The sequence below is a fragment of the Mya arenaria genome, chromosome 3 (assembly GCF_026914265.1).
Source record: "Mya arenaria isolate MELC-2E11 chromosome 3, ASM2691426v1".
In the NCBI taxonomy this organism is placed as follows: Eukaryota; Metazoa; Mollusca; class Bivalvia; order Myida; family Myidae; genus Mya; species Mya arenaria.
Window position 1 is genome coordinate 62,681,368 of NC_069124.1, and position 144,179 is coordinate 62,825,546.

The 144,179-nt window shown below is 34.8% G+C and overlaps 7 protein-coding genes across 14 annotated transcripts; 2 read left to right on the plus strand and 5 right to left on the minus strand.

Annotated features, from left to right (window-relative positions):
- Positions 1–268: 268 nt before the first annotated feature.
- On the minus strand, positions 269–5,492 carry LOC128228416 (piRNA biogenesis protein EXD1-like). The gene is made up of 7 exons (XM_052939720.1): positions 5,286–5,492; positions 4,483–4,610; positions 4,102–4,232; positions 3,715–3,795; positions 3,310–3,423; positions 2,790–2,908; positions 269–584 (listed from the first exon to the last, which is right to left on the minus strand). Exons 2-7 carry the CDS (start codon positions 4,601–4,603, stop codon positions 386–388), a joined length of 765 nt encoding a protein of 254 aa, XP_052795680.1. The 5' UTR covers positions 4,604–4,610; positions 5,286–5,492; the 3' UTR covers positions 269–385.
- Positions 5,493–7,800: 2,308 nt separating this feature from the next.
- On the minus strand, positions 7,801–13,121 carry LOC128227654 (chymotrypsinogen A-like). Of its 2 annotated transcripts, none has more exons than XM_052938391.1 (7): positions 12,937–13,121; positions 10,724–10,897; positions 10,313–10,505; positions 9,460–9,556; positions 9,035–9,203; positions 8,414–8,556; positions 7,801–8,163 (listed from the first exon to the last, which is right to left on the minus strand). In XM_052938391.1, exons 1-7 carry the CDS (start codon positions 13,046–13,048, stop codon positions 7,987–7,989), a joined length of 1,065 nt encoding a protein of 354 aa, XP_052794351.1. In that variant the 5' UTR covers positions 13,049–13,121; the 3' UTR covers positions 7,801–7,986. The 2 variants fall into 2 exon arrangements, with proteins under 2 accessions (XP_052794351.1, XP_052794352.1); XM_052938392.1 differs by lacking the exon at positions 12,937–13,121 and adding an exon at positions 11,117–11,188.
- Positions 13,122–13,875: 754 nt separating this feature from the next.
- Positions 13,876–28,538, plus strand: LOC128227652 (cotranscriptional regulator FAM172A homolog). The gene is made up of 12 exons (XM_052938390.1): positions 13,876–13,894; positions 16,707–16,742; positions 19,889–19,910; positions 20,085–20,135; positions 20,884–20,984; positions 21,274–21,339; positions 21,832–21,959; positions 23,067–23,220; positions 24,099–24,218; positions 24,880–24,996; positions 25,266–25,350; positions 26,050–28,538. Exons 2-12 carry the CDS (start codon positions 16,716–16,718, stop codon positions 26,367–26,369), a joined length of 1,191 nt encoding a protein of 396 aa, XP_052794350.1. The 5' UTR covers positions 13,876–13,894; positions 16,707–16,715; the 3' UTR covers positions 26,370–28,538.
- A 1,193-nt stretch (positions 28,539–29,731) lies between these two features.
- On the minus strand, positions 29,732–36,375 carry LOC128228993 (protein AF-9-like). Its single transcript, XM_052940605.1, has 6 exons — positions 36,245–36,375; positions 34,370–34,556; positions 33,882–34,102; positions 33,419–33,532; positions 31,049–32,444; positions 29,732–30,812 (listed from the first exon to the last, which is right to left on the minus strand). The coding sequence occupies exons 1-6, from the start codon at positions 36,245–36,247 to the stop codon at positions 30,244–30,246; spliced, it is 2,490 nt and encodes an 829-aa protein (XP_052796565.1). The 5' UTR covers positions 36,248–36,375; the 3' UTR covers positions 29,732–30,243.
- A 182-nt stretch (positions 36,376–36,557) lies between these two features.
- LOC128228803 (F-box/WD repeat-containing protein 5-like) lies at positions 36,558–45,111 on the plus strand. The gene is made up of 8 exons (XM_052940306.1): positions 36,558–36,690; positions 37,771–37,927; positions 38,149–38,394; positions 39,391–39,574; positions 40,238–40,377; positions 41,876–42,699; positions 42,981–43,193; positions 43,957–45,111. Exons 1-8 carry the CDS (start codon positions 36,662–36,664, stop codon positions 44,267–44,269), a joined length of 2,106 nt encoding a protein of 701 aa, XP_052796266.1. The 5' UTR covers positions 36,558–36,661; the 3' UTR covers positions 44,270–45,111.
- A 3,783-nt stretch (positions 45,112–48,894) lies between these two features.
- On the minus strand, positions 48,895–69,541 carry LOC128227342 (Golgi membrane protein 1-like). Of its 7 annotated transcripts, none has more exons than XM_052937772.1 (10): positions 69,105–69,541; positions 68,798–68,852; positions 65,831–65,876; positions 64,020–64,178; positions 62,239–62,480; positions 60,407–60,571; positions 58,912–58,971; positions 55,954–55,997; positions 54,877–54,939; positions 48,895–52,195 (listed from the first exon to the last, which is right to left on the minus strand). In XM_052937772.1, the coding sequence occupies exons 1-10, from the start codon at positions 69,456–69,458 to the stop codon at positions 52,133–52,135; spliced, it is 1,251 nt and encodes a 416-aa protein (XP_052793732.1). In that variant the 5' UTR covers positions 69,459–69,541; the 3' UTR covers positions 48,895–52,132. The 7 variants fall into 7 exon arrangements, with proteins under 7 accessions (XP_052793732.1, XP_052793729.1, XP_052793733.1 ...); XM_052937769.1 differs by lacking the exon at positions 55,954–55,997 and adding an exon at positions 56,051–56,220; XM_052937773.1 differs by lacking the exon at positions 58,912–58,971.
- A 4,348-nt stretch (positions 69,542–73,889) lies between these two features.
- LOC128228188 (carbohydrate sulfotransferase 4-like) lies at positions 73,890–81,335 on the minus strand. The gene is made up of 6 exons (XM_052939351.1): positions 80,920–81,335; positions 80,551–80,607; positions 78,774–78,975; positions 76,529–76,612; positions 75,809–75,924; positions 73,890–75,296 (listed from the first exon to the last, which is right to left on the minus strand). Exons 1-6 carry the CDS (start codon positions 81,011–81,013, stop codon positions 74,569–74,571), a joined length of 1,281 nt encoding a protein of 426 aa, XP_052795311.1. The 5' UTR covers positions 81,014–81,335; the 3' UTR covers positions 73,890–74,568.
- Positions 81,336–144,179: the final 62,844 nt, after the last annotated feature.

A 144,179-nucleotide genomic window follows, 5' to 3' on the forward strand; every position in this document is an offset into this window, starting at 1 on the left:
CGTTAAATTGGACTTAAACGAACTTATTCTTACGGTCGTTGTGTTGTCGCTCTCTTGGACTATTATATTTTAATTTGTATACATTAACGTACATAACAGTTCTTAGTAACTAATAGCGTTTCAAATGGAGTCAACTTTATAATTTATAAGGTCACGTGGCACCAATATTTAGGATTTTGGCCAATGAATTTACAAAATAACTAGCTTATATACTTATTAAAATCTTAAATGAATATGTTTTCTTACAGAGCAGTAATGAGAGTCAGGCCTGGCTTAGTCGTTTTAATACGAAGAACAAATAACAAAAAAAACGGAAACTAATGGAATAAATGAAATTAACAATTTTTTGTGCTGTTGAATGTGTAATGTAGAATGTATAAAACTGTCATTGAGCCTCTTCTGACTTGTTTTCACTGTATTCGGCGGTCATGTTGCGCCTAGTGACACCACAGTTGGTGCACGTGCAACAGTGGTGCTGCATTCCCTGGTGGGGGTTCACTGGCGGTGCGTGCACCGGAAGTCGTTTTCGCCGGTTCTCGTCACACTGGTGAGTGAACCACTCATTGCTGTCTGTTGGCAGCAGCCTGAAAACGTTAACGTTCCATTCTTATTAATGTAATTGAATATCGGCAAATACACGCGACATATTAATGTTAATGTAATGGAATATAGTCAAATACCCGCGACAAATTAATGTTAATGTAATGGAATATCGTCAAATACCCGCAGGAAACAAATGTTAATGTAATGGAATATCGTCAAAAACACGCGACATATTAATGTTAATGTAAGTTAATGTAATGGAATATCGGCAAATACACGCGACATATTAATGTTAATGTAATGGAATATAGTCAAATACCCGCGGTACATTAATGTTATTGTAATGGACTATCGTCAAATACCCGCGGTACGTTAATGTAATGGAATATCGTCAAATACCCGCGGTACATTAATGTTAATGTAACAAAAAATCGTCAAATACACGCGGTACATTAATGTTAATGTAATGGAATATCGTCAAATACCGCGGTACATTAATGTTAATGTAATGGAACATCGTCATATACCCGCGGTAAATTAATGTTAATGTAATGGAATATCGTCAAATACCCGCGGTAAATTAATGTTAATGTAATGGAATATCGTCAAATACCCGTGGTACACTAATGTGATGGTAATGGAATATCGTCAAATACCCGCGGTACATTAATGTTAATGTAATGGAACATCGTCAAATACCCGCGGTACATTAATGTTAATGTAATGGAACATCGTCAAATACCCGCGGTACATTAATGTTAATGTAATGGAACATCGTCAAATACCCGCGGTACATTAATGTTAATGTAATGGAACATCGTCAAATACCCGATACCCGCGGAACATTAATGTTAATGTAATGGAATATCGTCAAATACCTGCGGTAAATTAATGTTAATGTAATGGAATATCGTCAAATACCCGCGGTAAATTAATGTTAATGTAATGGAATATAGTCAAATACCCGCGGTAAATCAATGTTAATGTAATGGAATATAGTCAAATACCCGCGGTAAATTAATGTTAATGAAATGGAATATCGTCAAATACCCGCGGTACTTGATTACGAACTGCTCTGCAACATGAAATAAATTCAATACCTTTATCCTTTAAGGTCCACATATTTAGTAAAATAATGATAATAACTTAATGTTATTCATGTAGTGGAATGCGATACGAGGGTGCGGATGGGGGTTAAAGTAACCACATTCTAACATAAAACACGACGCACACCCGATGGGACTGAGATGATGTAAGAACAAAGTGTCAATACTTTTTATAAATGTTGACAACACCAAGGCATTCAAATGTTGTCACCATATAAAGGTCGTATACGTAGAGAGTAATAAAGCACGTTTTCGTCACGCAATTGTTGAAGCGGTACTGGAAGTTCCACTGCGTGTTCGTCGGCTCAGTTTAAATGTCATCATTCTGTTGTCAATTACTGTTGCCCGTTATCGGTCGTGACAATTTCGCGTTTGCAATTGCAATGAAGACAACGGCACCTTGTATTTCCCAGAGAAGAGACCAATTCGACGGCACTAGCCATTGGGGTCATATTGCTTCTTGAGCCAGACAGGTCAATGTAAGATTTAATGGCGAAATCGCAAATGAATTCACTATCTCCCCACCGTCGACACATTTAAATGCCACCACTTTTGCCCCCTATTTGACTTCAATTCCATGCTATTAGCATGTTATCACTGCCACACTTGGTTACGATCGAATCTCACCTAAAAAGTAATATTCACAATAAAGACAATACATTGAATGGTAATATTCGGTCAAAGTATTCATTCAATCAGTAGTTGCACTTATGACCTTCGTACCTAATGGCCATTAATGGATATGGCGTGACATAATTCGCCAGAGTTCCGAGAAAAAGACTGCGTTAGTGGATACCATAACAATTAATAATCACAGCACACACCTCTACAATTATGGGTGTGTTCACCTCCACAGGAGTTTACTAACGTTTCCGTGGTTCATTTTTTCCGGCATTTGAACAATTAGCAAGCTCAAACATGCAAACGAACAATGACGTTTAGACGTCGCTCAGTAGATAATTGAGCTTATGGGTGGGTTAACCACGTGCATCGATGTGCACAGTGCGTACTCCTTCCATTACAATTTTGATACTTATGAAAAATGTATTAATGACACTTGTCATTATGTTATGATTTATAAAACGAACTACAATGTACTGGATTATTTTCGTTTGGGGCGGGATAGGGATCTGATCTCACCTGTCAGTGTTGACGAAGAGGCCGGGAACCAGCGGTCGGACGGACGCAGCGGCCAAGTCCAGCATGGCGTGCGTCACCGGTCGCCTTGCCCATACGTTCACATCCTCACACACAAGGCGCTGTCATACATGGAGACAGTGTCAGTTATCTCTAACAAGTATTAATACTTGATATTATACTGATTAAATTCAGGCTCGGTGGACAACAAGGACATAACTAATAACTTCACAAGTCCTGTAGTTCTTAAAAGGAATTAATCTACACAACGTGACTTTATATTTTAACAACTTCTAACAATATTCTACCGATAGATGGCAGCATTGAATGCATTTAATAATAATAATAATAATGATAATAATAATGATAATTACAATAATAATAATCATAATAATAATAATAATAATAATAATAATAATAATAATAATAATTTATTAAGTGGGTACATAAATGCCACTAAATCAACATCGCGTATACGTTACTACTCTGTATAGAAAAAGTACATGTATAGAGAAGGTCTCACCTCAAGTTCTGGGGGCACTGCGGGGGCGGACTGTTTGTAGGAGTCACATATCTGGCGCAGGGACAGCCGTCGCGCCGGAAGTCCATTTCGCTCCATTATGACCGCGTGCGCGATCTAAAAACGGACGGAGTAAGAAGTATGTATACCGTTCAACAGTGCACATTGTCACCGTTTAATTAGTTATTACGAAACACATTTTTACATGTAGGAGTTAACACCTCGACCTGAATCAAAATAATACGGACCAGGTCCTCTGACCATTAATTCTCGAGTGTGTATGATATATAAACATGTCTAGTTTTAACCTCGGGTCAACTCTTTTTTAAGGAATAGATGAAGAATCAATAACAGACGAACCGCGAACAATAGACTTGAATAAATAATAAATACATATAGGACCCCGACCTGTGTATCATAGAAGTGATTCACGCGAACCCCGAACTGTTTCATCAGGGTTGTACAGTCAGGGGTGCAGTTGTGGAACACCTGAAACACAGAATTGCTTTATTCCAAGAATGATTCTAATTGGACAAATTTGTAAAACATACAACATATTAAACCAGACTGCAGAGAGTATTTATTTAAATAATGCTGGGTCCGTTATTATGATCCGGTGGTTCTAGTGACAATTATAAAAGGCAACGACAAAGCACCCAATTATAATGCCCTAAGCAAAACCTCTACGGCGAGAGATGATCACGTAACCTCTGGGCTCTTGTCTTGTTGATTGCAATAAGTTTTTACACACTTTTAATCATTGAAACCTAGAAATAACACGTCATACGTGGGTACCTTGAGGAACTGTGCGGCCTGGAGAAGGCGGAGGAGGCCGCCGGCGTAAACGATGGCCGGACACTTCTTCACGTCGAACACGTACACGTGACCGTCCCAGCAACCAACCGACACCAGCGTTATCCGACCACCTGTATTTTACAGTGAATTAACAATCGAAATAGGGAACCATCTTATGTCAAGGGCTTTCTTAAATACTATATAAGACTGAGAACCCGATGATGTGGAAATACAACAGGGAATTAAAATCTGATTGTGTTTTCCAGAATGTCTTTAATTTATTAAGGCAAAGTTAGGCAAAGATGAAAATAAAATATCACTGCGAAATCTTTTGAATATGTATTTTAAAAATGAATATACTTCCATTTAATTGCCACCAACCTTTCTCCCCGACGTTACATCCTAGGCATTTGATGGCTACTACGGGTTGTTTTCGGATCAGGATGTCGGTGACGGCCCGCTCCGCCGCCACTTCCGTCTTCACGTACACCGGCCGCGGCATCCCGTTACTGTGCGCCAAAAATTAATCCAGTCACGTTTGCACTTTACCAACGACACGGAATGAAAAGCACTAATTACGGAAACTGATTGAAAATCAAGCGGTCATCTTCCTTTAATCTTGAAAGATTACGTTACAAGACAGTGCTGGATTTTTTTTTGACACATTTCAATAAGAGATGATCTTACGGGTTTTATCTGTGTAAACAGCAGGCTGTCTACAAATAATCCTGCAATACTGTCTGCTTTATGTGCTTTTGTATAGATTCAACAACTGCTATGGAACACTTAATTGTATCTTGAATAGTTTATTTTTAACATTATGTACATGAAAGGAAACATGCATGTTTAAGTACGCATTTAAACATATCAATATTTGCTTGTTTGCTTATCGTTCGATCAATCCTGACAAATTTGTCTGATTAAAGTACAATGTATAACGCTTTTCTTCCTCTAAATCGAACATGATTTATGTCAATAATTTATAAGTGCATGCTTAATTTGCTATGATAAATTCTGACGATTTCAAAATGAAAATAATTTCTTGCTAATATCTTAAATTAATATTTATAAGGTTATATAAGAAGTGAAAATGACAGACTAAAATCGTGAACATGAAGATCGTGAAGAGATGTCTGTAACAATTTGATTAATGATAACATATAATAAAGCATGCCATGTCTTACCTTCAAAACCCCTGTTGTAAGAGCAATCACAGCGATTATGTTCCGATGTCTTTGAGGAAACTTAGTTAGCTGGTTATATTATTTATTCATAATACACCCTCTGTTATATGTAAGATCTCGCTGAATAATGATATATTTACTAAGCCTATTTAACGTATGTCATTCGATCGATTATATCTTACTTTCACTTAGCCTGTATTGGAAATATTGGTATTTAAAATGCTAAAATTTTGTTTTGGTGATCAGGCGTTTAAATGATCTACTCTATACCATTCATGGTCGTTCTGTTTGAATTAATACGTCCTTTAAATGGTTATTGACATATTTCCATCTACAGTCGAACCCCGTTGTATCGAACTCCCAGGTACCTGCGAAATTATCTCTAGCCTCGGATAATTCGAGAGAAGCAGGAATGCTGATCTTTAGTAAAAGGAAATCGGTCCTTTACAACTAGTTCGAGCCAGCAAGGGAATCGAGCCAAGCGAGTGCCACGTGTTTCAACTGTATTTCAACATTTTGTCTCAAAATAGAGGTTGCTAAGACTTTGAATGTAAATTAATGTCACGTAACCGTCGTTACGTATCAACTTTAAAGTGTTACGTAACATAAAAGTTACGTATGAAACACTTTAAAGTAATTACCAAAAATCAATAATAGAATTCAAAATTTATTTGTATCAAAAAGTAAATACTCCATATTTGTATCAAAAAGTAAATACTCCATCATGGGGATCAAATGTAGATACACTTAGATGCTGACAGTTCGTGATAGCCGCTGGCTATTAGACCAATTAGCGTGACAGTTCATGACTATAGAATACATCCCTTCGTCTATAATAAGATATTAGATATGCATACCTGTCACAAACTGGACGAGATCAGCAGTATATATGAACGCATGTTACTCATGTTAGTTAGATTAGGTTTTGGGCGTGGACTAGACATATGGCCCGTATGATACTTTATTATATACTGATTATTATACTTAGAAAGAACGTGGAACAATAAAGACTTAGAACACTTGAACAGTTGTTGGTTGGTTACTGAACGAACTATCACGAAAGTTAAGTGAGCGTTGGCGTTACGTGACATTAACCCTTATCATTTTATCCTGACTTGAAACAGTCTTTACTTTCGAGACGTTATACTGGTGTCGTGTCACACAAAAGGATTTGGAAATCCTTGATGTAAGACAAAAACAAAAACTTTAAATTTATGGAATATTTTATCTCCATGGAGAATTCTTACGGGCGAGTAGGCATCATTAACACATCCAGCAGGATCCATGTTTATGTTTGCGATTCAAATCTCGTGTGCACACGCGAACACTAATTGTATAATAGGAAAAAAACTGCTAAAACAGCCAAACATCATGATGTCTGAAATTCTGAATCTACACTTAGATTATTATCAAACAATGGCTTATTGGCGATAACTAAACAATATAAAACACAAAATAATGACAAACGTGGGTATCTATCATATGTGGAGCAATTACCGAGGATTTTCACTAGTTGTACGTCACTAGTGTCAGGAGTAAAAGGTATCATAATTAAATACTTGGTGTTTTCGTTTAAAGTGGCACGCTTATTCAAAATCAATACATACACATGTATAACAAACATACATTTTGACTGATAAATCTTTAACTTATTACTAAATATTACATTTATGGAAAATATTAATTTCTGATAACAAGATTGTAACCATTTATGTAATAGCCGAGAAAACGCAAAAATATTAAATGACTTATTAATCTTTTTTGGAATATTAAAACAGTATTATTAATTGTGTTAAATCTTATTTGGGAGTAAGAGTGAATCTTTAACAATCGACGATGCAACAACATGCGAATGCATGAACAAACTCCAAATAAATTGAGTCCAATTTTGACGATCTAGCGAGGTATTCCACAGTTACTTGGTATTTGGACTGCATTTTTGGCCAGTCGAGCTATCTCAGGATTCGAGCGATTGGTCCCTAGGGTGATCTCTTGGACTGAGAATCATAAAACAAAATATGTTTTAGTACTCTATGATACACATAATAAACAAATAATCCACTTTGAGTCGTTTATTTTTACATATTAAATATTTTAAAATTTCATACAATCTTTATTCACAATGATAAAGATTGTATGAAATTTTAAAATATTTAATATGTAATAATAAACGACTAAAAGAGGATTATTTGTTTATTATGTGTTTTATAGAGTACTTAACCACATTTTATATGAAATCAGTCCAAGAAATCACCATAGGGACTAAATTGCTCGAATCAGGTAGCTCGACGGGCCAAAAATGCTGTCCAAATACCAAGTAACTGTGAGGTAACCCGCTCTTTTTTTCTGTACATCTCCAACATTAAACTTATACAAAAAATATGAATAAACTATCGGGGTAACAATTAACATCTACCATCATTTTATTCTCCTTATTGGAACTTCCTTAGACCTGAAGTTGGCCAACGCCCGTGATATATCAGTACTTCGATATTATATGATAGTACAAGAGTACTTTCCAAAATGAAACTTTTATTTATGTTCACATGACATTATTGCACAACTGTGTTTCGTTTGCTTTAAAAATTGAAAAATTGCCTATATAGGCTCAAAATGTTAGATTTAACAGGTACGTTTTCTGCAATGCAATAATTTTAATATTAAAATTCATTGAAACATAACTATGTCTTAATAACAGTATCTAAGACACGGCCATCATAAGGAGCATGTAAGAAGTAATCCAGTCAAGATAGGCCGTCACGCGCGTGAACACATCTGGGTAACCCGCCATGGAGCACGTGTAATAGCCAAATGACGTCACACCGATCACGTGATATTGACCGTCTCTTAAACAAACCAGAGGGCCTCCAGAATCACCCTGAAAATCAAGCAGTACATTACATTCTTCTCAGATGGTATCTCAGTCGTTCTACAAAAACAACAACAACTACAACATCAATAAAACGCAGATACAAAAACAACAACAATAACATCACCAAGAACGTTTTTTAAATTTATTTTTTGTTAAAAACCCAAATATATCTTTACTCAGAATATTTCTGAAATAGACTTATTACAAGAACTTCGATATAAACTTTAATATTATAAAAATGGTCGACGTTACGTACCTGGCAAGTCCCGTACAGTCCGTTTCCCGCGCAGACGTTGTTGGCGGTGACGTTGGCATTGGTCCCCCAAGCGGTCGCACACGTGGCGGTGTCAACCAACGTGACCTGCACGTGCCGCAAGTGGTGGCCGTCCGCCTGATAGTCTACGAGGAAGAAAACACTGGGACATACAATAGCCGACTACAATAACATGCTCTTGTACATTATATTAGAACCCATGCATTTTATTTATTGTGTCTCGAACAATGTTCTGTTCTTATTTTGGAAAGGGTCACTTACACATTCTCGTTCACCAGAGTGATAATGCTATGCATACCAGATTTATCATGAATTATCAAACCTCTGATGAATGAGAATGCACTTACACGACTGAGAATACAATAAACCTATTTATGTAGCTATCATGTTAGTTCTCCATCGTTGGAACCCAATGCACGGTATTCCGTTATCATTGTGGCTAGACGGTGCTTTTCGGCCATTATCTGATCACTCCTGAGTGCCTTATATGGACCGTTGGTTCCGACATGCGACAATTATGGGAATAGCAACAAAACAACGAGTAAACTGTCGGACCATTTAATAGCAAAAATAGCCATAATAAGATTTTTTTCAGTATGTTACCATTTGTATAGCCCCATCCGGACGCGTAGCATTTATCCGCCGGCGTCCACGTGTAGTCACGTGATCCAAAGCAGGCCGTTCTTACATAATGACCGGAAACATCAACAGGAGAATCTAGCTGGACGAACGCAACGTCGTCCATATGTGACGTCGGGACGTACTTGGAGTGCTTTCAAATTTCAAGCAAAATTCTCATCATGTAAAATATAATCCGTGGTAATCGTTATTATAAAATAATGAATGACAAAAACGCCTTCCAATTAGTAAACATTTAAATAAACTATTTAGTTAATGCATCGATCACATTAAGGTCATTTATTTAGTATCATATCAGGACGATAACCACTAAGTCGGCAATACTTACCGTGCAATAAGAAGAGTGCGGATAAATTACATCGGTATTTACTTATACTTTTACTATATACCTTGACAATGGTTTTGATGTTACGTATGACCTCATTTCCTGTGTTGTGCATCAGGTGATGTTCGCCAAGGACAACCCGCGTCCCCACCTCTGAGTGTCTGCATTATTTGAAGAAAAACAATGTCCTGTTAGTTTACCAACTTCCGTCAAAAATTCAGAGGAACACGTTAACAGATGCCAAGAAAAGAGCGATCGGACATCATCAATTTCTCGTATTAACTACAGGTATGGTATCAATCAGAGATGGTGATTTAAACAAAAAATGTGTCTTTATTTATTGAATAAGAAGGTTTCAAAGACCGTTTGTCGTAATTGTGAGGTAAGCCGAAATGCTTATGAAAAAATAACACGATAATAAGTTGTATTTCTCGGAAACTGTATATTAAGAGAAAAAAAGAAAAAAAATCTCGATTGTCATTGGCCCACACCAAAAAGCAAATTCATGTATGTGCCAATTATTTTTGTTTATATTGCTTGATAATTTCAGGTTATTGGGCAAGGGGTGAAAACTGTCTTTGAGACTATCTTTTAATGTATATATCTATATAAAACAATGTTCACCGTCTTAAACTGATGATAAACCTTACGATTTCCTATCTTTCTGTTCAATTAAGTACCCATATAGTTACTCTGACTTTAATCTTTGTAAATATGGCTGCATTTTTTCAAGCCCAGGCGTTGCATAGACTGTAACAATACGATATAATTTATTTAAAAATAAGATGATTTTAAAGAAAAGTGAATAAGGGTGGAGATTAAAAAAATCTTTAATTGAAAGTCAACACGTCTCAATGGCGGGGAAAGCAACCGAACACATTCGTCTGTGTGCGGTCAAACAATTTGATGTAAGCTACCTGACAAAGCAGTGTGCCGCCGTCAGTACAAACTCTGGCGTGATGAGGGTGCCTCCGCAAAAGTAATCCCCCGCAGCGTCAAGGAAGGCCACCTGCCAGGGCCATTCCCCCTCTACAGCCTCATTACCGCCCACTATCCGGGCAAAGGGGTTCCGATCAGGTACTCGTGTGATCAGCCCGCACGTGTCGTTGTCTACGAAATTGTGTTGAAAGCGACATTTCAAAATACAGATGGACTCAATGTCAGCTATATTCATAAATGCCGCCGATGTATGACTACCTTCGAATTAATAAATCGCGTTAAAATGCTTTCATACATTTGCAAATTTAATTTTTACAAATGTTTTGTTAATTGTGAAACAGACGGTTAATCTACGTACAATTGTAAACTTGGAGCGGAATCTAACTCACTTGGACTTGGTGGTTCCGGGTGGAGTGTCGAAGGCGCCGACAGGCAGCAGACATTGTGCCCACAGCTAACGTCAAAGATGTCTACCCAGCCGGTGCAATCCGCGGCCTTTGAACACACACCATTAGCCGCAACACACGTCTCCCCTTTCCCGCGAGTCTGCGGGACAGCCGCATCTGTTGCGAATTTTTAAGAATAAGTATACTGGGCCGCGATGTTGACGAAAATACAACGATCGAACGTCTAACAGAATTCACCATCATGGCGGTAAAATGGAAACAAATGCATGTCATTCATTTCTTATTTCACAAACAAAAATGCCAAAGACTTGCGAAATCTTCATCGGTAAATTGAAAAACAACATAACACACAATAAAATAACATATGTCACTTACTAGCGACAATATGCGCACAGAAAAGGGTCAGTCCAATGTGTACTATCATGTTCATGAATGAACATGCGAACATCCGTCAGAGGGTCTGTGCATTCATATTAATACATCAAACGATTGATAAACACCCTGACAACAGAGACATGATAAACACGCCGAGAGCCGTTTCAATAAAGATCCATGCCGAGTTTAATTTGGTCTGAAAATGAAAGTATCTTAGTATCGTAGTTTCGTAATTCTGCGACTTACGTATGTGAATTGCACTTGAGCCAGTGTAACGGTCCGCTGTAGGCGGCGGATGTGCGTTCATGGTATAACATTCCGTTATAGACGAAAGTACGTTCATAGTACGTATGTTAACTTGGTTGGTAATATGAAAATTAGCAAAGCCCGGGCTCTATGTAGATAGAAAATTTAGTGTATATGAAGACCAGTGGACTCCTTCAAGGTCGAGCATGTTTTTCTCTGAAGGGATCTGTTTGGTGCTTCTTTAACGTCGCACGTTACTCAAGTTTTAAAATGAAAGACAAGATTGAAATCAAAACCAATAAAGGGTGCCCAATCCATGTGTGGTGTGTAGGCCAGATTTAAGATAATTGAATTAAAATCCATTATTGAACCGACTGAGTCGACATTCGGCGCACATATTTATGAAAAAGGAATGGAAGAAACTGTTCTGTTCACATTCAGTAGCTACTGTAGCTTTTACTTACTGTAGGTTTAAAAATACAGAACATAAAATCTCTGATGAATGGATAATGATTTCAAACAAAAAATGGTATGTTTCACAGGTTATAAATTACTGTAATTATTGATACGTGTGAATCCTCAATATACTTCGATATACATAAGCAATGACAGCTTTGCAAGCGTTGAAATGGTAATATTGTTATGGTGCGAAAAGTGATTTTAAATGTAATTAAGAATTACGATCTGCAACAAGGATCTTTAAAAGTTGTATGGCTTTGTTGCTCTTATTCTTAACTATGTTTAAAAATGCGGCAATACCAATTCAAAAGATTTTAAACAATTCATTTGGTGATAATTAAAGAAGTCCAACTTCAACACAAATTATTTATTTATGAAACAACGTTTCGGCCATTCCATTTCAATTCATTTGAAATTTGCAAACGTGTCACGGTTGGGTGTTAGAAAGAAACAGCTAGTGAGTATAGGGAGTTTGGTAGATATCCGCTGTATATCCATAGATTTGTTAAAATTATGCAGAATTGGTAAAATATTGTCAGTTGTGATAATATCATAATTTGCACTGTATAATTGCAGGCATTATCCGACGGTGTTTATGGAAAGAGACTGGGTAGCAAGTGGAAAATAATCTCATGCAGGTTTTGTTATTATGGCTTTGCTTGTGAATTTGATAATTCTAATGTAACAAATGTGGAATCATATCATTGTCAATTAAAAACTTGAATAATTGATTGTTTTAAGCAAGAATGACACAGATCTCATGATCCCATATGCATATACTATAATCTCAAAAACCATCATATGTGTTATTGCCTGTTCATTCACCATGTTTGTGATTATATAAGTGGTTCAATGACGATGCACCTGGTACAGGTCTTAATAAACTTCATTATTTACAACACAATTCAATTAAACCGCACGATACTTATTGAACTTGTCCTTGGCAATATGGTACAAAACAGTTACGTCTATCGCAACTACCGTAATTGAAATTATACACTACTGGTTGGAAACTGCTTCTCAACCAGTAACGCTATCAAAGCCGGTCGCCTTAACTATTACGAATTGGTTGATAACAATACCGTTCACTTTACATATACAAAAGGTTAACTTACAGACACTGCACATATGTATATCCCTGTGACTTCTCACTTTCGGGTGGCGGGGTGTGTTCCAGTTGACAGGTCTGGGACCGGACTTCAAACAGACGATTGGTCTATCACTCATAATCAATGCAACGAGACGCTTAGACGCTTGATCGGAAAAACCCACATCTTTTGTAAACAGACAAAATTTTATTTTTGAATGAGAAACATTTTATTTGTACGTAATTGTCAACAAATAAGTATAATTAGATATTGTTTCTGTATATATATATATATTGTAATGTGACTTAACAAAATTCCGTTATATATATACAGTTTTGATTATCTATTTTTATCCTGGCCGATACAACCTGTGTAGTTATTATTATTGGAAATTCCAATGGAATTTTGCTTATAATGTCATTAAAATAATTAAGATTTTTTTAAAATAAAAACAACCATGTCCCTACAAGAGACATAAGTTTAAAGTTCGCATTTCACAGCTTTGTCAATTCTATTTGTCTATATTTTGGAATGCAAACGAAGAACAGGTCTAATAATAAATATTATAGGCACAATAATGGGCTTGGCATTTAGGGAAACTGTGTTATCATTTGGACATTTTTATATTTTCCTGTAGTATCACTACTTTCAACTGTAAATCTCATGCCAAAAAAAACCCCAACAAGAATTGTGTAAGATTAAATTTTATTTTTATGGACATATATAAACCATGGATTAAAAACTTCCTTCTCTGTCTACATACATTATTTGGATTGCTTGCAGCAGCAAGATTTCATCCGAGATTATAACTGCAAAATAATTTATCAGGCAGAATTACCTGATACTTGCGTTTCACAGGCTGAGGATCGTGGGTAAATTTATTAATATTTTCTCTCTGTTACTAAGATGTAATTAACATGTCCAAGCTAATTATCGCACAGCTGACTGAAATTAATGGAGTTTGCTGATTATAGATCAAAGCCAGGTAAGGATTGTGGTTAAGTTATTATTCTTATTGATTCACCGATATGGTGCAGTTTCCAGAAAATGGTTTATATGTCTGTGCAGCCAGTAATAAGGCCAAAAAAGATGGTTTGGTTAGGGTTACATCCTTTTAAAAAATAGGTAGGGTAGGAAGGCTTTTTATTTATTTATTTTATTTTTTATTATTAGGCTTTATATAAGAACATTGATTTCATCATGTGAAATGTTTTATAGTTCCATTTTTTAAAACTTATCTGAAACTTTACTGGTATCTGTATTAATACTATATGAATAAATGATCGACAAGTGGTGACCATACTCAAGACTCTGGACCAGGGTTCTTTGTAATTTATTATTACACCAGATAGATTTATCTGGGGCCTAAAAAAAAATACATTTAATTCGGGTTACCCGACCCTACCTACGGAATAGGCGCTGACCCTACCGTTTTTATAGTCAGTTTGAAAAAAAATAAAAAAGTAAAAAAAAAATTTTTTTTTTTTTTTTTTTAATTGCTTTTCACTTTGTAGTTGAAAACCTTAAATGCTTATATGGAAGATAACTTTAACACCGTTGTCCAATGATGAAAATGACATTCTTATATAAACCTAATAAAAAAATTAAAAAAAAACCCTACCTATCCTACTGTACCAATTTTTGAAAAGGATGTAACCCTAACCAAACAATTTTTTTTAGGCCTGGGAGTCATACAGAGGATCTGAATGTCCTGTCCAGTCCTATCTTGTTATGTCCTGTTAAATTAATATTGTGTTGCATGCAGGATTCAAAGTACACACATGAAATCCCATACTAAGGTATATAAATGGTCAGCATGTGGAATGGTGCACCTGCTTTTGCTGTGACAATTCACTTTGTCTTACGAGAAAAGAAAAAATGGAAAGAATTACAAAAAATGTTCTGGTCTGAAAAATATGTTGTTGCATGTAGCTTCAAAAGTTTTGCACCTACACACACACCATTGAGCCATCCCAGTGTCCAGGCGGTGTCTAGGGGGTATTTATTGCCTCTGTGATAGCTCTAGTAAGTACCAGACATGACATAGAAATAGTTAACACATACATATACATGCAGTTAATTTCAAAACTGTATCAAACATTGTAAAGGCATTTAAAAGCTCTTCAGAGCTTTAGCTACATGTCACTGAGTGCAAAATGATATGAAGCTTAACTTTACCATAGAAATCACACATCCACTGCCAAAATCTTGTCCTAGGTGTAGCTTACCAACATAAGTATGTACAGTGTACTAACAAATTACTAGGCTACCTTTAAATAGAATTGTACACTGGTTTTGAAAATGGGACTAACAATAGCCCTGAATAGGCGGTAAGCGGCGTCGAGTATATTGTCCACTCAATAACTTGAGAAGCCTTTGGTCTATCATCACAAAATTTCGTCAGAATGTGTATGGGAATAATATCTTGGACAAGTTTGATAACCAGCTATAATGCTTGAGTCACTTGGTAGTTATTGCCCTTTAATTATAGAAAGTACCTTAAATTGGTCTGATTCACTCAATAACTTATAATGCCTTAGTCCAATGACCACCACATTTGGTCAGTATGTGTATTGGCATAATATCTCAAACCAGTTTGATTACCCATCATATCCCTAAAGTGACTTGAGAATAAATACCATACATGACAATTGGTAAGCATTGCTTTAGAGTAGTATGAGCAGTAGTATACAACATGGGCACAATATCTGACCAGCAGTATCATTTGAGTCATTCGAGAGTTATCACCCTTTAATTATAGAAATTATTTAAACTTGGTCTTGTCTGATACCTAGTCATATATTACCCTTTATTTATAGAAATAACATAAAAGTGTTCTCATCTGATAAATTACTTTTGAAGCCTTTGATTAATCATCATTAAATTTGGTCAGAATGTGCATGGGAATAAAATCTTGGAAAAGTTTGTTTATTAGCCATAATGTTTGAGTGACTGAGACATTGCTCTCTAACTGCATGAATTACCTAAACTTGATCTTGTCCGATCAATTACTTATGCAGCCTTTTAACCAATCATTATAAAATTTGTCAGAATGTGTGTGGCCGAATATCTTGGTCAGATTCAATAGCCAGTTCAAGCCTTAGTCACTTCAGAGTTGTGACCCTTGAATTGGCAAAAACTGTCGTTACAGTGTGGGCTGACTACCTGTTGCTTTTGCAAATAAACTTGTCAACAACTTTGGTGTTCTTAGTTTAAACATATTTATTTTACAACAATTGTGAAACAAGTGATTACAACATTATATTAATCACTCTCGTTGCCACGATTTTACGTGAGAGTGTGGTCTTGTGTTTCTTTCTTTGGTGTTTTTAAATTAGGAGAGACGTATTTGATGCTCTTGTTGAAAGTGAAAAAAATATATATAAAATGATTTGAATGTGATTATAAAAGGTTTAAATGGATTTCTTATTTAAACTGCAGATTGGCAATAAAGGTCAGCTAGACTGGTCTTCCCTCGGTCATAACAAATTTCATTTAAAATCAAAAATATCTTGTAAAACACATGTTAGTCTAATTAATGAATGGTTATTTAACATGTTTTAGGTGCCTGATCATTTTGCAAATGAAATATGCTCTGCATATAATTTAATACCTATATTCTTTTATATGCATTATTTATGTACTATGTATGAATCAGAAGATGAAGTTTTGCCGGTTCAAGAAATTTACATCACATGGGTTTAATCTATCAAATCGAATCAAATAGGATAAACCCATGTTGTTTATGCTTTATATAGATTTATAGATGATTAAATTTAGTTTTACTTTTGTTTTAGATCTTAATTATGGGTCAGACATTGGCATGGATTCAGGTATAAATTGATTGTACAATATATAGCTAAACGCAGACAAACATTGTGTTATAGATTGTTTAGTATTGCTTTCTTTATATGTGTTCAAAATTATAATCATACAAAGTTGTGAAACTATATGGTTTTCACAGTGTATGATGTTAAAATGAACACTTAATAAACAAAAACATGTATCTGTTTAAATGGCATGCTGGTTGATTTTTTTTTAAAGTTTGACTGTTGAATTTAAATGATTAAAACATGATTATCTTTGTATCCTTACACGCTCAGCTAGTGGATGCAAAAAAAATATAAAATTGAACATGTGTGTTTGATTTTTTCTTGATATTAAAAATATAATATATTTTTGACATTGTATTAAAAAAAAATTGATTTTTTTTGTCTGAAAATAATAAGTAAGCCCATGTGTGCCTATCCTTTTTGTCATATGATACTACTGTTTGCATATGAACTTAGCATTTCAAGATTTTAAAGGATTAGATCATTGTGGCTTGGAGTCCACCCTAATCCATTGAGTTAATTTCAAATCAAGTTTAACATCTAGAGACTGTTGATTGCTTTTTCTCATAAAAAAAACCCTCCTGCAGCCATCAGGAATTAGGCATATACTTTGACATATCACCAAAGAGCTAACTACTGCAACGCATCCATACAATAACAGTTTACATTGTGTTCTCTTTAAATTACACTCACATGATCAATGCAGTGACTGTTTGAAGCCACAGGGGTTTCTCTCATTTTTTTACCCTATAGACAATAGATTTTATTTAGGGTAAAAAAATCGAGAGAAACCTCTGTGTTTGAAGCTGCAGCTGGCCATCTATTCGCTGCAAAATGGTTTGGGATTTATGCTTTATTAAAGTGATTGATGAGTACATTTTGCTAAGTTTATTTGCGAACAGAAGTAAAAGTGTCAAAGCATTTCGCTACTTCTACTAAATATAATTTTCTTTTCATGTTCATTGTTAACAATTACTATATCACTACATAAAACTGCATCTCCATTCCATTTCGTCAAAGGTTAAGGGATTCGAAAAACTGTTTTGATGAATAGATGTGTTGTATTTCAAGTTCCTTTCCTGTTTGATTCTGTTTGGCATCTATTAACTAGCTTGTTCACTATGTTCAGTGCACCACATACCTGTTACTTAGAAGTTTAAACCTTTTTGTACGTATTGATAATGTAACCATGTAATAGTTGGTGTTTATTTTTGTTTTTCTTAACAATAAAGTCTGCAGACCGGGCGCAGCCTGGCACCATTGTTTAGAAGACCAAAAATAAATGCTGACTTTGATAGTGGTCAGTGCCAAATGCCTATTGAATGCCTCTAAACTAGCTGGTACACATGCATAATTTCTTGTAAATAACTTATTTTATAAAACTGATAAATGACTAAATGGAATTTTGGCAGTTATTTTTGTTACTAACCGGAAAATTGGCGGTTATTTTTATATTTGCACATCCAAGCCTCTGAAGTTTCATTTATGGCAGAAGAAAGACAGATTGTTGTTGCTTAATGAAAATTTGGGGGTTATTTTTGTTGACTAAGTGGAAAATTGGTGGTTATTTTTGTTGCAAAATGGAAATTTGCCAGTTGTTATCTGCTTGTTTAGAGCTCTTCTAAATGATTAAATGTGAATCGTACAGCAATTCCTTTGGCAGGGGCATGAGACTAAAAACTAAGTATTTTTGTACAAATATGGTTTGAATAAAAAACAACGTTAGACAGACATGTTTAGAATCTCTCTTGTCAAGAGCATGGAAACTTTGTGACATGCATTCATATCTATAACATATATACGTAAATGTATTCAGTTTCCTTATTCAGAATGTACTGCAACACAGCTTTATTTATCTATGCATGCAAGCTTTGCTTAAATTTGACTTGTAAAAAAAAACATTAAAATTTATGTAAAGTTAGGTCACAACAAACTGATAAATAGTTGGTTAACTTTACAACCTCCTTCCCCCCCCCCCCCACACCAAAAAAAATAATATTGAAATAATTTTTTTTTTTCAGCTGATTTAAAAAGTTTATAGAGTGCTTTTGGTTGTAAGTGTTGATGTTCTAAAAAGCCAGTTGTTTTTTTCTTATACGGCAGTGTGCTTTTGACCCCAAAAGTACCCCCAAGAACCAGTGGCCCAAATGGTTTCAGCCCTCCAGTTGCCAGGTCAATCACGTCCCTGTTATTGTTTTTAAGTGTCCCTCTCATACTTTTCAACCAAAGATTGCACAAAAGACCCAAAAATGCAACTGTTTAAAGCCATGTTGCATCAGACAACTCAAAAATAGGTTATTTTGTCTCGGACAAAACAGTTATTAAACATGAATACCTCATGGGTTTTTTCCTTTTACTAAATACACTTTAAGTGGTAGTTGTTCAAGATTGTTTTTCTAAGTATTATTTTTATAAATATAGAAATGGTTTTGCCTTTGCCTTTCTTGTTTAAAAAAACACACCATAAAAAGTTGTATTTTCATTTCTATTTTGACCATTCACCCTTACTTTTCTGATGTTGTGGCCTAATTATACATACCATGGTTCTTTGATTAAACTTTTATTTTTTGCTAGTAAATATGTTAAATTCTCCAAACTCAGGGGCTAGGATAATGCATGTTTCATTTAAACTTTAATAGGTTGATCCAGTTTATTTTTATAATTTTAATGCATTATTATATTTAACTCATTGTAATTTTATGCTCAAACCCAAAAAGCATAATGATTCGTTTGAAGATAAAAACTATAAACCTTTATCATTTTTTGTTTTCAATTAATAGCTACTTGGCCTCAAATTTCCCAGGTAAAAAAGTGCCAAAATATCACCTACATTTGTTTTGTTCATCTGCACATTAACTCTTGTTTTGTTTTGATCATTAAGTCAAATGAGTTAAACATGATAATGCATTACAATGATTTGTTTCTTTACATCTACCTGTATTGTGCGTTTTTAAAAGGTTTGTTTGTAGGGGAACTTTTATTTAACAGATGCATGCTTTTTGCAACTTTTGACTGAAAAATCTTTCTTCAAGTAGCTCACACAATAGTATTCAACAAAAGGAATGAATTACATTTCAATAAAGTGTATCCTCAATTTTTTTTGTGTGTGGTACCATGAAATCATAACATATTTTTTTATTTTTCAGAGAAAAGTGATGGCTGAAGAAGGTCCGTATATCTCTTTTGTAAAGAATGAACTTTAAGATGAAATTTGTAATGATTGTATTGTTGTTCTCTAAACAAGTTAGTGTTGAAATTTGTAATGTACTTATCCCTTAAAACGTTGACCTCTCCTCATGTAGTATTACATCCGTGTATAAACCAAACTTCTTTACACTTCAGAACATGTTTTCCCGGACACCTTGGAAGGGTTTGGTTATCACTTTAACACAGGTAATTCTACCTTATTATTTAAATCATCTGTATTTATATATATATATGATCTCACAAGTTAATACAAAGAAGTATGAAAGAAGAAAAGCCTTTATAACTTTTTCATAACATGTATTAAATTTGTATTATATTGCAATGAATGATTTTTTTTATCATAATGGCAATTTTGCAAGAGAAATTAAGATCTTATTCATTTTAGTGGTAATTTTTTTATGCTATAAAATAACATGAATGTCAAGTTACATTATACTAGTGCGTTATATGACATCATTTTAATAAAAGACAAAACAAAATGTTGGTATTTTACTCTAAACATGGAACAGTGTAAATGTGGCGTAATTACTAAATGTGAAGTTATCTGTAAATGTGACATAATTAGTGTGGCGTAATAAGTAACTATGGCGTAATTAGTAAATGTGGCGTAATTAGTTATATTATGTAATTGGTAAATAGGACATAAATAATAAATATGACATAACAAGGAAATATGACCTCATTAGTATATATGACATCATAGATTTCTGCAGCTAAAAATAAAATGGTGGTACCCATTCTATGACATACTTTTAACATCCATGGCATATTTAAGGTAGTAACATATTTGATGGCGAACAGTGATGATTTTAAAATTAACAATGACACCCATTTCTGTTTGCTGCAGTTCAATTGTTGTAACAGTTTAAAGAGCATAAATGAAGGATGTTATTCAGATAGTATTCCTAACCGTATGTCATCTTCTTCTATTCAGAGGGTCTATTGCGGACTATAGATCAGGATGAAGAGTTCAAGTTTGAGGTGCGGGAGGGGGACCACGCCTACAACCAGAAGCACTATAATGCCCTCGGGGAGGTAGGACAAGGGTCTTGCTGAACTTTGTATGGACACTGTAATACTAGACAGTTACCGTATACACTTGATTTTTTTTATTACATGTATCAGAATTGTTCTGGAAAACTGGCTGTAGGATGCAATGCCTTAGTAATACACTTTGTGTTATATATTAACATTTTTATTGGAAGTCATTAGCAAAAAATAATGGAACATTCAATGTTAGAATTTAATGCTTTAGTAACGGCATATGTCAACAACATTTTAAATCAATAGTTAATAATTGCATAACTACATCAATATGTTTCAGTTGATAGAGAAAAAGATTTACAGTATGATGGAGCGAGACTACAAACTGCAGCGAACCTACCTGCCCGTAAGTCTTCCCTTCGAAAAAATGGAATATTTCACCATATAAAACATGCTTGTAAAAAAATAGTCATACTGTCAGTGACATCTTTGATAACTATTCTACTATAAGGACCTAATCTATGGAGTTTTTTTGATGCTCTAACCACTAACAATCTATCTGGATCCTGTGCCAATATTCACTACCTTATAAGTCCGAGTTTTACATATAAGACAGCTAAACATCATAATGTTATAAATTGCTACTAGATGTTTATTAACATTTGTGAAATTTATATGCAAGTTTTAAATAACACATTTTACTGTCATTGATGCCTGGTGTGTTTAAAAGAAGGATTGACATTATGTTTTGTAATTATATGTAAAGGTCTGAGTCTGAAACTCATTACAGACTCCCACCGTTAGTGAACATGGGCTCTGGAGCAAAATACTGGTAGTAGGCCTTTAGCAGATACTTGAACTCTCCGTTTTAATTTCCTTTCTCACATTTGCCTTTAAGATGAATGCAGAGGAGGGGGAGCCACGTACGTTCGTGTTTCACAGCGGTGACTTGTACACGAACGCAGACAAGATGCTCATCCTTGTGCATGGGAACGGTGTAGTCCGAGCAGGACAGTGGGCTCGCAGGTATACAGGCCGATTGATGTAACGATTAATATTTAATTTACTGCTCCAGTGACATCAGAGCTTATTTTGCATGTAAGTTTCTGATGGAGAAATAGCTGAGCCAGGGCTCTTGTCAATGTCTAGAAACTTCCAGTTTACTGGGGCTGTTCTTTAACATAGGAACTGCCATGCAACATGTATTTTAAACCACAGCCCCAAGTTCAAAAATCTTACCCCCAGTTAAGACTGATAATTAGTGTTTAGTTTTTAATAGATGTATGTTTGAATACTTGGTTGCTCAACTGTATAGGGCTGCAACAATAAACAGGTATACTGGCTGAAGATATATATAGAGAGATTTTCAACATATCAGATTATCACATTATGCATTTTCAAGGGAAGATTTCCTGACAGTGCAAAAAAAATAGAAATAAATCCTCATAAGTAAATTTGCCTGTGAAGTTTGAACATGGTGACCCCTATTACTATTTGTAATGCACCAGCCACTTGTAACCAGGGCCCCCCCCCCCCATGGTCCGGGGAATTGCGGGGACTTTGACTTCTAGTCGAGCCAAGCCCAGTTAAAATCCCTGGCCTGCGGGGACGAACTGATAGTTAAATCCCCACCAAATGCCCCCACATCCCAGGGACCCTAGGTAAGGCCCATTCCCCGCTATTTTTGGCGCGAAGACAAAACCACAGCACTCACCCGGCACAGCTGGGCCACTGGAAGGTAAAAACACATCACATTTCCACGGCTATCCTAGTTATACCCCCAGACCTGGGGTGGCCGTGGTTACAAATGACTGGTGCATTTTATTTATTAATGTCTGTTGCAAAAGTTAAATGTTACAATAAAGTTTCCTTATTTAGCTCACTTTGTTTTAATTTGATGATTCCTGTTTTAAAAATATAAAATTTATTATGATAGGGTTTGAAAAATTTGTTCTTATAAATGAAGTTATTAACACAACTGCAAAAAAATGCAATATATTGAAATACTGATCTGCATATTGTAATACAGGCTCTTCATGTTGCAAAAACAGACTGTGCATATTGCAATACATGTGTGTTACGGTGTATTTTAAGTTCAATGTTTTAGTCCTATAACTGTGCCTGTATTTGTAGGTTGATAATCAATGACTGCCTGAACAGTGGAACCCAATTCCCATTCATCAAATGGGGTCGGGAGAATGGTTACAGCGTTATAGTGGCTAACCCTAATCTCAATACCCTCGAGACCCCGGAGGCCAGGAAAAGGAAAACACCCATCAAGATAAGGGTACTGTTGACATGAATCCTTGTAATTTGTGACAAGCTAAGCCAACACAAAATGGTGATGATTGATATACTAATGATAGCGTTTGTAAGCATAGTTGCCAAATGAAATCCCATTGCTCCAAATTCTGGGCTGCAGATCAATTTGCATAATCATTCTGCAGATGCAGTTTGTATGAAGATGTAAAATAAAAAATCAGTAGAACTGTACCACAAAAAAATGAGAATTTTAAATTTTGATGCATGTGTTGTTCTGCATAATTTTGACATAAATTTAAAACTTTGAATATATTCATGTGAAACTTATCACATATGTTTATATTAATGAAAAAGCATGTGTACAGCAAGCTTGCTTGTTGAAATATTTGTCAACAACCTTGACATCGATACAAACCTTTATGGTCTGTTTGGTGTGTTCTTGTTATGTCTAACAATAACCATGGAGCCTAGGAGATACATGTACATGTAAACTTGGACAAGAGCACCGTGATGTAATGGCCAACGACCATCTGTTGTTGTTTAGTAGAACAAGGGGCATAACTCAACAATTATTAAAGGCAGAATTATGGGCAAGTCTGTTCATGTTGTCTCTTGTGACTTATGTGTTATTTAATATCTTCTTTTTTTGCAAAACTACGTCAAAAATAGCAAAAAAAAACAAGTTTACAACATTAACCCAACTTCATTTCTTCGTAAAACAAACGTGCTAAATAAAAGCCAAGTTGTTTTTTTCACCACTTTTCAACACTGCCCTGGGGAGTATATGAGCTGGCATATCACTGCTCAAACATTCGCCGTTGTCACACACCTTGGGGCTTTTAGAGGGGCTTTTGGAGAATAACTGCTAAATTGTATAAAAATATTTCTCATATTTTCCCGTAGAACAACAGTACCCCTGAAGAACACCTGGAGAGTGTATGGAGGGAACTGGTACAGAGAACCCCGGCTAAACACGTCGCCATTGTAGCCCATAGCTATGGTGGAGTGGCTTCCCTTGAACTGGTGTGTATGGCTGTGTTCACATAGCTAACTCTAATGTTATCGATACAACAAACAGGATTACTCACTCTACATGTATTTTGAAAATGCTGCAGTTATGCATTCTCATTCATTGGGACAAATTTCTCGAAACTTTTTAAGTTCCTTATAACAGGATTAAGATAAGCTCGCTATTTTTGTTTTTCAATAATTTGCGTAATATTTACTTCTTTAAGAAGTTTTATACTTAAGATAGGAATTAAATTTATGATAAACACAATAAACAATTTTCCTTTCATTAAAGATCAATTTAAGTATGTACTTTAGCTAATTGAAATAAGCTACGTAAGCCTGTTAAGCTTAAGAAGTTTCGAGAAATCGTAGCCAGAGTGATGATGCATACCACAATTATCATCATCAAACCTCTGATGAATGAGAATGCAATTTCCCCCATGTTGAATGCAGTGAATTGAATTTGCACCAAAAGTTTATATTTTGATTTTATGCATAAGTGACAAATGTTCAAGATAGATGAACATTTATGTCAGCTATCAGTATGTAAAGTAATACTCAATGTAAAATGATTTAAACAATTCATTTGATTTAAACATAAGCATTTCTCTGACCACTATTCTTTATAAGTTTGTATAATACAGTAAATAAGAGAGTGAAATGTATATTCCAGGCAAAGAACCACCTACGCGAGTTTGAGGAACGAGTTTTTGCCATGGCCTTGACCGACTCTGTCCACAGTCTCCGGCAGCAGGAGGCAGAACCAGACCTTGTACAGTTCTATAAACAGGTTAATGGATACAACTTTTAGTGCTTTAAGTCTTGTGTAATTGTTTCGAAATCTTTTTCACTTTCACATTATTTTTTCTTAGCAAATACAAACAGATAAAATGTACATACACAGAATTATTTAATGTTGAACTCTTATCTTGTGATGTTAACAAAGACCATAAGAAAGTTAATTTTTTAAGACATTTGTTTTACATTGAATTTCAAATTTATGTAGAAAGTAGTAATAAGTGAAGCATTATGTTTCAAATGCACAGTATGTACTTTCAGCATGTGGTTAATTGGGCGTCAGCGTATGACCCCCTGGATGCCCCGCTGCAGACGTCAGAGGATGAGGTGCCCACTGTGTCTGCAGGTTTGTTGCACTACTCTACTACATGTACAGTATTAACAGTTTCCATTCTTCAGGGTGTTCAACTTTTTCCATGTCTTTTATATCCGAGAAACTTCAGGACAATCGAGGCATTACTATGCATACATCATTACATGTAAATCTCTTACTAAAAATTTAAATTGAAGACTCTAGAAAAATTGAGACGTTAAAAGATAAGACATGTTCTGACTTTTATTAACAGTTATTGGATTGTATATCAAGGTATCAGGCACCTAGACCAGTCATGGAAATTAGTCTTTTTGATGAACAAACCCAAAATTATGACTGCTTGGCATTACATTTTTGAACAAGCCCTGCTGTATAAAACCCAGAATTTGAGCAAGCCTGGAAGGCATTTAACTAGTACAGGGCTTGCAGGCTTGTGCTAATATTGACCACTGCCAGACAAAAAATCAGGTACATGTAGTCCGAAATATGTTTAGTGAGTCTCTGACTAATGAACTCCAGTTTACTTCGTCTGCTGAAACATATGGCAAATTACACCCCGACCTCAACCACCCTAATATCACCAACATACTTTCAAAACGTCCTGAGAGAAAAACTGTATGTTATATGTCTTAGGAACTAAAAATAAAACTTCTTATTAATTAATTGTTCTCTTTACTTATCCCCTCTTAGTTCCGAGTCTTCTTTACATGTATCTACATAATGTACTTCCAGGGACGGACAAGCACGAGTACACAAGTTACTCCAGTATGCATTCCATATTCAAATACTTCTGTGCACGATATGAGCAAACTGTCCATCCCACAAGCCGCCCGTTCAAGGTTGGCGAGCCCAACTCCCTGACAGAGCCCACATCATCGGAGAGTCAACACCTCATCACACGAGGGCAGGGGGAGGGGGAATACTCACCAGAACATCCTACGCAGACTCCGATTGGTGAGAATGGATCCAATGGTGATATGGACACTGACAAACAGACAGATACAAGTGCTGAAACTGAGACCCAGAAAAAAGAAGTTAAAAGTGAATTGTAGACATTGTATCATATTTATAATTGATCTTATTGTGATTGACTTTTTTGGATATCAAAAGAAGTGCATCATTTCCTGGTTGTTTTACATTCAAGAATTCATATCATGTGGTATTCTTTCGTGAATATGCATACAAAACATAACCATCTGGTCTAAAAGGGAAGAAGAAAATTAGTTTTATGTGTAATTATATATACATATTGTATTCATTTAAGTGACTATAAAGAACAAAGTAATGATTCAGACATTGTTATACCCCCCAAAACAAAGTTTGGGGGGGGTATACTGGAATCGGGTTGTCCGTCTGTCCGTCTGTAGGTCTGTCTGTCGGTCTGTCCGTCCGTTTTTTTTTTGTCCGGGATTCATCTTTGTCGTTATTGAACAAATCTTTTTCAAACTTTCAAATATTAATGACCATGATGTAAACCTGTGCCTCCGTGGATTTGGTCAGAGTCGCATGATCCTGAGTGGAGTTGTGGCCCCTTAATGAGTTAAATTGGGCAAAATTAGCTTTGTCCAGGATTCTTTTTTGAAGCTATTGAGCAAATCTTTTTCAAACTTTCAAATATTAATGGCCATGATGTAAACCTTTGCCTCCATGAATTTGGTGGGAGTCACATGATCCTGAGTGGAGTTGTGGCCCCTTAATGAGTTAAATTGGGTAAAATTAGTTTTGTTCGTCCTACTCCTTCGTCATTTTTGAATGAATCTTTTTCAAACTTTTAGCCATGGTGAGAACATTTGCCCCTGTGATTGTGGTTGGAATCACATGATCATGTCTCCAATTATGGCCCCTGAATAAGTTAAAATAGGCAAAAATTATACAGCTTTGTCTAGCCTAATCCTTGGTCATTTTTTCTCATTTTTTCTATAAATCTTTTTCAAACTTTCAGATGTCAATGACCATGATATGAACTGTTGAATATGTGATTTGGTGCACCTGTATTAATCAGAATGTTTGCATGGCCTTAAAAAGACCTTTAATTGATTTTGTCCTTAAAAAGACCATCAAAAGTCCTGAAGTTAGGTGCATACAGGCCTTAAATTTGTTACAATATTCGCTTTGGTGGCCTACTCCTTTGTCATTTTTCAATAGGTATTCTAAATAAACTAAATAAATGTATTGCCTTGTGCTTTCTAATGATACCATAACTAAGGCCAGGGCAAACAACCTAGACAGGGAAGGGTTGGAGGGTATTCGTTAGCCTTTGGCTTACAGTTCTAGTTGTAGCTAAAGGCTTGTTTATTTTTACGCTATATTTGTTTTGTGCAATGATCAGTGTTTTGTTTTGTTGTTTCTATGTTTACCTGCATGATCATGTTTTATTCATGATAAAGAGGGGGTATTTGTGGAATTTCAGTGTTAGATGGAAAATAATCACAGGAAGCAATATTTTCATCGAAATTCAACAAATTGTTCATTTCTTTTATGCTATAAAGGAAAAAAATGCCAATTTAATTGGAAGATTGTGTGATGAATGTAACATCAGTTGGGACATTATTAAAAGAAATCAACCCAGCAAAGTGAATGCTACATTTCTTTTGAAAGTGATACAAGAACGCAAATTATTAAAAGCAGTGATATAAAAAATAACTTGACAGTGAAAATAAGAGCAGTGAAATTTACCTAAATTCATAAAAGAATCTGTGTTGTTTTATTATTTATTGATGAATGATTGTTACATTGTTGGCAGATTTTGTAACTAGGCCATCCTTTAACAAAATATTAGTTTCCTATGGCCTGACCCAGATGTTTTTCAGTTGGAAAGTTGAGATCCCTTTTTTAACAAAATTAGGACTAAACCAGGGAGTTCAACAGCTTATAAAGTTTAAGTTAATATTTTTGCATACATAACGAGTTAAATGTTATTGTCAGCCATTTTTTCTTTTCTATTGATATTACCATTCTATACATGTACACAACATCTCAGTTGTATAGTTCTCCCAAATTTTGTGCAATTGTTAAACCGACTACCAGGCATATTCGTTGAATGTTCTGCAAATGTGGGTATTGAACAATTAAGTACTTTCACAGAGTTCTGCTGGTTTTAAAATGTAAATGCTCGTTCTATTTGTTTGTCTTGATTTAACTTTTTATTTAATATTCTGTTTTGATAAACATATTGAATATAATCTAACAAAAGCTACATTGTAATAAAAGGTTAACACTAAGTTATTGTTGCATTGTGCTTTTGTTGAACTGCCTATTTAAAGTTTATGCTTTCATTGACAAAAGAAACTTGATTCATACTAAAGCATAACACCACTTCTTAAAAGAAGAATTAATGTCTTGCAAGTTGTCTGGAAGAATTACAGTCTGCACAAGCCAAAGAATGAATTTTATTACATATATCAGCTCATTATGATGTACCAAAAGCATTTTTAAATTTCTCCCAGGTATGATTTACTGTACGCATAGCATATAACCATTCAACCATTGACACCATTGTGTGACCTTAACAAAAGACCTTAAGATCATGGTCGAGACATGGTTCACACCATCACATCTTCCAGTTTGATCGTTCATTGCAGAGTTATGGTCCCTTAATATACTTCACTATCATAAGGCATGTCCGTACATCTCCATAAACACTGGTCTTATTTTGTTGAATTATCACCGAATTGGTATCAACTATTGTGCATATCATCGACAGGTTATGGCCCATTATATTCTTTACTATGAGTGTAAGGCCATGATTCCTTCCCTGGATACCCTAGATTTATTGCAGTCATGGTGCCTTTATATACTTAACTGTTTTAGACATATCTACACTATTGTTGGACTTGTCAGCGCATCTTCTCAACTACAACTGACAAGATTCTGTTGAGACCTCCGGAGTGGTTGGTATGAAGCCAAGTTGTTCACATTGTGGCATGTTATGGCCCCTTTATATACTCAACTATGGCAAGGTTTGTTTGTGTTTCTTTGCCACAGATCAGATCTTGTTGATACTTCACTTAAGTGACTAGTACCAAGCCTAGGGCCACATTCCAGTCAGATATCCGAATGTTGAGCATATGAGTATATACTTATACTTAAAAAACATTAACATTGGAAGAATTAGTTTTTGTATGCCAGCATTCTTCAGCCAGATAGCTGCAGATAAGACCAATTACAACTTCCTGCAATAAAAAAGTAGAAGTAGAGGATGTTGGTTAATGTGACAAATGCACCTTTAAGTTCAGGTATATATTACAAAGTACACTTATATGTATAAAAAAATAACTGTTTATAGATTGCAGTGACTACGACATATGGCACAGTCATGCAGCCTGATGGATCCGCAGCATTACAGGACAAGAATAAACTGGTGACATAACACTAAATCCTAAAGCAAACAAAAAGAACAACACAGGATCACTCATCATTATTCACATGTATTTATTATGATATCTTCAAGCTTTGCTGTATCATGAAAGAAAATATTTGTTTTTATAACTCCTAATGGTTGTGGAAAATACTGGGGAAAAAATCAAACAAATAGACAAGGAATAGCTTCTTTTGACAAAATAAATAATAGTACCACAGTGAAGATTTACGGTATTGTTTTGCACTCTTTTAATGTAAACACACATGTTCCTAGCACATGTCTGTGTAAGTGTAAAAGCTTTTGTTGTTGTATCCAAAATATAGGAAAATGCATGTATACATGACAATACAACTCAAATGGGTAAAATTAAGACTTCTTAAAGTTGCATTTGTATATTTGTTAAATTTTTTTTAACATTGACTTTAGTGATTGTGTACATGATTCATACATAATGAACGTAATGAATGCTTTTAGCATCATAAAAAAATCGGTGAAATCATTAACAACCTAAACAATACTTTTGAAAACATACATGTTATATTTGAACAAAAAAATAGCACATTGCACTAGCACTGACTGATAAAGTTGCGTATTTGCTGTATAGTTGCACTGTCCAGAGCACAAAGATCAAAGTCAAATGTGGAGCTACCAACACTAAACTTGCCCACTTTCTTAATCAGCAGGACTACCTTGACGAGCACTGCCGGGTCTTGTATCGTCATAAGCTGTCTCTGTAGGGCCACAAGATCAGTGAGATCTTCCCCGTTTGGAGAAGCGTAAGCGCCCTGTGGAGCCTCATCACCAATATTCATGTTTCCCCCAGGCCTATTGGGAATTACCTCGGAGGTGTGATAACCATCAATGTCAAACCCAGAACTCTCACTGTGGATCAATCTCTCATGCTTTACAATTGAACGCTCCGATGCTGGTTTCAAACCCTGCTCACTGGATCTCTTACGTTGTCTCCTGCTGGAATGTTCACCAGGTCTCAAGTCAGGTTTGCCCTGTCCCTCTGGTTGCCTGCCCTCCTCCGGGGTTAAGATGGTGCCCCTGGGAGAGGTGTGGTTGGTGAACACTGGGTCAGGGTCAACCTCCTCCTCCGACTCTTCTTCACTAAGCTGATCTATCAACTTGCCTGCAAAAAGGACATGAGCATAAATAACTGACAGGAACATGACAAGGGCAGTAAAATAAGTGAAACCCAATTTTAACAATTTGGAGAAATCTGTGTTATGTAATCATTCAAATACAGGCTTTAATGATTTAATAACTTTAACTCAGAAATAAGCATAATTCCTTCATGAACATAAATCTAAATTCTTACCTTCAAAGGAAATAGTAACATTTGTGCAACTACTAGTATTTACTCACCTAGGGCACTCTTATTGGCAGTGGAGGCCTTGCTACTGGCAGGACTTGAGGGCGGGCTGGAGGTGGGACTGGGACTGTGTGGCCTCAAAGGCTCCTCAACCTCACATTCTGAGAGCACAACTGGGGACACACTCCGGGATCGACCCACAGTTGTCGCTGTCGACGAGGATATGGAACTGACCACGGAACTTGAGTCTGAGTCATCAGACAGGGAAAGATCATGCTTGAGTTCCCGTGATGTCACCTTTGATAACTGTTTGTGCTTGTGTTTGTAAGACATCTGCCTGTGGGAGGATTCTGATGATTTTTTTTGTTTTGGCTTTTCTTTTTCTACACTTTTTTTATGCTCAGTTGGTTTTACTGTTTCTAGTTTTTCATGAATGGTCCGGTCTTCTCTACTGGCTGACTTGTGTTCTGCCTTTTTGTCTCTTGGATGATGTGATGGTTTTACTTTGTGACTTGTTTTTTCAGGTATGGTATTGCCAATAGTATCTTTGTCATCTTTTTTTGACATTTCTTTTGGACTTATACTTTTTCTATGACTAATTTCTTTCATTCTTTCTTTATCTGCTTTCCTTTTAATTTCTTCTGGTGAATGCTCCTTGTCCTTTTTGACAGATTCCTTTCTGTTTTCTGACATTTGGCTGCTTTCATCAATGTCTTTGATCTTTGCTTTTTCACTTCTAAAATGTTTTTTATGAGACTTTTCACTTCTACTTTCATTTTCCTTTTCTCTTCTTTCCTTCCTGTACCTGTCTTTCTCCCTTTGCCTTTCTTTTTCTCGTTCTTTCTCCTTTTCTTTTCTTTCTTTTTCTCTTTCCTTCTCTTTCTCCCGTTCTTTCTCCCGTTCCCTTTCTTTTTCTCGTTCCCTTTCTTTCTCGCGCTCCTTTTCCTTTTCTCGTTCTCTTTCTTTCTCTCGCTCTCTTTCCTTCTCTCGCTCCCTTTCTTTCTCTCTTTCTCTTTCTCGTTCATTTTCCCTTTCCAACTCCTTTTCCCTTTCTCGTTCTCTTGCCCTCTCTTTATCCCTTTCTTTCTCAGCATCCTTATCTTTGTCCCTTTCCTTGCTTTTCTTTTCTGAAAATGATGAAGATGAAGAGCTCCTCTTCAGTTTTTTTCCAGACAAGTGCCTGGTAGGAGACAGTGAATGTCTCTTCCTAGAAGAGGAAGATGATGAAGTAGGGGCAGATGACTCTGTGTGTTTGCGAGAGGATGAGGAAGACGAATCTTTACTAGAGTGCCTGTCCTTGGAGGGTTTGTCCTTGCTGTCGGTCTCCTTGTCCAGGCGGGAGGAGGAAGCAGACTTGCCGTCCCGGTCCTTTCCCTTACTGCTAGCCCCACTGCTTGATCCATGGCTTGACTTGATACCCTCATCTAGGCTTAGGCGAGGTGGTTTATCCTGCAGGAACAGGGTTAACAGCCTTATATCAAATAACAAGAAACACCGCAATGTGACGAAAACTTTCAATGATCGACAGAAAGAATTCAGCCAATAAGTGGAAAAGACATTTCTATTTTAAGAACAGTAACAAGGTTTTGTAACCACTTTTCTGTTTTTATTAACAGTGAACTTGAACAATATCAGGACAGGTCTCAATAAACGTTTCCTATATACTAAAGTTTGGTCAAAATATGATAAAACAAAGATATTCAGTTTCAATTGTTTTTCTATTTTAAGTAACAATGGCATTTACCCTAGGTGCCACAAACACAATCCTATGAAAGGTCTGTATAACTAAAGCACTCCCTATAAACCAAATTGGTCACAATATGTCAACCTAAACTTAAGATTCATTTTCAACTTTTTCTAGTAACAGCAACCAAATCAAATCACAGGAAAGGTCTCCGTAAACTCTTGTTTTATATCAAGTTTGGTCAGGAAACTGTCAACCCTAAATAAATTCAGCATCGACCGGTTTTCTATTTATCGTAACAGTGACCTTGACCATACGGGCGCCATTCTAATCACCAGGTTTCACTTTGTGAAAACCTATTTAATTTAATAATCAGGTTTCACTTTGAAAAAGCCTGGTTCAAATCAAATTCTTTAATTCCCCATCTTTTTACTCAAATAAACTTACATTGTTTTTTTCTTAAACAGATATCTTATTAATTATTAAACATATATTTCAAATTTCCCGATTTCAATTCTTTGCTTAAATGTTTAAACATATTGAGCTTTCCTTTATTATTTCACAGCTTAAATAGTAAACTATCCATTTACAAATTAGTGCTTACATACCTCAGAGTATGACATTGCATGTTGGGATTCGTGCACATAGAATTGTGTAAGCCGATATGCAGCCCTAAATAAATTTTAACAACAATTGAGGTTATTCAAGTTTTAACTTCTTTATTTAAGAAAAAGGTTACCTTTGATGATATAGTGGAAGTTTTGGGTTTCTTTGGAGATTCAATCTGAGTGGTTTTGATAGGCGGCCCAAACAAATCCTTGAACTGGGCTTCCTCCTGTGGTAGCATCAAAACCTGGAATCAAACGCTTCAGTTACTTACACTATGTGATTATATATCATGACTTGCATGTTTATATGTGATGCTGCAAAACAGATAAAAAGAATAATATAATATAGGCTATGGTCTATTTATTAATTCATCAAAACCCTTGTTTGTTTAGTATGAAGAAATATCAAAAATACAAACAATTTAATAGGAAAACAAAGGCTTATCATAGATCATTATTTTGTCAGTTAATACCTTGAACAACAAATAACCTTTAAACTGTACATACATTTTCGCATGAATATACAATAGACATGCATAAATAATATATTAAATCAGTAATGAATAGATCAACAAAAGCGACAAAGAGTCATACCCCTCCAGACTTTAAGACTTTTTTCTTGAACTCCTCTGTTGGGTTTTGGAAGGTAAGCTTCTCACAGCGTGAGTGGCTGACTGGGTCTGCAGTGTTAAGAAAGAGATTGTATTCCAGGTGGACTTTTCGAGGTTCTTGTTTGCTCTTGAAGTATATGTCGATGGGCAATCTGAAGCCAGCATAGCCATGCTCCTGGACCTGATATGGCGGCTCCTTGCACACTGAAACACAAAAACAGAATGTATTGCTTTTTCAATCCTTTATAGCAGTGAAACATAATCTAAAATTAAAATAAATAGGATTTAAGCAGTTCAACATAAGGGCCAAGATGAGGGCCCCAGGTGAGCTAAAAAAAGAAGGAAAACTGTTCTAAGCACTGAATAATTCAAAAAGTCAAATACAAAATTTAAATTAAACAAATTATTTTATGACCCTCAATTTAAATTTAATTAATTATTTTCTTTATTAAGTCATCTTTTATTATTTACCCCTTTTTGGATTAGTAAATGATGGGTGCAGGGTAAAAACAACTTTTTCCACGAAGTTCGAGATATTGTACTGCTCTGGGCCCCTCACATAGACCGTCCAGTCATGTGTGAAGCCCTCTTTGGTGGGTTTTGTCCTCGGACTCGCTCGATGACCAAGCTCAATCTTTACTTGTACATCTGTTGTCATCTAGAAAAAGAGAAATATGAACATAATTACAATGATTCACAGTCAATGTACTTATAAATGCCTTTGCACCTCTGATTTTGATTTATCATATTTTAATATAATAATTTGTACATGCTTAATTATAATGATACCTATCAATATTCGCCAATAATTTAATTATTTATAAATAAATATAACAATGTCAGTCAGTTATGGCTGATTAAAGTCCAGAATAGGCCACTTCGTTCTTTTATGAGCCTGTGTGAATCACTGATAAATGGGAAACAACTTTCTTTGGTTTAACAAGTATATTAACCAGGCCCAAGGAATTGAATCTACTATGTATCACCCTATAAGCAGGCACTCTTCCACTGAGATATTGGTGCAATCCAGCACCACATAAAACTGATAAGTAAATCTTACTAATTTTTCATTGAACTGGACTCAAATGGGGGTTGTTTAGAAAATTATTGAAATCATATTTAGAGAAGCATTTGTTGGTTGCTTGAAATAGATTACAATAGGTTATTTCCATATGATTCCATGTACAGTACACTCCTAGCTTTACAAACTACCACTTTTTTTGAAAACAAAAGACAAGTCTAGAAAACTGTATACATAGTAACGAGAACATGCCTGTGCGCAATATGTTAATCTATGTCATCACTTTCTGTGTGTTTATCGGAAAACAAAAGTAGGCATTTCTATTAGTTTTACATCTATCGTGCAGGAATCCATCACCGATTATGTTTATATCTCTTTTGAGGATTGCATATTTTCTGAAAATTTTTGAGAGTATCTTAAAATTCAACTCACAATTTGCAAGAGTGCAAGTGCTAAATTTTGAGCTCTGGGATTTAAGCAAGAAGGGGGTTACGTACTGGGCTGGTGTCCCCTATGTTTTGTTAAACCCTCTGAGTTACATAGAAAAGTGGTAGTTCAGCGAGGAGTGTACTGTAACTACGAAAGTAGTTTGCACTCAACAAGTTTTAAAAATCTTAAAAACAAATTTTACCTCTTTCATCAAATTCATAATGTATATACACATGTACCATTATGTTTTGACAGTAAGGAATGAAAAAAAAACAACCTTAAACTTATACTTAATTGTTGATAGGAACTTTTCAGTTTTCCTGTATGAAATTACATATGTTAATATGTCTCGTTTTTATAAGCTTTTGTAGACTTAATAACCATTAAACCAGAATCTATAACAGAGTAAATGTTCGAAAATTGCGACAAAACAATTTGTACATGAAAGATTGCCATATAAAAAATCATAAAATAATCTGTACAATTATTTGGATTGTCAATCACAACAGATAAACTCATAGTTCTGGCTTCCATAACTTAAATGTTGATATTTATTTTTTTGATGTTTACAACACATTAAACATGTCCAAAAAGGTAATATATAACGTGTTCGCTGAAGTTCTTTAGCTAATAAACTCATAGTCTACTTGACATGCGCTGGTTTCAATAAATGATGTCAGTGTTATCTGTAGATCACAAGTTGACATTTAAAATAAATAATCATAATTTGTGCTAATCTGCATCCAGCAAGTCCAACACATTAGATGATATACTTTAGCTGTTTAGACTGTTACAAATTCGGTAAATATAACTATTAATCTTCAAAGGACATTTATATCAAAATACAAGAATACGAGATGGAAACGATAAATAACATAGAAAATAGAAATATAAACCATTTAATGGATTTCCTTCGCAGGTTCAAAATGTAAGCAAAATGTTTTCCTTATGCATTTTTAATTACACAAAATTTTGTATGACAAATCACGAAGCGGAAGTCATTTATTTTGAGGGCTTGATTAATGAAAGTTTTGTTGGTCGATTATGAATCAATGCAACTGTTTTTACAATTTAACTTGTTGCAATAAATTATAATGTTTCAGAACTTTTAATGGTCTTTAAAATACTGCAGTAACTTAACTCAGTAAAATTAATGAGTTTATTTTAATCGATTATTGTAAATAACAATTTCTTGACCATTCGGAACTCCTCGGCCATTTTTTCAAAAACAATGTTTTGTTTTTGAAAAAATGGCCGAGGAGTTCCGAATGTTTCTTGACTGGAGTCCATCTTACAGAATCATAAGATAAGATATGCCGCTTGTCTGTTTACAGGAAAGAAGGTTTGAACAGCTTTTAAAAGATCTTTAAAATGACTTAGAGGTGTATCTGTAAATTTGCTGAAACAAATTCAAATGCGTTATTATCACCAAATTGAAGGGTTACAGACCACTAATTATTTGAGGATGACTAAAACACTAGTGAAAACTGGCACAGAGACAACAGTCGGCAGAATATTTTTAATGGATTTCACCACCACCATTGATTTTATTAATAACATAACTCTAAAAAGTACTGATACAGTCAGTTTAATAAGTCAGTTGTTAGGGATTACACCATCTCAACGAAACAGTACAATAAACAAGTTGTTTAAATACAGAATGAATCATAACCAAGCCCTGAATCCTGTCGCAAAACAGCATTCCTGTCTTTGGTACGCTCTACCCTGGAATACAGTTTGATCGTCTGGGATCCATACATCCAGAGAGACATTGACAAGCTTGAGAAGGTCCAAAAACAGTCCGCTAGGTTTATCACGGGCGACTACACCACCAGGTCCCCTGGGTGTGTCACACAAATGCTTCGAGACCTGAAACTACCTTCACTCCAGGACCGAAGGAAAGCCAACAGACTGACAATGTTTTATAAGGTGGTCGGGGGGCTGGTGCCAGCCCTGTCATGCCAAGACTATTTAACGCCTGTCCGAGCAAATAAACGCAGAGTGAAAGCTAAGACTTTTGAGAATTGTGCCACTGATAACATTATTACAAATCAGACAATTAATCATTCTACATGCTTCAAAACTATTCAGTGTAAAATAAGTTATAACCAATCATTTTTCCCACGAACAATTATTGACTGGAATAAATTGAGTGATAGTGTTGTGCAAGCAAAGACAGTTGACGGCTTCAAATCAGCCGTATTCCATTTGGACTAACCCCTCTCTCCCGTTGCTTATATGCTGAAAGGCCCTGCAACATACCATCCAGATCCAGATCCATCCAGAGAAGCATACAACAAGCTGAATATTTATATTTACCGGTTGTTTTATGAAAATAGACTCTTTAACGGCTATCAGTTTAATTTTAATACAGTATACATGTAATGCATGTGTAAAATGATTTTACTTATACCTTCTACAGGTCACCAAGTCATACTGACGATGACGATAATGGTGAGGATGACGTCAGTGTGGAGTTGGAGTTTAGCGCCTGGCAGGCACTTCCAGATTCAATTCTCCTTCACATATTTTCATTCCTTGACATACCAACACTTGCTGCTGTTGCTGTAGTTTGCAAAGTGAGAAACCTTAAAATTGAAGGTTTACTTTACAATAGTTTTGTACAATTAAATTGTTAGGAATAACAATTTAAGACCTAGATCTATATATATATGATGAAATATGTTTTTTTGTGACTTTATGCCGATTGTTAAGTTTTCTAATCATGTTGATGCAAACAAACCATATGTCATTCATGTCTCTATATATGACATTAATATATTTTTTTTAATTCTTGTAGTCCTGGTGTAGAGTGTCCTACGATGAGACTTTATGGCGTGCCAAGCTGCATTTGGAGCTTGGCTCTTCATCTCAGCCACTGCGCCCAGGAAAAACATCATGGAAGGAAGAGGTGAAGCGGGTCAAATACCATGCCCCCCTTGTGTGGACAGAGACCCTCACCGAACATAACGATGAGGTCCTGCATGTCACATTCTCTCATGATGGCAAAATGTTCAGCACAACTTCAAAAGATGCTTCTTTAAAGGTAGTTATACAACCAATATTAATTGAGTACATATATGTTATCATAAACTGTAAATTGGTTCTAAAATTGAAAAATGCATGTGTTTAAAAATGAATTTTATTTAGCAACTTATGAGTTTGTATGTGTTTTTGTAGACAGTGTTTTAAAGCTTGCCCTTAATTCAACTGTATTTCCACAGTGACACTAACCGCTTTTAGGTTTTTTAAGCGCTTCTTTTCTGATTTACATTAATTTTTTTCACATTAAACGAACATTTTTGCTTCATTCAATAATATTGTTGTAGAAAAGACATTATGATTTTGTACAAATCGTTTTGGAATCATGCAGAACTGTCCATGTCATCCTCAAATTTGGGTTAAAAAATAGCACATGACAACGACGGGAGATAACACCGAAAGTAATAAACAAAACGAAAGAAAGTGGTTAAAAAACACTATTTATATGAACATTACATTTTAAAGAATATATTTGACTGAAAAATCTAGGGTGACAAAATGTTTAGTGGTTGTTTTTACAATAAATACTTCGTTACTTTATTTTTTAAGCTTCAACTTTGCGCACGTTTTTCTCGAAATCGAGGCTATCGGTTTCGGGCCAAAAGTCTCATGACGCGTCACAAATATTAACAACAAAGAACCTGAACCATATTATTTTTTATATTTCTTATTTAACTTACATGTATTTCAACCCCAAAATGCTTCACATTTGTTCCTGAATAATTATTGAACATTCTGTAAAAGTTTGTACGACATTTCGTGAGGAAGTTGTAGAATATATAGCACCCTAATTATAGGGAATGTAGCACTTTGTATAATAATATCATCTTTAGTCTTAAAACTCTGCTACCTGGAGAGGAATTTGTATAAGATTAGGGGCTTGTTTTCTGATCCTTATTTTAAACCTCAGATCTGTTTTAACGATGTAAAATATAATGAGAAAAAAAAAAGAAAAAAAGTTTAAACCAATGCTCAATGTCAGTCTTTATGAATTGCCCAGGTGTGGGAGATGGGTTACCCGACGTCCTTGAAATACAGCAGGAACTTTGCTGAGCAGCTAGGCTGGGATTTCACACAGTTCTCTGCTTTCAATGAATCGGACACATTGGTTCTTGTTTCCAGTGTGAAAACTGTTAGCATTATGGACCGGCGCGGGTACATGGCTGTTCTCTCCCTTATTGATGGTAAATGGTACAACATGGCATAAAGTATATTGATTTGCTTACTTACACACATTACTCTAACATTTTCATGTACTTGTTCCTTATACCTTATATAAAGATTATGTAAGACTCAAATCTATGGTCAGCCCTACAACAGTGGTCAATTTAATCCACAACCTTGGCCGTTCTCTGAAACGTCCCATCAACCATGGCTATAAATGACGTCACTAATCTTTATATGATGTCATCTTATAAACAAGATGAAGTACATGCTGTCAGACAAAGGCATCAGTTTATTAAAATAGGTAAAAGCCTCTATAAAAAATCAGGTCTGTTATTTTGGGATGAATACAATCTGATTTTAAGAAGAAAAACAACAACGAACAAACAAATTGTACAGGCCCATAGATGCTGAAATTATTAAGCTTGATGTATCCTATTTTCATTCTTTTTAGTTTTATGAGAAATAACATGGGAGCCCACATCGCTGCTGACTTCTTTTATATGGTACTGAATGAAATTTTGATGCCATTTGTGGGATTGGCCACAGTGGTTGGGCAGTCCATAAATCTGAGTCTTACAGATATATTAATGAACACAATGTTTCATCATTGGTGTATTCATGTGTTCTATAGTTGTTCATGATCCTAACAGATTTTCAGGCGTTTTAAATGTTTTTTTCAGACTTTGCGATCCTGCAGGTAGTGACAATGGACCCGTCACAACTGTTTGGAGCATGGATGGATGACAGCACGTTCCTGGGCGGCTCACTCCAGATAAGCCTCGACAGGTTCGCCACCACTGTACAGATAGAAGCTCATAAGGTCAGTTCCAGTAAAAGGAGTTAAATTGTTGTATTAAATGATATATAGAAATATTTTGTTTCAAGAAGATGACTCATTCAAATACATTTTTAAAATGTGGTCTATTATGTGAACATCACTGAACAATAAATGTCCAAGTAGTTTTGAATATGCACTATTATAAATCTATTGATATGAGAATAAAAACACAATTGACAGGCACACCCTCAGAATGTATGAATTAATATTTGTGTTAATAAGCTTTCTGTTTTTAAAGGAAAAATTGTTGAGGCATTGTCATTATCTTGGTGTCATTTCGGCATCAGCAGCATATTAAACTTAAATCTAAAAAAGTGTTCAAAAAGGTTCACATGAAACACATGGTACCAGTGACAATACAAATGGGCAGCAAGGTCCATAACTTTGATAATGTTGTTATGCCCCTATGTCGACTTAGGAAAACAGATGAGTGTTGGTATCTCATCATCTGGTATATACTTGCAGTACTTATTTTTGTGTGCATTCATGTTTTTGAAGAAAAAAATGTTACCGATAGTATAATATTTTAGAAATTTAAGATCAATATGATATAAATGTAATTTTGATTTTGAATTTGCTGGAGGAAGCATTTAATCATTTTTAAAAATACACAGAAAATTAGTTTAAAGCCTGCAAATCATTTTGATCATTCATAGTTTTGATTGTTGGAATACCCTATAATAAGAATCGTTTTTTTAAAGGGGCTGTCTCCATATGATAAAATAGCAAAAAAATATATTTTTTTTTCTAAAACTGACATAAACTTGGCATTGATGTGTACAATGCATTGAAACTTACTAACTGAAGTACCACATAGTTTACAATTTATTTAAGTTTAGCAGTTATTTCGTATTTTTCCATTAAAAAAGATTACTGGGTATGTCTACCAGGTAGAATTCATTCCTTATGCGTGATTGTCAAGTCTGTGTTATCACGTGATATTATTGAGGTAGGTGTATAGCTTAATTATGTCACCCTATTAACATAAGCCTTTGTAGGTCAGTGAGGTAAATGCTGGACTTCAATTTTGGCAACGCGGGTTCAAACCCGGTCTCTGACACAATTTTTTTTTTACATTTTGGTACTATTACCGAGGTAGGTGTATAGCTTAATTATGTCACCCAATTAGAGTAAGCTGTCGTAGCTCAGTAGATACGATGCTGGACTGCAATTTTGGCAACACAGGTTAGAACCCGGTCTCCGGCACAACTTTTTTTTTACATTTTGGTACTTTTTTTTACAATTATAATATCAAAGCATAACACATTCTATTAGATAATTGTCCTGAGATTCGTTACAGAAAAAAAATTTTGGTGCCAATCTGTGACACAGTCCCTTTAATAGCCATTTACAGAAATTACATAAAAAATGAAATTTCTCGAATAAATTGTATTCTAATTAGTAAATTAATATACAATTTCTATGCATTGCCATTGATGTATATTTTCTAACCATGTGTGTACTGATATTGTTCAAACAGGTAAAGGACACCCGGGGTTCTGGTAGCGAGTGGGAGGGGACTCCAGATGACTCATCTGGCATCCCACTGTTCAACTTCAGTAGTGAGACAGCCTCATTAATCAAGTTCCTGACTGTGTCCACTGTTGTTCCCTCACTGAACCAGTCTGAGGGAGCTGACATTGAAACCACTCACGAGAGTGAGCCTATGGTGTATGACACAGACAGTAGTCCCCTCATTTGCCTCACACAAAAAGAGGTTGAGGACACTGATGGGGACTCTATGAGTAGGAAAAACACTTCAATGTATTCCAGCTACAAAAAACAGTGCCATCATTTAAAACAAGCTAGTGCTTCATTAGATCGTGAAAATGTGAATCTCAAATGCAAACATGACAAAGAACAACTACATTGTGATTTGTGTAAGAAACATGATGCAGATAGCAATATGGACATAGAACAAGAAGGTTTGGACAAAAATGTATCAAGTGGTGCAGGTTTAAGTGATTGCAGAAAACATAAAGTCAAATATTGCTCAATTTGTGATAATGCAAGTAAAGAAAAATTAAAAAACCTAATATATGTGACTGGGGAGTTTGCTGTAGCTTTGCACCAGCTGGGTTTTAAAAACATTTCCCCACTCCATGGTGGAGGGTCCAGCTCTTCCTCCCAGCCTTTTGGGGAGGATGGAGAGCTGGGGGAGGACAGGGCTGGTTACGATATGGTGGTCAACTACAGCAACAATGATGTCCATTGGCTGGAGCAGCCCCACCCCGCAGACACACCTGACCACCTCATAGATCTGCATGGTCATGTTACTGGCCTTTGTCTTTCTGCTGATCATAGGTTGGTGAAGTGTGAAAATTCCTGTTTGATATGAAAGTTTGATAACAATTTTTTTGTAATATCTGGTGTGCTACATTTATACTATCTGATATTTATTGGATAAAAAGTCTTAAGGAAAAAGAATAATGCAATATCCTGTTGACCATTTTTCACAAACATAAATTTGTTCTAATCTGCTTATGTTGTGGTGCATATTAGTAAGGTTCAAAAGTTAATCGTGTTGTACCTTTCTGGTATTCTCAGACATGAGACGTGGACAAAGTTTCCATGACTTATTTCAGATACCTGTTCATCAACTGCCGGCCATGGGTGGGGACTGTTGACCTAGCTGATCCCTGGTTGACCCCTGAACTTTCCCCTAACATTGAGGTGCGCATCATTGATCTTGTGAGTCTGCTGGACCTTGGGGTGTTTTACAGAGGTCACCAGGGGTTCTCACCCTCCAATATGTGCTGTTTTGTCTTCCTCGATGTCAGTAAAGATTTTGTGTCAAGGTAAACTTGCCTTGATTTAAATTCCTACTTACACTGAAAACAAGCTTAAAATATGTTTTAAACGTTGATGTAAATACCATTTATGAATTATTTTTCTTATCTTAGTTATACATATAAAATATGTACTTATTTGACTTTAGATCAAGACAATCTTGCAAATGGTTGATATGTGTTTGGATTTATTTTGCTACGGTTATATAATAAAACAGTAACTTCATTAACCTTCTTTACCGGTAATCATTTTACTGCAAAATGGTTTTAGCTCATATAGTATGATTATATTAACATGACTTAATATTTTTGCGCTCATGTACATGTACTGGTATATTTCAACCAGATTGAACAGAACTGATTGTCACCTCTGAAAGTATTGTCATAATTTCACAGTAAATATATCTTTGGATCTTTTCGTACTGGTCATTGCGATTTAATAAAAAAGAACAGGGTTTCTTTAGCCAGGATCAAACCTTGATATTTCTGGACAAAATATTAGTAGGCCTGCACATTCACCACTTAATTAAATGTGAATAAACAATTATACTTACTTTTTAACTGATGATCAAATAATACTTCAAGAATAGAGGCAACAACCATTGCCTCTATGTCACAAAATTAACCGAGAATGGACTGCTCACTGAAACTGAAATCCTCCCGAATTCACCTAGTAATTTATTAATGCATACAGGTCAGGATCACGTTTATATTGACAGACAATGATATGGTAAAGACAACCCCACAAAGTATGTTTCAATCTGTATTGCAGCGGGAGTGAGGATGCAATGGGTTATGTATGGGACCGTCACTACCATAGCCTGCTTGGTACCCTGCCCCACACTGATGGTGTGGTCAACGCCACCGCCTTCAGTCCTATCAATCAGGAATACCTGGTTACCGCTAGCGATGACCACACCCTCAAGGTCTGGAGGTCACGGGCAGAGGTCAGGAGACTGGGAATACAAGTACCAGAAGAAATACATCGTAGGGATAACACAGAGTTAGATAAAGTCACTAATAAATCACCAGAAAATAGAAACATACCATTGGAAGTTAATGTTGTGCCAACACCAGTACCATAGGCATAGTTGACATTGTTGTTAATTGTTTCATGTTTGTAACAATGTTGTATTGTTGGGTGTATATTTGGCTAGAAGTTCTTTTTCAAAATTCAATCCAGATCTGATGATATGATGATAATGTTTATTTAGGTTGAATAAAGAACATAATTCATATGCATGCTTTTATTACTTTGAAGATCTTTGGTTTAGATTAAGTCATAATTGTGTTTCATTTGAAAGAGGCGGTTTGTTTGGGGTTTTTTTGTTCATGTAGCCACTGCTGATAAGGCGAGCTATAGGTTATTACTTTTGGTGTTTGTGGCTGCGTTGATTTGAGCAAAGCCTTGTGCAGATAATCCAATAACAAGAATATTTATTATACAATCATGATGAAATGGGAAAAAGTGTTTGTTGGCTGTGAAAATCTAGTTATGCACACTTCATGTTAAAGCATAGTAGCTTTATGTCCCGTGCAAACAATAACTTGCATATTTGTTATCCAATAATGATTAAGTTAGTGACAGTGTTTGAACGCAAAAGGTCTTGGCCAAATTTTATTGTGTGATAAATTGCCTTAATTTCCTTCAAAATTTTGCTCCTTTTTTACTTTTCTTCATTATGATTGATTTGACTATGATGGGCATTGCAAACAGGTGACTCATCCATTTCTGTGGATTTTTAGTTACCCAATAATTTTTATTTTTTTTAAGTTTGATGCTTGTACATGTTATTTGATTGTTATACTGTGTTATGTATTTTGCCAAAATGAAAGGCTCCTGTGATTTCGTATTATTTAAGGATATGTTCCATTTTGGTGTAATAAAAAAATTGTTATGGTTTTGAAATAAACATTCAATTTATAACCGGGACTTTTTACATAAAACAAGTAAGAAAAAGTGTCAGAGGAAGTATGGCAGTTTTATGCCAAACAGCAAATACATGAAGTTTTAGGACATGGGAGTATACTTTTCCCAGATCAACTAATACTACAATGTGCCTACATTTAATTATCTAAGTAAAACATGCCTGGTCAGTGGTGAGTTAGTTAAGCCATACGCGATAAGCCCGAGCCCTATTACTTGAGCAATGACAAGATTAATTTAAACAAGAGGGCCCTGAAGGCCCTGTATGGCTCACCTGATTCAATTCAAGTGTGAAATAAGTGTTTTCAGGGCGAGGGCAATTGTGACAAAACTCTTCCCTATCAGCCTTAGACCACAATTTTAAAGGATCATCTTCAGTTCAGCTACATTTAATCATATAAGTTAAAGTAAGATGGTGAATTGGTTATTTGGGCTTTACCGCATACCAATTCAGGTTATATGGTGCCAAACAGGACTAAAGATTTGGGTTTCACATCTCATTCACATCCAAATATAATCATGAGGTATGGAATCAAAACATTTATACCTGCTGGAATTAAAATATATATTACTTAGATCCTTCCTAGTGACCAAGTTTTATTTTTAATATCACAGATGATTTTTTTGAATATCACGGATGACCCAGTTGCAAACCTTACTTGCTGTAATAAGTACATTCTGACCAGGTTTCATATAGATAAAGTAGAAAATATTGCCTCAACAGTGTTTTAACAATGTTTTCTATGATTTGACTTCGTGACCTAGTTTTTGAACTCCGGTTACCCAGTTTCAAACTTGACATAGACTTCATAAACACAAACATTCTGACATAGTTTCATGGTGATAAAAGAGAGAATGTAACCTCTTCAGTGTTTACAAAGTTTTTCTATGATTTGACATAGTGGCCTGGTTTTGACCTCTGATTACCCAGTTTCAAACTCTACCAAAAGATTATCAAGAATAACATACTGATCAAGTGTCATGAACATATGGTCATAAATGTGACCTCTAGAGTGTTAACATGCTTTTCCTATTATTTGACCTGGTGACCTAGTTTTTGATCGCACATGACCCAGATTCGAACTTGGCCTAGACAAGATTTCCCTATGATTTGACCTAATGACCTAGTTTTTGACCACACATGACCCGGATTCAAACTTGACTAAGAGATTATCAATATAAACATTCTGACCAACTTTCATGAAGATACAGTTATAAATGTGACCTCTAGTGTTAACAAGCTTTTCCTTAAATTTGACCTGGTGACCTAGTTTTTGACCGCACATGACCCAGATTCGAACTTGACCTAGAGATCAATAATATTAACATTCTGACCAAGTTTCCTGAAAATACAGTCATAAATGTGACCTCTATAGTCTTAACAAGCTTTTCCTTAAATTTGACTTAATGACCTAGTTTTTGACCAGATATGACCCGGATTCAAACTTGACTTAGACATTATTAATATCAACATTCTGACCAACTTTCATGAAGATACAGTCATAAATGTGACCTCTAGAGTGTTAACAAGCTTTTCCTCCAATTTGACCTGTTGACCTAGTTTTTGACCACACATGACCCAGATTCGAACTTGACCTAGAGATCATTAATATTAACATTCTGACCAAGTTTCCTGAAAATACAGTCATAAATGTGACCTCTATAGTGTTAACAAGCTTTTCCTTTAATTTGACCTGGTGACCTAGTTTTTAACCCCAGATGACCCAATATCGAACTCGTCCAAGATTTTATTGAGGGTAACATTCTGACCAAGTTTCATTAAGAGTGTGCCAAAATTGTGACCTCTAGAGTGTTAACCGTCAAATTGTTGACGACGGACGACGACGACGGACACAGGGCGGTCATAATAGCTCACCTTGAGCACTTCGTCAAACTTTATCGCGGCAAATCATTAAAAGCAGAGGACATCGCAATAGCTCTAAAAAATATGACGAAAAAAATATTGGTGTAAAACCATCTCTGAAAAAGTTTAAGCCAATGAAAAACATTCATCGGATCATTCGGAGCTACTCGGCCATTTTTATCGAAAACAACCTCGGATGTATTTGGACGGTTTACATACTCAAAAAGAGGTATGTTTAAGTCCGATGCAAGTAGATCGCGTAGTAATTTTATTTAGCAGTTAAACTTTATGACTTAACTCTTGGAAATCTTAATTATGTTTGCAATAATATACTTCACTGACAATCATTTTAAACTTGGATCAATAAAAACAATTCTAAAACACAATGATATTATTCAAAAATTTACGAACTACTTCAACTGATATACCGGCTGGTTGAACAACAGTTACTATAAATGGTTGGAAGGGAAGTGTTTGTTGGACCACCAGTGTTGTTTGGACTGCTTGTTGGACAGAATGTGTGATGGACAACTAGTATTATTTGAATCACTGTTGGATAGACAGCTTTTGTTTTATCAGACAGCTATAATTAGTTGATTTACAAGTTCCTGGATCTCTAGTTCCTGGCAGATAAATATTCCCTGTATAGAAGGAAACAAAAAAGCTCTTTTGCTAACTGTAACAATGACATGGTTGGTGAATTGGTATCAGACAATTTGCAGCCAAGACAACACAGTGAAGTGATAGCCGATTCTTTAAACTCTAAATGGCAAATAAACTTACCGAAAATAGTTGATTTTTTTATGTCACTTGTCTATTATAACATGTATTTACAAAGTATAAAGAGTGATTAATGAAGTGAACTTGTCAGATAAAGCAAAAACAAATGTGCACACACTTACATATTGACTTGACATTAAAATAGAAAATCATAGAGAATACATCATCTAAGCTTTTGCTTTTCTGTGTTTTTTTTCCCGACCAAAAAATAAAATTCCAGAAATGTAATTTTATTTTTATATCCTCCTCCTCTGACACTTAACAACTCTGGCCGTTCGTAAAACATATATATAATTAAAAAAAAGACCTTATTGACTTAAACCATCGATGTACGGACATGAAAATCAATATAGTTCATTTACTGATCATGACCAGCCTGCTTACCAAGTTTTGAGGTCCCAGGTCCCTGAGTGTTCTTCAGTTATTAATTGGGAATAGATCTTCAGTGCAAAATCAACACATGATCGTGACCCGATACACACACTGACCTCAAAATAAGGCTCATTTGCTGGTCATGACAAACTTGAGCAAGTTTCAGGTCCCTGGGCCCCAGTGTTTTCAGTTATTGACTGAAAAATGGTAGCGACATGTGGATAGATGGACGATTACAATTTGCTGTCCTTTTAGGTCATTTAAAGCCATCCTACCATTGCATGAGATTTAAATGTTTCAAATAATACAACATAAGCAACTCTCCTTAGGTTTTTTCCAGCCTTGACATACCAGTACTGCAGATTGCTAGAACATGATCAAGGATGACTTTTTACATGAAAATATAACCTTCTCAGATATTGCATTTTGTAACAAAAAAAATTCCTTAGGAAAGTTGGTTTATACAATTTAAAAGTCTGATATGTTGTTTTAACATTATGGTGTTTTGTTGTTGTTGCTACTTTAGTTGTAGGCACAATAAGGCTGTTTAGAAAAGTAGGGAACAATGGCTTAATGTAAAAGTAGACAATCTGTAACACAGTGAATATCCTACAGTACCTAGGGTCATACTAAACTCCATATCTCTTTCATCTTAATTGGAGACCATCATAAACTCAAATAGAAGGAGGGGTCCACTTCACCGCAGGCTACAAACTGATATTCCTTGGCAATTTTAAACATATGGACTAAAAAATAAGTCATCAGGATTATGTGAACATTGTTTATTTTCCCACTTTTATTATTATTTGTGTACATATTAAATAAATCCATGATATATAAACAAGTAGACAACCCACAGCTGAATCTGACTTCAGATACACATAAACATGTCATACAGAAATTCTTGAATAAGAGTCATCTACACTACACAAACAGAGATGGTCAATGCACAGAAAATGAGTATTGCAGGGTAGTGATGTTTTAGAACTATGTGAATTATGCCTTTAGAATTATACCCTTTAACAATGAAAGGCTAAATTTTACTGAAGTTAAAAAAAATTGGAGCCAGCTCAATTTTATGACCATTTTAGGGACATAAGTAGCTATTCTTATTGAAGTTATATTTTAAGTATCTATCATGTGTTTCCGGTAAGGATAGAAAAATCCGACCCGAGGGCACGTGCGTGCCCGAGGGTCGGATTTTTCGATCCGGAACTGAAAAACATGATTGATATTTTTTCTTGCATACCTAAAATTATGAATTTGTGGAAAAATAACGTAGAAAAAACGAACTTTTGTACAATTACACCAAAAAGCGTGTGCGACGTTGTTTACTGACGTCATAGAGCGCAGTAATTTTAAATAACTAAAAATGGCGTTTTTTACGATGAATTATTTTTGATTTTAATTAAAAGTCTTGCAAACATATATATTTGATTGCGCTTTATTGAAATGGCATACTATATCTTTCATAAACCATACTGAGATAAATGAAATAAGAAGTGGTGCGTTGTTGCGCGTGACTCATCTTACATGGGGTATGTAAGATGGGTTTTTCCAGCACTGGTCACATGACCGGAAACACACGTCCGGTATGCAAGAAATAGTTATTGATCCAGCCAGACATACTAATATTATGCCTTAAAACTGTTTTGAAATAAAGTGATCAAAGGTTCCATGCTGTACAAGCTTGTGGACACAAATGGTCAGAAGAAGAGCAAATGGGAGAGAAAAAGCCTCATTTCCAATCTTTCAAAACAATATTTACCATGGATTTCACATAAGCATTAAATCAATCAATATTTGTGACCCTCAAACACAAATAAAATAATAATTCTTTGAACAACATGAATAAATATATAAAACTATATATGTAACAACCATTTCATGACCACTCTCACATTCACATCTCCAAACATGGAATGTCAAAAGTAAGTTTTATCAAGTGTAATTCTGAAATTAAACAAATACAGTAAAACCAGAGCTTTGCCAGTCTGATTTGTTGTCCGTCTGGAGCACCCATAATTGTTTAAGTGGAGGTCATTATGTCCCCTCATACACTGACCATCGCCAACATTCTTACAAAGTTTTATAGACGCTACACCCAATTGTTCAGAAGTTACTGATTAAATATGTCTTAATTTTTCTAGTAAAGTTAATCGTACATTGACCTCAAAATCAATAGGGGTCATTTACTGACCAGGACTAATATGCATACTTAGGCTGATGACCCTACTCCAAGTTGTTACCAAGTAATTGATCTGAAACATAAGTGTGATGCGGACAGGAATGACGCTGCTGGACAATGTTATTTGTATGCAAGTACATGAGAGCATTAACAATAGAACAAACAAAGTATTAACAGATTAAAGATCTCCCAAAGCATTACACACATCATTACAAGTATTGCTAACACAATTAACAATTTAATATTAAAACAAATTTCTATAAGGGTCTATTATAAGTTTATACATACATGCCACATCTCCAATTATTCATAATTACTTTAAAATATTGCTATTTATTATATAACCTATAAAAAGACAGTTTCTCATCGGTCCTGAGCATGATTGGCAATTACTAATTAAAATATTTCATTTATCATGATTTATGTTTTACACTACCACTATTCATAGTCAATGAGTAATGCCTCATCAATACCCGTTTCATCTGTTACAGAGAACATTACCATGAACGAAGCTAAGACATATCCAGTGCCATCATTTCCAAAATTTTCCAGTATACCATTACTTTCAAAAAAAGTTAATACAGGTAAACGTTAATTAAAGAACTGTCATAAGAAGGCTGTTAAGTCTTAATAAAATAATTATTGTTTTTTTCCTGAGTGGTCATAATGGATATGGATATGAAAATATATAATAAAACAGCTGTTGACTAGGTCTGCGCCTAGCTCAAAGTCAATATCAGATCATGTTTGATGGCTCCCTAGTCAATTATAGTATAACATAACTAATATATTTCAGTCTATTTAAAGAATTTTTGAAATTAAACCCATTGACATAATCTAACCCAAGTGGCAACATTTAAGCATTTTTTTCTAAGAATTGATGCACACCTTGTTTCTGGACTATTTTTCATGGCTTTGTATGGTTGATACAATTCAAAACACACTCATATACACCTGTGAAAGTCTGTTCATGTTAGCAATACACAGTGCCAGCAACTTAAGCTGTATGCACTTGTCAACACAGTTTTAGCAAAATAAAAGCATGATTATACAATGCATATACATGGAGATAATATTCATATTAATATTTTGCGCTGGAAAGCAACATTTGATCAAAAGTTTGGTCATAGAGCAAATAAAACATGAACATATTAACCCTTTCCTTCATAGAGCAGTCATATCAGCCGCCCCTAATTAATCCCCTTGTTATTTTACTGTTTTGGGAGTAAAAAGGCATATCAAGGAGGGAAAGGGTTAAGAACAACAAAAAATGCTTTGGGTAAATTTGCTCAAAAATGCATGAATAACTCAATATAACAATAAAAGTAATGTAAAAACTTAAGTTCTTTCTTGTAAGGAAATATAATCTTCTAACACAATGTAAATAATATACAAAACAAAAACATAACCCTTAAAACAAAAGTCCTGACAAAAACATAATTTGGACATATGATTTAACATACTTCAGCAAATACAAAAGACAATGCAATCATAAAATGTTAAGTGAGCAATACAGTGAATAAACACTGAAAGAAATGTAGGATAACAAGACATAGACAAAATTGCATGATGATTAATATAAATCACAGAATGTGAAGTGTTACAAAATAGTCCCACTGGATTTGCGCATACAGATCAGGAGATCATGCCCTCGTTGTGCTAGTCTGTCCTGCGATTGGCACAATGTCACAAAAACAAGAGTCTTTTATTTATCGGACCAATAGAAAGATTCCATGTCGCACAATTTTACCTCAGAAAAAAATATCATTGCTGGTCTTTGGATAGCAACTACATCAAAAGTGAAAAGGCTGCTGGACTCAGTTTGTTTTCATGGCCATCTTGTCAACGGCGTCATCATCTCTCTGCACATCATCATCCTCCTGAAATGCAGACAAATTGCTCTCTATTATTTGAATCATTTACATTATGCATCTGTATAAATAATATCTTAACCTATACCATTTACATTTTGCATCAGTATGAACAATATCTTAACCTATACCATTTACATTTTGCATCAGTATGAACAATCTCTACCATCTATATCATTTCAATATGCATCAGTGTGAGCAATCTCCACCATCTATATCATTTTCATTATGCATCAGGAATCTCTATTATTTATATAATTTACATTATGCATCAGTATAAACAATCTCTTTATCTATACATGTATATGTGCAAATTATGCATCAGTATAAACAAACTCTTTATCTATACATGTATATGTGCAAATTATGCATCAGTCTGAATTTGAAATTTTTGTTGATGCAAATTTCTAATGTGGACAAAGAACTTCATACTTTATCACTGTTAATAATGAGGCTGAAGTACAGAATTAGCTTTCTCTGCATAAAACAAAAGTTTTGGCTCCCAATGGGATCCCAAGACAATCATATAAGCTCATTTATACACTTGTTTTCCCTGAAAAGTAAAAATGATTTTTTTTTCTACTGACCATTGAAATGTAAAACTACTGACCATTGAAATGTAAAGCTGGTGACCATCGAAATGTTAACTTACTGACCATTGAAATGTATAACTACTGACCATTTAAATGATAATCTACTAACCATTGAAATGTAAAACTACTGACCATTGAATTGTAAAACTACTGACCATTGAACTGACCATTGAAATGTAAAACTACTGACCACAGAAATGTAAAACTACTGACCATTGAATTGTAAAACTACTGACCATTGAAATGTAAAACTACTGACCACAGAAATGTAAAACTACTGACCATTTCGTAAAATTACTGACCATTGAAATGTATACCTACTGACCACAGAAATGTAAAACTACTGACCATTTCGTAAAATTACTGACCATTGAAATGTATACCTACTGACCATTGAAATGTATACCTACTGACCATTGAAATGATAAAATACTGGCCATTGAAATGTAAAACTACTGACCTTTGAAATATAAAACTACTGACCATTGAACTGACCATTGAAATGTAAAACTACTGACCATAGAAATGTAAAACTACTGACCATTGAAATGTAAAACTACTGACCATTGAAATGTAAAACTACTGACTACTGACCATTGAAATGTAAAACTACTGACCTTTGAAATATAAAACTACTGACCATTGAAATGTAAAACTACTGACTCACTGATGATACATGTACATGTAGCATCTTATCATGCACACATTTAAGAGCACACTTCTGAAATAAAATGGAATTATAAACAATACCACACACATGCAAATAACTAATACTAATGGTAAAGTCACAGTTATACTACTTCAGACTCCGGCCCTGGAAGTTGTCTCTCATGAGTATGAATAAAGGGTGACTGTTAATTAAAGACAAGAGTGAAGGTGCTTACACTGCGGAGTATTGTTATACTAAAATAATTAAGCCAAATAATTGGATAGAACTTTCTTTTCAATATTGCTTACCGTAAATGCATACAAGTCATTTGTACTAGACATAAAATAAAAAATAAACTTGTACAACAAATTTGATCATGACTGTTAATGGTTTTTGAATCCATTTCGCAATCAAAAAATGAAATATGTGTTGCCCTATCCTGAACTAGGGCTCGCCTATAGCTAAGGGGTTAATACCACATTTTGAGGTCAAGCCCTAAACACTGCTTATAGCAATTCTTGCTCAATAAAAAAGTATGTTACCAATTTTTAGGTTAAAATCAAACTTCTTGGTTGAGCAATCTGATTAAAATCATATCCGCAATAAATGATCGGCAGAAAATCTGAGGTTGACATACAAAATGTCACCTTCTGACAACCTTTCTGAGTATCAATCAGAGGCATACTTTATAATCGTTGAAAGTGAGCATAGAAGATAATTTATACGATAACAAAGATGTTCATTTAAATGATAGTCATCAAATTTGCCATTGCGACATTGTTCCGGAGTAAGTCAGTTAGTTACGCTACCGACTGCAGAAAAAAATTAATTTAATATAAATTTCATGTCATGATGAGGTTTGATACTCACCATACCCATAATTATGTTTGTTTCCAAAAAAACTTTTATCAGTCAATGATCTAGTGACTATATATAATATAAAACATGCTTCATGCATACACATGTATATTATTAAGTACAATGAAAACCAAGTCCCATACAATGAAGAATAAACACATATATGATTATCTGTGCATGCACTTAAGCAGCATTATGGTATTTATTACTGCTGATATATTTATATCTGATTGCAAGAACTTGTTAATGTCTGGCTATCATGACATGAACATTAACTGCAAGCTTATACATGGCAAAAAAGAGTTCTGCAATGCCAATGCTGGTCCTTTTCTCAGTTGATTAAGAAGCATAACTTTGACATCTATCAAAACCAAGTTGTGGGCCTTCCTACTCAATATGCCTATTGTCACTGTGTATGAAAATACAATTGTGTTCTTCCTTCAACAGATTGCAACTAAAACAGACAGTTAAAACTAGAATGCTGCTATGGTAGCCTATACAACATAGCCTATATATAGCTGCACACTACACACGGATACAGCTAGGGGTCAAGTTTGTGGGGTGTCCACTACAAGTCCTCTACAACATACTTCATAGTTCTCCTCCTCCTGTTCATCATTATTGTCATCATAATAGTCATCGTCATCTCCACCCTGGCTTACAAATTAACAATAAGAAAAGCAGGGTTAGGGTAATGTTCTATTAACCAATATTTTCTTGACTAAGTCCTAACAAATTTATGTGACCAATCTTAAAAATATCTCTATAATTTACATTCTTCACTCGCACATATCTTACCAACAAATTTATAGAAATATTAACATAATTAATTTATTTGCAAATACCTCTTTATTGCAACTAGTTATAGAATAAATGCATAAATAACAAGATTCCAAAACACTTAAGCCAGACCCGATTTCTTTTCTGATCCAGTCCATTCATCCCTTGTAAAATAAATGAAATTAAAGCCGACCCATCAAGAATAAAGACATGCCTTTATATTCATGTAAAATATTCGTCCTTGACGAAAGACATTTGTTTTTATTTGTTTCATTTCGTCAATAGGCCAATTAATTGTAAAGGCCATTTGTAGGTATAGGTTTTATTATCAAACTAAGATATTTTTTTAATATGGCGAAATATATACATGCATTGAATATTTTCGTCCAACAGCCAATTTTACCATATTCTTTATCTTCAATTAGTATTTTAATTTGTTTCATATTTCACTGATCTTACAAAAAAACAAAAAAAACATACCAAACAATTAAGGGGTAAATAATGATATTGCTCACAGCGTAAACACATGAAGCTTTTGATAGCCTTAAACAAATAGGAGAAAGACTTCTTTTATTAAACAATGAAATCTTTGAAGTAGCCAATTTCATAACATAATAAGAGGAGATTATCAACTGCAAAGAAGTTTAACAAAGAAAATATTGGTATTCAACTTAGAAAGCTGAGATTATAGATGGAAGTTTCAAGATTGGTTAACAGGAAATCCTTCTTTCCGTGCAGAATCTCTACTTCCTGATGGAGCTCCCTGAAAACCTGATACCTGGGAATCAATTTCAATGAGCTACAGTCGTGTTCCAAGCTTTCACCAAATTAAAGCTTTAACTTCCTGTTCCAGCATGCAAAATACTTGAAATTAAACACTATACAACCTTGAAATTTTGTTTGCCTCCTTCTGAAATGCCGACCTTTAATGCTGAAAAAGAAAACATTGTCATTAGCTTTGTTATGCATTAACAACTAACCCACCTGTGCATTTCCTTGAAACTTCAAATTGTTATGCAACTCTTTATCATCATCTGCATCTTGATCTTCAGCATCATTGTAATCATTAGCCTGCTTGTCAAAATTAACCTTTCGCTCTGGCTGTTCAGTGATGCCAACATGGCCAGCTGCCTGACCTTCCATGGATGTGAAATCTGGGGAAAAGAAAATATAACATACATTGTAAGGAGTCAAATAACTGGTCCATACAACAACAACAACTTTTATAGCAAAGATAAACCCCAACAGCAAACATGGGCTTCAATCAATAATAACCGCCTGAGAGTATTTAAACAAAAACACATTACAAAAATCAATATAATACTGTAAAATCCTGGCAGGGACAATGAAAGTTAATATGTAACATTCAAGTTTCCATTTAAGTTGAATAGTGTTTACAGGCATTTTGATTGAGATCATTTCACACATGCATTACGCAGCATAACTGAACTAGCATTGCTTAGGCTCCATTATTCTTTTTCAGTATTTGTATCAAAAAGTAATGTAAAATAGGTGGTTCAAGTTTTATATCAAGGGTCCTAGGCAATAGATTATATCTTCAGTAATCAAGCAGTTTCGCAAATGTTAATAATCAAAGAAAATACTAATTTATGTTTTTTAAGAATCAGGGTGTTTTGTCCTCGGGGTATTTCATTCTAAAATATGGTTGACAAAATCAGATTTTTAGTACAAAACTTTAATTTGAATAAATAGATAAAAGACCATTTTAAACATAACTGCATGGGCTATTTTTTACTTCAATTACGTATTTCACCATGTTCATATTAATCAGAAGTAAATTGGGCAATATTTTTTTCTGCTGGTCAACTTTAGTCTTTTATGCCATGCATGTAGTTATATCTTGTTGATGCTAAATGTTACCTACAAATATAACAGGCATTGTCAAAAACATTTTTTTATGGTTTTTGTTCTTGAATTATTCAACTTTCACAAAGACTGCAATGCAATATAAAACATAAATTTCTTTTCATCAATGTAAAATTATTCAACTGACAAAACAAATAATATTCTTAATAACATTAGTATTATTTATTTTAATATTACGGAAGTCCTTTTTCTAAATTATCAATAGCGCAAAAAAGTGTAAAATGCAACGTCTCTTTCAACAAGACTGTGAAAATACAGGTACATTGAACAAAAAATAATAGTTTTATAGAACTGTCAACATGTGTTTCCAAATCAATAACAACTGATGTATGTATACAGATACATCCGTGCTAACATAATTTCTCACTCCTTTCTTATCACAAGAGAACACCTGTTGCACACATTTCTAAATAAATCATGTACATGTATGAACAATATTGGTTTGAACCAGTATAGCCAATATGGAAGAAAGCTACAAATAAACTATATGTATTACAGTGTGTAATATTTACACTACAAGATGTATGTATAATGTGTAAAACAATAGTGATATACAAACATTAGGGCTCTAAAACCTAAATTGTTGACTGATGTGTACAGATCTGAACAAAGTATACCATTCTTCAATGAACCTGAATCCACAGAATACTAAGGGATAACCTGATATCAACCTTTTCAAAAAGAATTGCTGAACTAAATACCTGTCTTAAGTTTTAATAAAATCTATTAAAATCTATTATTATTATTGTCCAATGCTAGATATTTTGTATGACTGATATGTTTGGAACTATAACTATAAATATGACAGCCTATTAAAAAGATGAAGTGAAGCTATTAAACAAAAGACATTATGTCTTTCAACTCCATCCTGGTTGGTAAACTTTTCTAACTAGGCACTATCATTTATTTCTTTTCGGCAAAGCACGTTCGCTGGTGACATCCCTACACACCACATTGGTTAAATGTTGATCAAAACAGTTACCTACATATTATTACATAAATGTCAGTACAGTAACGTTGTATATAAAACACAAACTAATAACAAACAATTACAAAGAAAACCTGAATTGTTGTTTTGAAGTGTAACAATCAATAAATGATATCTCCCCTTAACAGGAAAATGTTTGAAAAAATGTTCTCCAAGAGTGAAAGCAATTTTGCGAAGTTAATGGAAAATACAAGGGGGAATATATATCAAGAACTAGATATTTCACCAACAAACACTTTCATGAAGTTTGGTGGAAATTGGATGAGAAATGTTCAAGTTAGAGAGCGGACAACATTGTGGAGCCGCCCGCCTGCCCGCCGCCCGCCCGCCATGGGTGTTCCCATAATACGGCCATCGTAAGATGGGCGTATAAAAACTTGAGAGATGTGGAGATTACTTTGCAACAATGGGTCCATGCGCTACTAGTGACCTAAACTCCACTTCATTGCATCTATCAGTAATCAGAGTTTCATTCCATTCCATCCAGCAGTAATGTCAGGTACTAACTTTGTTTCAAAGAACAAGGGAAGATAACTTTGCAAATATGAGTTCAAGAGTTATAACACTTGCTCTGTGCACAACTTAACATTTTCAATAATTAAATGTTCAAAATTTCAATCAATTTGAGAAACCTTCAAGATGTAGCCTGGACAAATCTTGCTTTAAAACATAAACAAAGACAGATAACTTTGGAACAAAGTGCCCCAGAGTTTGTTTTTTGCTAGCATAGCGTTACAATGTCATCTATCAATGTGCCAAACTTCATTGAAGTTGCTTCAATTTCTGCTTTGAATGGAAATTGGTTGAAGAAAAGGAATATTAAAAAGAACAATAAGAATTTTTACATAAACAGTGTATCTTCCTTTTAGAAAATGGGAGACATAATTCTACAAGGACGGGTAAGAACTGGACGGATAAGAACAATCTTACATGTACAAGTCCATGAGTGGAATCAAAAAACTTTTCTTACTTTCCGAACGTTGACCAAGGTGATTCCGTATGCTTGCTGTAGTTGTACTGCGATTACCCCCTGTACAATGACCATACAATATTATATAAGCTAGCCACACCAAACATGCAGAAAGCAATCATCAATATACATACATATATACAAACTTTGTTTTCAAGTAATATATCACAATATATAATACAATAAATTATGTGACAAGTTGTTGCTTTGAATCTATTTACAATACTCTTCAAGATGCTTGTTTAGTTACTGATATATTTGTATGAATGATTTTCTCTGTACATGAATTCAATATGAAGTACCGTATATTACTGTGTATAGGAAGCTACATGTAGGATAGCAATAAGGCAGGTAAAAATATTAGAAAAATCTAAAAATATTAATACCACCTATTGGATGCAGCAAAAATATGTCAAAATTGGTAGCCAGCATGTTTGTTTTGAATTATGATTTTTTAATGTGTCATTCAAATGACAAAGGTAATTGTCAACCATGCAATATTAAATATTAAGAATTCTTTCGGATGTTTTTTCGTTAACAATTAGTCGATAACCTTTGAGAATGATACAAATTGTAGAAGTAACACCTTACATTGTACGTAAATGTTCTCAACATGTCAACTTGTTCAGCTAACAATTAGAAACATAAGGCATAATGTGCCATGGCAACAGTTTGTACTGTTTGTATGTAACTCTTGTTAAAGGCAGAGGGCATGCATGCTCATTTATTATTCTTTCATCACAAAATTATACCTTATATTTGTCAGCAGCCTTATACTTATAATAGAATAGGAGGCAAGCATTTTTTTTTTAATCATGGGCATAAAAGTATGTCCTATTCATAGTAATATACAATAAAGCTTCTTTGCTGGGCTACATTGCCAACACCAAGCATACACGAGTTATATGTTATAATTTTTTATTACTAAATAATGATAAAAAGAATTGTATTGAATTGCCAACAAATATCATTGCATTTATTTAAACAAAGCTATTTTTATTCTTTTTTGTTGTGTTTTTGTGATTTTCATTCTAAAAACAGTATAATTTTCCACATAAAAACCAATATATCAAATAACTTGGACATATTTGATTGCCACAAAACAAATAACAGACATTAAATATGAAGCATGAATTTGCATTTTATTATTGACTTTTGTCTATTGACAACTGATAAATTTCGCCCTGAGGAAGGGAAACTGCATTCTTCAAGCTCTATTACTGGTGTGATATTGATCACAATCACAACAAAAAAATGTATTGCCTTATAGGTATAGTTTGTTTGTCTCCAAGCATAATGATTTCGAACATTTTCCACACACATTTTCTGCTACATCCATTAATTTGTCAACTGTTTTCACATGTGATATCTAAATCATACATATATCATGGCCTCCAGAAAAAAAGGAAATCAATTATGATTTTTCAAAAACAGAAATATAAGTTGTCTATTATACCATACACAAGGATTATGAAACACAAAGCAAGACTCTTACCATCATCCTGATGTCCCAAGTCATCTGGCTGTCCATCTTTTTCGTCCTTGTTGTGATCGTTTGGGACAGGCAGCACAGGGATCTCCTCCCCAGGCCTGGCATTTGAGTCTGCTTTTCCTGACTGGTCCAAATTCTCAGTTTGCTGGGCCTTCTCTGCAGCAATTACTGAAACATGCATATGGTATGATATATCATTATTTACTTATCCAGTGTTTTTCCACCATTTTTTGGAAAGGCTTAAAAAAAAACTTATTTTAACTGAACATAGGAAAATATTTCGCAAATATTAATAATGGTACATTGTATAAAAGAATTCTTTGATGAGAAAATTTGTACTCAATTAACTTTCTTGCCAAATCATATTTCGATTATTATGTTTCCCTCAAAAGAGATACTATGGATTTAAAACAAGAGCCGTCATAAGACAAGGGAAAGTTACAGCCCAGACATGACAACCTATACTCTATGTCCTTATATGCAGCACTCCATTGTGAATAAACACTAAGTGTGACCTTGACCTTTGAGGTAGGGACACGGGTCTTGCACGCGACACGTCGTCTTGGTATGTGGTACACATGTGGCAAGTTATTTTAAAATCTGTCCATACAAGAGAAAGTTACAGCCCGGACACGACAACCTATACTCTATGTCCTTATATGCAGCACTCCATTGTGAATAAACACTAAGTGTGACCTTGACCTTTGAGGTAGGGACACGGGTCTTACACGCGACACGTCGTCTTGGTATGTGGAACACATGTGGTAAGTTATTTTAAAATCTGTCCATACAAGGGAAAGTTACAGAGCAGGACGGACGGTGCGATTTTAATATGCCCACCTTCGGGGGCATAATTATTCGATACATAAGGTGACTTTGATGCTGCCCTTCCACAAGCCACCCAAACAAAAACGCAAGTCATTCAAATAACTTGATTTCCCATTATGAAAATGTGGTTAAGTAAATACAAATATGCCTTTCGAAAGAAATAATAATAAAAAAAATAAAAAATTCAAGGGCCATAATTTGTATTTAGGGTTAAAATGGAGTTATGTTCTTGTTGTTAGATGGTCGTAAATTATTTTGAATTTTATTAAGTGCATTGAATGAACGGCATAGAAGTTTTTTTTATTAAAATCCCAACTTGCCCTTAACATTAACTTGCCCTAAAACTTTAACCTAAGTCAATCAGGGGCCATAACTTGTATTAAGGATAATATGGGGTTGTGTGATGGTCCTGAACAACTGTGTGAAGTATTAAGTCAATTGAACAAAGGGTATAGAAGTTATTAATAAATATCCTAACTTGCCCTAAAACTTTAACCTAAGTTCCATAGTCAATCATGGGCCATAATCTGTGTAAAGAATAATATGGAGTTATCTAACCTCATCATGTGATGGCCCTGAACAACTGTGTGAAGTATTAAGTCAATTGAATGAAGGGTATTGGACTTATAGGTGAAAATCCCAACTTGCCCTAAAACTTTAACCGGACGCCGACACCGGGGCGAGTAGTATAGCCCACCTATTCTTCGAATAGTCGAGCTAAAAAATTGGGTGAATAATAAATATGTTTTGGCATAAATCGGTCACATAAAGTTTAACCATACATTCATAAAAGAATATTGAAAGTGGGGATACTTTATCAAGCAAAGTAAACCAATGTACATGTATACACAAAAAAACACTATGAACGTTCAAAAATGGTCCTGGTCTTATTGCAAGTTATTGTATATTTGCTTTTCTTTAAAGTGGATAACAAATGTCATTCAACACACTATGCCTAAATAGCATGAGACATTTCTATTAGATGTTTGTGATGTTTTACGAGTTACCTCCTTGCTGGCCATCCTGGTTGTCATTAATCACTGGTTGCTGGTTTCCCCGGACTATTGGTTGGTTGTTACCCGCGTCTGGTACAGCCGGGTTAATCCCAGCAGCATTATAATTAGCAGGGTTTTGATTGCCTCCCTCTTGGCCCTGCTGGGCACCTGCATTGTAACCCTGCTGGTTAAACTGACCAGCCCCCTCTACACCTTGCACTCCCTGTGGTGCCTTGTAAGCATTCTCAGCTTGTCTACAGAAAAATAACAACGTCATGGTCCATTTAACCTACATCACACATAAATCATGAAAATTAGTAGTCAGAGTGGGAAAATATCAATGATCCAAACAAAAAAGAGAAATGGGATCAAAAATCCTCTAAAAATTAAGAAACAAAAACTGTTAAGTATATAATTCTGTTCATTAATCTATTATGATAAAAACACTACTGAAAGTCGCTGATGTTGAACATTTAAATCAATTTTTTATTAAAAATCCAACACAAGAACAAGATAACATTGTTATGTATTTTAATGAATCAAGTATCATTTCACATTTAGTAGAGTGAAATTCCACTCGAAAAAGAGGAGTTTATGACCTATCCAGTCTTCACAAAAATATATTTAATCTTCTTGCCTTTTCGGTTAAAACCTTTTATTACTTCAATTAAACACAATCCCACACTTTGATATCCAGCGGCCAAAATAAGCAACAGCTAATGCTTTCCAGGCTTGCTCAAATTCTGCATTTTAAACAGCAGGGCTTGTAAAAAAATGTAATGCCAAGCAATAGTATATCAATTCGGGCTTGTTCATCTAAAAAATACAAATTTCGATGACTGGATATCCAGGGGTTTTCTTAAGCGGACGCCCGCTTGCCCGCGCCGGGTTAAAACGCCGCGGGCAAGTGATTTTTCAAAGCAGGGAGCCCGCCGGGCAAGTGAGCTTTCGTAGTGAACGCTTTCCGGTAGTTTTATTTTATTTTTCTTTGGGTTAAAATGTTTCCTAACAAGCATAAGTTAAACCAATTTTGATTGGTTATTGGAGTTTAAAAAGCCAATCAAATGAATCGTAACGTATAGCGTTCGTCAGCCTTGGCAAGATGGCGGACGGAGACGAACTGGCCGAAACTGAACACTTTTTTCTCAATTTTCTCTAAAAGTTAACCAAAACCTAAGCCAAAAACTACCGATAATAAAAAAAAGAAAAAACGAAAAAGATAGTAGAAAGAGAATCTTTCAATCTTTCTGGTTAAACGAATTTAAATGGTTAGAATACGAAAATCATCTCATGAAATGTAAAGTTTGTACGAAATATGATGATGTTGGTTCTTTTGTAACGGGTTCAAACTTCTTTCGAAAACACTCTTTAAAGGCTCATGAAGAATCGCAAGGTCATTGTAAAAATGAAAAGATAGAAAATGCAAAAAATCGACCAGAAGTGACAGTGAGGCTATGGCTGGATGATGCTCGTTTGAAAATAAAATGTAGCAGTTAAGATCTGTTATAAGTTATTCTTTGTGTTTATTAATAAATATCATTGCCTTTAATACAGATTGACTAAAATGGTATACATATAAACATTTACAAAGATCGGCAACCAAATTTCACAGGGGGCAAGTAGATGTTCAAATTGACTTGCCCCCGGGGCAAGTAAAAGTCAAATCATTAGGAAAACCCCTGATATCTATGCATAAAATGAAAAGAAAAAAATAATCACAAGCCATTCACTTGATTCAAACTTAATTGTTTTCTTTAAAGAACTTGGTAAATGCATAAACTGGAGCCACATACTGTTGTTTGAGAGTCTGTATCTCTGCTGTGAGGCTTGAGACATCCCTGCCCTGGTCAAGCATGCTGATGAGGGGCTGGGGACCTGCCACCTGGTACACGTCTTGCAGGGTGTCCCTTCTTTCCTGTGACCGTCCCATCCTCACATAGCTTTCACACTCACTAATGTGCAAAAACACAAAAAGGTCCTAACACATGCCTTGAACAATATCAGTAAAACACCAACAATATTTAGTAGTCTTTGTAAGATTTGTAGCTTAGGTTGAAAATGGTCAAGTTCACAACGACTTCATGCTTAAAATTTATTATCACAACACTTTAATCAATTCTGATCTTATATTCTATTTTACTATATGCTTTCTTTTGATGACCCATTCGGCTAAGCTTGAGTCACGTTGTGCAAAACAGTCAGGGATGTCACTTTTTATTTTTTATTTTGATAACTATTGCACAATTCACTTCTTTTAGAAGTCTTCTTCTTTAAATCGGTTTCAATTTTAGAAATCATGATTGATCAAAATGACATCATAGATGTTTTCAGATCATCCAACATGGTTTTCAGTGGTTGAAATTAGCACAACAAGCCATGCATTGGTATAAACCTTCTGAACTTAGAATTAAGATTTAATATTTTATATAGCAAATTGAGACCAAGCACTAGTACAATAATTTGACCATGATCTTTTCAAGTCTTATTTTGATGACAACATAGACATTTTAATCATGTCTGATTTTTGATCTTTTCACAAAATATCTAGTCTGTTCAGATTCAGAAAAGTAGTTGAAATGAAAAACATATTTAACATTACATGTTCTGTTTTTAAAAACACATTCAGTATCACTTATACTGAAGTCTTAAATGTCTTTATAAGTACAGTTTCACACATCCTGTCATGTCACCATATATTATACAGTCGAACCTCGCTATGTCGCATCGGATAAGTTGACTTTCCGGTTATGTCGACCTTTTTACCGGTCCAGAATTTATTCTTTCTTATTCTATATAAAATAAATCTGTTTGTGTCGATTTTTTTATCTCGACTTTTTCGCTATGTCGACCTCGTTTTTCAGTCCCAGTGGTTGAATTTCACACATTTCCTATGTTCTTTATGTCGAACTGTAGATCGAGACGTAGGTGTGAAAATATTCATGACGGTTTGCGGCATGTCGCAAAATACCGTGCGTGTCAATATAACAAACTGTCATAATTGGGGGATACAAAAATGTAATTGGTAAGTGCGAATAATTAAAGTTGTTTGTTTATGTATTTAATTAAATAGACATTTATTGCTCAAGCTCTTTGGTATTGTATAAAACATGAACATTTTATTGATTAGATATCAATCCCGAATGGGAACAGAAAGAATAACTTCAAAATGTCAAATGTTAGTTCCACTGCTCTGGTCGACTAATTCAGAGAAGGACCCGGTATAAAATCTTACAATGTACAAATGTATGCAATTGTGGTTTAATATGTGTTTTGAGTGATCCATAAACGCAAAAGAAATAAATTTGACACAAATAATTCTTCTTTTGTTTCACTTTATTTTTCAATAATAAGTTTGCTGTTTTCATGACGAAAATATTTAACAAGACCGTTTAATTGTGGATGTAAACATCGGACAATCCAACTCAAACGTGTTGGGATTGGTGATATTTTTTGTAATTCGGATGAGTCGATTTTTCGTTATCTCGACTTCTTTCACTAGGTCCCGAAAGTCGACATAATGAGGTTCGACTGTAATATAATTCAAATAAATAATGACATATTCGACATGTAAACATCAAATATAGATCAAATATAGCCTTCTTACCTTTCTGAGCAGTTCTTTGCAGCATTCTTGACAGTGTCAACTTCCACTACAAGTCAAAATGTATGAGTATGATTATGTCAGAACATTAATAGAAGACTTAATAATAGGATGCCTTAAACAATTAGCTGATTGATTAGAACTTTATGAAAGCTAACAATGTCATTAACAAGATCGTTGTTAGTTTTTAAACTTTGAATATTTGATGACATGCTGATACAGTCTTTGAAACAGGGTTTGAAAATGGCAATCAAAAAATGTTTGCTTCTTCAAATTTTGAGGTTGTCTGAATCTTTGAATGTGTCTTTTAAAGGGTAGCTTAAGTGTACTTGTCTGGTTTTTCCTATTGTGCAATATCACATTTTCCTCCTTTAAAAGTTTCTAAAATGTACACAGCTAAACCTTTGAAACACACAAATTAGCGCAAATGCATGTCCTTTTAAAAAGCAGGGGGCCAATCTAATGTTTGTACAATTGGGCTTCTCGTTAAATTTTACTTGTTTGCTCGTTAACTGTTTGTTTGTTATAGGCATTATTGCCTGAATGCATTAAAAGTTGTTGTTATTTACAGTATTTCCCCAACTATAAGGCGATCCGCTTATAAGACTGAAATCTGGTGTTTTTGTCTAGACTCGTTTATAAGACGGGGTCAATTTTTAAAGCAAATCCAGCACTTGAATTCCTCCAAGCCTGTGGGAATGTTCAAGCTAAACAGTCAATTATCAACTAAATTTTGAAGAAAAACGCCAAATTAATGTCAATGTCAATGTTAATAATAGAACAACGTTATGCGGATAAGGATTGATTTAACCTTTTTCATACAAGCCAATCATATTTGTAGTAAACTGAAATATATTCACTATGACTTGAAGGTTCTCAGACAATGATTATTGATTATCATATTTCCGATCATGGTATGTTCTTACTAGGCTAGTCGCAATTGTGGGAGTAAATGGGGCTATACGGTAAAGGCTGACCTATTCAAATACAAACCACTGACATGCACCTTTGATGTTACACAACTCATGCTGTGACATCACAAATTGTACCGTTTGATGTGCAGCCGACAAACACAACACATTCCATTACATGTGTTAATAAGTCAAATTTTCACAGGTGTTTGTTTGGATTGCAGTTGATGGGAATTACCCAGGTAGGAGAAATAAATAACCATTGATGATTGCAGAGGAATTAATGTATATTAAATGATTAATGAAACGTGTATTGAAGCATGCCAGTAAGTCTGCATGATGTACCCATAGCCTAATCGTAAGGAAAAAGTAAGTTTTATTTCCGACATGTAAAAAATAACACGATGATAAAAATTGATTATTTTTTTCAAAATATTTTTATCATAAAGGCAGTAAAATGTGTCTCCTGTGATAAGCAATATGTTTAGACTGATAACAAGCATTTGCCAATTAGAAGATATCGAGGGTTTATCGTAGCGACACAAAGCAGACGGCCATCTTAATCCGATGGGTGTGATCTTGTCACTTTTAATGGGGTGTCATCAGCAGACAATAAATCAGTCTGTCGAATACCATATACATGTTGAATATTTACTGATTCTGACTCTATTCTTTCTGAATCTCTTATAGACTCTACTATAAGATGGGCCCCCTACTTTGAGGTTAAGAATCGGGACCTAATTTCCCCCGTCTTATAGTCGAGGAATTACGGTAATTGTCTTTGGTTAAATCAATTTTAATATGCTGATATTTTAGAACCAAATGACATTCAAAATTTGCCCCGACAAAATAGTGGTCTTGTGGATTATCTTCCACTTTCTGACATCATAGCCCTACGCTGCCAATGTATACAAGTATTTGCAATGACCGTCTTCTTGAAAAGCAACAATGTTAAAATTGGAGAGCTTATACAATATAAATATTAGTTGTTTTCAAAAATTTGCTAGTGCTTGAAAACATTTTTCATCATTCCTTGCATTTTCCATTGCATCTCCATGATAATAATATACAGGGCATTAAACCTGTAAAGGTCAAGTATTGCAGTAGATCAATAACTTTTAAGTATAACAATAACCAGAATTTGTAGCATTATTTACAATGACATGTGAACCGGCATGCGCTTTTCAACTTCACGCGCGAACGGGAACCGGGGATATGTTTACCTCGTGACTGGTACCCGTCTGCACATAGAGCCAAAAAACGCATGCCGGGTTCAGCCCTTGTGCACACTCAAAAGTACTGGCGAAGATCTGTGAGTCTGTATTTAAACAGTATTCTTGGTAGAGTTTTTAAAGAATATTGCGAACACGCGTCCAGTTTGTGCTCATTGAGCGATTGCACCTTGGAGATAACTTCCTTCTACATGCATGCGACATATACAGTTGTTTTATCAAAAACATCTTTTAGATCTGAGCTTGTTTTCATAAATATGTCTCATCCGAAATCTGCTAACCTTCATAACTTGTGAATGATAAAGATTGTTTGAAATTATAAAATATTTAATATGTAAAAATCAAGACTAAAAGTGGATTATTTGTTTATTATGTGTATCATAGAGTACTAAAAAACATTTTTTATGATTCTCAGTCCAAGAAATCACCCTAGGGACCAATTGCTCGAATCAGGTAGCTTTATTGGCCAAAAATGCAGTCCAACTACCAAGTAACTGTGTGCAGGCATTAGACAGAAATCAACATATTCATGTACAGTATGTCTCATCTTTTGCAATATTTTCAGTTTTTTTTTTTTTACTCATATACTTGCCCATATTTTTTGTCAATATTTTTTTTTATAGGTTATAGAAAAACAATGTGCTAATAACTTGTGGTACTTCTACAATAAAATTTTATGTTATTGCATGACAATGTGCTAAATAAATACAATCTAAGGCTCTTAAAATGCTTCACCCCCTCCGGGCCTATTTTAGCTCCCTTAACCCCCAGCAGAAAAGTGGCGACAACTTCCTAGAACCCTGAGGGAACCCTGCTAACACACTTACCATTCTTTTCTGCAAGTTCATCTGTACATTTTGTTCTAAGCTCTTCCGCAGTTTTCTGTAAAAAAAAAGAAACTCATAAATTTCCAAAATGAATTGTGAGTTTTTGTTAAAACAAAAATGGCCACAACATTTTAATAATTTGACAAGGATTGTCATGCCATTAAATTAATTACGTACACATTTTAGGTTATGTTTTCAAGCAAAAAAAACAACTTAAAATACACAATACAGTAACATTACAATATTCAACAAGTTTTGGCTTAACAAATTGATTTCTTTTCCAATACTTTGGATAAAAGTTATTTACCAGTTCATTCTGTACATCTGTAACCTGTTTTTCTAAATCTTCTACTCGAGATTTAAAGTTTGCAGAGTCTGTTTGACATTTGGCATTTGCTTCCTTATACTTTCTTATATCTTCTTCAAAGTCTTTTACTTTATCTTGAATAGCATCACTGCGCTTTTCAGCAGACACTTTCTTGGCATTTACAAGACGCAACTCGCTTTCCATGAGCATGATTTCACTTGCTTGTTCCCCATTTCGAGCGGATAGAGACCAGTAATTAAAGCCCAATATGACAAGAGCTACAGTTAAACCAATTGCCAAGAACGGCGGTGAACGTCCAGCTGGTCGCATATTTCCTCTCCCGTTGGCAGCCATGGGGAAAATACTTTTTACTCAAGTTTGTAGAGTTGTCAGGCTAGCTGAGTTATCATTTCCGGTTTGCCTACGTTTGAAATCAATTGTTGTACAGATCGCGTGATCGGTTAAATACTACTAAATTATTTTAAATATCTACAGCAGTTACCACTCTTGTTCGTTGATTCGGATGAAGACGTACTTAATTTACAAAAATAACATAAGACATTAAATTAAATGCTTTCATTAAAGAAGACTTACTATTGAACATCAAATACTTACTAATACTTTATATCAGAAGTGGTAGGGCACGAAATGACTATCCAAAGGGTACGAAATGACCATAAATCGGAGTGTACGGAATGGTCAGGGTATGAAATGACTAGTTCCCAATAGTTCTATGATAGTGAGCATTACTATGACATACTGTAGCATACATATAATAAGTATTTTTCTCGACTTAGACCTTTTACAATCGTTATAAGCTAAATTGGTATAATTAACGTTGTTTAGTGGTGTAATAATGATGTTTTATGGTGGAAAACATAACCAGAGGTAAACAAAATGTAAGGCGCCTTATAAAGGCAATCAAGAAATTGAAATCATTTATTTCACAAGGATAAGTGTAACAGATGATCTTTTATATATTTGATAGAAATATTCAACCGTGACACTCTATGAAAACGATTTATTTAGACACTTTGCTAGTAAGTAGCGTTTCAGAATAAACGGGCATATTTTGAATACTAGTTTATGTATTTGATAAAGTGCCAAAACACGAAAATAAATGACGAATTTAAATTCAACTGATCATCCTACTCCCGGGACGATTCGACTAATCACCTCAATTTTATCCGTGCTAACGCAATGTGCCAGTATAAATGTGTCTGTTGTAAAGCATGCCTTAGATGAATGAGAAAGCTGTGAAATATTGTCAATCTATCTATCTTTTCTATCTTCTCAACCCCTACTTAGGACCTGAACATTTGCGCGTCAAGCTGCAAGAATGCATATGAAAGAAACATAACTTTCAAAAACCAAAGTTTTAAATAGGAGGAGCAGATAAGGTTAGAAGTAAAAGAAGTTTGATAACTCCCTATGGTGAGACGTGTTTAATCTGACAGAAAGCCTGATTGAACTGCTCCAGGGAAGGGAAAGCCACTATGTTGGATTTGAGGTTGTTCCAATGAAAAACAGCTCTTGGGAAGAAGGAGAACTTGCATAAGTCGGTGGTGGCAGAAACTTGTCTGTAACTGGAGTTGGATAATGTCAAGATGGTCTTGTCAGTGCGATAAGGTAGCTAGGGACGGGGATGGCTATAAGGTTATGTGTTATTTTTACATATGAGAGAGCCTGTTATCTATTTTTCTATAATCAAGCCTACGTCAATGTACAGACTGCATTATGTCTGTGCCACTTGATTTTTGTCCATTGCAATGTTTGGCCCATCTGGCAGCCCTACGTTGGACGGATTCAAGTCGGTAGATGTGGGTATTAGTGAAAGGACGCCCAACTGTGGAGCGATATTCAAGCGGAGGACGGATGAGAACTTTGTAGACTAAATATTTCAGTGGTTCAGAGTGTATCTTATTGTTCTCTTCAGAAAGCCCAATGTGCTGTTTGCCTTCGTAGAGATGCGATTTATGTGCGTGTCCCACGATAGATCTGAGGACAGGTCAAGCTGTAGATACAGATGCTAGTAGATAATGGTGAACAGTGTACTAAGTTGGAATTGGGTCTTTGGCCCTGGTTATGTGAACGACTTGACATTAAAATGGACAATATGCCATAACCCATTCATGGCTCCAATGTTCAAGTTTATCAAGATCAAACAAAAACACATATTTATTGTGACCAATATATAAAACTGAAAAATGATATTTATCTAACGTACCACGCAATAGGTGAAAACACATGAGGAAAGCAAAACGTACGTTACGAGGGCACACACACTAGTCGAAACTCCTTCAGAAAGTTCTGAAGATTAATAAGAACCAACAATTTATCAATTTGTATTTAACTTTTATTCCAAATAGAGACAATCTAATGACAATTTATTTTTGCGGCCTTTTATTTTTGGAAGGACTATGACCAAATTTACCCTCAATATTTACAACTACATTTGAATTAACATATTTGTTTGAATTTTGACCAAGATACTGAAGATGCTGCCAAACACATTTTAGTATTGTTTCTGTTTTCAGCTGTCACGACAGAAAAATAGCAAGACTTGGCACTTTTAACTTCCCTTTCAACAGTATTTCTATACTTACAATACAGTATAAGATCCTTATGGCTGCTATGTTTTACAAACTTTACAAGTTTAATAAAATTTTAAAAGCGGCACGGAGTTAAACTTTCTTGTGCCAATTTCAGAGACGAAAGCCTAAAAAGTTATCTGTAGCGAAACAAGATATGGTAAAAGATGATTGATCGCGCCTGGAGTCATTACGTGTTAGTGCAATGGTCGATGAACCCACTTACGCGGTCAGATCAATGGTAGTAGCTGAAAAGGGCAATACGGCTTAAGACTGGTGAAATGAATAAAGCTAATCAATGTCCACACTCATTACAGATGCACTCTTACTCCCAAATAAGATTTACCACAATTAATACAATTGTTTTTATATATCAAAAAGGATGAATAAATGTCGAAAACAATGGTTCTTATGAAGGATAACGAGTTAAATTTGAAAGAAAGGTGCGTAATTCTACCTTATGAGACGATAGTAGAATACAGTAAATCTTTTAGCACTCACCAATCATTTAATATTTTTGCGTTTTCAGCCGTTAAATACACGGTTACAATCATTCATTAATATTTTCCATAAATGCATTATTTAGTAAGTTGTCAAAGGTTTATCACTCAAAATTGATGTTTGTTATACGTGTGTATGTATTGCTTTTGAATAAGAGTGTCACTTTAAAAAGACTGAATGATGTTTTGCCTCAGTAACAAAAAGTGAGACGCTAGGTCTGAAACTGGGCATTGAACCTTGAACATACGTCAGTGTGGGTTGTTATACGCAGAGGCCAATTTATTTTTTTGAACATGTTCAAACATTTTCAGCGTATGCGAGCGTATAGCATATACGTTACGCATATGCTCATCATACGCTAGACATAAGCTTGATACGCTAGAGTGACGCTAAAGGTAGGTTACTCATATGTCAAGTACGCATCTCACACGATGGCATGAAAGTGGTCAGTTGAGTTGTAAATATATATAGGGTTCCACTTCCTCATCTTCGTCAGTTGTAGATCGACAGAGAGACTATGAGGGTAGCTCTTCTCCAACACCATTACGAACTTATAAATTTAACAATTTATTATGCTCAACGAAATAGAAGACAAGGAAGAAGGAGGAGGAAAATAAGACGCCAAAATCTGGGTGAGACCATGGATTGGACGACGACGTCAGTTTGGCCTGTATGACCAGCTCATGGTTGAACTCAGAAATGAGCACCAGAGATCGTTCAAAAACTTCTTGCGTATGCCCCCTGAGATGTATGATGAGCTGCTACAGAGGGTGGGTCCAAAAATCATACTAGATACAGGCCTTCCCTAAAGCCCGGTCTGAAGCTTGCATTGACTTTGCGTCAGCGCTTATGCAAACATGCAGTATGGATGGAGGGTCCCGCATAGCACCATGTCAGTCGTTGTTACAGAGGCCAAAAGCCAAGCCATAATCGATGAGTATTTGCCTGAGGTGATGAACTGCCCCACTACTCCAGAGGGATGGCGTGACATATCTGTCAAATTCCTCAAAAAGTGGAACTTCCCATCTTAAGGATGCTGCCAGACTCAGCAACTCTCTTCTGCAAGGACTCAGGGATGTCATTGTTTGGATCCTGAGATCTTTTTCTAGACGATGAATGGACAGAGTTAGGCTCCTCCAGGTCTTTCTGCATCTCAGCACATGCAGTCTCAGCTCAAACGTTACTCATAAGCTCACATACGTTATGCAAACGTTACTCAGAAGCTCACTTATGTTATGCATACGTTACTCATACGCTTGCATACGCTACCCACACGGTGATAAACGCTACACTGACGGTGACTTTAGTTGACATACGCTAACACACGTACGCAAACGTTTCTCATGCGCTACCTGTACGTCGGTTATACGTTATACAAACGCTGTTCACACGCTATTCATACGTTTGTAAAGGACTGTAGTCGATAGCTCGGGTTTAATCGCTCGAAAACTGTGCGTATAAGTAACTTTTCTAAAATTTTCACACGCAATACATACGTTTCTATCATACGCTAGAGTGTGACTACACCTTTACTTTTAACTTTTTAGTTTTAAGGGATCATCCACCTATTTAACTCTAGTACCATAAACTCATTCTTCATTTAATAAATAGTATTGAAAAAATAATAAAGCACTACATTATCGTGCTATACGAACAAGTAACATTACAATACCAAAACATAAACACCGATAAGCTCAGTTTCAGTTTTATTCAAAAACTAGGCCCATCTGGGCATCCGTTTCACAAACAAAACACACAATGCATAAACATAAATTTACACGAGTAAGCAATATAAAACATACAAATAACAGCAAAACTTAAAATATGTTTGCACAAATACATTGTATTTGTTAATTAAGGAAACATTATAGCGATGTCGTGTAAAGCCTGCCATGCTACGGCAATCGTGCTGGAATGCACGTTCAATCGGAACACCTCGGCCACTATCCAACATTATCGACTGAAAATCTCGAAGCTTGCTGGAGATGCCCAAGTTGTTACGATTGTTATACGTTATGAACTAATTGTCTTTTTTATCATAATTTGGGACATGTAAAGTCCGAGTGGATTAAAAATGCTGAAGGCAGTAATTGGACAAATTGTGACAAAAAACGATCATTCTGTTTTATTAAACAAAGCTATAATGACGGTTAAAAATCAGATCGGATAACACGGAGGGCCACACGTATGGGTGGTCTTTATTTGACACGGGGCTTTCTTTGAAACGTTTGTATGAAAAGGACGGTTTATAAAAGAAACGATAGTTGACACAATATAGTACACAAATGTATTGCTAAAACGCAACGTGTACGTAACGATCAATATTGTGCGTTGCACTAATAAAAGAGTTAATTCAATACAACAGACAACTTTTAGTATTCCACAGTTCCATGAAAGTAGCTTTCAGATATTATGTCGGTCAAATGAAACATTTGTGGAATACGGTAGCTGCTTACAGTGAGATCTCGTAGCTGGGTGACGCTGTCGAAGGAAGTGTAGCCAAGGTAGCGCATGGCGGTACCGCAGACCGCCTCCACACTCGCCACGTCATCCCAGGTCATGTACTTTCGCCACCATATTGAATTGTTCCCCTGCCGATCTGAGCGGAAACTGATGCCCTTCTCTGCAGGAGCTAAATTCACATTTATTTCGGCTAGATGATCTACTAATGTTGCATTGTACTCAATGTTAAGGAGTGAATACAGTTCTTTTAATCTCACATGCAGATGTTCTAATAGGTCTTCATAATACAAGAACATCACTCTTCCTGGATATTGCTTCATAAGTTTTACTCCAGAGAAATAGTCTTTTAGCATTTTATCACATAAACCTTTCGCTACGGCTTCTTGTTCCTTTTCATTCGTGGGATAGTACCGAGTGTACATTCGGGAATGTATGATTGCGCGTGGATCTCGAAATAGGTGGACAACTTTCAGATGCTCATTGTTCTCCAGAAGAGGTTGTAAAGAACCGAGAGTAAGGCGGAGGAGTTTGATGAAACGGACAGTGCTTCGTCTGCACACATCCTGCAGATCCCTCAGACAGACACTCTTCCCAATAAATCGGGAGAGACAGTCTCTGTAGGTCTTCCAGGAGGGACCTGCAATAAGGTTGATACATGTAAGTATAAAGTTACGATTAATACTTTCCCCGAACACATACATACTGCTTACAGTATAAGGCAGTATTAATGGTACATGGTAAGCATAACCATTCGGAACTCCTCTGCCATTTTTTTTTATCGAAAACAACATCGGATGTATTTGGACGGTTTACATACTCAAAAAGCGGTACCTTTTAAGTCCGCTGTAAGAAGATCGCGTAGTAATTTTATTTAGCAGTTAAACTTTATGACTTTACTCTTGGGACTCTTAATTATGTTTGCAATAAAACACTTCTGACACTGGCAATCAATTTAAACTTAGATCAATAAATACAGCTCTAAAACACTACAGTTGATTATTGATATAATTAAAACAATAATGAACAACTTCAACTGATGTACCGGCATACATCCGAGGTTGTTTTCCATAAAAATGGCCGAGGAGCTCCAAATGAAGCATACCATTACAGTACTTATTTATCGTTTTCGCGATCAATGTCTATCCATACCGACGTAAGATGACAACTCTTGAACGCGATCTTGTATGACATCTTTCAGTGGCACCAGGTCACATGACAGTATCTTGGACACAACCGATAACAGAAGTTCTGTTGGCTTCAAGGAGCTGCAACATAGGTATATACACGTGTGTACGTACAACAATTCCGAAATAAAATATGACTTGAAAACTAACTTCATTAAAAACGATCATATCAAATTTGGTTTTCGAATGAATAGATGCGACTTTATAGATATATAAAGGAATAATATATTGTATGCACTTATTTGTGTTCCAATAAGAAATTTAGTGTTAAAGCTGCACTATAACAGATATACCATTTTTTTTCAACTTTTTAATTATTTGTCTTTGAACGAGCCATTTTTGGCGAAAATCTAAAGAAACCAGTTATTTAAGACTGCTGACAAAAATTGTATTGCAGATTTTTATACTTAAGTTCAAAAACTGATGTTTTATGCATTTTTCTTAAACTGTTAGTAACGGTTTAAGCCATTAAACATTAATTTTCGAACGGAAATATGAAAATCTACGACCGGAGTTTTTGTCAGCAATCTTTTCTCATTGGTTTGCAGATAATCACGCAAAAATCTGCTCTTTCCAGGACCAAAAAATAAAAAAAAGTTGTAAAAATGGTATATCTGTGAGAGTGCAGCTTTAAATCCACTCGTAATTGCATCATCACCACCCCCATCAACTAAGATGAACGTACTTTGGAATTTTCTTCACAATTTTTTCTTTAGTATTTTCATATGGATTTGGTCGAAAGAAATTGATGTCATCGACTTTTGTTCGTCTGAAAAAGAAAGGAAAAAACAACGTCAAATATGTGTAGTTGTCTCGTTGAATGAAAACACAATTATCAGAACGTTATATTGGCAGACGGTAACTTACTAATGTTACTAAACTTGCGTGTAGCGTGTAGGTAGTATTATTCCACAGTATCAAAATTGCAACACGAGAAAAAGATGGATGACGAGTTTGTGTCACGGACGCGTGTAGAAAGTGTCTCAGTTCCTTTCTAATCTACAACAAACAACACACATTGGGTCCATCAAAGTGGTACGTTGCATCGTTTTTACACGAACATTCTTAACTCATATATGTTTAACGTCATGAATATAATTAAAAACAAAACAACCAACATAACATGAGTTACGGTTAATTTCGTTGATGTCGCGTACTGAATCATGATGAAATTGAAAAAGTCACAGTTTAGTTTTATTGCCATAGTTTATTCTTCCAGGCCACTAAAAATGCAAAATAATGTCACATTTTACTTACAACTCGAAATAAGTATTAATTAAACATTAAGAGTCGTAATCGTCGAGATACGGCGAGATACAAATGCATGTGTTTCCTATGTGACACAATAAGAGGTCATGCGTTTGACCAAAAGCAACGCAAGCGAAAGCCAAAAACGAAAGTCAGCACGTGTACCAACATAAACGAGAAACTAGCTCAACAAATCTCATCTCACCATTTTTAATCATTTGACTGTCTTTGAAGAAAGTGTGTTATTATAATTGTTTGATCAATATTTGAAGGACTTTATTTTAGAGTAAGAAAGGCACAAGTTATAGCAGTTTTACTCAATTGATTTACTCATAAACGATGAATTTCTTCAGATGGCGATCTACATGGTTTCTTCTTAAAAATATAACTATTTTATCATTTAAGATAGACAATAATCAATTCCCGTCGTCTTACTTTAAACACATGATATAGTAAGACAATGCATTCAGTTGGGTAAATATTTGACAATGTCCGAGAATGCTTAGACCATGTTCCGGGCTTTGATTTTGTCAAGAAAGTTATACAGCTTACGAATGCTGTTGTCATGCTAAGATACACTCATGACTTTACTGAGCCATTTAGTCATGTGAAGACAAATGTTTTGAACATAGACGCAGTTTTAAGAGCGAAAACCAGAACATCCTCTCTAACATTGGTTATATTAATAAAATCATACCGGAATCATACAGAAAACGAAACGAACTATCGAAAAGGCGTGACCATGTATACGAATCGAATCCGAAATATAACTTAACTGTGCGTAAAAGTATGAGTATCAACATTGTTGCTTAACAGCATTCATACATTTTTTCAATTAACAAAATGACATTCAAAGACAAACAGATAGTTAATACAAAATGATGGAGTGTAAATGGTTAATATTGAAGTAGCTCCATGTAAGTGAATATAAGCTCCTCCTGTGTACTAGTTGTTGCCGTTTTTGTCATTGGCGGATACTTCAAGGTAGAACGATACGACTGTTCCTCTACGAAAGACGATTCATTGGAAAACACTCCGCGTCTTTCATATCTTGCAATAAACCATGACCCTGTCGACACGAAAACGTGATGTTACATATACAATCGTCATACACATTGACAGAAGAAATACACAGTTACTAGTGTTTCAATAAACAACAAATAATTCATATGATAAGTGAACGAAATGTTTGATGTCATTAAAGTTTATATATGAAAAAGAAAACTTCTTAAAATTGTTTTGAGTATCATTGATTTGTTTCATTGTACAAAGTGAACTTTTTTGAAGTAAACAATTTAATTATTTACAATTTCTTTTTTACTTGGTAAAATGTTGTAAAGAGCTTACCTGCTATTTCTCTATTTGAAAGATAGCTTGAAACAACTTTATTTGTTTGCCCTGGTAATGCTCAGTCGAAATCTAGCAAAATATAGCCATTTTCTATAGATCTTTGTGACACAAACTCGTCAATCAACTTTTGCTTGTGTTACAAATCGGAACCCCGTAAATGTGAAAAAGAAAATTGTGTGTTACGTGTAAATGCCAGAGAACGGACAGAAAAAGCTGGGATATATCGCTATGTCTCTTGTTAGGACTGACTGTTGGCTTTTGCATCCATCTTTGTGTCATTAAACGGCAAGATCACACGTTTTCATTCTAACTTCCCTTGTTTTAAGAAGTACCTGCATTCACCGATAACGGTGCTACACCGCATATCCTTTCCAGCAAAATAGTCCCAGACGGAAAATTTATACAGCGGCTCGTAGAAGTAGAACGTATCCGGACGGAAACCCAGCAAGCGTCCCGTGAATCGTGAACCGCTGTTCATATAGGCGCTTAGGATGATGTCATCACCTACGTTAAATTTTCCATTGGTGTCCAAGGCTGCAAAGAGAGAGGTTCAATACTGTGAAGCAGGCGGTAATTCATATTTTGTCAAAGGTTCATACATGTTTTTTTTTGTGAAATGTAAAGCTGTGTGAAAAATCCCGCTACAAAGGCTTTCAACTAAAACAAATGTGTATGTTGTATTTGCATTTTTGTTGTATTTGTATTTTTCACATGGCGGGGGGGGGGGGGGCTCAGGGCGCACTTTGAGGTGCAACGAAGAAAGTCAGTGCCTCTTGTCTATTAATTCGACCAATACATGTATTCAATGAGTTTATTTGAGCTTGTAGTCGTTCGAAATGAAAGAATCCGCAATTGTGCATAATCTTTTCGTATTGCATATTGACATAAAACGTATGCCTAAACAATTTTAGAGTGGGCGTTCGTCGTGGCCCCGTCTAAGTTCTAAAGTGCAGCTGAAAATATGCGCTTGTGCGTTTGCGTGAGCGAGTGTGTGGGGCAGTGTGTGTGGCAGAAGTTAACTGCTGTTGGCCTTGTTACTGTGCTTTTCTAAACCTGCCAGAAGACAGTGCTTTTATACCACGAGATAAATTATGTCAAAGATGCCACATCGGAAGACAAAATTTTGCTTCGAATGAAGACTTTAAACAAAGATAACTTCACCATTTGAAATGAAACATGGCACCGTCCTTCGCCCTTACGAAGCTCCGCCTTCGGCCGTTTACCAGAGTTTGATTGAGAGTTTAGGGTCTGAAATCACTTCGACAAACTTTTCATAAAACGGCCCTCTGACGGAGCACTGTCAAAACATTGTTTAGAACCAGGTTTGTCGAAACTCCGGTAACAAAAGGAAGGCGGGCTCTTTAAGCGGCATAGACTGCTTTTTGTTTCATTAAAATGGTGTAGTAAAAGAAAAGTTATCTTTGTTTTTAGACTTCATTTTAAGCAAAATGTTGCCTTCAGACGTAGCATTTATGATGTAATTAATAAGGTGGTACATACACACGCTGAGAAGAGAACGCAGCCTTTTGTAATTACATTTAGTAATAAATAATTAGAAGTAAATAGTTTAACTTCAATTACATTTAATACGATTTACTCCTTGTATTGTATGACTTGATATACAGTCAAACCCCGTTGGCTCGAGTTCCCAGGGATCGGCAAAAATACCTCTAGCGTCGGAAAATTCGAGCCAAGCGGGAATGTTTACCTTCAGTAGGAAGAAATCGGCCCTTTACATCTAGTTCGAGCCAAGCGAGTTCGAGCCAACGGGCTTTGACTGTATCTGTATACTCATTGGGACAATTCGCAAGTACGTTGTTACTAGCTTTATATTTCAACTTATATGTTTGGTATAAATGCACCATTTGTATGTATTAGTTTTATCGTTGTATTGAACAATGCATGTTACGAAAACAAGTGTACATTAACAAGAGCGCAGCCGTGCGATCGCCAACATTTGTCTATTGTTACTGTTGCAGGTAAAAGTAAGTAATGGATTTACATGCCATACTCATATGTGTTTTTATATAGGTTAATTGACAAGAAATTTAAGTTTAAGGTTCTAAGTTTATGTTCTCATCGTACATGAGGATATATAAACCAACTTACGAAGCGTTATCACGGTAGGATCTTCCAACTTTGGCTCCCCCGATTCATCACTCGTGCCTGAAATGACAATGGACCTTAATTTAAAAATTCACATTGACAGTTACAGGCCTGGGGCTTTTTTAAAGGCTGGACGAGGGGCTCTGGATATTTAAAATAGCAGAGAGTTAGGCAAGGTTTACATATTGTCTTATTGTGTAGTTTTAACAATTGATTTTCAAATTCGACGGAAATAACATATAAAACTACATGGCAAGAAGTATCATATGTATAGTTTAGATAAGAGGCCATCTTAAGAACTTTACAAAAAACAGCAGCTTAAGCACTTTTAATATATTTTATTAATACAAGCAAAAGATAAAGCGAACTCACCAATCCAAATACAGAATAAGATTAAGCCGGAGATCACTGCCAAACACACTAGTCGTTTTCGTCTTCTTTTTAAATAATTAAATACCAGGGTCATACTAAAATCCGCTTTATTTCACTTGAACACTTTTGGAATTATATATCCTTAAATTGCTCATCGCAAAATGCGTATAACCCCGGTATTATTTGTTTACAATCATTTCAGTTGAATGCACACTATTTAGATTTCATCCATATATAGTGATCAATGGAAGCCATCGATTGAGTTGTATTGATGATCTGAGAATAATGAAAGAAAATGAAGATATGTTTATCAATCATGCATAGGTCTGTTGACAGGCACAGGTAAGATGTCTTACCTTAACCAGGTGTGTTTCATGTTTTACCATAACCCGGCGTATTTCATCCTACAGGTAAACATGATAACCTAGGCTGTGACTGTTTGATGTGCTTGGTTGCACCGAAAAGCGCATGTGCTAATTATGTATATTGTACCAGACTTACTTAATATTTGTATACATATACAATTGTAACTTGTATATGTGCATTTATTTTGCATTTATTTACACACATTCTTTCAGTGTTGTCGCGAGTAAACATTATTAATACATGACTGTACCATTGAATTAAAAAACACACAAATAAATTAATTAATTAAACGATATGGTAACACTGTTTGATTTTTCATACGAATTTGAGCATCTCTATTGTATTGTCTTTAGATTTAACCTCAATATTTTCATAAACCAAATATATATGTAGAGCTATGATGATTGGACATTCTTTTACCATGCAATAGGAGATTGAGATTGACAGGCCATTGTCAAAGCATTTAAATAAAATTGACCAAAAATACTCCGTTTTGAAAAAAACTACACCCAAAGAGCAGTTGTCTGTTTCAGTCCGCAAAATAACTTGAAAATATTTGTTTTGCATTGTTGCATTTAAAACAAATACTCATATCCAAATCAATTTCCATGTATATGTATTTTTGTACGTTCTTAGTTATGTTATAGCAACGAGCATTTTTTTACCGTCTAAGTTTAAATTAATGTTTCATGAAGGCATCTGTATGCATGCATGCTGCACGTTTACCAATTACCAATTAATACAAACAGAACTACTGATTGCATATCGAATTAGCGCTTGTCTCCCACATTGTGTGGTAGTAGCTGAGAAATAATCAAAGAAGGACATGCAGTTTATACTTTTGGATTGGAAACGAACCGACATAGGAATAATCGTCTGGTAATGACCAACTGGCATACCAAGTATGACGTTCATGAAAGCAAGCGTTCTCAAGTCTTTGAGTAAATACCGTTTTCACTTCAAGGTTACCGCGACCATGACCTTTAACCGACTGATCTAAAAATGAATAGGATTCACGGCAAAGTAGCATACAAAGTATGACGTTCCCGGGTGCAGGTGTTCTTTAGTCATTGAGAAGAAACCATTTTACTGCTTTAAGTCACCGCCAACAACGTGTTTCACATGAATGTCACCGTGACCTCGACATATGACCTTCTGATCGCAAAATCAATAGCAGTCATCTACTAGTCATGGTCATCTTGCATACCAAGTATGACGTTCCTGGACCCAAATCATATTCAGTTATTGTGCGGAAACCTTTTTTTACCCCAAGGTCACGACGACCTTGACCTAAGACCTTCTAATCTCAAAATCAACAGGGTTCATCCACTGGTCATGACCAGCCTGCATACCAAGAATGAAGTGACTGGGTTTTACGTTCTCAACAGCGGAAAAAAGTGTGAAGTACGGACTCACTGACGGACTGCCTGACTGTCGGACGGGCTGACGGACGGACAGGGCAAAACAATATGTATCCCCATGAATAGGGGAGACGTAAATAAAATTAGGACGGATCACACCGCCGTATCATTTATATATATTTTTTATATAAAGAATGTGTTACTTTTCCAATGTGTGGTATGTTAATCTAACATACATCATATCAGCCTACTTATGTATAACAAAGTAACGTTTTGCATTGTGTACGTGATATATATGCGCATGGGTGTTATTGTATATATGCTCTTATGCCTTAATAAAGTTGAAATGAAATGGATGACGTCACAAGCAATAGTTATAAAGACAACTGTATGTGTTTATACAGAATTTTCTATTATCAAATAGAAATTATTAATAAAAAAACTGTGCGTTGACTATTCTTTACAAGCTGAGTATATTTATAAACATGTTAAAGGGACTCGTTCGTAGATATATTGTAGGCAACGAATTTTGTTAAACTTTGTTGAAATCATGTTAGTTTACTAACTTTTAAGAACAAACACATCGCTACAACGGTCAGATACTCTTTTTGAACAGAATAAATCCAAGCCTAAAATCATTCTCTTTTCAATTGCATTAAAATTTGGCAAAAAAAGAGCATTTCCTGTCACACTTTTAATCAATCATTAACAATTGAGCTCTCATTCGAACGTTTGACGGCGTTTTTATATTTAGGACCCTATCAAATGTGAATTTCTTACGTTTTGTGCCAATATAAATATGACAATGAGTATTACATTGCCGTACAATTCCGTCCACGATAAAATTGTGTTAACAAACACTAAACAGAACGGGAATCTACGGATGACAACATAGCCGAGTGACGCTGACTTAAACAAGTTGTAACCCTATTATTGAAAATTCCGATTGTTCACCGCTCTTCACGTTATCTGTCGTGGGCTGTAAGTAGATACAAATAACTCAATATATAAACTATCAAACAAGTAACACTCCTATGACAGTGTCCTTATACCAATGTCTATACTATTTTTGAATCCTAATTACGATACACTAATTAAGAATTACTTAAGTGCTTATATTTTAAATACTATAGTCTGTGGCACTAGGACGCTTAAAGACACTCCGCTTATCTACATGAGTCCGTAAAATCAACGGTTTTGATATACATTTACGAAAACACAGTTAGTAATTGTAGTTTTTTAAACACGGGCGTTTCTGGGAATCGACGTTAGGGAAGGCATTTCCTTTTGACTTGCGACCCTCCCTCTAAAACGATTTGTTTTGGTGTTAAGTGTTAGCAATGGGCAATTTTATCATTTTTTAGTACCAGTATCATAATAATATTATACAGAATGGGTCCTACTGCATGGTACAATAACAAAGTAGTAACAAAACACTTTGCTCAGTACCAAATTATATAAACATAGATGATGCAATACAATTAGTCTGCTCATGTGGTGACCCAACGCTATATTGAAATCAAAAGTAAACCTGGACGATTTAAGTGTGTGTGCGCCCCCCCCCCCCCCCCCCCCCATCCTCTGAATCCGCTAGTGTTTACGTAATACGGACTTACACCAGCGGTTAACAGAAAAAAGCTATACACATATGAAAAAAATGTCATGGGAATACTTTCAGTCATGCCAAAGCCTTGTTTGACTTATGCTTAGTGGCCAATTCACGAGCTGGACAAACTGTGCAAATATGCCCATGCTACATGTAATTGGACATAAACGTTTTGACTGAAAATGATATATCTACAGCGATAAACCTTAAAAAAGACGATATCGAAAGACACGAGTCCCTCTTATTAAATCATTTATGGTTTGTGTTCTCTCTTTAAAGAATGAAATGCAAGATGACAATCAAGACCCTTAGAGTATCATTAATGACAAGCTTGGTAGAGGTCGACTATCCCATGCTTCGAGTTAAAACTCTAAAACTGGAGGTTCTGGCCTCAGGGCCAATTATTATTGACGTTTAGTGCGTGCATTAAACAAGGATTTTGGGTTTGAAAGGAAATATGGTTATAAAACATTGATTCTTGTTCTATTTTCTGCGAAAGCTAAAATGTTTCGGAGACGGTGCGAATTTGATCCAAGGGGCTTATTTTATAAGCAAGTCTCTAATTTGAAATAATTTAATTGATATCTTAAGCCTTCTATATTAGGGAAAATTTTACAATTAATACAGAGTGAATTTTGGAAAGGCACCCGTATGAAAATATATAAACCCAATCGTTAGATTTTTGCCTTATAATACCTGGAAATACAGAATTCAAATTACGACAACCATTTGCTTTTAAGTCTTAATTTATTAGACATAAAATGAACCTTAATGTTCGCGAAGCAGTTGGTCATAGTTTAAAAAGATCGAAAATGATATTAATTCGGTTAATTGCTATTTTTCATGTTATGAAATTGCTACAGTTTTTTCACAATTCGTTTCCTGCTATTCATGAGAACCACAACCTATTCATTGGCACCACAACGTTCAGAAAATCGAGCATAGTGCAGCAAGTATAACATATAAAGTTCTAAAATTTGTAACGCGGCAACCTTTTGTCAGTAAAAAAGCCACACACATGTAAATAAAATGCTTAAACCTAAGGTACGAGAACAATTCTCACGAAAATCCAGATTTTTACGTTGTCGACACTAACGTCTAGCAAGTTATGCAAGTTCTAGACGATCAGATATTAAATTTTGTTCAGAACTTTTACATTTAGAACAACTCATGGCCATTCCTATGTGGAACTACATTCTCCAATTTTTTTTAAATTTACTCGTATAAACCCCTAAAAATGAAAAATAAGAAACCATACTCACTGTTTACATCCATATTCCACACATGCGTCATTCTTTATATACATGTATTACATAAATTTCACTGATAAATCCCCATCAACCACCGGGAATCGTTTGATAAATGCCAATGTATATCGTTTCTTTGCGTGTGTTTGTACGACTGTATGCGTATCACTTTCATTACAATGTACATATACTACACAGCACCATGTTATGACCATTTAGGAGTGTTGTTATGGTGTCAAAAAAGCAGAGCAAGATTTTGAATTAGTTTGGTAAAATAAATAATACCTCTGGAATAATTACGAAAACAAACATTTACATTAATTTTTTATTTTGTAATGTAGAGATCAGAATAATTGTTTTCATATATTTTACGTTAGTACGAAATACTTCTCTTTTTTAAGAATGATAAATTTCATGGTTGCATCAACAACAATATAAACTACGTAAGGGACTCCGTAAAAGGCCGAATGAAACTTGATTAAAGACCGAGCGGTAACTTGGACAACTTGTAACCTTCTTTTACCACAACATATATTGATGAATAATGAATGTCGTAAATACGATTACAATTTGGATCGCAGCTGCGTCATTGACTGAAATTGACTTTGAAGATCATCTTAAGAAATACAACACTACCGAATGACCATTTGTTTTTGCTGAAACTGAAACTGTATCATACAGGACATACATTTATGGCGATGTTCCAAAAACCTTTTTGGTTATAGTACGTATTTTCTATAACCTTTCGACAAACAATTTTAATCAACATAATCTATGACAGAATACGCGTTTAAAAAAGAGTACAACCTTTAAGATATTGAATCGTGTTTTGATGTTATGTGATAAAATAAGTTGAGATTAAAGTTGAGAATGGTATTTATGTAATATAAGAGTCTATTGCCGACAAAGTACCGTTTTTCTTTTTATACCTTTTTGAAAGTTTATTATTAAGAATAAGAAGTATTAATTCCATTTCTAGCCTGCGCACTGATACATATCTTTCAATTATTTAAGAAACGGTATATATTCGATTTTTTTTATCAAGTATACCATTAAAAGAATGTCGACGAATCTTAAACATATACTATAGCAGGACATGTGTTCTGTGAAGTTAATATGTTCTATCATCTCAGTACTCAAGCATCATTTATGATCATAACTGCTACTATGTTATAGGGAGACGAAGACGGAATATTACGTCTGGAGCCGGAAACGCAACATCAACATCAGATAATGTTGACGAGACTAAAAGGCAGCCAACTTTTAAATAAAAGCGCTTAAAGCGTTGAATTCCTTTGATTTGCGTCATTTATGAGTATAGTCAATTATTTGTTAAACAAATTAACATTAATATATAAAGATAGTGTATGCATGCTCATTAATTATTTTGCATATACTTATTTTTAGAAAGTATATACTAACAATCTTAATGAAAAAAATGACAAGTTCGAGCCGATTTAAGGCTATTTTAAACATAGGAACTATATTGATATATGATTAACAATCATCTTAAAAACTTATTATCGAATAAAATGAAATATTATAACTGTATTTAAAACATTTTAGTTTGATGAGTTCTGCCAAATGAAAATATAATTGAATCTTTAGTACGATGCATATTTTTCCGGGTTTTACCGAGTTTTCTGTAGTTTTTCAAATAGATATTAATTTTCGGGGATTGAACTGGTCCGGGTAAAACAAGATCAACGGCCGCGGCAAAAATGAAAACTCATATATAAACATGTATTCATTTGGATTCAGTACGCGTTCATTTTTAAACTACTTAAGTCTTCTACTTTTTATATTGTATTTTCTATCTCATCGATCTTAAAATAATTGCGTTTTCTATGATTTTAATTGCATAATTATACAAAAACGCAGCTAATTCTTCCTGTATTAACCGCATAACATATTATGAATACTCATGGCAGCGCTACTTATAGCGAGCTTGTCATGCCGTAGCTGTTACAGCAGAGTTGTTATGTAAATTATTTTGTTGACCACCACCACTAACAGCACTGGGATTGATATGTCCGTTTGAGCATTTATTCCTCCTGATCAACATTAAGGCCAAGCTCCCATTGAATGATCAAATTTACAGCCCGGACAATACAACATCGGACGGAAATGTTAAAAATGTTATGTCGATCTGCCGATGGTAGATTCCGATTTACTGTTGTAAATGTTTACAGGCTTAGCGGCATACGATCATAACCGAACCTTTACCAACTATAATTAGTGGACACGCTTTCTGAAAAAAAATCTTTATTTTTTCAAACCTATTTTACAAGCATCATATAGGGTCATTAGTGCTACTTAACTCCCTAGCGACTTCGATAGGTTTGGCATGCTTTCTTTCAAGTTAATCGGGGTTTTCAACACATTCATCAAGCATCGTTTAGGGACATTACTTTTTTTGTGCTATGACATTTACTAATAGTTTTCGAACTAGAAATTTGTTAATTTTGCTTAAACACAAAATATTTTGTTCTTATGTTTGTCAATAAAGTGAATACTGTAACTTCTGACTTCGTTTCGCTATAGTAGCTTCCCTTGACTTCATTACACAAAAGTACGTAACACATTCGAATTCATACGCGCATTTGACAGATGGCGGTAATTTAAATCAAATTGAAACCGAAAAATAAAAAGGAATAATTAAATAGGCAGGTATATAATAAATGAAATATTACGATAAAACGATTTTCTGGTGACCTGCATCACGTCTCGTTCGGTGAGTAATCATGTATACGTGTTTACACACCAAACGAGACGTGATACAGGTCACCAGAAAAGTGCCCTATCATAAAATCCCCTATAAATGACATTCTTTGTGCTACGCCGTTCAATGAACACATATCTTTATGACGTAATGCACAGAAAAGAAAATCACACGTTTGTAACAAAGATGGCGGTATCGGTCAGAGTTGATGAAAAAATAACAACATTTTATGATGTAGTTTACAATAAACTTTATATATATATATAGGGTTTATATATCGTGAATATCATGATTGCATAAGCCACCCTTTATTCATTTTGTATAGTGTATACCATTATAGTTTATTAACAACGTTTTGCAAAGGATCAGTGGTCTAAACACTGAGAAAAAAATATTGGCCAAGTATACAAGTAAAACATTTCCGAGTTTTTTTTCACCTACCATGCAGAGGCAGTAGCCCAATTTTAACTAATAACATCAGTTCGTGTAGAGTGTAATGTGTTTCTTGTCTGTTGACATTGAATGTTTCTTGTTCAGTGTTTTAATGCCGTTGTTCCTTGTCCATTCAAACAGAGTCTTGGATAAATTATCCACCTGCTTGTCCTTATAATCTGGTAAATCCTGCTGTAAAGTGTTACCATGCTTGTTTTTTGTCTTACAGTATTCTTTAACTATCTCATTTTGCTTCCGTTCTGAAGGCGTCTCTGCTTTCTTCCGGTCAACACTTTGTGACAAAGCAAAACTTAAATATTAAGGGAAAAAACACATTCACATTGGTTTGAAAACAAAGAATTTCGAAACAGTACAAGTTAAAACTTTGTTGCATTAAGCGACACCTATCGAGATGGCAGTTGAGCATTGTTGAGATATAATGCCCGGGAACAGTACTGCCAAATGTTAATATTACTGGCTAAATCCTGCCCAAGAAAGAGGGCAGACAGGGTGTATTGCTCAAATATTGACTCTTCAAGGGCCATCATGTGATAATATAAACCGATATAGCTAAAATTAAAATCTGGTTGAGACACAAAAAACAACAACAAATGGTTTAAAGTTTGGTAAAGATTTGAGCGGACAAAAAGATGTGACGCAGCGAACGACAGCGTATTTTTTCTACTAGAAATACATAAATAATATGTTTACTAGTTATATTAAGGTTTAACGTCAAAATGTAACGTGGTGAGAAATCAATATTGACAAGTTCAAGCCTCATTAAAAAGAAATAATCGAATGATTACGACACGTGCGAGTAGGTGAGGAGATGATACACTTAGCGGTCTTCCTCATCGTAAGCCTGCATTACTAAGTATTCGGCAGAATGACACACAAAAAATGTTTTTTGATTGCGATAAACATTATGTAGACTTCCTTTTCCTAGAAGTAATAATACGGTCACCGGCCTTTAAGTTGGATTAAGAGGAATAAGAAAATCCATCGCTTTCCCAGACAAACTAACTGGCGCTTTTAGCGCCCTTAAGCAACAGCATGTACTGGATTGATTAAGTATTACAATACAATTTGCTTCCAACAGTTCAAACTGCAAATATGCGATGTTTGTTGAAACAATTTGATGATCAAGATGTCAAAAAAATAACGCACGCGCGTTCTAATGAAACGAACGTTGATGCATCGTTACGTATTTCGACTTTTGATGCAGCGTGAGGCATTCCAAACTGTGAGGTATCGTAACGTATTTCGAACTTTGAATCATCGTTACGTATTTCGAACTGTGATGTATGGTAACGTATTTTGAGCTGTGAGGTATCGTTATCAATTTCGAACCGTGACGGCGTGAGGCATCATAACGTATTTCGAGCTTTGAGGCATCGTAACGTATTTCGAACTGTTACGTATCGAAACGTTTTTTAAACTGTTACGTATCGAAACGTATTTTAAACTGTTACGTATCGAAACGTATCGAAACGTATTTTAAACTGTTACGTATCGAAACGTATTTTAAACTGTGACGTATCGAAACGTATTTTAAACTGTGACGTATCGAAACGTATTTTAAACTGTGACGTATCGAAACGTATTTTAAACTGTGACGTATCGAAACGTATTTTAAACTGTGACGTATCGAAACGTATTTTAAACTGTGACGTATCGAAACGTATTTTAAACTGTGACGTATCGAAACGTATTTTAAACTGTGAGATATCCTTACGCATTTCCTACTTTGAGATATCCTTTTGTATAAAGACATTTCCGGATATATGCAAATTATTTCTTTGAAATGTGAATGATCACGTTTCGTAAATTTTGCTAAACTTCTAATTATAACTACACATGTTTCAACGAATATACGAATAATGACTGCTCAATATTTAGCCTCAAAACTAAATAAAAAATGATTTTTAAAACATTTATTTTGTTGTGGTCCTCTAAACGACTTTTGCCTGTTGAAGGCCCTTAATTGCTCGACACAGTATAAGTTTTGACGTTCCTTACCCGCTTCGAAAGTCTATTTATTGATTGGTCGAAAATATGCGCAAGATGACGATAAATTGTTGCACAACCTTTGATAAGACTTATCGTTAAGGTATGTGAAATAATGTTATATAGAAGTGAGTGAACTGTATCTAAGCCAATATCCTGATAAGGAAATAAGGTGTGCTATTCAAAAGATCGTATTCAATATAATGATTAAACCATTTTTAGAAAACCAGCATGCTGCTAAATTTTCTGAAACTGAAAACCTGATTTGATTGTTATTACTACTTGCTAAAAGGGTTATAGGATTTAAGAGGGAATTAGATATTTCGTTGATGGAAAAACCACATTTATTCAATTCTGAACATGAGGACATGTATTGGCAAATTAGTTGAACAGTCTTATGTAAATATTCTTTTCATTAATTAACTCTATGACGTTTATTTAACATGTCCAGAGGTATCTTTCTATTTGTCTGGCGGTAATATTTATAGCAACAGTGGTATAGTAATTTGCAAGGACATTACATGAGCAGTGGTGATTTAAATAATATGTTCAACAAGACAAAACATTTGAGGCACAATTTAGGCAAATGGAAGTTCGGAAAAAAGATAGCCTGACGCTTGAGAATAATTGGTTTCTTATAATAGGGCGACAAAGCAATATTTTTAAACTATTGTAAACTTGATGAGCTTTTGCACTTCTGATTGACTGAGAAATAGGTTTAACAAATATGAAGACTCTTGGGAATTATGTGTAGAGCTTATCGTGTTTGCTACGCAATACATCTTAAAAAGGTATCTTGTTTATAATATCAGTTTCCCTTATTCTTTTACATGAAGGCCATTTATTAAATTCCACAGGCTTAGACCTTCGTTAGTAATACATACAACCTATTATGGATTCAGTCTTTTTTGAAGTCGACGTTCTTCTCGACTCAACGTAAAAGAGCGCCATTTAACTCTTTTACTACCCGCCCCCTCCCCCCTCTTCTTTGTGTGTGAGTGTGTTTGTGCAAACGTGCGGGCGTGCGTGTGCGTGTGTGTGTGTCACATACACATCGACAACCATCAATACTATATAACGATTGAAATAGCATACTTATGATAAAACCAATGTAAACATTCAATTGGTTAAGTTACAAAATGATTGAAATAATTGACACCTTTTGTTATCTGATTGCAGTTTAATTAGCTCTCAAGACAATATTTAAATCGATTTAACAGACGCATGTCCAATGCATACGTTTTTAGAAGATAAGTTGATTTTGATACATTGCACAAACGTTAATGTGTGACACTGTTCGCAAAATTTTAGTTTATTCTTGTCACGCAGCCGAAGTCGATACCGTGCAAAGACGGTATTAAGACACCCTGTCGTCGTATTACGTGTTAAACATTAATGCAAGTCCGGTAGGAGACTACATCTTTGCAATGAAAAACGTTTTTCAGGCTCTAATTAAGGCCTTATCAATAGAAGCAGAGACACGAGTTATATAAATTTAATGCCAACATGAACTCTTAAGTCTTTGAGACACGCAGTCTGTGATGTTCCTAAAAGTGTATTATGCATGTTTGGAATTGTGCGATGTTGATCTTGTCATCCGGTTAATCGCCAAAGTGAACTTATCTGGCCGACTGTTCGAAGACGGTTACCCTGACATTTATCACTGATAATTTGATATTTCTTATGTTGTCTGTGCATGCTGCATTATCTGCATCGCTGGGGTGAACGTTTATTTTACGACATGACCAGATAATCCATCCATCGGCCTCGGAGTCATTGAGGGTATTAATATTGTAGGTTGTGATCAATAATATACAGACAGGATGTGCAACCTGATGAGAGCTCCTCAGGATCTTAATTGCGCACCAGTATAAAGCACTGTCACATAGGACCCCGTTTAATGTCCTTAACGTAAGACGTTTATTTTTGTTAGTGCTGAGGCTGAGATCAACCTGATACACCATGGATTGACAGTTGTGATACCAATTAACCACAGATCCTCCACTGTTTGATCGCTTAGTGTATAATGAGCTTAAATCATCATGTTTCAAACAATATCGCAGTTAACAGTAACTTCCATTATATGGGGATATTTAAGAAAAACACTTTCGGTTTTCAGTTACTGGAGTTTGTCTGCAAGTCTTCTTGTAATAAAGAAAAGTTGACATCAGATGTACAGCTGCATGAGACTGCCACAAAGACTCGTATTCAAAAGCAATGTTGACGACTGTAGAATAAATGTAGAAAGAAGGGGGTCATGTTGACACAACTATTTGCTGTAATATATCAGTTCATGAGCTGAAAATAGCAGCGCTCGGGCTTTATAATAAAGGTCTAGCTATCTAGAAAATGCTTGTTTAGCGTATACGTTGAACACTAATTAAGAATAAATCTAATAAAAGGGTAAATAGCTTTACAGGGGAGTGTTTAATTTCACCATTTTTGTGCATAATTATTACGTAAAATTGGCGATTACGGTTACTCACATTAACAAATAAAAGTAGCATTAACAAATGAATAAATGTACATCTCAGAAACAGAGAGCGAGAACCGCGACCGGACTTTCTTATCATAGCACTGCCGCGTATTGTCTACCTGTGGGCTTAACCCTACTTGAACCAGGATGTGAATGCCATGCACATCATAGAAAGTTTTGAGATACTTTTCGTAATACAAAAGACAGCGACAAACCGAATGTAGTAACAATCACTTGGATGAACTAAAACTGTCAGCAGATTTATATTAAAAGCAATTTTGGAAAACGCTGAGCAGAATAGTGAAACGCGAACACAGATTAGTTATTAGTAAATAGTACTAAGTCTATAAGTATACTGGTGATAAGGTTGCAAACAGGCTCAAGCAATATACTGAAACTGTATTTGATCATGAAATATACTTAACGAGCATGTTGTCGGAGGATCGATAGTTCAAGATGCACTGATTTAATTGTTTAATTCTGCGTTACACAGTGAATGACTACCAGAGAGATAAGCAGTATATCTCCAAAGTATAAGGGCGAGGGAAAATTGATCCCAACAGTTTCAGAATCATCTCACTGTTCATCTGGTTCTAAACATTATTCGAACGGATTCTATTGAGCGGAATCAACAAGCATGTAAAAACGCACAATCTATTTCCTTCGCCAAAAAAAGCGCTTCAGAAAAGACTCAGTGCATAACTATCATATTTAACATTCATGAAACGGTCTACACGCAGATTTAGGACGGAAGCAACGCTTATATCGTGTGTCTGGATTAGAAGACCGCAAAGAAATATTGTTTACGCATGGTTTAGGCTATGTTTGGATTGCCCAGGATGTTGGAGATATAAATACATTTATGTATGATTTTAAAACAAGAATTGCTGATTATTGTAGACAAACGTGGCTTGATGATGTGAGTTATTCCTAACGTTGTGATACTTATAAAAGTCTTTATTTAATGTTGAAAGATACCTTTATATCAGTTTATCGTTTCCTGTATGAAAATCATTGGCTAGATTTAGAACCTCTATTCATTAACTCTTTATTGAGACTGGTCGATGTTTTAGTATTGATAGAAATGATCTTTTTTGTATCTATTGTTTATTGGACAAAGACATACTTGCTATTGGAGGTGAATATCATGCATTTATTAAGTGTTCAAAATTTAATGACATCCGCGAAAATATTTGTTTTCTTGTTATCGTGGAAATAGTGACATTGTTCAATCTGATGGCATCGGAAAATGCTACCCATATTAAATACACTGCTCTTTTTGCTCATAAACTCATGTTAGGTTTCGATAACACTTAACTTTGTTAACCAAGAGACACAACTATTTAGTTGCATATATTTATTTTTTTATATTTGATTTGCAGTATAACATGATTTATTGGCTGGAGGCCTTTTATTGAATAAAATTTTGTTCGTTCGTGAGTATTCGATGCGGTATTGCACGGGGGATTATTGTACAATTATCTCTGATAATTTCTCAGGAAACTTACTCATCTTCTTAAATATTTATGGGAGCTTGGGAATACAAAACTTTAATTTGTTCGCAAGGAATTACTCATATGGTATCAATACTTATTTTTGAATTGATTTGTTCAAGAAAATAATAAGCACATTGCGTTTTATGGATCTGTGACCGTATGCAATTAGCATCTTAGATTAAATTTACGGTAACTTTATGTGGCTAGAAGTGATTATGACATGTTTATTTAAGATTGAGTGACCTTCTGACACAATGCAAACAAAAACAAGATGAACAATTTTCAATTTACATGTATATCAGTAAGCGATGATTCGCAATCCGAAAATATTCGAATATGTTGTGTTCATCGGAAAAAATTCGCAATTGTTGAAAGGCAGTTCATTTAAGGAATCGAAGTTGAGGTGTAAATATGTCCAATATCAAAATATCCTTACAAATGTTGGCATGTGTATTAAAGATGCGGCAAATGTCTCTCGGGAACTCACCTTACTAACAAGGCCCCTGGGCGAACCTTCGTTGACGAAGGAAGGGGGAACTTGACTCTGAAGACATGCAAAATTCTCGCTGTAAATTTCTATGTACCTGTCTATAAATTAGAGCTGAGTGTCGACAAGGCCCTATTTAAAAAAAGTGGGGGTTCAACATCTTATTTCTCTTGTGCATTCTTTGCTTTACTTACGCATTTTTGGTGTACATTATTTGCAAGTATCCTTATCAAATGCATGCCATATTGTATCTTTTCACTTTTGTCTGCTATATTATTTCCTTTCTTCTATTATGACGGCACTAAAGTTATTGAATTTAATTGAAATATAATTCCTATCTTATAGTTGTTCATTATTTACCACAATACTTCCATTCGAATTCTTCATAGTATATTTCTTATTATTCTATCTTTTCGAAATGTTCCATAAACACAATAGATAAAGTCAGGAAAAAAGATATTACGTAGAAAACGATCATCAAAGACTTTCCCTGTTTGATATTTATCTCTGAACGTATTCCCACAGTACACGGCCTATAAATTAATAAGACGAGGTATGTTCATTTACATTAAAACGTAGTTGATTTCAAAGGAATCTTGTACGGAAAAGACATTAAACCAGCATTGTTCACAGCTTGAATTTAATTGTGCCAATGCACTGCTTTACTTTATGCGTACTTTATTTTTCATTATAAATAGGATACAAGATACAAGAATCTTTATTTAAAGTCGGGTGTGTGTCAACAAGAAGCATTAGCTCAATGAGCTATTTTCCGACAAACGGAGCTGATTACAAAGGAAATTTAAAAGGAATACACGTTGAAGCAGCATTTTTCACAGCTGGAAGTTGTCTTAGTCTGCTTGTTTCAACGCCATGCTTTACTGTGCATGTATTTCATAGTTCGTTAAAACATAGTTCATTTAGGTATTTTTCTACGTGCTTGTCCTTTTAGTTACAATCACATGAACTTTATGTGTCTGTTCTTTTGTGATGACCATACGGTAAGCGTATTGACGTCTGAATTGGATGGTCCCTTGTGTTGAAGAGCAAGCAATTCGGTTTCAGTCTTCGCTTATTCTAACTCGTTTTTTTCTTGTGTTGTTACAATTACATGCACGGAGGGAAAATATCCACATGAAATCTTCTTTGAATGTTACTGAAACCGAACGTTTTTATTATAACTTGACTGCAGTTTAAACATAGAGGCTTGCCAGATTTGAAAGTATGTGGGGGATACGACATAGAAATGTTACAATGTTTACCCAAATAGACATCTATTGGAATTAAATGTTCTCTAAATGGTGTAAAATGCAACAAATCTTTCAGACAGTCTCTTTTTTATTATTGTATAGAAATTAAAGCCGAACAATAAAAAAACCCCGCAAACAACATAGTGTTGACACTGAGTGATTTAACACTTTTAAAGTATGAACCGGAAGCACCAAATACATCCAAAGTATAAAAACAACATTCTTGATTAAATTCAATAGTAGTAGAACGCGTAACACTGTCATGTCCTCTTTGCACCATCAAACTTTCAAACTCTACAAAAACATAATTGCTTAAAGATCCCAAAAGGACCAGCAATTAAACTGTAATATTAGTGACAGTAAAAAATTGGAAAAACATGCCTTCAAACATGATGCATTGAAAGCGTGAACTATTGGGTGGTATTCAATATGCAACTTAAGTCAAACTCAAACATTCTATGTATAGGTCCGGTATTTATATCGAGCAATCAGATTTGCTACACCGTTTTGAGATTCAATTAAGATTAGTATTGAATACCAGTCAAGGGGCCATAATTACAAACAGTCTCAAGTCTGAGTTCAGACTCAAGTGGCACAACAGCAAATCTTTTTGTATTTTTCTTTTTAGTTGAGCTGGTTAAGTCTGCTACTTTTCGATTCTTTGTACATTATTCACAACTTTTTTTATAAATAATTGTGTGAAATAATAAGTGTTGGTCTGAATACTGTGTGTACAGCAAAAATAACGGTGGTTCATTATGTCTGTTTTAACAAACAATATTGCGTTTCGCATTTCTTTAACCAAATAACTGCTGCAAAATATTGCTTAGCTCCGCTTCCTGGAGAGGTGTCTCTCAGATAACATAATGGTGTACACGATATATATGTCATTAAAGAAACTAAATGCCACAGACGTTCAAGGCTAGACATCTTATTTCTTCCAAGTGACGTGGGACCACTTCCGCCTTTATAGAATTTCACCATGATTTATGAATATCAAAAAATGTTCAAATCGTGCCATCGGTATATTGATTGTACTGTTTAAAAAAAGTTTACTTAACATGTATTCTGTTATAACACCAGAAATGCGTTCAAGTTACTAACGCTCCCTATTCAATATTTCATTATATTAACAAAGTATTACTGCTTTTACATTTGCAGATTGCGAATGTCTGTACATCCCTTAAGAGCTCAGACCGAGCGTTATATATGTTAAAACCAAACTAATATCAAAGATGAGATGTGTGTGTCTGTATATGTTACATAGTTATTTGGCAAAAAAACATAAAAAGTTATTATTATGTAGGCCCCTGTGTGTTTATATACCACCAACCATTAAACTGTGTTTATACATGTCAGCTCATCTGTTACCGAATCACGATGTATTCGTAATGCCATGCTTACTAGTTCTTCTTACTAGCAACATAATTGTGTTGTAAACATTTATTTATAACTTAAACAAAACCACTGTACTTTGTACCACGTTGATATAATGCCAAATAAATGCTTATTTACGCACTCACCACGTACATATACTATAATATCATATGTTAAGACGATGTTCTTATATGTCAGTCTTAATAAACGCGTTTTCTGTTCTGTTTCTATTCAATAAAGGCATACCAACGTCAGTACATTGTTTCAATACTATTTTTAATGATTAATACCACTTTATGTGCGTTATGGTTTTTTTGTCATGCAAGTTTAATATCAACGAAATTTAAGATCTATACCTGTTGCTCAGTTGCTCTCAGGTATCAGAAATAACTGAACCTTAATGCTATTTTAACGCAACATAAGCATAATTGAACGTAATTTTATAAATTTAGAAATCGTGTCTATTATATATCGTAAATATCATTGACTCTTCTTTCCTAACACTATCTCTCACTGAATTACATTTACATTTACCTCCACTATATCAACAAATATCTTGTTTAGGTATTGCTAACTTTGGAGAAACAATTAAAATATAACATTTAATGACTAAGCCGTTATGTTTCGTAAACAACGTATTCAGAGTATGTGTGTACTAATTGCAACTATATGCAAACAATATGTTTTGACGATTAAAGCATGGTTCTTGAAAATTTAGACATCCTTGATCTTATCTGAGAATGTCTTTATTTGTTAAGTTTGTAGTTTTCACAGTTTTTGAAATCAGTAGTATGATAATCGGCGCACCACTTTGCTCATTGTGAGCTTTTGACCTCTTTCTGTCCAGCATCAACATTTTCTTTAAACGCCATTTATCTGAAACCGCTTGTAACAGATTAGTCCGTAGCACATCTCGAATATGTCTTTCAATGTCCTAAAGTTGTAAGAAAATACCGTTTCAGTGAACCAAATAAGGGCCAGAGCTGAGCAAACATTTTGAAAGAACGCCTAGAAGCTCCTATTGATCAAAATTGTGACCTACTACAATATCAAAATCAGTAGCTTTAGTGTTTAGATTTGTTGTTCATTTTTATACATCAGCTTGATAATAGGTCCACTACTACTTTTTTTTGAAAAGTGCGCCTTTCGGTTCAGGATTGACCTCGTCCTGGGTCTGTCCTCACTGTAAGCTCGTGTGATCAACTTTTGTCCGTCATACACAAAGCATTGACTTATTGGTTGGTTTGTTCAAGAAGAAAGCTCTACAATTTCAGTGTTGACCCACCTTTTTATGTGTATGAAGTACATATAGAAATAGAAAAAGAAACAGATGTTGAGTTACTACACAAAAGATTAACTGAATCGTTAATATCATTATAAGTTTCCATAAACGATGATCATTTCTGAGAAAAATAAATTCATATATGTATAACAAAGAGATATTGAAGCAGATATCTTAGATATAATATTTAACACGTCATTCAATTCTATAAATAATTAAAAATGTATCATGCAGATAACTGAGTTTATTTATCTCATGTACCAACATCACGCACATCTTTTAACCATCATTATGATAGCCCAATGCATATATTAAGTGTACGAGGGTCTGGAAATGGTGAATATTTGTAAACACATGAAAGAAACATTTGTTAAACGCTATTCAATTAGTATTAATACAACTTCATGTGACAAAGTTATGTCAATTATCCTCTTTAACTTTGATAACGAAATATAACACTAATGTCTTATTCGTGTAATCTTGAGCTTTAGAACATGTGTCTATGTAGTGTATTTACGTTTGTGTCTGAAGTTCATTGTCGTTTGGATTCTCGCCTTCTGACAGGGTTCATTTTAGAATTTTAGACCACTGGGCTTGTCCCTGTAGTTTTCATTGCATTATTAAACGTATTCAAATTACCAATGACTTGTATTATATGTTTATAACGTGACCAGAATATATATTTCGACGATGTATTACTGTATCTGTCCCTTTTTTTTATAAAATACAATTTGACTTTGTTCAAGTCATTACTTAATATTTTATAGTTTATGGGTCTGCTTTCATAGGCGCGGGATTCCGGGTTCTCTGAAGCCTCTCCTTTGCGCACATTTTCAAGGAAGTAATAACAACGGCACACTGTCGTTCCTCCACACATAAAGAAATATATATGCGCCTTGTTTTTGATAGTTTAATTCAGGAAATGTATTCAACTACTTCTATGAACAAATGTGTTGAAGAAATTCACATGTATTTCGATTTTATTTGAATTTAATCAACAACATGTTTCACTGAATAGGAAACAGAAATAACAATATTTATATATACAGAAACAAAATATACTTCAAGAGAATATGATCTATAAGTCAATTCTTATTACAACTACCTCACCACGGATGGGAATATATTACATCCCGTGTTGTAAAACTCTTCAATGGGCAGATTGTGGTAAAATATGATTTTATACTCTATGTATTTTTTTCAAGTATTTATTATGTGGGGCTATGAATAATCACCAATTAAGTACATATTATATGATGTATGTGAATAATGCACGTTCAAATACAAGATGTATTTAACATATTTTACCGAAGTGTATATATATATATTGTTATAAATACTATAATTATAGAACTTATGGAAGTTCAGATATACATATATGTTTGTTTGTTTTCAACTATCATAATATATGAATATATTGTTGACGCACGTCTATCGTTCTGATTTAATGCAATAAAAGATTGTTGATCGAACTTTTATCCCAATTGTTAACTGAACTGTCATAATTTCTGTAAGGTAAAGAAAACGCGGACTGACCTGAGAAAACACTATAAACTTTGTATAATACCCCTCTCATTCAGACATTATGCAATATGAGGGTCGCTTTGTATAACATCCCTCTCATTAAGACATTATGCAATAGTAGGGTCCATTTGTATAACATCCCTCGCATTAAGACTTTATGCAATATCAGGGTCCCTTTGTATAACATCCCTCTAATTAAGACATCATGCAATATTAGGGTCCCTTTGTATAACATCCCTCTCATTAAGACATAATGCAATATGAGGGTCCCTTTGTATAACATCCCTCGCATTCAGACTTTATGCAATATGAGGATCCCTTTGTATAACATCCCTCTCATTAAGACATTATGCAATATTAGATCCCTTTGTATAACATCCCTCGCATTAAGACTTTATGCAATATGAGGATCCCTTTGTATAACATCCCTCGCATTAAGACATAATGCAATATTAGATCCCTTTGTATAACATCACTCTCATTAAGACATTATGCAATAGCAGGGTCCATTTGTATAACATCCCTCGCATTCAGACTTTATGCAATATGAGGATCCCTTTGTATAACATCCCTCTCATTAAGGCATTATGCAATATTAGATCCCTTTGTATAACATCCCTCGCATTCAGACTTTATGCAATATGAGGATCCCTTTGTATAACATCCCTCGCATTAAGACAGAATGCAATATTAGATCCCTTTGTATAATATCCCTCTCATTAAGACATTATGCAATATTAGATCCCTTTGTATAACATCCCTCGCATTAAGACTTTATGCAATATGAGGGTCCCTTTGTATAACATCCCTCTCTTTAAGACATTATGCAATATGAGGGTCGCTTTGTATAACATCCCTCTCATTAAGACATTATGCAATATGAGGGTCGCTTTGTATAACATCCCTCTCATTAAGACATTATGCAATATGAGGGTCGCTTTGTATAACATCCCTCTCATTAAGACATTATGCAATATGAGGGTCGCTTTGTATAACATCCCTCTCATTAAGACATTATGCAATATTAGATCCCTTTGTATAACATCCCTCTCATTAAGACATTATGCACTATGAGGGTCCCTTTGTATAACATCCCTCTCATTAAGACATTATGCACTATGAGGGTCGTTTTGTATAACATCCCTCGCATTAAGACATTATGCAATATTAGGGTCCCTTTGTATAACATCCCTCTCATTAAGACATTATGCAATATTAGATCCCTTTGTATAACATCCCTCTCATTAAGACATTATGCAATATGAGGGTCCCTTTGTATAACATCCCTCTCATTAAGACATTATGCAATATTAGATCCCTTTGTATAACATCCCTCTCATTAAGACATTATGCACTATGAGGGTCCCTTTGTATAACATCCCTCTCATTAAGACATTATGCACTATGAGGGTCCCTTTGTATAACATCCCTCTCATTAAGACATTATGCAATATTAGATCCCATTGTATAACATCCCTCTCATTAAGGCATTATGCACTATGAGGGTCCCTTTGTATAACATCCCTCTCATTAAGACATTATGCAATATTAGGGTCCCTTTGTATAACATTCCTCTCATTAAGACATTATGCAATATTAGGGTCCCTTTGTATAACATCCCTCTCATTAAGACATTATGCACTATGAGGGTCCCTTTGTATAACACCCCTCTCATTAAGACATTATGCAATAATAGGGTCCCTTTGTATAACATCCCTCTCATTAAGACATTATGCAATATTTGGGTCCCTTTGTATAACATCCCTCTCATTAAGACATCATGCAATATTAGGGTCCCTTTGTATAACATCCCTCTCATTAAGACATTATGCACTATGAGGGTCCATTTGTATAACATCCCTCTCATTAAGACATTATGCACTATGAGGGTCGTTTTGTAAAACATCCCTCTCATTAAGACAGTATGCAATATGAGGATCCCTTTGTATAACATCCCTCTCATTAAGACATTATGCAATATTAGGGTCCCTTTGTATAACATCCCTCTCATTAAGACATTATGCAATATTAGGGTCCCTTTGTATAACATCCCTCTCATTAAGACATTATGCAATATTAGGGTCCATTTGTATAACATCCCTCGCATTAAGACTTTATGCAATATGAGGGTCGCTTTGTATAACATCCCTCGCATTAAGACTTTATGCAATATGAGGGTCCCTTTGTATAACATCCCTCTCATTAAGACATTATGCAATATGAGGGTCGCTTTGTATAACATCCCTCTCATTAAGACATTATGCAATATTAGGGCCCCTTTGTATAACATCCCTCTCATTAAGACATTATGCAATATTAGGGTCCCTTTGTATAACATCCCTCTCATTAAGACATTATGCAATATTAGGGTCCCTTTGTATAACATCCCTCTCATTAAGACATTATGCAATATTAGGGTCCCTTTGTATAACATCCCTCTCATTAAGACATTATGCAATATGAGGGTCCCTTTGTATAACATCCCTCTCATTAAGACATTATGCAATATGAGGGTCCCTTTGTATAGCATCCCTCTCATTAAGACATTATACAATATAAGGTCCCTTTGTATAACATCCCTCTCATTAAGACTTTATGCAATATGAGGGTCCCTTTGTATAACATCCCTCTCATTAAGACTTTATGCAATATGAGGGTCCCTTTGTAAAACATCCCTCACATTAAGACATTATGCAATATGAGGGTCCCTTTGTATAACATCCCTCTCATTAAGACATTATGCAATATGAAGGTCGCTTTGTATAACATCCGTCTCATTAAGACATTATGCAATATTAGGGTCCCTTTGTATAACATCCCTCTCATTAAGACTTTATGCAATATGAGGGTCCCTTTGTATAACATCCCTCTCATTAAGACATTATGCAATATTAGGGTCCCTTTGTATAACATCCCTCTCATTAAGACATTATGCAATATGAGGGTCGCTTTGTATAACATCCCTCTCATTAAGACATTATGCAATATTAGGGTCCCTTTGTATAACATCCCTCTCATTAAGACATTATGCAATATTAGGGTCCCTTTGTATAACATCCCTCTCATTAAGACATTATGCAATATTAGGGTCCCTTTGTATAACATCTCTCTCATTAAGACATAATGCAATATTAGATCCCTTTGTATAACATCCCTCTCATTAAGACATTATGCAATATTAGGGTCCCTTTGTATAGCATCCCTCTCATTAAGACAGTATGCAATATGAGGGTCGCTTTGTATAACATCCCTCTCATTAAGACAGTATGCAATATTAGGGTCCCTTTGTATAACATCCCTCTCATTAAGACATTATGCAATATGAGGGTCCCTTTGTATAACATCCCTCTCATTAAGACATTATGCAATATGAGCGTCCCTTTGTATAGCATCCCTCTCATTAAGACATTATGCAATATGAGGGTCGCCTTGTATAACATCCCTCGCATTAAGACATAATGCAATATTAGATCCCTTTGTATAACATCCCTCTCATTAAGACATTATGCAATATGAGGGTCCCTTTGTATAACATCCCTCTCATTAAGAATTTATGCAATATGAGGGTCCCTTTGTATAACATCCCTCTCATTACGACATTATGCAATATTAGATCCCTTTGTATAACATCCCTCTCATTAAGACATTATGCAATATTAGGGTCCCTTTGTATAACATCCCTCTCATTAAGACATTTTGCAATATTAGTGTCCCTTTTTATAAAATCCCTCTCATTAAGACATAATGCAATATGAGGGTCCCTTTGTATAACATCCCTCTCATTAAGACATTATGCAATATTAGGGTCCCTTTGTATAACATCCCTCTCATTAAGACATTATGCAATATTAGGGTCCCTTTGTATAACATCCCTCTCATTAAGACATTATGCAATATTAGGGTCCCTTTGTATAACATCCCTCTCATTAAGACATTATGCAATATTAGGGTCCCTTTGTATAACATCCCTCTCATTAAGACATTATGCAATATGAGGGTCGCTTTGTATAACATCCCTCTCATTAAGACATTATGCAATATTAGATCCCTTTGTATAACATCCCTCTCATTAAGACATTATGCAATATTAGATCCCTTTGTATAACATCCCTCTCATTAAGACATTATGCAATATTAGGGTCCCCTTGTATAACATCCCTCTCATTAAGACATAATGCAATATTAGTGTCCCTTTGTATAACATCCCTCTCATTAAGACTTTATGCAATATGAGGATCCCTTTGTATAACATCCCTCTCATTAAGACATAATGCAATATTAGTGTCCCTTTATATAACATCCCTCTCATTAAGACATTATGCAATATGAGGGTCGCTTTGTATAACATCCCTCTCATGAAGACATTATGCAATATTAGGGTCCCTTTGTATAACATCCCTCTCATTAAGACATAATGCAATATTAGATCCCTTTGTATAACATCCCTCTCATTAAGACTTTATGCAATATGAGGATCCCTTTGTAAAACATCCCTCTCATTAAGACATTATGCAATATTAGGGTCTATTTGTATAACATCTCTCTCATTAAGACATAATGCAATATTAGATCCCTTTGTATAACATCCCTCTCATTAAGACATTATGCAATATTAGGGTCCCTTTGTATAGCATCCCTCTCATTAAGACATTATGCAATATGAGGGTCCCTTTGTATAACATCCCTCTCATTAAGACATTATGCAATATTAGGGTCCCTTTGTATAACATCCCTCTCATTAAGACATTATGCAATATGAGGGTCCCTTTGTATAACATCCCTCTCATTAAGCCATTATGCAATATGAGCGTCCCTTTGTATAGCATCCCTCTCATTAAGACATTATGCAATATGAGGGTCGCCTTGTATAACATCCTTCGCATTAAGACATAATGCAATATTAGATCCCTTTGTATAACATCCCTCTCATTAAGACATTATGCAATATGAGGGTCCCTTTGTATAACATCCCTCTCATTAAGAATTTATGCAATATGAGGGTCCCTTTGTATAACATCCCTCTCATTAAGACATTATGCAATATTAGGGTCCCTTTGTATAACATCCCTCTCATTAAGACATTTTGCAATATTAGTGTCCCTTTTTATAACATCCCTCTCATTAAGACATAATGCAATATGAGGGTCCCTTTGTATAACATCCCTCTCATTAAGACATTATGCAATATTAGGGTCCCTTTGTATAACATCCCTCTCATTAAGACATTATGCAATATGAGGGTCCCTTTGTATAACATCCCTCTCATTAAGACATTATGCAATATTAGGGTCCCTTTGTATAACATCCCTCTCATTAAGACATTATGCAATATTAGGGTCCCTTTGTATAACATCCCTCTCATTAAGACATTATGCAATATGAGGGTCGCTTTGTATAACATCCCTCTCATTAAGACATTATGCAATATTAGATCCCTTTGTATAACATCCCTCTCATTAAGACATTATGCAATATTAGATCCCTTTGTATAACATCCGTCTCATTAAGACATTATGTAATATTAGGGTCCCCTTGTATAACATCCCTCTCATTAAGACATAATGCAATATTAGTGTCCCTTTGTATAACATCCCTCTCATTAAGACTTTATGCAATATGAGGATCCCTTTGTATAACATCCCTCTCATTAAGACATAATGCAATATTAGTGTCCCTTTATATAACATCCCTCTCATTAAGACATTATGCAATATGAGGGTCGCTTTGTATAACATCCCTCTCATGAAGACATTATGCAATATTAGGGTCCCTTTGTATAACATCCCTCTCATTAAGACATAATGCAATATTAGATCCCTTTGTATAACATCCCTCTCATTAAGACTTTATGCAATATGAGGATCCCTTTGTAAAACATCCCTCTCATTAAGACATTATGCAATATTAGGGTCTATTTGTATAACATCCCTCTCATTAAGACATTATGCAATATTAGGGTCCCTTTGTATAACATCCCTCTCATTAAGACATTATGCAATATGAGGGTCGCTTTGTATAACATCCCTCTCATTAAGAAATTATGCAATATTAGGGTCCCTTTGTATAACATCCCTCTCATTAAGACATTATGCAATATTAGGGTCCCTTTGTATAACATCCCTCTCATTAAGACATTATGCAATATTAGATCCCTTTGTATAACATTCCTCTCATTAAGACTTTATGCAATATGAGGATCCCTTTGTTAAACATCCCTTTCATTAAGACATTATGCAATATGAGGGTCGCCTTGTATAACATCCCTCTCATTAAGAGTTTATGCAATATTAGGGTCCCTTTGTATAACATCCCTCTCATTAAGACATTATGCAATATTAGGGTCCCTTTGTATAACATCCCTCTCATTAAGACATTATGCAATATTAGGGTCCCTTTGTATAACATCCCTCTCATTAAGACATTATGCAATATTAGGGTCCCTTTGTATAACATCCCTCTCATTAAGAAATTATGCAATATGAGGGTCCCTTTGTATAACATCCCTCTCATTAAGACATTATGCAATATTAGGGTCCATTTGTATAACATCCCTCGCATTAAGACTTTATGCAATATCAGGGTCCATTTGTATAACATCCCTCTCCTTAAGACATAATGCAATATTAGTGTCCCTTTGTATAACATCCCTCTCATTAAGACATAATGCAATATTAGATCCCTTTGTATAACATTCCTCTCATTAAGACATTATGCAATATGAGGGTCCCTTTGTATAACATCCCTCTCATTAAGACATTATGCAATATTAGGGTCCCTTTGTATAACATCCCTCTCATTAAGACATTATGCAATATTAGTGTCCCTTTGTATAACATCCCTCTCATTAAGACATAATGCAATATGAGGGTCCCTTTGTATAACATCCCTCTCATTAAGACATTATGCAATATTAGGGTCCCTTTGTATAACATCCCTCTCATTAAGACTTTATGCAATATTAGGGTCCCTTTGTATAACATCCCTCTCATTAAAACATTATGCAATATGAGGGTCCGTTTGTATAACATCCCTCTCATTAAGACATTATGCAATATTAGGGTCCCTTTGTATTACATCCCTCTCATTAAGACATTATGCAATATTAGGGTCCCTTTGTAAAACATCCCTCTCATTAAGACATTATGCAATATGAGGGTCGCTTTGTATAACATCCCTCTCATTAAGACATTATGCAATATGAGGGTCGCTTTGTATAACATCCCTCTCATTAAGACATTATGCAATATGAGGGTCGCTTTGTATAACATCCCTCTCATTAAGACATTATGCAATATAGGGTCGCTTTGTATAACATCCCTTGCATTTAGAAATTATGCAATATGAGGGTCGCTTTGTATAACATCCCTCGCATTAAGACATAATGCAATATTAGATCCCTTTGTATAACATCCCTGTCATTAAGACATTATGCAATATGAGGGTCCCTTTGTATAACATCCCTCTCATTAAGACATTATGCAATATTAGATCCCTTTGTATAACATCCCTCTCATTAAGACATTATGCAATATTAGGGTCCCTTTGTATAACATCCCTCTCATTAAGACATTATGCAATATTAGTGTCCCTTTGTATAACATCCCTCTCATTAAGACATAATGCAATATGAGGGTCCCTTTGTATAACATCCCTCTCATTAAGACATTATGCAATATTAGGGTCCCTTTGTATAACATCCCTCTCATTAAGACATTATGCAATATGAGGGTCCCTTTGTATAACATCCCTCTCATTCAGACATTATGCAATATTAGGGTCCCTTTGTATAACATCCCTCTCATTAAGACATTATGCAATATTAGTGTCCCTTTGTATAACATCCCTCTCATTAAGACAGTATGCAATATGAGGGTCGCTTTGTATAACATCCCTCTCATTAAGACATTATGCAATATTAGGGTCCCTTTGTATAACATCCCTCTCATTAAGACATTATGCAATATTAGTGTCCCTTTGTATAACATCCCTCTCATTAAGACATTATGCAATATTAGGGTCCCCTTGTATAACATCCCTCTCATTAAGACATAATGCAATATTAGGGTCCCTTTGTATAACATCCCTCTCATTAAGACATTATGCAATATGAGGGTCGCTTTGTATAACATCCCTCTCATTAAGACATTATGCAATATTAGGGTCCCTTTGTATAACATCCCTCTCATTAAGACATTATGCAATATTAGATCCCTTTGTATAACATCCCTCTCATTAAGACATTATGCAATATTAGATCCCTTTGTATAACATCCCTCTCATTAAGACTTTATGCAATATGAGGATCCCTTTGTTAAATATCCCTCTCATTAAGACATTATGCAATATGAGGGTCGCCTTGTATAACATCCCTCTCATTAAGACATTATGCAATATGAGGGTCGCTTTGTATAACATCCCTCTCTTTAAGACATTATGCAATATGAGGGTCGCTTTGTATAACATCCCTCTCTTTAAGACATTATGCAATATAGGGTCGCTTTGTATAACATCCCTCTCATTAAGACATTATGCAAGATAGGGTCGCTTTGTATAACATCCCTCTCATTAAGACATTATGCAATATTAGGGTCCATTTGTATAACATACCTCTTATTAAGACATTATGCAATATAGGGTCGCTCTGTATAACATCCCTCTTATTTAGAAATTATGCAATTTGAGGGTCGCTTTGTAAAACCTGTATCTAACGTATACAGAATACTCAATCCGTGGTCATTCAGAACGGAATTTATTATACGAGTTTTCTTAAATTAAAACATGCGTACCAATTTAAGTAACGAGTTATAACTTTCGTATTGAGTGATCACATGTGTAATATTCTTTTTATAACATTGATCATTTGATCAATTGACTATAACATTCATTTACGACATCACGTCAAAAGTCAATACACTAGTTATATATCACAATACACAATCAATGTCTTTAGTTCATGCTGGCTCTATCATCTATCATTTCAATCTATTTACGATGATGCGGACCATCAGCCATTTATGTCTCTAAACCATTGGAATTGGAACACCTATATCAGGAAATGTTTCCTGGCCAATCTTTAATCCTGATTATAACCACTTACACTGCATTTTTTAAGAATTTCCGAGTTTGTGTAGAAGTTTATGAAAAGGTTCACTAAAACCCAGTTCGATAGTCCAACTATGGACTTTGATGACAATTCAGACCACATTGTCGATGAGACTGACAATGTATTTATGGATAAGTTCCATGGTCATGCGCTCGTCTGGCTGCTGTTTCCAACACCCCTGCATGATCTTCCCGACTTTTTCCGGACAGTTCTGCGGACACTCCAGCAGGTGACCATTCACTATACAGTCAATCACCTGCGAATTGATATATCTTATGTAACATTTAAATGCACGTATACAACCAAACATTGACCATTACAGCATACTGACAACAGCGAATTGAATTGTAAACAATCATAAATGAGCAAGTATGCTCTACATATATTTTAGGGGTTATATTTCACGTTATTTGATGACGACATTAGAAAATACCTAGCAAATACATAAGTGACGGTTCCTGAAGAAGCTGGGCAGGCTCAAGAACACTTTCAAACATGACTATGACAATACACACGACAGATTCATAGTCTTAGCACCATTGTGGAAATACAAAGAGTTGAAAACAAACAGGAAGTGCAAAAGTTATACATTGTTCTTAAACAAGTTACACATACACACTCTGCATACTTAAAATAATGTTGTCAGGCCAAAGTTTCTCCACAAAGGTAGACGTGTACACACAATAAGTTTTACATTAAATACAGATCAATGATGAACCTGGTGTCGACATATACATAATTGGTCATTTTGAGGACGTTTCCATGTAAGGCTTAATGTCTAAGGCAAAATACTTTCAGAGACTTTGGCTAGTGCTTTGAAGATATATATAAACAATGTATTACTATAATATTATTTGTTAGAAAGCTTGACATATAGTATATATCTTACTATATGTATTCAAGCTAACACACATGTGTGCTTAATACTATAATAAGTAAAGTGAGACTAGTCATAGACTCAGTAAACGGCGGCCATCTTGACTATTGTCTTTGTTTCCATGGAAACCTCGATGACACCATCTGTCAATCCTTACTCAAGTAAACCAAGAAACGCTCTGGACAAATAATACGCACAGATACCTCTAACGTATTTGTGACGACGTATTTGTGACGAAAAATTGTGGATATCATTTTAACAATGCTATTAGTGTAAACAGCAGCCCATGTATGTATGTTTGCAAAAGTTATTTTCCCTTTGAAGATTAACACAGCGAAGACGATTACAGTGGAACCCCGTTGGTTCTAACTCGCTTGTCTCGAACACTTGTTGGCTCGAACTAGATGTAAAGGACCGATTTATTTTAAAACAATCACGCTGGAATTTTTCGAGGGTCGAGGTCTTTTCAACGGTCCCTGGGAGTTCGAGTCGTCGGGGTTCGACTGTAATACTATATTTCAGTTCCTCACTAATTACTATCCAAATACATACCTCGTTGTTAGACAAATGGAACCGAGGCTGCCTGCCATATGTGAATATTTCCCAAAGGAGAACACCGAAGCTCCAGGTGTCGGACTCTGTCGTGAATGTACGGTAGAGTAACGACTCTGGAGGAGGCCATCTTACTAGTAACATCGCGTTGCCACCAATCTTGTAATTGGATATAGAGGGATAACTTGAATAAGCGTTTTCCCGAGATACAATAATTGGCTATTTCACGACTTCAAGCTACAAGCGTACAAGAATTAGAGCAGGTTGTCGTACATAAGTGCAAAAAGGTATTCTTGAATACCTATATGTCCTCCCGGTTAATATGTGACATTTCACATTACTTCGCATCACCATAACGGACGCGCGTTTGGTGAATTATGAACTCCATATAATCATCGTAACGCAACTTCGTTAGATAGATGATACAATTTAAAGGTATATAAGAATAAGTAGCATTCATGTATTCCGGTGTGATTGAGGAAATCCAATCCTCGTGCAAGCAGCATAGTACAAATCGAGGCACCCGGGTTGGAGTGTCCCAACTGCAGCGTAAAGGACATCGATTGTAATTAACAGTTACTAAGTCTCACAGACAAAAATTATTGATCTTTATCGTTACAATGCCTAGCTAGATAACCTAACTGTATACATCACTGTGATATGTTAGTTCGTTACTAACCATCCTAAACGATTTATTGCCTGTTGAAAATGATGTGTGATATATTTAATGGAGGATTAAAGAAACAACAAGGGCAATCAAGATATTAGGAAAACACAGACATTACATGTTTGTAAAACGATCCGCCAATAAACTTTGAAACTTGTACCACACTTTTAATATAGACTTTATGAAGCAATAAGCGTACAGTAATACTCATTGAAACATCAATAGAACAATAAAAGTCAACACATTCAATGATACAGGTAACTATTTAATGTGATGAATTAAAGTTAGAATTGCAATACTTAAGTTACAATCAAAAACACCACCTAGACACATTAATCATGCATAGCAATATCCATGTTCTCCATGCGATCCTCGTGGGTATAACTGAGAATTATGTGACGTCACATAATGTGACTGTTTGATCTGCCGATAAAAGGTGTTTATTAATTTCAATGCATGTATAAAATGGTGTTGAATGGGATTTTAATTAACTTGATGAAGGAGTTACACTTATAGGCGTACTATCTATTGATAACTACGGATAAATTAATAAGTAAAATGCAGACATGAAGAAAAAAGGCAGGTTTACCATACTTGTAGATAAAATGTAAAAAATGTTATTTTCTATGAATTCGGAGAGCGAAAAATTCATTATTTTAAGGTGTCCGAATTCTAAGGTGAAGTACGGTAAATACATTCAGAAATCCAACTCTAATATTGTCAACTTTACGTACATACATTTCGTAACAAATGCTTTTCGTACCCAAATCACATTTTTTCAGGGAGAAATAGGTTAGGGTCGGCGGGAAAAAAATTGGGTCGGTCGGATAACCTGAAACAGACTTTTTTATTTGGTCTTACAAAGGTCAGTAACTCTGTAATTGGCTAAAATAGAATTGTGGTTCCTGAACACTGCACTCCCTCTCATTATGATCTATCACTGTATCAAGTTTTATTAAATTCCATCCAATAGTTTTCAAGTTATGCTCCGGACAAGAAAAAGTAACAAAGGGCAGTAACTCTGTAATTGGCTGAAATAGAATTGCGGTTCCTGTACACTGTACTTCCTCTCATTTTGATTTATCACTGTATGAAGTTTTATTAAATACCATCCAATAGTTTAGATTAAGCTCTGGACAAGAAAAAGTAACAAAGGGCAGTAACTATGTAATTAGCTGAAATAGAGTTATGGTTCTTATGCACTGCACTTTCTCTCATTGTGCTTTACCATTGTTTGAAGTTTTAATAAATTCCATCTAGTAATTTGCAAGTTAATGTTTGGAAAAAAGTTTGACAGCAAAACAAACAAACAAAGGGCAATTACTCAGTAATTAGCTCAAGAAGAGTTATGGTTCTTGATTAATGTACTTCCTCTCATTGTACTTTACCATTGTATGAAGTTGCAATGAAATCCATCCAGTACTTTTCAAGTTATACTCCGGACAAAAAAGTAACAAAGGGCAATAACTCAGTAATAAGCAAGAATAGAGTTATGGTTATTATACACTGCACTTCCTCTCATTATGCTCTATCATTGTATAAAGTTTAATCCAATTCCATCCAGTAGTTTTTAAGTTATGCTCCGGACAAGGTAAATTGCAACGGACCGACCGACAAACCAACGGACCAACCGACCAACAGACCGACCGACCGACCGACCAAAGGGTGACTCCAATATACCCCCTTCAAACTTCGTTTGTCGGGGGTATTAATAGAGTTGGCGTACCCCAGGGCCGTCAAAATTTATAACTAATTTGCTGCATTCCTCAGAATCGACCTACTTATATGTAATCAAAAAAATCTTCGATATTTTCATTTTCCAAACAAAAATACAAGAACCAACTTACTACGGATACTAATTTAACGTTTAACAAGTTAGTCTTTATGGGAAAATAGACTAACATGATACTTTGTTGGTGCATTCATCAGAATCGATCTACGTTAAGTTAATGAATAGAAGTCAGAAAAATCCTATATTGTCATTGGCCCATGCAAAAATGCAAACACCAATAAAATAATTTCATTTTTTGACAACTTTGTAGTATTTTGGAATTTGGGGTTCACCTTCCACCTTCCAAAACGATTTTACTGCCTTATAGACCGGTGATTGCCCACTCTTATACTGAATTGTTAATGTTATTTAATAGTTCATTTGGAATTACAGGGAATAGAGCCGGACAAATTAGACTTGTATAATGGCCTCTTTAAAGAGAAACCTTAGATTTAATAGTCATTTCTCTGCAAAAATAATGGAAATGTAAAATCAATTCGGCTCAAGCAAAAGTACATTTTTTTCCAAGTTTGCCTTTAAAAATGAAGGGGCTTTCAATATTACTGAAGTAATGAATTGCGTGATTTATGTAATTATCGGGGTATGAACGCAGTTGAGCTCGTAACATGACGGATAACACGCATACTATAAACGCACAACTGCTTTCATATCCCCGATAAAAGCTTCACTCACGCAATTTGTTACTTATATTTACACCAATTATGCATGATTTATTTCCAGATTGTTATATAAATACTGAATTTCACTTTAGAAAACATAACAGTAATTCTTTCTCACCGATGCTGTAAATAAAACTAACGACCGGTTTACACATATCATTGTTACGAACAAAAATAGTCCCGAATATAATCACCTTTGAACATAAAATTGAAACGCTAATGACAACGTTTCATTTAACCAATCATAAATTAAAACTTTTCAACACGCCGCGTAAAATTTTGTGTTGCACAAACAATAGAATCCTTTTTGTTTAATACGCAGTGATTCGCGATCCGAACATATCCGATGATGTTGCGTCTATTGGGAAATCTAGGAGTCATTATTTACAGTTCGTCAACTGTCTCGTAAGACTCTTCATCGACATTAATGGGTGTTTTAAGGCCAGCAATTAAGAAACTATATAAAGGCTTCAACAATTAAATCAGAAACCTTAGATTTGACAAGTCATTTGTCTCTCAAATGATTAATAAATATAAAACCAGTTTGAATCTACCGAAATTGCCATGGCATTAAGGTTTGCCATGGCATTGAAATTTACTCTAGTTTCAGTCTAGGAGAAAGAATTTAACTTTCGTTAGCTGTATCTAAAGGCTCTTCATCAATGCAATAATGGGTGTGGAAGGCAAATACCTTATTTCTAAGTATTTGGGGTTTGAAGTAAAATCATTTGCCACGGTAACACATCGTTTATCCTTTTGCTTTATGTTTCAGTAGAAAGAATCCTGTTGTTCAATGACATTGTGTAGGTTTTTATTGTATCACCATTGTTATAACGATTTAACAACGAATTGTATACATTCGCGTGTGTTGTCTTGCGTGCTTCTTGCTTATTTGTTGTATATCCGGTATGTTTGTGTCATTAAAAATGTTTTAAAAGCATAGGTTTTGGCCAGTGGGTTTGCCTCAGTACGAGTTATGGCACCTTTATCAGAGCAAACTCGGTCTTCAAGTAAAAAGAGATTGTATTTAAGCCATAACATTCTTGGAATTTATGATAACCTTAAATTCAGAGCTTTTGATAATATTAAAACAATATATTAAGACGAATTTCATAAGAAAAGCATATTATATATAGTATATCAGGAACAATAATTCTGCACGATATAATAAACTAATTTTAGACTGTATAAGTCTTGGTGCATTACTCTCTTATCTGTAAGGCGAACATTACGACTAACCTATTTGTTCAAAATGAGAAGTTATGAATGGAATAAAAGTCGAAAACTGACTGTCTATGTCGACACATGCTGCATTTCTGATTTCTTTAAGAGACAGCTATCTACGGGATGCCAATACTTTGTGGGGGAAAATAACGTTTACTCCATATATGTAGCCTGGTAGTTGGGCTGTTTGTCCATAACATATTTTCATGAAAGATAATAAAAGTGTATTACATGTTGGATATTATGCGAGGCTTTCTTTATATCGTTGCTATGAAACTCATTTTATTAAAATTTGAAAAGTCGGACAGTTCCAGTTCTGTTTTTTTTTTGAAATATTTTGCTGCAAACTAATTTCATTCTCATTCTGGTGACCACTGACTGGTCAAATGTAATAACTTGCCTAGTTTTTTATGTAGTATATCATATGCACTGTGTTGTTTTAGGAGTGTTGTGTTGTTGTTCCATGTTTCTTGTTTGTGAGTTTTTGTTTTTGTGTTCTATACCCTGTGCAATTAAACGGGGTTTATGTTTAAACTTTTGGCTACTGAGATAGTTTCTGTAGTTTTTCGTATAAATATTTACATCAGAGGACAAATTATGACGTTTTTAATGGAAATAAATGTTTGAAGTGTTTCTGTTTTCTGATGAATATAATTATGTACTTGTGAGAGACAAGACTACGTTTTAAACATCAAGAAGATTCACCCACATCACCTTTCAGAAATAGAAACTCCAATATCTGTTATAGACAAATGATTGAAATTAAATTAAATGCCGTGCATTGCACGCTTACACGCTTTTAATTAATTTTGTTCCTTTGATTACTTGTTTAGTGCATTAAAACTAGTTTAATTTAGTTTAACAACTGGGGTTTTCCATAGGGTGTTTTTAATTGTATTTGAATCAGCTTTACTTTAAGTTCGCAAGATTTCGTAAACAAGTCTGACTCCCTGGTGCGTTTATTATCTTTTCTAGGCGGTATGGCAGCCTTGATTGACACCGAAACGATATTATAAATAATATGTGGAATTGTGTGTCTTGTTGTATGTTTTTGTGCCTTTAAAACAGTTTTAATTGCATTATCGATTCAATAGCCACTAATGTCAATTGTGTCAGTATAGTTTTTTTATTCTGTGGATTTAACAATTTATCAAGTGACAATGAAACGCAACGAAATATATATTCTTCTTACCTATATGGAGCAACTCCGACGTGTTTAATAGGGCTGTCGCTTCCTTCTTAAAAAGAGCTGCATCTGGTCCATGATTTCTGCGAAAGGACAAATGTAAGTGACTTAAACATGCTCAATGGAAACATGTATAATAATTATAATAGTAATAAAGGTAAAAAACACACTACATATTGTCCATACAATTATAATTGACATTGTTTTAATTAATAAACATGATCAATCAATAGGAGGAATTATTTATTTTTTTAATTTCCAATTGTTTCAAAAAATGACACACCAAATTCAATTAATGAAATGAGCAGCCTTATGTAAGTTTAGACTGTTCATTAAGAGTAACACACATTTGTGTTACGGATTGGTTTCGTTACTGATGTTGGTGTTCGTACCAACTGGGGAAGCGAAGCTCATATTCATTTTCAATTTTCATTGAGAGGTACCAGGTTATGTCTCTCAATCCGAAACACGACCAGAAGACAAAACTGTAAGATAACCAGAATGACTTCTTTATTAGAAAAATCACAATAGATAACAATTTGTGTTAAATACCTTATACAATAAAACAACAAATTTAATTGAAAGCAACACATGAATAACATGATACAATTTTTAACATAGAGAATAGTAACAAAATTCATTAGTGTGACTAGAATAAATATAAATGATTTTTTCTAAAACATATCAATACTGTTGAGTAATTCCTAGAATTATATTAGTTCAAGAAATATGAAAGCAAACAGAAATTCAAATAAAATACTAAACATATTGACGAAATTTTTTTTTTAATCTTGTTCAATAAACAACTCAGTACATTTTTCATAAGAAAGACTTAAAACAATTTATGAAAAAAGGATTTAAATTAAATAATGAAATATATTCCTAAAATAATAAATTGTACTCTTACCTGTAAGATAACCAGAATGGCTTCTGGAGTGGGCGCGCGAGAGTGGTCATTTTATACTTAACCCGTGTTGGTGTAAATTACTCTCGGAGCGCAGATCTTACAGGTAAGTCATAACCTTCTTTCGTCCTAACCAAAAATGGTTGGACGATAGATGAAATTTGCTTAGTCAGGATAAGATTTTGTTCTAGAACTTTTCCTGTGGGCAGAGATTATTAACCTGTACTAGATACTATTATTCATTGAATATGTTGTGTGTTATGAATATATTTACGGCATTATTAATGAATAGATTGAGGAATAGAATACGATATGATATTCTGGTACAGCAGGATGATAATTTTTCAGCAGTCTTACGAATTTGTTACTAAGCCAAGATCTCGGAGAGCTGTTAAATACTTATGCTATACTATTGGTTCATTGTTGCTTTTCCCAGAATAACATTAAGTCGTTCACTACATAATATTTAAGCTTTAATAAAAAAAACCCACATTTTATTTATTCATTTATTTTTTCTTTTAAATTAAATTTTAATTATACTTTAAGTAAATTTGATTTAATTTAATTTAATTTAATTTAATTTAATTTAATTTGATTTAATTTTTTTTTTTTTTTAATTTTTATCTTAATTTTAATGTTAATTCAATTTAATTAATTATAATGAATTTTTTGAAAAGTAGTTATATTGTTTTAAAACTTTACTTGGTATTATTTGTACCGGCAATGCAGTGCACAATGTTACTGTGTACATCCTTATCATAATACTTCATTCGCCGGACACAAGCTGGAGTTGTTACCCGATATCATGAGGGTTTAACCCTTACCCCATTCGCGTACTGGATACTCCATTATTTTCTACTCAAATCGTTATATTTACTATTGAAGTTTTACATCCCAAACGGGAAAGGTTTCAAACGTTTGCACGATTGGGGCTATTATTAAATATATCCACTCAGAGATTCGCTTTCAAAATTAAAAGATCTGACGGTACAATTAAAATTTAATCAAATATTTCAAGTGATTTGTTAGCATGGATTTTTACGACAAATGTAAAAAATACCAGGATAAGCCTTTTGTTGAATAATAAATATTTGAAATATAAAACAGAAATGGTAATCATGTCATTGTTAACCACTATACAAGAATATAAAGGCAAGTTTATTTTAAAAGGGTTCAACCCACGACAGGAAAACTGCTTTAAATAAGTAGTTCACCGCCTTATCCATTGGAGGTGTTTCATTGGGAATGTACATCCTCAAATAATTTTGAAAGCCTGCGCACGAAATAATGCAAACTTTTAAATGTCTGCGTAATGCGTACACACTTCTGTAGGCCATGAATAAAACGTTCAAAAATGGGTGTTTCGTCATCATAATTATCCTTATATCAAACTCGACCTTTTAACAATTCAAATGATGTGATAAATTCATATCGCATCCCAATTGAATAGCCAGTAATAAAATCTTACCTGAGAAAATTATTGAGATCACCATTTTCCATATATTCAAATATTAACATGAAAGTATCATCTTTGACGCACATTCCAAAAAAACTGGACAATGTTCGTGTGTTCTAAATTAGTGAGCATTTCAGCTTCTCTTTGGAAGTCTTTTCTCGACTCGTCTGTCATTGTGTCTTTGAGAACTTAAATTGCAACCATGGATTGCTGGTCGTCTGTTGGAACATCATAACACTGACCCAGGAAAACGCGACCAAACGCCCCCTCCCCTAGCTGGTCTAGGCACAGAACACTATCGGCTTCGATTCGTCTAACAGCTGAAATGACCATAACAGTGATACATGACATAAAAAACACTTTCAAATAAGACTTACTCAATTTTTAAAGAAAAGCATCAACTACACCTATTTCCAAAATGAAGAATAAAGTTTCAATTTTCAAAATGTTCTAAGGTAATGTTGTAGGTGCATTGTTTCGATGAGGTGGTCATTATTTATTACACAAGCATCAGACTATGGTCATTGGTAACACTTGGGGGTTACCGCCTAGGGACGGTCAGTGAAAACTGCCGGTTAATAACTCACGTTGGGTCTAATCCGTCTACGGGCGCAGTTTATGATCTTTTCACAATCAATAACGACGAGCCACTCGAAACTATTTTGGTAGATTAAGGTGATAAAAAGGTTTTATACCTGAATTTTCAACTTGGATATTTTTTATTTCGAAAGGGGTATTTGTTCAGAGAAAACAAACAGGATGTTTTTGGAAAAACATCGGAAAGAAATTTATAGAGCATTGGGCAAATACCCTGTTAACAATATAAATTGATAGCCCTATAATTAATTATACAAATAAATTACCTGCACGAAATTTTTTGAAACATATATATTTGTTTGTAGCGTAATGATAAAAATATGAACAATGACAACTTTATAATCGCGTTCATAAAACCGCTTTAGATTTGAGTTCATTTATGAACAAAATGCAAAATAAATTAGTTAAACCTATGCAATTTTGGAGGTCAATTGGTTGTGATGCGTAGTTTGGGTTTTACACCTGATAGTGTGTAAGTGGCATGTTTTCTCGAGATATTGGTTGGTTTAATATGTCAATAAGTGAAGTTCTTGACTTCACAGACGGTCGTTTATGCTTCATCAGACACAACAGTGTCATTCCAATGGTAACTGCTACTAGAGCTACTGATACTCCAACAATGATGTAAATCTACACAAAGAAAACATCAAATGTAATAATTGGTAATCATTTCCTTGAACATTTTAATTGACTTGATTTGTTTTCAAGCCATTCATCTCCTTGAACATTTCAATTAAACAGTAGTATTTCAAAGCATTCAAAAATGTCCCTAAATTCCAATTAAGAGCATAATCAAAGGTTATTCCATGTCAAAAAAGCCTAACAAATTCACGAGCTGGTATAAAGTACACAAAACGAAATCATGACGACATAATAAGAAAGAAAGCTCATACTGTGTCTAGCTTCTGTCGCTCTTAAAAGTTGTTTATAGCGGTGGTGGAATGTTGTTGGTGTTTTGATAACTATATAGCGAATGAAGTAAAGAATGCTTATCAAGAATATGACCTTTAAGTGGTAGAAAGAGTGGTACGGTAGCAAGGTAGATAATAGAGATTGTCGAAAAAAGATAGCGTTGAGGATGAGGATGTGGACAAGTAAAAGTCAGTTGTTGAATCAGTTTAGCTTTAGTATAGGTAAAACGATCAGGTTTGACGAACAAATGTTTGATTAATGATTAAACATCGTTTTATTGGTCTGGCCATTGGCTTTACTAAGATCCGATGATAACTCTTAAGAACTCTTTGAGCGTGATATAGTGGATAGATAAAGGCAAAGTGGTACTTATCATGTTATCCCCTTTCTCAATATTGCCAATTGTAGTTAATTAAAATATCAGTGAGAACGCATCTTTGAGTAAATGTCAAAATGAACCAGAACCTTCTACATGCCAATGTCCTTTAACACATTCTGGCAATAATCCCACGAAATGTTAATAAAGGTAGCCATAATATATTCACAAACATGCGTGAATTATCAATGATGTATAAATAACTTAAAGTATTTTACGATTTAGGGCGTATTTTAAAAATTGCATGACCATGAGGATATATGTTTATGCCATGAGCAGGAACTACAATGTGTGAACCCGGATGAATTTAAGATTCCGATATTTCAACATAACATTCTGTTTGTCTTTCGAGGGAAGAGAAGCGATCCGGTTTTGGGTGATTTGGATGATACTTGCCATTTTCTAGCCAAAAAGGTGGATGTTTTTTTTTTATTTATGAATGAAAAAAATATTATTTATATCAAATCCTTTGATATACTTGTTTACAACACTCAGAAAGGAATTTCCACGATCATTTCCGTAATCTTGGGAATCAGATTTCTTTTAAATTGCGCATACATATGTAAATTACAACTGCCATCGTAACATACTTCTTTAACTATTAACAATCCGGGATGGTTTCCTTACCGGTCTTCAGAATGTTTATTGAGTCAATTACATCTTTGCGAGAGATATCATGTTTCTGTAGTGTTGGAAGTCGGAATCGATGGAAGAGGGCTGTTAAAACATTCAGTCTGGTCTGAGATTGGAAGAAGTTATTCAGAAGACTTGCCTTATCAGTATTTGTCAACAGTAGTTTCCATCATGGGTAAGACAAGAATCACCCTTTGATATAGTCGTTGGATTCTAAAGTTATTATAAGTTACCTAAAGGTATGAAGAAGAAATTATTTTTTCCCCAAAGTTTCAGAGCATAATTATCGTGATGCGCTTACTGGGCAATTCTCACGAGATGGTTGACGTGGTTTCGTCTTTGCTTGTAAATGTGACACTGGTGATCATTATTTAGACGTTTGTACAGTGGTTGACATAGTACCCTTGTGATCATTTCCAAACCGTACCTTTAAGATATGAACAGATAACGAACTAACTGATCCAGGAATGGTGCCCTGATACCACATTCCTAAACAACATCTGAAAAAGGTTGATAAGAAGCTCGATTTAGTAAAATGAGTGGCATCACAAATTACTGGTGTTGAGATACAGATCTTATCAATTGAGGATGAGAGGAGGGCGACAAAGAAGATGTGAGGCCAGGATATTCATGAACATGCCGGAAAGGGTTAAGCATATATACTCGAAGTTAGTAAAATATGTAAGTATCCCGTTTGGACAAGCCTGGTAATAGCATAACAAACGTACCCTCATTTGATATGTGACTATTGAAATAGACATTTATAAGCATGTCATTCAATGTAATATTTTAATTACCTTATCAATATTCAATTTACAACATATTGAGTATTGTTCGTTTATCATTTCTGCAAAACGTTAATGTAAAATAAACTGTTGTATGAAATTATGTGTCTCTCAAAACTGGATCAGCTTTATTTCTATATTAATAACATGATTACTACAAAAACCATTAATTCTAAGACCTCAGTAAGAACAATCTAGTTCGGTTGTAGTATGGCACACATATACAATAACACGGATAAACGGCTGTACTTACAAGGTCATTTTTGATGCTAGATGTCGAGTTGTTTAATGTATCATTTTGCTTTACAAGTTCAGAATGACTGTCCTGGCCTGGGAACATCGGCTTGAAAATACCGTCCACACTTGGTCGCTGGACTTGTTGTTTCCATTGTTCACTGCAGGATGACAATTGTACAAAGTCATTGTATTAACAATCTGTGATAAAAGCAAAATCATTTCTAATATAACTAATGTAGTATATATCATAATATTGTTTTTAGCAATTGACCTGCTTCTTAGTCATCGTTTTAAATTAATTTTCATGATTTGTGTTCTTTACTTACCATGTACTTGCTATAAATACATTTGTAGGCATGGTCAGTCAATATAGTGTCTTGAATAAACACATGACGTTTGAATCACTGTTCCATTAAAATAATATTAAAAGAAAGAAAATAGAGATCTGATAAATGGTTTCGTTGAGGTTTTAAAGATAATATTTCAACCTAACAAACCCTGTATACAATAAATATTGCAAAATAAAATTACATGTTTTCTGTTCATAGATCATTGATTTGTTTGAAGAGCCGAACGAGTTCGTTGCCACCAAAGTGTACATCCCGTAATGATGGAAATTGTGTATCCGGAACCAAAGGCATCCACCAACAACATGGCGTCCTCCTTCTGAAGTAGTTTTTCCACATTATGACGTCAAATCCAATTCAAGTGAATCAGTGCTATGATTTTAAGTGACCAAAGTATTTTGAGATATTAACAGTGTTTAATATAGAGACATGCTTATTTTTTACAAGACTGTAAGCATTACATATTTTTAAAGCAATATTTCATATGCACATTTGATATAATATTTAAATCAATTTGATTAAAATTCTTACCAGCAGCAATATTTGGATTCAAGATCTCGGATGTCACATTCACGCTATTATCTCCCGAACCTTTACCAACGTTAAACGGTTTGCCGTATTTTAACCAAGTCAGATTAACCGCTGGTCCCCTGATATATTTAAATTGGATGCAAGGATAGAAATACTTCTCGGATTTGCTCAGACTGATTATGACAGGCGCAGCTGGAAGAAAACAAGTGAAACACTATGTATTGTTGCATTCTTGAAATGATCAAATATTTTTTATGATTAATGACACAGGCGGTGACAATATGAAATAACATATTGACGGTTACATTGTATTCAATGAAAACTTTAAAGGATTAAAATAGTAACCTTGACCGAGTTTCTTTATGAAGTCAACACCATATATTGGTGAACGACCAATAGTTCTTAAAGATACATGACGGGACAAGCAGTAATACAATTTCTATAGAATGTAGAAGGTACAAGTAACGATACAGAAAACCAGCCTGACAGAGTTCTTATTTGAATCGTCATGTACTTATTTCAGCTGAACAAAATATATGTATATACATCTCTATAAAAGAATCGTATCCGCCTGTATCAAATGATATTCTATTTGCGCGTGACAAATTGTAAAATCAATAAATTATGCTTTATTCTTAGGATGTTCCATTTAAAGCTGCACTCTCACAGATTTACCGTTTTTACAATTTTTTTTTTATTTTTTTTGTCTTAGTATGAGCAAATTTTTGCGTAAATATCCGCACACCAGTGATAAAAGACTGCTGACAAAAGATCAGATCGCAGATTTTCATATTTCCGTTCGAAAATTAATGTTTTATGGCTGAAAGCGTTACTAACGCTTTAAGAAAAATGCATAAACATCAATTTTTGAACTTAAATATAAAAATCTGCGATCTTATTTTTGTCAGTAGTCTTAAATGACTGGTTTACATGCATTTTCGCATTAGTTTCAAGCCAAAAAAATGTCAAAACGTTCAATCTGTGAGACTGCATCTTTCAAACCACAAACTACATCCGACGTTTTAATCAAACTTTTCATTGGCGTAATGAAAGGTGCAATACTGTTAACGTCCCTAGCTCCGGTTTAAACAGCATTCTCTGTTCATTAATCAGAAATACAGTGAAAACAACAGAGACATGCCAGCCTTTCAGCATTAAAACAAAACAAAACAATATTAAATGTCACAATGCTAAAGGCTTAACAGACACTAAAAGAGATACCCACAACGTACACTCGCCCGCGCCCACCACAAAAGAAGCTCCGTGACAATAAAACAAAACAAGAAAACACAGACATATTCATTAATCTCGAATAACTAGACACTAAATAATCACACAAGGAACGGATTTCGAGTCGTTTTTTATAGGCGCAGCAAACCAATGACTGTTGAATCAAAGGCTAACGTTTGAAATGAAAAATAATAATAGCCGTGTTTAACTATTTACTTAGATGAGTGGATCTGAAATATGATACGTTAAATTGATCATTATAACAATCTTGCGATACATTATCGTCGACCATTGATGAAAAGGGCGCTGATACAAGAACTCCCATTTCACCTGTATCGTGATAGATATATTGTTTCTCTTAAGCACACGTGTTGAATTGATGATGCAATAGCGGGTTAATGCAGTTTAGTCTGGAAAATTCGGTAAAATTAGCGGGTAGTTGGTTCGTCGAGTAACACGTTTTAGGAAATTCGGGTTTGAAATTGCATTTGTTTTCGTTAAAACTGTACATTTTCTTAAAGATTGACACTAACTCTACAGGGAAAGTCCAAAAATGTAGAGTTTGGTTAATATTTGATAAAGTTATGGCCTCTTAAACAGGGTCATGTCGGCAAATATATGGAAATTCAGGGTCAAGTCGTTACCTTTTACAAAGATAATAGAATGAAAATAAAAAAAAAGTAATTTTTTTGCCAATTATCAAGTTACAGCTACCACATCATATTCTTATTTAAAATTGATAAAAAAAAGAAAAAAAGGGGCGGGGCGTGGTGTGTCAAAACATTGCAACCAGCCCCTGTGCACAGTTCAGGTATGTTTTGAAGCAAAACAAAATACTGAAAATACACAATACAGTTAACATTACAATATTCAACAACTTTTGACTTAACAAATTGATTTGTTTTTTCCGATAATTTGGATAAAAGTTATTTACCAGTTTGTCCTGTACTTCAGTAACCTGTTTTTCTAAATCTTCTCCTCGAGTTTTAAGGTTTGCAAAGTCTGTTTGACATTTGGCAATTGCTTCCTTATACTTCGTATATCTTCTTCAAAGTCTTTTACTTTATCTTGAATAGCATCACTACGCTTTTCAGAAGACACTTTTGTGGCATTTACAAGACGCAGTTCGCTTTCCATGAGCATGATTTCACTTGCTTGTTCACCATTTCGAGCGGATAGTGTCCAGTAATTAAAGCCAAATATGACCAGAGCTACAGTTAAAACAATTGCCAAGAACGGCGGTGAGCGTCCAGCTGGTCGCATATTTCCTCTCCCGTTGGCAGCCATGGGGGAGATAATTTTAGCAAGTTTGTAGAGTTGTCAGGCTAGCTGAGTTATCACTTCCGGTTTGAAAACGTTTGAAATCAATTGTTGTACAGATCGCGTGATCGGTTAAATACTACTAATTTATTTCAAATATCTCCAGCAGTTATCTCTCTTGATCGTTAATTCAGATTAAGGCGAACTCAATTTACAAAAACATAAGATTTGTAATTAACGTTGTTTATTTGTGCAATAATAATGATATATGGTGGAAACCAGAGGAAAGAAGCCTTATAAAGGCAATCAAGAAATTGAAATCATTTATTTCACAAGGTTAAGTGTAACAGATGATGTAATATTTATTTGATTCAATAAACTGTTATGTATTTGGTTACCTCAACAAGGTTGCTATACAGTACTGTATCCTTAATCCATTAGGAAAATAAAAGAATAAAAATGATTATTGTGGTGATAACATCAACAACAACAACAGCAGCAACAACAACAGCAGCAAAAACAAAAACAACAACGACAGTAACGACAACGACGACGACGATGATGATGATGATGTTTTATACAAAGTTTTAAGGTTAATTTAGAAAACAATCTGTTACCATAATTGTTTTTTATAGCAAAGTAAACTTATATTTTTGTATGTGATGGACCTTAAAACATTTTACAGATGTTATCAAAAATTAACCAACCTAATTCGTTTAATAAAGGACTGAGTAAGAAGGTTTTTTTTGTAAAATATTTTATCAGCTTTATCTCTGAATTGTGGATATTGGTGTTTGCTTTTTAGATGCGGTTAGAAGCCCGTGTCTGAAGGGATCCATGTTTGCAATTTTCAATTAGGAGGTGTATATGGAATGAATTGTATTTATGAAAGAAAACTTTTTCTTAATTATAACAACTGTCGTTTATTTGTATGTAGGATTTATGGTCAAGAACCGTGTTGATGCGTGTAAAACTTCCAAAACAGCGTAATTCGCTGTGTGTGATAACTCCCTATTGTGAGACATGTGTAATCTGACCGACAGCCTGATGGAACTGCTCCAGGGAAGGGCAAGCCACCGTGTTGGGTTGGAGGTTGTTCCAATGAAAAAACAGCTCTTGGGAAAGAAAACTTACATAAGTCGGTGGTGGCAGAAACTTGTCTGTAACAGAAGATGAGTTAATGTCAAGACGGTCTTGTCAGTGGGATAAGGTAGCCAGGGATGGGGATGGCTAAAAGGTTATGTGTTATTTTGTACATAACAGAGAGCCAGTTATCTATTTTTCTATGATCAAGCCTACGTCACTGTACAGACTGCATTATGTCTGTGCCACTTGATTTTTGTCCATCTGGCAGCCCTACGTTGGACGGATTCAAGTCGGTAGATGTGGGTAATAGTGAAAGGACGCCCAACTGTGGAGCGATATTCAAGCGGAGGACGGATGAGAACTTTGTAGACTAAATATTTCAGTGGTTCAGATTGTATCTTATTGTTCTCTTCAGAAAGCCCAATGTGCTGTTTGCCTTCGTAGAGATGCGATTTATGTGCGTGTCCCACGATAGATCTGAGGACAGGTCAAGCTGTAAATACAAATGCTAGTAGATAATGGTGAACAGTGTACTATGTTGGAATTGGGTCTTTGGCCCTGGTTATGTGAACGACTTGGCATTTAGATGGGTTATATTCCATAACCCATTCATGGCTCCAATGTTCAAGTTTATCAAGATCAAACAAAAACACATATTTATTGTGACCAATATATAAAACTGAAAAATGATATTTATCTAACGTACCACGCAATAGGAGAAAACACCTGAGGGAAGCAAAACGTACGCTATGAGTGCACCGACACTAGTCTAATTTCTTCAGAAAGTTCTGAAGATTGATAGGAACCAGCAATTTATCTATTTGTATTTAACCTTTATTCCAAAAAGAGACAATCTGATGACAATTTATTTTGCGGCCTTTTATTTTTGGAAGGACTATGACCAAATTTACCCTTAATATTTAAAACTACATTTGAATTACACTCCAATGTTGGATAACCTCTAGGTCTGTGTCCATCCCAGATCTTGCTCTACTGGGATGACCGTGATGAGTTAATCGACATGGATAATTTAGTTCTGAACGGAACCATGATTATCTGGGAATAAATGCTGCCACAAATGCTGGACATCATTCATGCAGATCCCACGGGAAATGTAAAATGTCTAAGACAGGATCGTGATGTTTGGTCTGACAAGAAATTTCAGCTAATATTACCAATCTGTTGCTGAAATGTGGCAGTAGAGAAACTCAGACCCTAAAGAGCCAATAATTCGCAATAAAGTCCTCAATTATCAAAGTAAATCATATGCTTGGAAACACGAACTACCTGCTACTAGTAGAGTACCACAGGAGGTATTCTGATGTCAAAGATAGACCAAGCATGAGAAGCACCACGGGATTACAGGCATATAATATCTTGTTGGATAATAAGTGAGAAAATGATATTTAATGTTAGTCCTTGTCATATTGCATTGGAATGTACTTATTTTTCAAAATAATGGGATTTTAACCACAAGACAGTAATCACAGTCAGACAAACAGGCTATTGTAGAAATGTGTGTCAATTTGTAAGAGAATGCTTTAAATAGCAGAGAAACCCGACGAAATCTTTTATTTGGTATTTTAGAATACCAGACCACTCTATTGAGTCCCTATAAACCTTGAAATGTAACTCGCATTGCATCTGTCCATGTTTGTTCAAAGAGAGCATTAACAAAAAATATTCGAAAACAATGTTATGACAGCCAATCGAAGTCATATTAGCCCTTAACAGTGGAGAAAATGCAATGATTCAGCAATCCAATTTAATCGACTGCAATAGAAGGATCTGTTCAAGACTGGTGTGCTTTTTACAGTCGTTTATCACAGTCAGAAATACAGAACATATCATTTTGCCAATCCCTTTCCCTACCTGATTCAGAAATAAACTAATCAACACTATAATGTCCTTCCAGATTGTCAATCTGAGTCTGTGAAAAGGTCAGGATGGACTGTACAGCCGAAAGTAATTAAAGCAATGTGGTATCATTTAAGGTCACCACAATAGGAATTCGTTTGCCGAATTGAAATGTTTTGATGTTTGAAATAAAGGTCTGAGGGTATTTGATTAATTGATTTCATAAACCTATACACAATTGAAATCATGGCACAAGCTATATATACAGAAAACATATATTTCATAATAGTTGATTGTTTCAGCATTATTAATAACTTACGAGTTTGATAGTTTACATTAATGCTAACGGTGAGAGATGTAACCGAATAATGCATTTCCATTATAGCTGCTCGCGTTACTACACTATGTAACTTTTAAGGGATCATGTATTTTTTATATGGATAGCCAGGCTATTTTGAACATCTATTTAACTCTAGTATCATAAACTCAGATTTTGTTTAAATATATGGTATTGAATAAAAAATAAAGCACTACATTGTCGTGCTATAAAAACAAATAGCACATGATGCACTACCAAAACATAAACACCGACACACTCAGTTTCAGTTTTATTAAAAAGCTAGGCCCATATGGGCATCAGTTTCACAAACAAAACACACAATGCATAAACATAAATTTACATGATTAAGTAATATAAAACATAAAAATAACAGCAAAACTTAAAATATGTTTGCACAAATACATTGTATTTGTTAATTAAGGAAACATTATAGCGATGTCGTGTAAAGCCTGCCATGCTACGGCAATCGTGCTGGAATTAAACGTTCAATCGGAACACCTCGGCCACTATCCAAAAAATTGTCCGATAATCTCGAAGCTTGCCGGAGATGACCAAGTTGTTTCAATTGTTATACGTTATGAAAACATTGTCTTTTCTAACCAAATTTGGTACATGTAAAGACCGAGTGGATTAAAAATGTTCAAGGCAGAGATTGGACAAATTGTGACAAAGAAGCGATCATTCTATTTTATAAAAAAATAAATAAAGATGACAGTTAAAAATCAAATCGGACAACACGGAGGGCTATACGTATGTGTGGTTTTTATTTGATACGCGGCTTTCTTTAAAACGTGTGTATAAAAAGAGGGTTTATAAAAGAAACGATGGTTTACACAATATAGCACACAAATGTATTGCTAAAACGCAACATGTACATTATGATCAATAATGTGCGTTGCACTAATAAATGAGTTATTTCAATACATAACACAACAGCCAACTTTTAGTATTCCACAGTTCCATGAAAGTAGCTTTCAGATATTATGTCGGTCAAATGAAACATTTGTGGAATACGGTAGCTGCTTACAGTGATATCTCGTAGCTGGGTGACGCTGTCGAAGGAAGTGTAGCCAAGGTAGCGCATGGCGGTACCGCAGACCGCCTCCAAACTCGCCACGTCATCCCAGGCCATATACTTTCGCCACCATATTGAGTTGTTCCCCTGTCGATCTGAGCGGAAACTGATGCCCTTCTCTGCAGGAGCTAAATTCACATCTATTTCAGCTAGATGATCTACTAATGTTGCATTGTACTCATGTTAAGGAGTGAATACAGTTCTTTTAATCTCACATGCAGATGTTCTAATAGGCCTTCATAATACAAGAACATCACTCTTCCTGGATATTGCTTCATAAGTTTTACTCCAGAAAAATAGTCTTTAAGCATTTTATCACATAAACCTTTCGCTCCGGTTTCTAGTTAATTTTCATTCGCAGGATAATACCGAGAGTACATCCGGGAATGTATGATTGCGCGTGGATCTCGAAATAGGTGGACAACTTTCAAACGCGCACTATTCTCCAGGAGAGGTTGTAAAGAACCGATAGTAAGGCGGAGGAGTTTGATGAAACCGACTGTGCTTCGTCCGCAAAACATCCTGCAGATCCCTCAGACAAACACTCTTCCCAATAAATCGGGAGAGACAGTCTCTGTAGGTCTTCCAGGAGGGACCTGCAATAAGATAAATACATTTAAGTCTGAAGTTATGATTCATACTTTTCCCAAACACATACATACTGCCGATAGTATACAAGCAGTATTAATGGTACATATAAGCATCACATTACAGTACTTATGTATCTTTTTCGCGATCAATGCCTATTCCTACCGACGTATGTAGGCAGTTTTTGAACGCGATCTTGTATGACATCCTTCAGTGGCACCAGGTCACATGACAGTACCTTGGACACAACCGACAACAGAAGTTCTGTTGGCTTCAAGGAGCTGCAAAATAGGTTTATAAACGTGTATCGGTACAACCATTCCGAAATAGAATATGACTTCATAAAAAACGATCGAATTAAATTTGGTTTTCGAATGAATAGATCTGATGAGGCAACACATATAATATTTTATTGTATGCACTTATTTGTGGTCCAATAAGAAATTTAGTGTTAAATCCACAAAAATGGCATCCATCAATAGGCGCATGGGTACGCTACGGATAATTCTAAAGATAAAAGAACTTGAAGCTGTGTCACCATCATCATTAACATCATTTAAGATGAACGTACTTTAAAATTTTCTTCATAATTTTTTCTTTAGTATTTTCATATGGATTTGGTCGGAAGAAATTGATGTCATCGACTTTTATTCGTCTGAAAAAGAAAGGAAAAAACAACGTCAAATATGTGTAGCTGTCTCGTTGATTGAAAACACAATTATCAGAACGTTATATTGGCAGACGGTAACTAACTAATGACATTAGTAATGCTACTAAACTTTGCATGTAGGTAGTATCACGAGGTTTCAAATTTGTAACACGAGAAAACGGTGGATGACGAGTTTGTGTCACGGACGCGTGTAGAAAGTGTCTCAGGTTCTTTCTAATCTACAACAAACAACACACATTGGATCCATCAAAGTGGTACGTTGCATCGTTTTTACACGAACATTCTTAACTCATATATTTTTAACGTCATGAATATAATTAAAAACAAAACAATCAACATGAGTTACGGTTAATTTCGTTGATGTCACGTACTGAATGATGATGGAATTTATATTGTCACAGTTTAGTTTTATTGCCATAGTGTATTCTTCCAGGCCACTAAAAATGCAAAATAATGTCACATTTTACTTACCACTCGAAATAAGTATTAATAAAACATTAAGAGTCGAAATCGTCGAGATACGGCGAGATACACATGCATGTGTTTCCTATGTGACACAATAAGTCAGCACGTGAGCCAACATAAACGAGAAACTAGCTCAACAAATCTCATCTCATTTGACTGTCTTTGAAGAAAGTTCATACATATTTTTTTTATTATAGTTGTTTTATCAATATTTGAAGACTTTATTGTAGAGTATGAAAGGCACAAATATAGCAGTTTTACTCAATTGTTTTACACATAAACGATGAATTCAGATAGCAAACGACATGGTTTCTTCTCAAAAAGACACGCCTATTTTATCATTTAAGATAGAAAATAATCAATTCCCGTCGTCTTACTTTAAACACATGATATAGTAAGACAATGCACTCAGTTGGGTAAATATTTGACAATGTTCGAGAATGTTTAGACCAGGTTCCAGGCTTTGTATTTGTCAAGAAAGTTATACAACTAACGAATACTGTTGTCATGCCATTATAAAATACATGACTTTACTGAGCCATTAAGCCAGGTGAAAACAAATATTTTGAACATAGGCGCAGTTTTAAGAGAAAAAACCAGAACATCCTCTTTAACATTGATTATTGTAATAAAACCATATCGGAATCATACAGAAAACGAAACGAACTATGCGTGATCATGTATACGAATCGAATCCGAAATATAACTTAACTGTGCGTAAAAGTATGAGTATCAACATTGTTGCTTAACAGCATTCATACATGTTTTTCAATTAACAAAATGACGTTCAAAGACAAACAGATAGTTAATACAAAATGATGGAATGTAAATGGTTAAATATTGAAGTAGCTCCATGTAAGTGAATATAAGCTCCCCCTGTGTACTAGTTGTTGCCGTTTTTGTCATTGGCGGATACTTCAAGGTAGAACAATACGACTGTTCCTCTACGAAAGACGATTCATTGAAAAACGCTAACTCCGCGTCTTTCATATCTTGCAATAATCCATGACCCTGTCGACACGAAGACGTGATGTTACATATACAATCGTCATACACACTGACAGAAGAAATACAAAGTGACTAGTCTCTAGCAGTTATTATTTTAAATTAACAACAAACAATTCATATGATAAGTGAACGAAATTTTTGATATCATTAAAGTTTATATATGAAAAAGAAAACTTCTTGAAATTGTTTTGAGTATCATTGACTTGTTTCATTGTACAAAGTGAACTTTTTTGAAGTAAACAATTTAATTATTTATAATTTCTTTATTACTTGGTAAAATGTTGTAAAGCGCCTATTTGCTATTTACATTCCTCTATTGGCAAGATAGCTTGAAACAACTTTATTTGTTTGCCCTGTTAATGCTCAGTCGAAATCTAGCAAAATATAGCCATTTTCTATAGGCCCTTGTGACACAAACTCGTCAATCAACTTTTGCTTGTGTTACAAATCGGAACCCAGTAAATGTGAAAAAGAAAATTGCGTGTTACGTGTAAATGCCAGAGAACGGACGGATAAAGCTGGAAGATATTGTTATATCTCTTGATAGGATTGACTGTTGGCTTTTACATCCATCTTTGTGACATTGAACGACAAGATCACACGTTTTCATTCTAACTTCCCTTGTAGTATCTGCATTCACCGATTACGGTGCTACACCGCATATCCTTTCCAGGAAAATAGTCCCAGACGGAAAATTTATACAGCGGCTCGTAGAAGTAGAACGTATCCGGTCGGATACCCAGCAAGCGTCCCGTGAATCGTGACCCGCTGTTCATATAGGCGCTTCGGATGACGTCATCACCTACGTTAAATTTTCCATTGGTGTCCAAGGCTGCAAAGAGAAAGGTTCAATACTGTGTAGCAGGCAGTGCTTCATATTTTGTCAAAGGTTCATACATGTATTTTGTGAAATGTGTGAAAAATGCTTCTACAAATGCTTTAAACTAATATAAATGTGTATGTTGTATTTGTATTCTTCACATGTCAGCGGCGGGCTCAGGGCGTACCTTGATGTGCAACGAAGAAATGTGCCTCTTTCCTAAATAATTCGACTATTACATGTATATATTCAATAAGTTTATTTGGGCTTGTAGTTATTCGAAATGAATGAATCCGCTAGAGTGCATACTCTTCGTAATGTGTCTTAAATATTAACATAAAAAGTAAGACTAAACAATTTTAGAGTGGGCGTTCGTCGTGGGCCCGTCTAAGTTCTAAAGTGAAGCTGAAAATGTGCGCGTGCGCATGCGCTTGTGCGTTTGCGTGAGCGAGTGTGTGTGTGTGCGTGTGCGTGTGCGTGTGTGTGTGTGTGTGTGCGTGCGTGTGCGTGTGCGTGTGTGCGTGTGTGTGTGCGTGTATGTGTGTGTAGCAGAAATTAACTCCTGTTGGTCTTGTAACTGTGCTTTTCTATACATGCCAGAAGACAGTGCTTTTATACAACGTGATAAATTATGTCAAAGATGCTACATCGGAAGACAAAATATTGCTTCGAATGAAGACTTTACACAAAGATAACTTCACTATTTTCTCACCATTTTAAATGAAACATAGCGCAGTCTTCGCCGCTTAAAGAGCCCGCCTTCGGTCTTTTTACCAGAGTTTGATTGAGAGTTTAGTGTCTTAAATCACTTCAACAAACCTTTTCACAAAACTGCCGTCTGACGGAGCACTGTCAAAACATTAGTTTAGAAACAGGTTTGTCGAAACTCCGGTAATAAAACGAAGGCGGGCTCTTTAAGTGGTATAGACTGCCCTTTGTTTCATTTGAAATAGTGTAGTTAAAGAAAAGTTGTCTTTGTTTTAAGACTTCATTTTAAGCAAAATGTTGCCTTCCGACGTAGCATTTATGACGTAATTTATCACGTTGTATACGCACACTGGGAAGAGAACGCAGCCTTTTATTATTTAATTTTTTACGATGTACTTCTTGTATAACATGACTTTAAACTGTCTTATGCATTAGAGTAATAGCCAAACCGATAAACAGCATTATAAGGAATCCACAGGAGTAAGATGTACATTTGACGAGGAATTTAAAAAAAGTTTACTTATAAAACCCAAAAGGTAAAAACAACCGTATGTATCATTCAGAGCTATTGCACTCAGAATTTTAACTGCAAGAATTTGAAAACCAGAATAACAAGGTTAGTCAGTTCAAGGTCATGATTGAGGCTCCGCCAAATCGTTTACCAGTACCGGTGGCACAGAGGTGACATCCGCAACACTATTCATATTGTGGCCACAATTTACTATGTTGTGGCCACCATTTACTAAGTTGTGGCAACGAGTTACTAAGTTGTGGCCACAATATAAATTAAGTGTTGCGGATGTCACCTCTGTGTCATCGTCACTCATATTCGGCACCCCAGCGTATCATAACCTATATGATACCCTGGGCAAATCAGCTGTAAAAATCTCGTACGCATGAATAATTAATAAGGTGAAACCCAGCCGCTTGATTGGTCACATGAAACACCTCATCCGGTGCGGAAATGCCCGAGTAGTTACGGATGTAGTCTCGGTTCGTAATAATCCAATGAGATCACGGCTTACAAATCGTTTTAGGCAGGATTTTGTTAAATATGCCGATAGCTCTTCACAAAAGAGATTCTTCCCTTTTTGTTATCGGCTATTTCATTGGTCGGAAAATGCTTAAGAATATTCAAGATTTACGAAGTTTCCTTAGCCAATTTGCCCAGTGTATCATATAGGTTATGATACGCTGGGGTAACGAGGATGTCGTAACTAGGAGCACCGGCTTCCTCGACACATTTTTCCCACGTAAAAGTTAATATATTTCAATATCTCGACATTTGGACCTCTCCATTAAAGACATAAAGACCACTTCCCCTTCGGACATTTCGATATACAGTCGAACCCCGTTGGCTCGAGTTCCCAGGGATCGGCAAAAATACCTCTATCGTCGGAAAATACGAGCCAAGCGGGAATTTTAATCTCCAGTAGGAAGAAATCGGCCATTTACATCTAGTTCGAGCCAATGAGGATTCGAGCCAAGCGAGTTCGAGCTAACGGGCTTTGACTGTATCTGTATACTCATTGGGACAATTCGTAAGTACATTGTTACTAGTATTATAATTCAACTTCTATGTTTGATATTAATGCACCATTTGTATATGTTAGTTTTATTGTTGTTTAGAACAATGCGTGTTATGAAAACAAGTGTACATTAACAAGAGCGCAGTCTTTCGAACGCCAACATTCGTCTGTTGTTACTGTTGCAGGTACAAGTAAGTAATGGATTTACATGCCGGACTCATGTGTTTTATATAGGTTAATTGACAAAAAACAACAAGTTTAAGGTTCTAAGTTTATGTTCTCATCGTACACCAAGATATATAAACCAACTTACGAGGCGATATCACGGTATGATCTTCCAACTTTGTCTCCCTCGATCTATTACTCGTGCCTGAAATGGCAATAGACATTAATTTAGAAATCCACATTGACAGTTACAGGCCTGGGGCTCTTTTTAAAGGCTGGACGAAGGGCTTTAATATTTAAAATAGCAGAGAGTTAGGCAAAGTTTATATATGGTAAATTTAATTGTGTAGTTTAACCATAGATTTATTTGACGGAAAGGAAGAGGGAAAAATTCATGATTAGAACTATAATAATGTATAGTTTAGATAGAGGCCATCTTAAGAACTTAACAAAAAAAGCAGCTAAAGCATTTTGAATATGTTTTATTTATACAAGCAAAAGATAAAGCGAACTCATCAGTCCAAATACAGAATAAGAATAAGCCGAAGATCGCTGCCAAAAATACTAGTCGTTTTCTTCTTCTTTTTGAATAATTAAATACTAAAGTCATACTAAAATCCGCTTTATTTCACTTGAACACTTTTGGAATTATACCCCGGTATTATTTGTTTACAATCATTTCAGTTGAATGCACACTATTCAGATTTCATCTATATAGAGTGATCAATAGAAGCCATCGATTAAGTTGCATTGATGGTCTAAGAATAATGAAAGAAAATGAAGATATGTTTATCAATCATGCAAAGGTCTGTTGACAGGCACAGGAAAGATGTCTTACCTTAACCAGGTGTATTTCATGTTTTACCATAACCCGGTGTATTTCATCCTACAGGTAAACATGATAACCTAGACTGTGACTGTTTGATGTGCTTGGTTGCACCGAAAAGCGCATATGCTAATAATGTATATTGTACTAGACTTAGTTATTATTTGTATACATATTCAATTGTAAATTAATGTGCATTTATTTTGCATTTATTTACACACATTCTATCATTATTGTCTGGAGTAAACGTTATTAACGCTGCCCTCTCACAGATTGAACGTTTTGACAACTTTTTTTTATTTATTTTTGTCTTGGAACGAGCCAATTTTTGCGAAAATCCATGGACACCAGTAATATAAGACTGCTGACAAAAAATAGATCGCAGATTTTTATAATTAATTTTAAAAAATGATGTTTTTATGCATTTTTCTTAAACTGTTAATAATGGTTTAAGCCATAAAACATAAATTTTCGAACGAAATATGAACGGTCTGATCTTTTGTCAGCAATCTTCAATCATTGGTTTGCAAAAATATGCAAAGATTTGCTCTTTCCAAGGCAAACTATAAAAAAATAGTTGTAAAATGGTATATCTGTGAGAGTGCAGCTTTAATGTGCATTTACTTTGCATTTACTTACATATATTCTATAATTGTTGTCTGGAACTAACATTATGAAATATTGACTCTACCCTTAAATTAAAAATAACAGAAACAAAATAAATTAGTTAAATGATATTGTAACACATTTCAATTTCTCATACGAATTCTATTTTGAACATGGTAATATGTTAACATAACTTTTCTATAATTCATTTGAGCATTTCCATTGCATTGTCTTTATATTTTACCTCAATATTTTGATTAACCAAATATATATAGAGAGAGAGCTATGAGGATTGGACATTCTTTTACAATGCAATAGGAGATTGGTAGGCCATTGTCAAACCATCTAAATAGAATTGACAAAAATACTCCGTTTTGAAAAAAACAAACCCACAAAGCTATTACCTGTTTCAGTCCGCAAAATAACTAAAACATATTGTAATTAAGTTTTGCATTGTTGTATTTAAAACAAATACACATATCCAAATCAATTTCCATGTACATGTATTTTTGTACGCTTTAAGTAATGTTATGGCAACGAGCATTTATTTTATTTACCGTCTTAGTTTTAATTTATGTTTCATGAAGGCATCTGTATGCACGCATGTTGTCGTGAACCATTTAATACAAACATAACTACAGATTGCATATCGAATAAGCGCTTGTCTCCCACATTGTGTGGTAGTAGTTGAGAAATAATCAAAGAAGGACATGAAGTTCTGGAGACGAACCAACATAGGAATACCAGTCTGGTCATGACCAACTGGCATACCAAGTATGAAGTTCATGAGTGCAAGCGTTCTCAAAACTTTGAGTGAAAAAAGGGGGTTCACTTTAAGGTCACCGCGACCATAACCTTAAACCTTGTGATCTGAAAATGAACAGGGTCACCACAAAGTAGCATACCAGGTATGAAGTTCCCGGGTGCAAGTGTTCTTAAAGGCCTAGTTTAAGGAATGTTTGGCATGACAATCCCCTGCTGTGCATCTCCTGCTAATTTCACTGATGTCACAGTAGGGGCCAATTTCCTTTTCATTCGTTTATTGGCTCAGGGCCATTTAGGGTCCATTTCCATAATAAAACCTCCAAAACTGCATAGCAGGATATTCAGAACGGAGATCTGATAAGACGATTAGGCAATTAGATTAAGATCAATACACAGAAGTTGTGTACAATACACGTTTTTTTTTTTGGGGGGGGGGAGGTCACTACGACCTCGACCTATGACCTTCTTATCTCAAATTCAATAGCAATCATCTACTAGTCATGGTCAACTTGCATACCAAATATGAAATTTCTGGACCCAATATGTTTATTAATTATTATCAATTGAGGTCTTATTCAAACGTTTGATGGCGTTTTACCACTGAAACAAGAATTGCTCACATTTCACCCAAAAGTGATTTGTTTGATTTACAACTCTATCAAACTTGAACGTCTAAATGCTGCTTTTTTAAACGATGTTATAAGTGTTGAACAAGTTAAGGTGATTTTGTATTCTTCACGTTTATTCTCTCAAATGCATTTACAACACAATCGTTTAGATTATCGATAATTTATAGCGTATATTATGTAAATAACAAATGGATAAATACTCTTTGCTATTCACATGCCAATAAAAATATTTTAATGAAAATTGTGAAAAGTTAACTCTACCTTTGACGTCAATGAATGCACTTTAAAAGAGCAACAACCGGTCAAAAATGGAAAATTACATACAATACATGTTACTACTGTAATAAGATAGTAACTTTGCATTGAAAGCTTTGTATACAGAACATTATGTCTAAATTCAAGGACCAACAGCCTCTGGTGAGTATCACATTGGCGTATGATTCCCTCAAGGAATCTAAGGATGACAACATAGCCAAGTGACGCTGACTTAAACAAGTTGTCATCTTATTATCGAACACTCCAGTGTTCCCGCATTTCACGTTATCTGTCGTGGGCTGTAAGTAGATACAAATAACTCAATATATAAACTATCAAACAGGTAACTTGACTACTATGGCAATGTCCTTATACCAATGTCTATAATATTTTTGAATGTATTATTTCCTAATAACGATAAACTTATTAGGAATTACTTAGTGCTTATCTCTTACATACTATAGTCTGTGGCACTAGGACGCTTCACGACACTCTGCTTATTTACATTAGTCCGTAAAATCAACGTTTTTGATATACATGTACGAATGCCAAGTTAGTATTGGAAGTATTTTAACCAGGGGCGGATCCAGGAATCGACGTTAGAGGGGGCGTACCTTAGGAGCGTTCCCTTTTGACTTGCGCCCCTCCCTCAGAAACGAAATTTATTTGGTGTAAAGTGTTTTCTTTTTCTCATTTATTTTTCAACATATATCATATTAACATAATGCATCAAGAACATATATATATATATATGTTCTTGATGCATTATGTTAATATGATATATGTTGAAAAATAAATGAGAAAATATATGCTTAAACATTTCTATGTTGTGTAGAAAGGCATTCTTTATCGCACACACACACGCACACACACACGCACACGCAAGCGCACGCGCACGCGCACGCACAAACACACGCACGCACGCACGCACGCACGCACGCACGCACGCACGCACGCACACGCACACACGCACACACACACACACACACACAAACACACGCACACACGCACGCACACGCACGCACACGCACACGCACACACACACACACACACACACACACACACACACACACAGTGATGTCCCTTTTTATGTTTAAAATAGTACTTTATTTATATGAGGAAAAAGAAACAATGATGTGATATGCGTTGGTAAGGCTAGATGTGTCTGCTTATGCGTATATTAGTTGTTTAGAATATTGAGTACTTCCTATTTATTTCTGCGGGTTTCAAACTTATTATTGTTTAATGCTATTTGCTCTTCTATTTTGATTCTTAGTTTCAGATAATGCAAAAATGCATCGAAAGATAATTGTCTGTCATTACATTTTGTTGAGTTTATATAAAATTACATTAAGATAATTAAAAAAATACAGATATTACTGTACTTTTTAACTATTCCTAATAGGGCTTCGTGTTTGTAAATTGTTATATTCATTGGTGTCAATAAAGTTGTTTAATTTGTTCCATAGCTGTTGTGTTTTTTGACACCCCCAATATAAATGTTCAATTGATTCTACATTTGAATTGCAAAATGTACATAGACTGCAGTCAACTAATTTGAGTTTAAACAGTAATTTGTTGGTCGGAAGTATTCTCATACGGAATTTGTAGTTGAAGCTATGCAATTTTGTATCTATAGTTGATTTGTAAATGTTACCATCTATAGTTTTCCAATCTAGATTTTCACTACTTTCTAGAGTTTCTTTCTATTTTGTTTCAGAAGTCGGTTGAAGAATATTTTGCAACAAAATCGAATACAAAAGTTTGTTTGTTTGTATTGATGTTTCAACTTTTTTCTTTAAATTGTTGAATATTAGTTTGAATAATCCCATCTGTAGTCAGCTGTGTCTCAATATGTAATGGAATTGATCGAACAAGTGTTTAATACTTTATAAAATCTGTATTCCTTATATTGTATAGGTATTCTATTTGATTAAATTCGTAGAAATTGTTTGTTCTATGGTCAAAAATATCTTCAAGATATTTAATACCTTTTTTATACCATTGTTTGAAGAACAGACTGTTTCCTATATTGCAAACTGTTTGGTTATTCCATTATTACTGTTTTAGCTGTTTTCATTGAGTTTGAGTCATATATTTGTTTAATTTTACTCCAGGCTTTGAGGACATCATTTATGAATGAACCTTCTTTTGAATTTTGTTTATTATGCCATTGCCTAATTCACATTCAAAAACCAATTAATTTCCATAATTAATAAGCTTCGTTTTAAGAAAAAGTTTCCATTGACTTTTGTTTTTTTCGTCTAAATATCTTTTAACCCAGACAGCTTTAATGGAGTTAAGAAAGAGTTCAACATTTGTAAGTTTTAGTCCACCGTTTTCGTGGTTTTGGTACATAATATCTCTTTTCATTTTGTCTGGCTTCTCGCCCCAAAGGAATTTGAAGATTGTTTAATGTTATCGATACTATACTTGCTTGGATTTGCGAGCACAGTGAATGGGTAGATGATTTTTGGTAGCGCGTATGTTTTCACTACGGTAATTTTACCCATTAATGTTAGTTTTCTATGTTCCCATTGTTTTAGTACTTTATTAAATTCGTCGACTTTTTTATTTATATTTTCGTCTATTGTTTTTTGTTTGTCATTATAGAATGTAATACCTAAAGCAGTTGAGCATTCTGAAGTCCAGATAAATGGTTTATTTTTGCAGTGCCTTATGTTTGTGTTCTTTTTAAAGTACCCACTCTAAGAATGATGGATTTATTTGTGTTGAGATTTAGACGAGAACATTTTGAAAATGATTCCAATGAATTAACCAAAGATTTAAAAGATTTTCTTAGCCATCATTGAAATACGTTGCATCATCAGCGAAAAGAGATTGTTTTATTTCTGTTTCACCAATTTTAATTCCCTTGATTTCAGGGTTTGTTTTATATAGCCTGAAAGAATTTGTAGACAATTGATGAACAAAATGGAAGATAGTGGGCACCCCTGGCGTACTCCCTTTTCAATTTTGAAGGCCTCCGATATATGGCCATTGTTTATTGGTGTAAAGTGTTAGCAATGGGCAATTTGATCAATTTCTAGTCTGAAATGGTGCATTTTGGGCGAATTATATTTCATTACCTTTCTTCTCCTATATTGAAATAAAAAGTAAACCTGGATGATTTATGTTGAATAGAAACAAGCCATACACATATGACAAAATGTCATGCGAATACTTTCAGTCATGCCAAAGCCTTGTTTCACTAATGTTAAGTGGCTAATTCGCGAGCTGGATAAACTGTGCCAATATGCCCATGCTACATGTAATTGGACATAAAGGTTTTCACTGAAAATGATATATATCTACAGCGATGAACTTTAAAAAAGACAATATCGAAAGACACGAGTCCTTCTGTTAGATCATTTATGGTTTGTGTTCTCCCTTAAAAGAATGAAATGCAAAATGACAATCAAGACCCTTAGAGTATCATTAATGACAAGCTTGGTAGAGGTCGACTATCCCATGCTTCAAGTTAAAACTCTAAAGCTGGAGGTTCTGGCTTCAGAGCCAATTATTATTGACGTTTAGTGCGTGCATCAAACAAGGCTTTTTGGTTTGAAAGGAAATATGGTTATGAAACTTTAATTCTTGTTCTATTTTCTGCGAAAACTAATAAGTTTCGGAGACGGTGAGAATTTGATCCAAGGGGCGTATTTGATAAGCAAGTACCTCATTTGAAATAATTTTAATTGATATCTTAAGCTTTCTATATTAATAGAGAAGATTTTATAATTAATACACAGTGAATTTTTGAAAGGGACGAGGAAATTTAGGACAAATAAATATAATTGGAACCTACTTTGTAAAAGTCCAATAGTCTATACAAATAACAACAACATCAACAACAACAACAACAACAACAACAACAACAACAACAACAACAACAACAACAACAACAACAACAACAACAACAACAACAACAACAACAACAACAACAACAACAACAACATTCCTTCTGGATTCAGATATTCAACAGGATTTGTAACAAATTTATTTTATGTTTATCCAAATTCTATGTATTCTATTGTGACATATTACTGTCGTAACCTGAAAAGATTTATACAAATGGTTATCTTCTTATGATTTGTGAATTTAATTAGTAACTGGCAGCAGTGAACCCCATTACTATGTTACTTACTAAGTGGAATTTGCCAACCATAACTTGATAACCAGTTAGTGCTAAAAGCCAGAAATGTATTTTGTAACAGGTGGCAGTTCTGGGCACTTTCAAGCCTGTTTGCAGTCTTATGTTATTTATTATACCGAAATGGTTTCGCGCATAATAACTAGATAGCTAGACGATTATCGCGAACATTAAGTAGTCAACAAGAAACAATATACGAACGCTATCAGGTTAGCTAATATTCCACCAAAGTATTCTTACAATATCACAGACTTTAACCAACCCCGAAATGGAATGAAATATAAGTTTGTGCCAAGAGTAACAGCCAGATACAACGTGTGACTGTAGTTGATACAGAGTATGAACAAATCCAAACGGTATATCCAACGTGTTTTGTTTTGTGATGATTTACAAATGATATTTCCCTTTACTTATGCAGTAAAACAATTAGTTCAAAAAATACTTTTACATATAAGACATTCTATTTCATGCTAAGAAGGTGAGTTGCTAGATCATTTATTTGAGATATTGACGGGGTTTTGAATGTGGGAAGAAGTTATGGAATTGACATACTTACTTATCTTGTTTGTACATGTAACTAATACAACGGAATAAGCTTACATTCATCAAGTATTTATACGTATATGGCATCTTTTAACAAATGAATTGTAATCTTGTTGTATCATCGTTGAAATGCTTTCGAAGAAAGAACAACTCAAAGCTGTAGTTCTCAAACGTATTTGAATACGTTAAAAACTTACTTATGAAAAGAGGT

What these genes read in the sequence shown, in the direction of transcription:
- LOC128228416 (XM_052939720.1), bottom strand. Translation starts at nt 4,603, where the DNA reads ATGCCGCGGCCGGTGTACGTGAAGACGGAAGTGGCGGCGGAGCGGGCC. An exon ending in ATGTAACGTCGGGGAGAAAG is followed by an intron (nt 4,233 to 4,482) that starts GTTGGTGGCAAT and finishes TGTAAAATACAG; the next exon opens with GTGGTCGGATAACGCTGGTG. An exon ending in AGGCCGCACAGTTCCTCAAG is followed by an intron (nt 3,796 to 4,101) that starts GTACCCACGTAT and finishes TCTGTGTTTCAG; the next exon opens with GTGTTCCACAACTGCACCCC.
- LOC128227654 (XM_052938391.1), bottom strand. Translation starts at nt 13,048, where the DNA reads ATGAGTGATAGACCAATCGTCTGTTTGAAGTCCGGTCCCAGACCTGTC. An exon ending in TATACATATGTGCAGTGTCT is followed by an intron (nt 10,898 to 12,936) that starts GTAAGTTAACCT and finishes AATTCGCAACAG; the next exon opens with ATGCGGCTGTCCCGCAGACT. An exon ending in CGGATGGGGCTATACAAATG is followed by an intron (nt 8,557 to 9,034) that starts GTAACATACTGA and finishes TCTTCCTCGTAG; the next exon opens with ACTATCAGGCGGACGGCCAC.
- LOC128227652 (XM_052938390.1), top strand. Translation starts at nt 16,716, where the DNA reads ATGGGTCAGACATTGGCATGGATTCAG. An exon ending in TGGTTATCACTTTAACACAG is followed by an intron (nt 20,136 to 20,883) that starts GTAATTCTACCT and finishes TCTTCTATTCAG; the next exon opens with AGGGTCTATTGCGGACTATA. An exon ending in TGCAGCGAACCTACCTGCCC is followed by an intron (nt 21,340 to 21,831) that starts GTAAGTCTTCCC and finishes TTTGCCTTTAAG; the next exon opens with ATGAATGCAGAGGAGGGGGA.
- LOC128228993 (XM_052940605.1), bottom strand. An exon ending in AAGTCTTAAAGTCTGGAGGG is followed by an intron (nt 33,533 to 33,881) that starts GTATGACTCTTT and finishes GTTTGATTCCAG; the next exon opens with GTTTTGATGCTACCACAGGA. An exon ending in TGCCAATAAGAGTGCCCTAG is followed by an intron (nt 30,813 to 31,048) that starts GTGAGTAAATAC and finishes TCCTTTTTGCAG; the next exon opens with GCAAGTTGATAGATCAGCTT.
- LOC128228803 (XM_052940306.1), top strand. Translation starts at nt 36,662, where the DNA reads ATGCCGCTTGTCTGTTTACAGGAAAGAAG. An exon ending in TGTCTTTCTGCTGATCATAG is followed by an intron (nt 42,700 to 42,980) that starts GTTGGTGAAGTG and finishes GACTTATTTCAG; the next exon opens with ATACCTGTTCATCAACTGCC. An exon ending in AGTAAAGATTTTGTGTCAAG is followed by an intron (nt 43,194 to 43,956) that starts GTAAACTTGCCT and finishes TCTGTATTGCAG; the next exon opens with CGGGAGTGAGGATGCAATGG.
- LOC128227342 (XM_052937769.1), bottom strand. Translation starts at nt 69,458, where the DNA reads ATGGCTGCCAACGGGAGAGGAAATATGCGACCAGCTGGACGTTCACCG. An exon ending in GCAAAGAACTGCTCAGAAAG is followed by an intron (nt 64,179 to 65,830) that starts GTAAGAAGGCTA and finishes TTTGCACATTAG; the next exon opens with TGAGTGTGAAAGCTATGTGA. An exon ending in CCAGGATGGCCAGCAAGGAG is followed by an intron (nt 60,572 to 62,238) that starts GTAACTCGTAAA and finishes TGCATGTTTCAG; the next exon opens with TAATTGCTGCAGAGAAGGCC.
- LOC128228188 (XM_052939351.1), bottom strand. Translation starts at nt 81,013, where the DNA reads ATGACCCTGGTATTTAATTATTTAAAAAGAAGACGAAAACGACTAGTG. An exon ending in CTTATTCTGTATTTGGATTG is followed by an intron (nt 80,608 to 80,919) that starts GTGAGTTCGCTT and finishes TTGTCATTTCAG; the next exon opens with GCACGAGTGATGAATCGGGG. An exon ending in ACCGTTATCGGTGAATGCAG is followed by an intron (nt 76,613 to 78,773) that starts GTACTTCTTAAA and finishes TTTCTTTTTCAG; the next exon opens with ACGAACAAAAGTCGATGACA.